This window comes from Trachurus japonicus, chromosome 12 (genome assembly GCF_045865225.1).
Source record: "Trachurus japonicus isolate A0001 chromosome 12, Traja_1.0".
NCBI lineage: Eukaryota > Metazoa > Chordata > Actinopteri > Carangiformes > Carangidae > Trachurus > Trachurus japonicus.
This window is the reverse complement of record NC_140918.1, coordinates 14,595,078-14,735,197: the sequence shown is the minus strand read 5'-3', so window position 1 is coordinate 14,735,197 and position 140,120 is coordinate 14,595,078. Positions and strand designations below refer to the sequence as shown.

Sequence of the window (140,120 nt, the reverse complement as noted above, 5' to 3'; positions counted from 1 at the left end):
TGACTCAGCCCAGCAGCATCCTGTTTTGCTTCCTCAGAATGTGATGCGAGTGTGAGCATATAGGCTTTACTTCTACTTTCTGTTTTATCAAATGTCTGGTGATGTTCTAAAAACTGTGATAGTTATTTATAAGATATATTTTACAGATGGGAACAGATTAAAAAGTACATGCAGCAAATAAATTGCATAACAGCGTTTAACTTTGCTGTCTGCCCTAACTTTGCACCCACTGAGTGGCGAGTGCAGCTCATACTGTTCCTCATGTACGAGCAGCCTGAGTAAAAATCAAAGCTTACATAATTGACATCTTACATAATAATGTACAGTAAACACATGCACATATGGAAACAGACACAAACAACATATGCCAACCTGTCTATTGGCGTGATGATGAAGGGGATGGTGGAGAGGCCGATCGCTGTGGTGGTCCACTTGCGGACGGGCAGGGGCAACTTTGTAGTTCTGCCCAGCAGGTAGAGCGACCCAGCACACACGCGGTTAATGGTGAAGCCCGGGATGATCACAGAGGCGAGGGCCTGCCACACGAATGTGTCCACCACTGCTACCGCTACCCGTGTTGTCTTCCCTGGGTTGTCCCCATGGGCCTTTAGGAACAGATGGAGGATTAGGAATGAGAGTAGTGACAGCCGTCGCAATCAGTCCAAACATCAACAGTGTTCTTTCATATATGACAAAGAAAAAAAAACATGCAATCCTGGCATTTGAGGCGGGTTTTTTTTTGTTTTGTTTTTATACTGAAATGATCAACCAAAAACCAAAATAGCACCCTATTAAATCTATAAATCGATTCATAATAATAACAATAATACATTTTATCAATAGGTGCCTTTCTGGACACTCAAGGACATCGTACATTGGTTAAAAACAGTGCAACACAAACAGTAAGAACAATGGGGACTAAACAAGATGATGATGATGATGATGATGATGAAAAAAAAAGCAGGTTAAAATTAGACAGTGCAAATGAAATCATAGGAAAAAGGCAGTTTTGACCAGGTGGGTTTTGAGTTTGGATTTCGATTTCGATTAATTTAAAATGTGCTGGAACTGAACTCCCCTCACAGGAACTGGTGCTCTATTTCCAACCCTCTTTGTGTACATAGGAATGATGGTTACTAATGAAGGTAGCACACTCAAGGTCATGTCTTACCACAGCTGCTTTCTTCCCTTTGTCTACAGCATCAGCAGTAACGTAGGCAGTCGCCACCGCATAGCTGCCCCACACAAAACTCACTGGCACCAGAGCACGAAAGGCTTCCCCAACCTCATTGGCGTAGCCTGCGGGCACACACAAGGAAGATCACATTAAGTTGTGGGCAAATCCCGAGCATTTAGCACATTTTTATTCAGTCTGAAGTCTGGTGTATGTTGTTTGACCTTGGCCTTGCCGGAGGTATGCTCTCTCCAAATGCTCTTTCAGTCTAAAGTGAAATATTGTATGCTACTGTCTGTATTTTTAGCATCATGTTCCTCAGTTTCCAGTTCATATATCCTGAAACATACAAGAGGCCAATAACCCTCAGCTTCATCTCTGACACTGTCCTGCTGAAAATGCAGAACAACAGTTTGAAAAATTATTCAATACCCGTTCCATGGGGATGGGGGATGGCTTGAATGTCCTTGAGCTCTTAATAAGAAGTTACCTGTGCTGTACACCACAGTGCATGTAAATCACTGGTAAAATTAACTCCAGGCACACAGGGAGCATTATCTTTGGTTCAATGACAATAGAACCATCCGAGCGTGGTGGAGTCAAATTCTGCTGCTGCTGCTGTCTGTCTCTATCACTGTCGGCACTGCTGGCAAAACTGAGGCGACAGTGAAAACACTGCACTTTGCTGTGCTACCTGAGCTGAAGGAAACACTTATCATACAAGCAATAATATTATAGGCAGTGAAACTTAAATTGGTAACAATTATGGTCTTTGGCTAAATAAATAAGACACTTTTACTAGAAGTCAGTGTAGTTCACCCTGGTAAAAAATATGTATTATATGTATCTGTTGTATTTACACTTATTGTTAAAGGGATAGTTCAACATTTTGGCAAATTGGCTAATTGCCATAATCCCTGTTTGGAGTAGGTTTGTTACCTTTAATTGTCGGTGCAAATCTATTTTTAGAACGGCGGAGCAGAGCCGCGAGCTGCTCAGAGCTACACTACGGAGGATAATGGGATTTCTTGGTTTCCCTCAACAAAATCATCAAATACACAATCCAACAACTCCAAAACGCTCTCATGGACAAGTTGTGACCTGCACATTCACCACGCTATGAGATAATAACGGAACGTTACGAGACGAGTTGTTTTCAAGGTAAAGCCATGCAAAACCACTGATGCACGTTGCCTTCAGGGACAGTTTTTCGGCAGGCAGTCTCGGCATTTGCCTGTTGTGCAGTTGTTGGATTGTGTATTTGATGAGTTTGATGAGGGAAACCAAGAAATCCCATTAGCCTCTGTAGCTTAGCTCTGAGCAGCTCACGGCTCGGCTCGGCCGTTCTAAAAATAGCTTGCACCGACGATTTTAGGTAACGAACCTATTCCTAAAACTATAGGGATTATGGCAATGGGCCAATTTGCCAAAATGTTGAACTATCCCTTTAAGTTTGCTTACCAGCTTTTTCCTGCCTGCCTTAAAAGGTGTATTGAAATGAAAGAGTGAATGATGCCTCCCCAACTACAGTAAATGAGCAGTTCACACACTACCATTTCACACTACTGTTTCTAAGCAGTTGCTCAGCAATACATCAAGCTCGTTAGACTTGCTGTCAGCCAACACACCCAAAATTTATTATGAAAGCAATTTCAATTTAAGAAAAAGGAGGAAGACAAAAAAAACATTGCACTATCGAGAGGTGGTCATATCTTTAAAGGCGAGTTTGTTTGCATCAAACCCAAATCCTGATCAAGAAAATATGTGTAGCTCGATTACTAACATGTTCTTTATTCATAAGAGAATACACAGCATAACAGACACCACACTTCCAAATGATACAAAACAGTGAAAGTGGTTGGTTAGTTAGTTAGTTAGTTAGTTAGTTAGTTAGTTAAAATATCCATTCACCATATATGTTCTTCCGTCTGAGCCCAATGCCCATGTTATACATCAGTAATAGTATCATGTTAAAACCTGAAAGGGTAAAAAACTGTTTTGAAAATAATATATCGTAATAACTATTGTTCAAATCCCTGAATGAAACCTACTGGCAAAGGATTCAATACTTTAACTGTGAAATTTTAAGTCAAGTTAAAAATTGGATCAGGAGGTGCAGAAGCACTTGTGAGTACAAGGTGATAAGAGCTCCATTTGTATAACAAAGTATGATAGCAAGAAGAGGAGTCTAGATAAGATTATGTTCCAGTAGGGCATTTAGTTCATAACAAAATGTGCTTTGCCCTGGCTGCATAATACGCCGTTGCTAGTGAGCAAAGGGTTCAAGATTACTTTTTCTGATTCACAATTTACTCTGTGCCCAGCAGGCCGTGAAGGTGTGTAAAGAGTGAGTGTGTTCACAAGATGTCGAGGGAAGAGAATCAGAAAGAGCAGAGGTGAGAAGGACAAAAAAAGAGCAGAGTGATGTGATGCAAGACAGAGAAACACAGAAGAAGAAACACAGAGATGAACTGTGCTCAACACTTAAATCCAGTCTCTGATCCACAGATCACCACTGCTGCTGTAGTATTTACCAACAGGGGGATTTCAGGTGTTGTTGTTACCTGACACATAGCCCATCACCTTGAAAGAAAGAATCGTCTGTAAGGACATAATAGGCCTCAAACGTTATCCATCTGTGATCACCCTGACATAGGCTACTATATCAGTGGAGCCACCAGCGTAAGGGCTCAAACCCTTTTAGATCTGGTCCAGGTGCTGAAAATGTCCATATGACCTGTTCCTTAACCTCAGAGGAAGTAAACACTTCAGGATGGATGGCTACATTTTACAGAGAGCACAGCAGACATGTGTCATGTTATATAACCAGTCTATGTTACCGCGCCGATGCTTAAAATGAATAGTGCACTGCAAAACAACACGTGCAATAGTATTTGTGCACAATATCTCCACATTTTTTTCATTTCCGTATTACCGTATTTTTTAATTTGTATTTACTTGAATGTTTGGCACTTCTGTGTTGCAGTTATGTATATTCTGTATCCAAAATATAGGCCTACATAATATAACTTAAAATTATTATAGAATAATTATATCTAAATAAACAAATAGGATAATAACAAGTAGCCCGTTTTCAACTCTTTATGTTGTTGACAAATACATACATACCATGTTTTTCATTACAAGCTCCAGATACTTAACTTGTACAAGCGGGATTAAAGAAGGGAGCAAACAGATTATGATTTTAAAGAGGGGATAAAGTGATGGATATAACACTAAATGTCCATCGCAGGGTGAAAGAGCAGTGGATTAGGGCATGTAGTAGCCTAGTCCGGAGGGGTTGAACAGCCTGCACAGTGAGAAGACCCGCTGCAGCCAGTCAGTGGCAGTGCCCTTCAGATCAGGCTGCGGGGAAACCAGCTGCTCACTGGGTGAATCCAGTGACCAAGATAAGAGGAAGGCAATGCTAGTTTTTTAGGCACCGATACTGAGCTGTATCTGGGTGGTGTATCACCAGTAGTTTTGAATCTGGTCCTGCCTACGGGCGTTTTCTCTGGTTTTGTGAGTCACTGCCTCGACTTGCTTAACAACTACCTTTACTGAGATAGGACTAACAGAGCTACACGGGCAACTTTAACTTACTAACAACGTCAAGGAAACACGCCGGGAATAATAATGTACAGTCCAGTCTAGGACAGCATGTACGTCCTGTGGTAACAAAGTGACCTTCAGCTGCCAAGTTTGCTATTAATAGATTAAAAAAGAGTGGTTAGCTAGCGTTAGCTGCAGATAGCTAACGTAACGTAGCGCTCCAAGGTAATGTTGGCTTCAATGTGTCATTAAAGTCGCGTTACTCTGTGTCCACTATGAGTTACAGTAAATGCTGAATGTAACGGTACGTACCAAGGAAGCGGACCCACGTATCGCGATAAATGTCGACCGTCTTGCTCTGCTTTTCTTCGGAGGAGTCCATGCTATCCTGCCTTTACTCCATCCCCCGATGCTGTACTATTGCATAGGCTCGTTGGTGGAGTGTGAAAAAGCCGACACACCGGAGGGACAGTGAAGGGGGCGTGATTTCAGCCACAGCATCCAACTAGCTGCAGAAACGTAACCCCCTCCCTCCCTCCCATACCTTAATGTGTCACGATTGAAGATTTATGTTATAAACTAGTATTATATTATTTCATTTCAAGAAAAAAAATTAAATTAGGAAATTATTGTCATTCATTTTCTCAACGGCAAATAAAGCATGCTTAAATTAAAATATATTTCTGTTGTGGTTCACTTTCCTATAGGCTATCATATAATATCATAATTTTTGTCCTTTAGTTTTAAGTGGTTTACTCAATTTACCAAAAAAAAAAAAAAGACACATATAATGTGCCTATTTAGTTTACTGTGTGTTCTGTATGACTGCACAACTTTTCTGGAGTCATGCTGTAGGCTATTAATAAAAGTAGGCTTAACAATACCAGATAAAACCATCAGGCAAACGGCAGGTTGGATCCTAAATGAAAGACATAAGAATCAGAATCAGAATCAGAACTGTTTTATTGCCAAGAGCAGTAAAGGTCAGTTTACAGCACGAGGAACTTGTCTTGGTGTCAGGTGCAAACATACCAAAAATAGAATAGAATAAGAATTGAGAGAATTAAGAATTTAAATAAAATGGCTTTGGTTACTATTTTACCTTTCAACCAGCAAGAAATGGTAAGTCATGGGCATGACTACCTACTTTTTAGAGTGCATGTTATGCATAAAGACATTTTCCTCAGTGTATTCATGCTAAACCAGAGACGTTCTAATATGAGGACTTTGGCTAAACTGACTCACATTTAAACTTTTACTTTTCTTGGTAGTATTTCAACTGCTTCTTTGTACAAATTCATGACTACCGGTATAACATAGTTCAACTTCAGCAGTTACACAGCTGCCCTCAGTGCTCTTTAATGCAATTATCTATTGGAAATGTATGGTATTCAAAAAACTGTGATATCTCTCTTTTACAGGAACCCTACCTGACTCAAATTGCACCATATCAAAATATTTAGTCTGATTTGACAGCTTTTGCTTTAAGATAAAATATTTGAAACCCATGACCACATGAATAAAATGTCAGTGAGACTCCTACAAATAAGGCCTGGTCTGGTCTAATGCTCCAGATTATTATAACAATTCAATAATACAGACCATTAGGTTACAGCTCTGCTACAAAAATTAATTGCATCTAGTCATTACCCAAAACAACCAATAGGAAGCGTGCGTTTTCATTGACAGTCACAAGGACCAATGAGGACGAGCCATGCAACACAGGGGCCCAATGAGGAGGAAGATGACGCTTCAGGGAGGGGAGTATTGCTCTACGATGGCCGCCGCCAGCAGCAGCAGCAGCAGCAGACACTACAGAGGCTCCGGGTCACCATCTAGTCCTGTTTCCAGAGGGAACATAATGCTCCTTAAATCACGCTGGACTTTGGCTCTTCTCGTCCTCGCTGTCAGCTCCTGTTTTGGCGACGATGACCATGAAATGGAGGAGTTTCTGAAGCGGGAGTATTCCCTGTCCAAGCCCTACCAAGGTATCCCACCCGTTATAGCTGTTACTGTAATAGGCTGCTGGCTCACAGGGACCGGCTGGGAGGGGGGTGGGGTGGGGTGGGGTGGGGGGCGAGGGACAGATGTTACAGATTGACGATTAAATAATGTGTATGTGTGAGCTCCGTCTATCCTAATAAGGGTTAATATAGTCATGTGCATGTCTGCATTGCATGCCTCAGATAAAGCCCACCGCAGCTGAACTATAGGGGGTTACACTGTCGTAAAGCAGCCTATATCCCATATTCAATTCAATACAATGTGCTGCGTTAAAGACATTTTATCGTGTCTGCGTTTTCTTTTAGCCTACTCCCATAGATGTTTTGTGTTTAAGACAAAGCGGAGCCGCTGTGTGGGGCACTCCCCCCCCCCCCCCAGCATTGTGCTGTGTAAGCTTTTGTCGTGATGGCGGTATTGTTTTGTTTTCTCAGGTGTGGGTTCCTCAGGCTCCTCCCACTGGGAGCTGATGGGGGATGCCATGGTAACCACTGAACAGGTGCGCCTCACACCTGACATGCAGAGCAGGCAGGGGGCGGTGTGGAGCCGCATCGTGAGTATAGACCTGTACTGTACTGTAGTACTACCTCTATTGTATCCTACACTGCATCATCAGCATTAGTGTCCTGTGTGTTTAGAGCTGCAGCTAATGTTCAGTCATTATCCTTTAACATGTTGATCCATCATTCATCGGTTCATGTATTGAATGTCAGAAAATTGTAAAAAATTGTAAAAAATAAAGTTTTATATTGGCTATCATTTCTCAGAGCCCAAGGTGGTCTTCATATCCTAACATCCGTCCAGAAATCAAAACCCACAGATATTCCGCTACAAAGACCAGCAGCAAATCCTCAAATTCGAGAAGATGAATATTTGACATTTCAGGGTTTTAAAATGTCCAAAATACTTTGCATTTAAGCAGTCTCAAAGTGCTACAGTGCAAACTTAATTGAAAAGAGACACACAACAGAAAGCTTTCTTAAACAAATATCTCTTTAGGTTTCATTTAAAAATGTCAGTGGTCTGTGATTAGATGATACCCTGGTGATTCTCTAATGATTGCACTTCTCAGAAGCAGATGATAACAGTGCTCTTTGGAAATGTGCTTCTTATATCCAGTCATTACTAGAGGTATTGTTTTATTGAAGTATGGTTTTGGCGTGGTAGAGTTCAATGGGAGGAGGTTTTAGCAACTATTTATTGCCTCAGAGTTTTTCGAAAGGTTTAGCTCTGTGTGCACGATTTTCTCCTCACTCTAGGATTATCCCCAAGCCAACCCCCACTCTGTCATCTCTGTGTAATAAACCCTAATGCCAAATGTAGCAGGAAACCTGAAACTTCGACTAAACACTTTCTATTTCAATGGCTTTTTTCTTTTTCTCTCTGTGCAGCCTTGTCATCTGAAGGACTGGGAGATGCAGGTGCACTTTAAGGTTCACGGTCAGGGAAAGAAGAACTTGAATGGTGACGGTCTTGCCATATGGTACACTAAGGAGCGCATGCAGAAAGGTGAAAGCCATATTTACCCAACCCTATGTCTTATTTCTAAAAGAAAACAAATGTTTATACATGATATCCCTCTCTCTTATGTTCTTTTACAGGTCCTGTATTTGGAAACGCGGACAACTTCACTGGCCTGGGTGTGTTTGTGGACACGTATCCCAACGAGGAGAAACAGTTAGAGGTATGCTGCGGTAGCACTGCTCAGATCTCACCTGCTCTGTTACAGTACAGTAAAGGGTTAATGGACTAAAGTGCAGATTTATGTAAACGGTCTGTGTTTGTGTTCTTTTGTGCAACCATTTGGAGACAGGCCCAGAAGAAGAGATACACTCCTCGCACACAGGTAAATAAAAAATGCTGGCTTACCTACTCTATATATTTTTACATACAAACGTCACATAACGGTTTTAATAGAAACCTCCTCAGTTTGCATAGCAGCATGAATGTGAAAATGTAATCCCTGTTAAAAACGTCTCTGCGTGACTCCAGGCTTGGCAGCAGAACATAAACAGTTCACTTGCCAGTGAAAATCACCACCACCTCTCGGTGTTATAACAACACATCATAATAGACTCATTTAATTTCCCTTTCTCACCCCCATTTCCCACTGTCACCACAAGAGAATCTTCCCCTTCGTTCTGGCCATGGTAGGAAACGGCAGCATCAGCTACGACCACGAGCGCGACGGTCGCCCCACGGAGCTGGGCGGCTGTAACGCCATGGTGCGCAACCTCAAACACGACACCTTCCTCTTCATCCGGTACATACGCCGCAGGCTCACGGTGAGAGAAGATACTTTTTCATGTCTTCGACTTATAAAGTGGCTGTTTATTGATAATAGTGTTGTTACTCAGAGGGATAGAAATGTTTTTGTTTTATGGTCCATATTATTTAACAAGATAGATGCACAATGAAAACTGTCCTTCTTATGTCTTTGCAAATGAGTGATTCCAACAAGAGTTTTGCACATAAATATATAACACGAGTTATCACTTTGCTATATAAAAGACAGTATTGTATTATGTTGTAGCTTCTTTTAGTGAACCTATGATCAGAATAATAAAAACCTAAGGCCTCGAGAGTTGTCAGCAGCATGTTTATACTGTAAACGGCATTCATAAGGTTCAGGTCAAGAAGAGGCAAGTCCGTGAGACACATTAAAATAGCTTTTAGTCATATCCAGTCCAAAGTTTTTCTTACAAAACAAACTCATGTAAACTTAGTGAACAGACACTGACCTTCTAAAAGTCACCACAGCTTCCTGATTGCATCTGCTCCTCAGGTGATGATAGATATCGACGGGCAGCACGAGTGGAGGGACTGCCTGGACATACCTGGGGTGCGACTGCCCCAGGGATATTATTTTGGAGCCACAGCCATCACTGGAGATCTCTCAGGTAAAAAAAAAAAAAACATCCACCAAACAGCTCCTGGGGTCATGTCATGGTGACTTTCGCACCTCAAGCAACACTCTGATTCTCTGACTATTTTTAGCCCTGTGAACGCGTCACATACTGATGCATTTACGTGCAACGCTGGTGCTTGTTGTACTGTGAATGGGGATTTATTGTTTATTGTTCATCTGTTTCTCAGGGATACTTGAGTGTGATGTGTGGATTTGTTGAATTTGCTGTTGCATAGATGTGATGAGATGGAAAAAAATATATTTTCTACATAAACAGACATCTAATGGTACCATGTACGGTGGGGGAAGTAAGTATTTGATCCCCTGCTGATTTTGTAAGTTTGCTCCTCCACAAAAAATGGATGGTCTTTAGTATTTATGGTAAGTTTATTTTAACAGAAAGAGACAAAATATCAACAAAAACATAATATCATCACATAAAGGTTATAAATTATTTTACATTTGATTAAGTGAAATAAGGGCAAAAATCAGCAGGGGATCAAATACTTATTTTTCCCATGCACCATAACACTGTTTCAAAGTCTGTTTTATCTAAATTTCAAACCGCCTGTTTGACTTTGCATCACTGATGTAAGAGAGACAAACAGCTCTCCACAAAATAGAGAACTCAATGAGCTTTAAAAAATGTTAAGATTTTACTTATTTACACAAGGATTCGAAGTAATGTATGAATATTGTGAATTTCCTGTTCATAACAATGTGAAGTTCTCTGAAAAGAAATGTCATTTGACTTTTATTTTAGTTTATCTTTTCTTTTTGACTTATTGGATTTGACTGTGGAAAGTGTTGTTGATATTAAATGAAGAAATGAATGACATTATAGAGCTACTACTATGTACAAGTTTTGTGTTGGTTGTTGTGTGTCGTAGGAGTTGTGTTATGTATCTTATTGTGAGTAAGAATGATAAGGATGAGTGTTGTTGTATCTGTTTTAACTTTATTTGAAGTATAACTTGTGAATTTAAGGAGAATATAGAATATAACTCTGATGATGAAACTCTCTGCCTGAACCAGTGAGATGCTTTTATTTTTCCTCTACTGTATGTGTGACCATTTAATCACAAAGGAAATCACACGTGACATTTTTCTTGTTCTCTAAATGCAAATCTATTTCCTAATTCTAAATTTACAGATAACCATGACATCATTTCCCTGAAACTCTACCAGCTGACTGTGTTGCGGAGTCCAAAGGAAGAGGAAGAGGAGGAGGGAGATGAAATAACCGTACCCAGTGTAGACAACATAGAGCTGCTCAGACGTAAGACACCACACTGAATCCCTGGTTTTCTCTTGTTCTGATCCCTCCATCCATTTTATTTATGACCTTATCACCTCCTTCGATCTTCCTCCAGTGGGCGAGGTCGAAGAGGGGATGAGCGGAATCGCCATCTTCTTCACCGTGCTCTTCTCCATGCTGGGCTGCATCTTCCTCATCGTCATCGGCCTGGTGGTGTACAGCCACTGGAACGAGAGCCGACGCAAGCGCTTCTACTGAGGAAGAAAAAGATGATGATGATGACTAGAAGCGTGGTGGGGGTAACTACTGAGGTCCGAGGAACCCCAGATGCACAAAAAGTGAGACACTGCTGTCGGCCAGTAGAGCGCAGCAGCAGCAGCTTCTGTGTTTTTATATCCTCGACAGGAGGTGGAGTAGATGTTTCACCTGCTACACGAAGCCATTCTCCAAACTTTGCCATTGGTTTGTCACGAAGCAGCAGGAGGAGGACTTCAATTCACACTCCTCAGCCCTCCCTCCCTGCCTCCCTGACACAAACACCAACTGGGCCTTACCATCTCCGCCTCTGTGCTCCGTACCCAGCTGCCATGCAGTACATTATATTGCATTAACCTCTTGTGAGCAGCTGCATTTTATGTTTCTGTTACCTCTCTCTCCACATTTGATGAATATGACAAACAAAAAAAGAAAAAAGTTTAGTTCACTGATGCTGATTTTATGGCTTTGAGAAATATAAGTATATAAGTATCTGATTGTTCCTATTTAAGACTCATGAACCAAAAAAAAAAAAAACACTAGAAAGCAGTGATGCCATCTTTATAGAACAAAGATGCATCTTTATTCTTTGCATTAGAAACGCCTCTCAGTGCTCGGTACTCAATCATTTTGACTGTGTATACTATGTAATGTACTGTATAGCCTTCTCCTGTAGTTGCTGTAGTATGCATGGCATCCATTGAGGTCATTTTTTAATGAATTATCTAAGCTACCCGTTGTTTTGTTTTTTAAATGATAGCTTCACTGTTTGATGTATTTGTGTGCAGCGTATGAATAACTGACCTCTGCCTCTTTGGTGCATGTGCTGGTGGCAATGATTTGGGTGTTTCAGGGATTACTTTAATTTTAAAGTAAATAGATTTCTTTCTTTTTTTATAGATATATATCAGTATTGTTTTTCACCAAAATGTTTATTTATACTTTTACAGTGTGCATTTCTCCTGCTTTTAAGGATGATAATGATAATAATGTATTCGAGGAAGTGGATCAAATTGATGATCAGTTTACAGCAAATTCCTCTAAAGATATTTTAAATATGATGCATTTAAATTTTAGAAATGAACCTTTGCACTGAAGGGAGGATTGAGGGTGGTTAAATAGAATTTAAATGACTACACATTTATCACTTTAGTTTGTGTTTTTCTTGCTTCATGTAACATTTCCTGTGTTTGTCTGTTAATTGTGTCACAGTGTATGTTTTCTTTTTGACTCCTCCTCATCTTCTTCTATATGTTCTTCTGCCTCATGTCAACATCATGTTTCTTGTATGTGGTGCTTTCGTTTTTGGACTGTGCAATTTATGAGGACTTCCTGGTTTCCTCATTTCCTGTAGCCACTTTTACAGCCACCCTACCTTGTTTATTCTATTGCTTGTTGTTTTGTATGAAAACTGTGCCTCATTTATCACTCAATGACACAAAAATGACATTTTATAACCATTTTACTGTGTTTCTTCCTCCAGACCTATTTGAATTGCCTCATTAAAGACCTACACCAGACATTGTTTATGACCTCTGGGTGCTCAGGTGGGTCGTACTGTTATGGCCGATAGGGGTTCGGCCTTGTGTGTGTCTGTCTCTCTCCCTTCTCCTCCACAGCTCCGCCCAGGCCTCAATTAGTGAAACGAGGCTCACCTGGTCCACTGAGCTAAATACCCTGCAGCTGACACCAGAGGGCGGGGGCAGTGCTGGGGACTGCTGGGCTTGCCTGCCTCCCATCATGGCTTTTTGTTTTAGTTTGTCTACTTGTTTGTATCTGTATATTTTGTATTAAATCTCTTTTAGTTAAGTTAGTGCCTTTGTCTTTGTATTTTGGGTCATTGTTGGGTCCCTTGTTATGCCCCTCTGGGCCAACAGAGGACTGGGGCGTAACAATTGGGGGCTCGTCCGGGATCTGAACAACCATGAGGTGAAGTGAAGGTTTGTAGCTGTTGTGTGAGGTAGTAGTCTAGTCTTCTTTTCAAGATGGTTTGTGATTTAATTGCCTGTCTGTGTTAGTTTGAGAGTTCCCTGTAAGGTAGTCGTCGGGCAGAGAGAGACTCTTGCCACTTTGTTGTTTTGCCTTTCTTATTTTTGGTGGTGAAACCTGGGTGTGGGTACGTTTTTCTGTGTGGCAGTGGGCCTTGCCTTGGTCCATTGTTCACTTGCAGAGTTCAACGTTTAAAGAAGCCTCCCGGGAAGCCACTGAAGACTAGATAGTTAACCACATTACAGGGTGCCTCTCCACAACGTCACTCTTTAGCAGAGTTGCACAGCAGTGTAATCACAATCTCTTGTGGGTTGACTCTACTTCTACTTCTAGTTTCGTCTGGATTCTGTGTAAAAGAGTAACAGTAACTTTTGGGATGTGACTTTTTGTGTGGTACCTGCACAGTGCGTTCGTTGGGTCGTTCGGTTGCAGCTTAGGTGTAAGTTGGCAACATTTTGTGTAGCAGTGGCTACTGTGTGACCTCTTGTGTTGTGCTGTTGCAGTCCACTTTTCGGTTGAGTCACTTGTGTATGTTACTGTTTACTTAGTTGTGGCTTCGTTGGACCTCGTGTGCGTCTCTCCATAGATCAGTGGATCTTTGTGTGATGGAGTTGAATTGGTGAATTATAAGGTCTGTGTCCGTTGGTTAATGGCAGACTGCTTGGTGGCCATTTTGTGTCGTGGCAGTTCAATTTGTTCGGGTCTTTGTGTGTTGATAGACAGCAACTTGAGTGACCCTTTAGGTTGTGGCTGGGCTCGATTTTGTGTTTGGTCACCTGCAGTGTTTAGTAAGTGTACCTTCGTTTCGTAGTTTCCCTCATGGTGGTAGCCATTTAGTTATCTGGTGGGAGTGGCACCCACTTGCATGGCTACTGTTTGGCTGCTCACCCTTTACATCGAGTGGCAGTGTGTTGGTTGGCCTTTTTGTATTTTGATCTTGTTGGATCCACTTTGACCTTTTTGTTGTCCTGACCGCAGTCCCAGGGTTTATTTTTTGATAAATGTATTGTTGGTGCTCTGAGTTGAGGCCAGGTTTGGTAGTCCCTGTAAAAATGTCACAATGAATAAATGATATGTGATTAGTATTCATTGTCTTAAGGGAGGGGGTGTTATGGCCGATAGGGGTTCGGCCTTGTGTGTGTCTGTCTCTCTCCCTTCTCCTCCACAGCTCCGCCCAGGCCTCAATTAGTGAAACAAGGCTCACCTGGTCCACTGAGCTAAATACCCTGCAGCTGACACCAGAGGGCGGGGGCAGTGCTGGGGACTGCTGGGCTTGCCTGCCTCCCATCATGGCTTTTTGTTTTAGTTTGTCTACTTGTTTGTATCTGTATATTTTGTATTAAATCTCTTTTAGTTAAGTTAGTGCCTTTGTCTTTGTATTTTGGGTCATTGTTGGGTCCCTTGTTATGCCCCTCTGGGCCAACAGAGGACTGGGGCGTAACAGTACACGTGACTCTAACACACAGATAGTACTTCCCCTCCCTCTACATTTATGAATGAGAGACTCTTCTATCTAGAGCACACAGGAAGGTTTAATAAATCACCTTTTTCAAACTGCACTACACAAACCTCATGATCAGACTTAGTGAACTTTCACTTGTGTTAGGACAAGAGGTTGTGTGTTATCCTAATTACTGGATGACATAACATACCGTTAATAATTAAGATCAACTGCCCGAGGTCCTTCTCTCTCAGCCGTGTGACTGTCCTCCAGATCAATTTTCCAGCTTTGCCACATGGTGAGGTGGGGCACCAGTTTCACTCTGAGGTGTTCAAGGTCCATCATCACTCTTGAAGCACACACAGGGAAGTTTTTTCACCCCACCTCCCCTGCAAGTTCTAAAAATAATTCAAGACAAAATACCACGATCCTGCAAGATGGGCTACTTGTAGTGAAGTGAAGAAATAAAAAAAGAGTTAGTCAGGTGAGTGCCAATGTTTGTTTTATTAAAAAAATAAAATACAAATGATGACCCAAAGAGTACACAGCAGACTTCTTACCAAAACCAAAGCGTTTTATATGTAATTCAGTGCTTTTATTTTTTTTCCTCTTTTTCCACTTTACTCATTTTGGCTTGTTTTAAATTATTAGGAAAACAATGTAGAAAGAGACTGGTGTGTTAGTAGATAACCTGCTTCCTTCTCGAACTATGGCCTTCCTCATTTTGGCATTAAAAAGAAATCCACATAGCTCAACCATGGCACCTCCATCTGTTTGGTTATTATCTATGGTTGAGGAGAAAGTACTTTCCAGGTTGTTTGACAGAGACAATCACACTTCTTATGAGGACTTTTTCTTTTTCTCTTACAAGTTCAGAGTTGAGGGGCCCACAGGTCATTTCTGTATCAGCCTAATGCGTGCTGGTCTAATGTGAGCTGACTGTTGAGGTCTTTCATATGCATGATATATAAAAATTCGGAAACTGAAGGTGTCATAGTAACTGTGGATTAAAAAGGCAACAGTTAAATATTCAGTCAGTGAATATTCATGGAGATGGAAAAAAAGAAGAAAAGCTGTTGTTGAAACCCGAGAGACCCCCCAACACTGAATTATTGCGACAAATATGAGGGATGGAAAAGGTTACATAGCAAATAAGAATTCATCCAACACAAAAACAATGTATTTAAACTTTTTCCTTCGGCTTAAACAACTCAATAATGTGGTTTATTCATACGTGAGGAGTAGAAAGTGTTAGTGGTTGAGGAGGCAAACAAAAAAGAACAGGAAGAGGGAAAATCAAGAATATGATATAAACTAGAATGGCTTATAAACTCAAAGCCCCTCAGCTGACACTGAAGCACATACTCATCACATCACTGTAGTAGCATTACAAGTATACTTGTTTGTTTTTTTTATACATATGATTTTTCTTTCTTTTTTTTTTTACATACATGTACACAGACCAACCGATGGAGATTACAGTACAGTGCAGTGCCACAAGTACTGAGAGTTATATTGCTTGTACTGGTGCCCACAGATAAATGAACATGAGATGGGTCGCAGCATATAACAGTAGGTTAACGTTGTTGCATAGCCTAGTCGAGTAAAGTTTACAACACACTACAGAGATGCGTGATGCAGGAACGAGGACAGACGATAACTATGAAATGACTGCTTTGGCTTTATGAGACTGGCGGGTCAAAATAAAAAAAAAGTGGTAGTTTAAACCTCTAGCACTGCTTAGTAAAGACGACCCTGAGAGTGGGAAACCAAACAGACCATCGTAATGCCAAAAAAACACATAGACATACAAACGCGCGCGCACACAGAGCGGTGGAAACGGCGATGATCCGTGTTAGCGTGGAGAGATTAACAACTTTGGTAGGTTATTCTGACAACAGTTCTGCATGGGGTGGATGTGCCCGCCTGTTTCCAGGGGGTCCGCATGCAGAGCGGTGTGACTGAGAAAAAACACACACAAACAAGGAAACAGACAATTAACAACTAACAGCTACAGCGATGGCTACCACTTCTGTTACTAAGGACAGAGCCTGGGTGGAGGGTGGAGTCACGGTCCACAAAGACCCAACAGAGCAAACGCAAAAAACATGCAACTGGTTACATAAGAAGGAATTGTTCTCACTGGGCAGTGAAGGGAGGGATGGGAAGGGAGGGAAGGGAGGGCTGTCGCATCACGCACCTCAGCTGAGGTTAACAAAATAACCACAAAAAAAAAAAAGGCAAAGTTACAGCCTATAGAACAAACATTTACAATCAGCTCTTGTTTAATAGGAGTTCTGCCTCAACATTTTTTTTTAAAAAGGACATCCACAATCACAATCCAAACACTGACCATGTTCACATTGCAAAGTTCTGACCATGTTCAGATGGTGGCAACTGTGGCTTTAAATGAACGGCACGGAGCAGACAAATCACTCAATGAAGTAAGTGGATGGATGGATGTTTGTCCACAGTTGATGACTGATATAGCCCTTAATCTAAGTAAACATGTGAAACCCAGGGAGGCATAGTAGTTGTTTGGCAATGGGGAAACTATGGACCTCCAGTTCATTCATGCAAAAAAAAAAAAAAAAACAGATCATCCCCTCATTCCTCAAACCCCCCTTTACTAATATTTTGTCTACATATGTATACAAATACACTGCACCTTAGCAAAAAGGTTACAAAGCAATCTCTTGAAGGGAGTTCATCTTTGTTCTCCTACCGCAAAAACACAAAATGAATGAATCACAACCAGACCTTAGAAAACTAAAACAAGACTTCTTTTTCTTTTCTTTTTTATATATATTTATATATAAACATATTTTCCTCATGCTTTCGAGTCAGTTTATTTCACAAACTAATTGCAACCAGATCCACGGAACAAAAACAAAGAGTGAGCACAATCTCAACAATCTGATCTTCACAAACTCCATCAGTGCCACAACTAACTAGATACACAGTATTTCTATTTTTTTTTAAGAAAACGCCGACACAACCAACCTCTCCACAGATACAAAAAAATCGATCTAAGCGAAACTACGGAACATCTGACAGGTTCAATTTTTGTGGCTTTAAAATGTTTTTAAACCACATCCTTTTCTCACAATGCGAGCACACTTTCTTTCTCGGAACAAGCTCATATGTTTTTTTTTTTCCTCTTCTTCTTTTGTTGATACAAGAGCAACGGCCGTGCTCTGAAGCAATCATGCTTGGAACAACAACACAAGTATTACCATTCAAAAGGAAATCCAGAGCAAACCCACTTAACTACATCTACTCTAATAAGGCAGTAGCGCGTCTGTTCCCGCATACAGAGGCTTTTTTTAAATTTTTTATTGTGCAATTACATGATCAAGACATTTTGCTCTCTAGAGATGCAGCAAGGCAGCTTGAGGTGTGTTGGTCGAGACAAAAAAGAAAAAAGTCTTCTATTACTTCTGCTAATGGGTGTGCAGTCATGCTCACAGTGTAACAGCTCCTCTGAAAAGGTCGTTGTCATGTTAGTATGGCTTCGTATTTACACACCTGCTCAACAATGCAACACAACGGCCGTGAACCTAACACCGGTGCTGCAAATCTTGGCCGACAGCGTGTTTGACCGGCCGGGCCTACTTAATGGTACATGGGACGACATCTCTCATCTTTTCAATTTAAATCCCATTTCTTCTCGCTGTATATGTACACATTTGGTGCCTCCGAGCTCAAATGGTAGAAGACAATCACAGAGTCCTGGGCTGGTTCTGTAGCTCGGAGGAGGAGCTGTACACATTGATGCACAGAACCTGGTGTCGAGTCTTGTTTAGAGGCCGAACAGCTTCCTAAATGTGTCATTAAACACCTCAATCAGTGCTGAAACTAAAAGAGACCATCTTCACATCTCAATAAATATTATCTAACAAGCGAATAACTCCACTGCTTTACCAGCTGGAAATTGATGCTTAATACTGTAGCTATATTTTTTCAAAAGCCACAGAGTTCATGTTTGGAGTCTGTAACATGACAACTGGGAGTTTAAATTGTTAACTGAGAGATGTGAGTGATTGAGGCCAATCAGGAGCAGAGCTTTGTGAGCGTGTGTGCTTGATTGAAGCAGAATGACTGACTTGAGTTTTACACTGTGCCCCACTTCGTCACACAGTATGAGACCACACAAATAAATAAAAAAAAACTTGTTGTTCCAAACTAAATTCACAATGAATTATTTACTGACGTTATCAGTTACTGCTCGTCTTGCACAGACCTTTTATCTCGTGACGAATAACATTTTATGATTTACGGCTGTTTTCCTCTGCGACAACACCCGGCTCTGACCGCTATGCTTTGATTTCAAACTACTACTACAGTCTACTGGGCGAGCAAACGCATGAGGCAGGGCAGCATGGAGTTAACCACAATAGACTCTCGGCTGCAGCTGTGCCCTCACTGACTAGACTGCAGAGCGGAGCAAAGCCTGCATTCACCTCAACTTTCTAACGCACCCACCCTTTGCTGCCAATGGAAAATACCGCTGCAAATCCCCCGCGCTGCCAAGAGCTACAGGGGCCGCGGAGAGCCGAGACAGGAGCAGCTAACTAGCTACCAGCACACAGCGTTAACAGCACAGCGTGGCTCACACGGTCGCATCGGCACAAGATTCAGGGCATCTCGACTTAAACATCAGTCCATTTCTTCATCCTAATATCTGGTTATGGAGTTGTGTGACCACTGTAGCCCCACTGTGGATGGGGCGAAACAAGTAGCACACCGCCCCCTTTGAAGATGCTACCTAACTCAAATATAAAACACAGAAATTCATGCCTCATGCAAAAAAACAGTGCTTTAAATGTTAATCCACGTCTGTGCTGAGTAAGTATTTCAACCGGCTACTACAGCACTAAAAGATATACACACACAAACCTTCCCTACTGCTCTAAAAAAACACCCACTCACTAGTTACACACTTTAGCGGCTCCTGTCGGGAGCTTTGTTGCAATTAATGGTGACACCTGTGGCGTTTGCTGAAGCACGGCTGGTTATGAAATGACATGAAACAAAAAGCAAAAAAAGGTACATCCTTCGTTATTAGCATTCAAGCTATATACTGAGCAATACTCACTCTGACATAATCCTTACATAGAGCCACCACAGGGCTTTTCACTGATTACAAAAAATTGGTGGTAAAACCCTCTTGGCGATTTCTATCAATTAAATGAAGAAAGAAACCGAAGTGGGGAGATCATGCACACAATCAATAAATCATGGAGGAAAAAAAAAGCTGATCACTCTTTACTTACAGTCATGCTATTTTGGTGACCACAGAGCTGTGGCGACCACGGTATGGATATCATAAAGGAAAAAGTGCTGCAAGAAGGATGTATGTCGTTTGAAAACCAAAAACCAAAATGAAAACAGCTCAACTCTTTCCTGCCCCCGCCTCTGCTGTCTGTGGGTGTTTCATCCCCCCACCACCACCCCCAAGTCTAGATGCAAAACATCCCACACTCCAGAGGACTACAGACGCTGGTTACCATGACCTCAGAGCTGACATCACCATGCAGCTGTGCCCTAGATTTCACAGCACACACACGCACACAAACTCTCACACACATACGGCCTTCTGGGGAGGGGGTTGAGGGGGGACGTAACGTGTGCTCGTGTCCAGTATCATCTTTTTAAGTCTTCAAGAGGTTTGATTTGGACTCCTCTGCTTCGTCGTAGTGGGGACAGGGAAGAAATGTTGTTGACCGTGTTGGTATGCTCCGAGCTGACCGTCCCCACCAGAGGTAAAATGTCAGACGGGAAGGATGGCCCGGAAATGTTCTGACCAAGGAGGCGAGACAGAAACGGAAACATGACGGCAGTGCTGGAAGGATAGGGAAGGAGCGAGGGAAACAGTCATTTCTGATTATAGTCACAATCAACTGCTGCCTTCTCACTATCCAATGAAATTCTCTCACTTACCACTAGGAAAAAAAACAACATACCAAATGGAGCATCAACATGTGTTTGCTGGTTTCCCCACTAAGGACAAGCAAAGCGAAAAAAAGAAAAAGAAAAATGAGGCCAGGAGTTTTTCCATGTTCAGCTTTCTAATTGGGAGCCATTAGAGATTATTTTTCATCACCATTTTTAATGTCATGCCTATCTTACGCTGTGAATCACACCATGTGGTCTCCAGTGCTGGTGCTGGGGGTCTGGCTGGGCAGCTCAGAGGTGTGCTCCTTCTGCCTGAAGGCCTGCTGCTGGTGGCCGGAGCAGCAGTCCCCGCCGGTGACCTTGCACATCCTGTGTTCCTCGTCGCTTTCCTCCTCCAGCCCGGAGCCCTCGTCCACGTCCAGCTGGCAAACGCACACCTCGATCCCTGAGTCGCCGGTCACGTGCCGGCGCCGAGTGACGAGCTCCTCGTCCTCCTCCTCCTCCTCCTCCGCTGCTGCTGCCATCGACGAAGCCTCCGCCGCGTTATCCGCTTCCTGGCGCTGTGCTTGGATCGGCATCGACGCTGCTGCTGCCGCTGCCACTTCCTGTTCTGATGACGAGCCTGAGGCCTGAACCTCCGGCCCCTGGTCTGCCTCGGCCGGGGGCGGTGGCGGTGGCGCGGAGGTGGCGTCTGGTTGGCGCAGTTGTGGAGGGAGTGCTGGAACGGTCTCAGGAGGGTTTTCAGAGTAAGGGGGTGGTGGCGTTGGGGGGTGACCTACCACCTCCTCATAGTCGGGAAGCTTGCAGTCGTTCCAGAACCCTGAAAGTTGGTAAATAGACAAGTTTTAGGTTTCCAACCATTATTCCTATAAAGACAGTTGAACCTCCATGTAAAGCCACAACAATTATCATTTAATCAACTGAATAATCAACAGAGAAATGAACAAAAAGCTATTCTGATAAACAATTAAACCATTTCCCTTTTTAGTACAAATAAAGTAATTCATATTTTTAGTCTAACAAACTAATCAATAATGATAATAATGGCTCGTTACAAGCTTCATACTAATTACAACATGATACACCACTCACACAAAGATAGGGATATTTGACTTTCGGGTGAAATATATGGAAAATGTAAAAAGTCCATGCTACAGTTTTGGTATGGTATGTATGGTAATTTCTTCATCTTAAACAACATATTGAAACAAGTTAGTTAAAGCAGAAGTAAGTGATATATTTGTGTTAATATAAGTCTTAAATAGTTCTATCTTCCGACAGCAATCACTTACATAGAGTGTTTGGACCGAAACACGGGTCTGTCAGTCACTCTGCTCTGCTCTGAGCCGAAGAGAAAACATTTATCGTATCCTACAGTTTTTATCCAATGAGGAGAGAGAACGGCATGCAGGGCTGTGTGTGCAGCCAAGGAACACCGTGAATGTGGCGACGTAGGGACGAGGACTGTTATGGTGCGTTCAAGGAAACTCGTATTTTTCCGACCGTGAAGTGGTACCAGTTCGATCTGGTACGACTTCACCGGTCGGAAGTTATGAGTGGCCGTTATAGTGACTTTCACCGGTAAAACAGGTCGGAAAAACACGAGTGGGTTGCCTGGAACGCTACAAAGTCGTAAGTTGTGACTTGAAGCTGTAATTTACGATTTCAAAAGCCTGCCTGGAACGCAGCATTAGCGAAAACGACCGGACCACTTACTTCTGCTTTAACAACAATAGTGGGTATACCACAACAAGACATCATGTCAATGTGTCATTAAGTTGTCATGTGGCCAGAGGACGTCCACTTCTCTGCCTTTTCTGTGACTCTTCCAGTCTCTGTGTCTCTGTTGCAACTCGCTGATGAAACTCTGTGACACTGAGCTCAGTGGACACTTCCCTCTGAGAACATCCCATTTGAAGCCTCAACATGCCCAGGTATTGTTGATCGACTGTTAGGTGTCGTCTTGGTCTCATGATGTCAAAAATGTGAACGGCATGACGAAGAGGACTGTTTCAATACGAACTGTCAGTGAACCAGAACATTCAGTGGTTGATTCATGGATCAAACACTTGTTATTGTTGCAGTTAACCACCTTGTTAGAGAATTTGTTATGTTATAATACTGAAACACTGAACAGTTGGACATGTGCATTCAAAAGTTTAGAGGTCAAATTAGGTTCACCTGTAGTGTAAACCAAGGTTATAGTGCATTTTAGGTGCATTCTGACATTTCATCAGAAAGCCAAATATCCCTAACTTTGTGTGAGTAGTCTATGCCAACCAACTTCACCAATGATCCCCAGAACACACAAAATTTTGGTCAGTGAATCATCGGTAGTCCCCAGACACAGTGTTTTATTTTTTCCTCAACGTCATAGAACAGACCGTAACAACAACAGTAACTAGTCACAGACATATTTTACGACTGCATTAATTTGTTGTTGTTCCATGAAAAAAGTGAACACTTTATCTTCAGACAGGATCTTTAGTTTTGAACAAACTCCTGGAAAAATGCTTCAGGTAAATAACTCAAATGTATTTTTGGAAAAATGACATGGCTGCCTTTGCTGGGGACTAACACTACACAAGTAGATGGAGAAATGGATGTTGTGCAATGGCTTCATTAATGGTCAATCAGATATATCATGGCCTAGAATTTTTTCCATTAGTACCACGGATCACATTTCTCACAATCTCACAATCCACCCCAGGGAGCTCTCATCGGGATTCAAAGTAAAACCTTTAAGTAAATGCCTTCCCACAGAAAATTACACCGTGTTGATGACAAATTTGTGAACATACTGTATTTCTCTCTGTTAATCATTTCACAAAATAACATTTCTTACTAATATATTAACAGAAATTGGTATAAATCTACAAAATATAATCTCTTAGTATGGATGTTATCTTTCAGAAATTTAAAAAGATAACATGAGGCATAAAGTATAAAATGTTGTAGGCCATAACCTTATAAAAAGCAAAAACAATAACCATTGAGTATCATTAAATATCACATTACTATGTCCCCTTGTCCCCCATGATATCCAGTAGGAAGAGCTGCTATGTTGGTTGGGTTTCTGAGTCACTGTCTGTGTACGTTTCCAGTCAGAGTTGTGTTAACATTCTTGACAGGAAGTCAAGCATGTTCAGTGTGGGCGTCAGACTCCATGTGCCCCTTGACCCACTCCTGTTTGTGATATTAGTGGACACGATATCACTTTTCAGCGAGGGTCTGGAGAGGAGTGACCACTGAGATTTGGGGGTGGGGGGTGGGGGGGTGGGGGGGTTGCTCTTCTGGCAGCATCACCATGATCTTCAATATACATTCAGGCAATTTACAGCTGAGTATGACAAGAATGGGAGCGGGATCAGCACCCCCCACTCTACAGTAACAACTCTCTCAGTAAAAGAGCTGCTTCATGGAGAGGGCGGTATATTGTGGGTCTCTGAAGATTACGTTTTTAGGATATTTGCAGAAACGCAGATGTTGGTGGTGGTGGAGAGACGAAAGTTCAAGTCCTGACTTTTACCTGTGGACATGAGGCTTTGAAGAGAGTCCAAAAGAATAATGCTGTGCACATGAGCGGCCAAAATTAAGCCTCAATTTGTCTGAAAGATAGAGGATTAAAATTATCCAAGATGACCTTGGAATTAAGCTACAGCTCTGAACTGAGTCAGGAAAAAGCTCAGGGCAAATTCAGCAGAACCTGAATCCATCACCGGGTCCAGGAGCACATAAGGAGCCCATAGGAAGAGGTACAGGAAGATTATCTGGTTATCTATACGTACACGACCACAAGTACATAGATCCTAAACTGTATTCAGAATATCGATATCTAACCGAGAGTGCCCTGTCCGTCCAATGGAGTGGATATAAAACAACTGCCAAATGATTTAAAGGGGACCTATTATGCTTTTCCAGCTTTTCAGGCCTCTATATATGTTTAAAATGTTGGATAATGGTTCTAGAGGCCGTGGAAGTGTCATATCATGAGGTTAATGCATTTGGAGGTAAACCCTGCTAGATGATTGGGATTTCTCTGCACACCATGTTACACTCAGTTGCACTGACTTTTTTTTGACATGAGGTCGCGTCGACGTCATGGTGTGCCGGACTCCCCTACATGGTCATGCCGAGGTATATGCTCCAGCCGGCCCCGCCTCCTCCCCTGCTGCTCTGTTGTGCCTGGTGTCACAGCGGAGAGCGGAGCGGACTACTTCCTGCTTTTTTTTTTCTGGACCGCCGCAGCACCGGAGCTCCGGAGCTGCAGCGGCTCCTCACACAGGCAGAGCCCGTCTGCAGGCCTCCTTGGCCGGGCAGACGTCCGTGCTCATCGCGGTGGAGAAAACCATCGCTAATAAACATACCCGCAAGTTTTTTTAGACGTTTACCGCCGTGTGGTTATTCTTTTTAGGAGATAAATGTTGGTCTCATTGATGAAATCTTACAATTGTGGCAGTTGGATTAGTTTGAATGAAAAGTGAAGCTGTGAGAAGGAGGAGGAGAGGAGGTGCAGTGCTGCAGAGCTCTGTAGTCTATGTGCACAAATCACCACATTTACATCAATAAATAACTGTTTACAATGAACTGACCAGTCAGTGTTACATGGTTACAGTAGCCTACATGGCAAAGACTACTCTATACCGACTTTGGTTAGGGTGAGAATAGGTCATGGGTGCATTTCATTACACAATGTAGACTGGTCAGATGCAGACTGGAGATGTGGCAATTTGCCTACTGCAGATTTAGCTTTTGTTTGCATACTGCATTTTGGCCAAATCAGTATAGGTACTAGTAGTAGACATCGTCATGGTAACACAATGCTGAAGGAGTGGTTCATTTGCATTTAAAGAGAGGGGCCACTGAAACAGACCGTTTTGCACAGCCCTGTTTTTGAGAGGATGAACAGAGTGCTGTGATGTTTGATCTTTGGGGTATTTTGACCGAAGCACGTCACAGACATGTCTTTAAGACACCCAGGAACTATTTTGTGCAAAAAGGAGCATAATAGGTCCCCTTTAAAAAAACACACACACAAGCCACACAAAGCTGCAAGATGACACTGAATATTGAGCTGAAAAACAGCAGAAGAATGAAACCAACAGTAGATTCACTGTTGAATTCAGGAGGGCGTCTTTGATGAGCCAATAGCAAACATAAAGACTACTCACTTAGGTTGAGTGGTGGAGGGGATATGAAAGAGCTAGATGCTCCTTGGTAGGCCATGAGGCTGATCTCACGCTGGCGTTGCTCCTGCTGCAGGCGCATCTTAACCCTCCGATGTCTGTACGCACAACAGCAACTGAGCATGATGATCAGGGTCCAGACCAACCAGAACCCTAGGAGGGGGAGAGAGGATCTCATCATCATAATCAATTTAACTAAGCAGTGCTTTGCCTAACTGTATCCAAGGAAGAAGTGATGATGAGTTAGGAGTTACTTTTTTCTGTAAAATTAAATTGTCATATGATACAATTATTAGCATAACTAAAATAGTAACATATAATATAAAACAATCATTTTTCTGTGCTGAAACATTACTGGACTTCAAAACAAGTCAATCTTAAGTTGACAACTACACAATAACAAACTAAACTTAACTGTAAAAACGAAACCGATGGCAGCAAGCACCAAATAAAAGTGAATCTTGATATCATTTGGTTAAATGAGAAATAAATGGACATTGAAGAGGGTATAAAAACAAACAGTCTGTGATTTCTCTTAATGGAAAGCTGGAAAAACAATCAATTGTACTTACACCAGAGCTCATAGTAGTAGGTGCAGCACTCTGTCTCTCCACAGCAGTACCCCATCTCACAGCGATACTGCTCATTGTTTACCCCAAAACAGAACTCCTTCGCCTTAAACACACACAAGAGGTCCACAAAGTGACTGTCTGTCTGTGTCAACACTCAATCACACAAGCAAATAAGGAAATGCACAGCAAACTCTTAATAGAATGACCTATTTAGCTTTTTGCTTCTTTCACCTCAGTGTCACTAGGGTTGCACATTGTGGTGACAATTTTCTGTACATTAACACTTTCATGATAGATAGATAGATAGATAGATAGATAGATAGATAGATAGATAGATAGATAGATGCCTTTATTGTCCAACAAGGTTTTTTTTTCAGTCCTTCCCACATATGACACATATCAAAACATTAACGTTACCCCACATTCGCCCACCAGACATTGAGAGAAAATTTAAAAAAACAAAAACACACACAAAACAAACGAAAAACTGAAATTCAGATTTTAACCATGTTTATCAACAGGGTACGGCTGCAACAGAAAAGTTACCAACTGTACTGTACAGGCATCTAAACTATACATATAGCAGTACACAGTACAGTAGAGTGGGAGCAGCCAGGAAACAATACAAGGGAGAGTTCAGTGGCTTTTAAAATGATCAGACAACCAACAACATGTCTTAGTTAGGGGATCAATTTGAAGACATTTAGTTAGGTTAAAGTGCATTTAAATGTCATCATGTATGAAAAAAAATACACTACAGTTACACTGTCGTGCAGTGTTTATGTACGTAGATAAACAGTTGTAATAGCATCGCTCTCTCTTATTTGACGCACATGCTAAAATGTGTGATTTTATCTGGACAAACAAACAGGACGAACCGAGGCTAACGGCTGTCTGTCGGGCTAGCCAATATTGACAACTAACGTTATGAATAAAAACACGTCAATTCGCCGGGTACCAGTTAGCAACGGCTAACGATAATCTGGAAAGACTTGATTCAAATTGTGAAAAATAAAATATAAATGCCGGTGGTAAAACAAACTGGTGTCTCTCTTCGAGATATGACCTAAATATTTTATCGAGTTAGCTGTCGAAATATGGATAAAAACTTCGACGAACTGACGTCATCCTCTGTATACAGTAGCAAACCGTGCCGAGTTTCCTTTGTGGAGGAGACAAAAGGGATCGGCACAAGGCCTTCACCCAGCCCAGGAGCCGCGGCCTCGGCTGGAGCGGCCGGCCGACCCCGGGAGCGCTAAGCACGGAGGGGGCTTACCTGCACCAGACAAGTCCCGGTACAAAGAAGACCTACAATGGATCCCAGTGTTTTATGCGGCATCTTTCTGGGTTGACGGCCGTGAACACGACGGGAATCATATAGCAGTCGGTCGACTGGACGACTTATCGAGGTGACTGCAGGTGGCTCGGCTGGCTGCTGTTGGTGGTGGTTGGTTAACGGTTCAGCTCAGACGTGTTTTTGCCGTTCCATGACTCAGAATCAGAAACAGCCCTGTGTAGTAATACGACCCGCTATGACCGCTACTGAGCCACAGGCGGCGCTGTTGTTCACCCCGTCTGAGAGGGGAGGAAAAAAGAAAGGCACATGATTTCACATAATGCATGTTCAAGTTCAAAGCGAAAAAGTAGTACTCATTTCCATAGTAGGCTGATAATGCCCCTGTTTTTTTTTATTATTATTATTTAATTAGTGTGACTGCTGAAGCAGTCACACTATTGTTCTTCTGTTTGGCCATTTTCTTCCGCCTTTTTACGGTCTTCTTCTAGTCCTTCATACTTTGTGCTATTTCAACAATTCATATATCAAAACGTGCAGCTTTTTTTGAACTTTATCGGCATTACTTTTCTCTTTTTAACTATTTATACTTTTTCAAATATTTAACTTTTTCACAAAAAATCTCACATTCATCAAAGTCTCAACCTCTCTTCTTCACAACTCCACTGTAGTGTAGGGGGTAGGGTAACTGCCTGCCAACCCTAAGGTCACTGGTTCGAATCCAAGGGAAGAACTCTTGTTATGTTATGTTGAATTCTGCTCTCCTCCACTGCCTTCAATTGGTTACAGGTGTTTGTTATCTCCTTGATTACTCGTACCAGTTTGCAGCACATCATCACATTACAATGAATGACAACAGTTTTGAAAGCAGTGTGCTCTCTGTAGCCGAGTGGCAGAGTAAAGGCTTAGTGATCATATGGTCATGGGTTCGATTCCTGCCTCAGTCTTTTCACTTCATTGCTTGACTTTTGATTCCAATTATTCAGCTGTCATTGGACAGTCTTTGATTCCTCATAGTATAAAGCTCATTGTAACTCAGGTTCTCTGTGGCCATATGGTTAGTGCTCAGCCTGAAATTCACAGTCATTCAAGCTTGACTCTCAAGCGTTCTTGATGTTGACAGTGTGCAGATCATTAACAGACAACAGTCTCTGCAACTGTGTGTGCACTGTGGCCTAGAGGCAGAGTGGAAGTCTAATGACCATGAGGATGTGGGTTCGATTCCGACCTTGGTCAAACATTTGTATGGTGATCACTGCTTGCACTATTTGCTAATTCTGCAACAGCGTTCAGTTGCTGTCAGCAGTCACACCATTTCCATTCTTGGAAATGCTTTTTCTAGTTATAGGATAACGTCATCTCTTATTTGGAGAAGCAGTTTTCCCACGTTTATGCATATTTAACACGCAAAATATTCTATAATACATGTAAATATGGGTCAGTGATGATATAACAACATTGTAATAGGCTACAGTGTCGTCAAATGTAGCCCATTTTAACACAAACTACAATTAAAGATCAGTTTAATTGCACTTCTAAGAAATATGTTGCTTGTAGCCTGTAATGATATAATATGCTATCAATTTGACCTAGGAGTCAATATCACACTGAATGATAAAGTTACACAAAATAACCCAGTTAAACTGTAAAAACTCTTTGTGGGTCAATTGACCTGTCAATCAACAGAAAATCTATTGGCTATTATTTGAATTTTCTTTTTGTATCATCGTTTTAGATTTTTTTGAAGGAAAAATGTCTTGTTTCCAGCTGATCATAATTGAGGATTTTATGCATTTTGGATTTTGTTTGTCCGTTGAAAAGAACATTAGCCTATAGTTTGGTCAGTGGAAAATTATTACACGCATTTTTTTTTTTTTAGCCTATTTTGTGGCGTTTTATAATCTAGGTTGAACAGACAGAACCAAGAAAGTCTTTATGGGAACATAGTGTGGGAATCATTAAAATAATTTTAGATTTTGCATGATGCATTTGCGGACATCCGTTTCTTCCGGTGTCGTGTCCGGGTTGTTTATTCTGACGTCACGGTTTCCATGGCAACCGAACTAGACAGCTGTTCACCCAAGAGAAACATGGTCAGGAGATGTTAATCCACTCAGCCTGACCAAGGGCCACACACCACCAACAACACCTGAGAGAAACATGGTGAGTCATAACAGTTAGCAATAGCAACTTTGTGATTACATTGTGAAACTATAGAAAGCTGCTGTTTCTGTGTTCAATGTGATAACCCCTAGAAACTGTTGAGACTAGTGAATGGAGAACATAGGTTTCAGGAAGTTGTGTTGTGGATAAACATGTCAACAAACAGGTTGCGTGGATAATAATAGTAGCATGAGTTGTCACTTAAAATGTCAGATTGTCTGGTTTGGCAAGTTATGATAGTTTTAATATAATAATTCACTTCATTCTGGGCCCATTCATATAGCATTTTTCAAAATAAAAGCTTCAAAGTGGATCACAGGAGAAAGAAAGGGAGTCATGTGTGTGTTTTGGGGCTGTTTTTAAATATGCACACTGAAATAAATTGAAAATACCACTTTCTTTATTAATTTGCCTATTGACAATCAATCTGTTTATTTCATTTTTGGCACACTCTATAGCCTATATATATAACAGGTCACAGACTGTAGTGACACCATTGCGATCTTATGAGAACACACTGCAAGCTAAATAGCTTGATCCAAAGCCTTCATTACCACCTCCTGGACACAAGCCACTCACTGCAGTGCACATGCTTAATCTTGAATGTACAATGACAGCTCTTGGCCCGCTACCTGTGTAGGTCACTGCAAGCAGCTAACAGCTAAATCCTAACACTCAAGATGATTCTTGCTGTACAGTGAGTGTTTAACAACCTGTGCACACTCAGATATGTTCCTCTGCCAAGACTTACCACCAGGCTGGCCTCGATGACTGGCGCAGACTGAGACAGACAGGGTATCGGCCAGCTGCCTAAATTCTAGCCTTCACCCGGTGCAGCTAAGATGATGATGACTCTGTGAAAAGGCTCCTCTGTATGTTATGTCACCCCTGAAACCCGCTGTTGAAGCTCATCACCTCTAAACTGGGACTCTGATCCACTTGCAGGGCCTGTTGTCCATTCTCCGGAGGCTGAAGCAGTCTCCAGAACAGGAGGTGCGCTTACTGTTGTTAGGTCTGGACAATGCTGGGAAGACCACACTGCTGAAACAGATGGCAGCTGAGGATATCAGCCACATCACACCTACTCAAGTACAAAAATACACACACTCTTACACATCGGGTAGCTTTGACTCACATAGATATTTGTCTTTATTTCATGATTTTAGAGTTCAGACCATGTGGCTACATGTATTACTGTACATTTAGCACTAAGCATCCCTGTTATCTTTGCACAGGGTTTCAACATAAAGAGTGTTCAGTCTTCTGGCTTCAAGTTGAATGTTTGGGACATTGGAGGTCAACGCAAGATCCGCCCCTACTGGAGGAACTATTTTGAGAACACAGATGTGCTTGTAGGTTCTGTTCAATGTATTTGAATTGCAAGTGGCCAAGTAAAATCAATATCTATTTGTTAATATCACTGACTGTATTGCTTGCAGATCTATGTGATTGACAGCTCAGACAGGAAAAGGTTTGAAGAAACAAGTCTGGTGAGATACATACAAAATGCAAACATTTTTTAGTGTGATTGTATTGCCCCAACATTTTAAAGGTTAGAAGGTTATTGTCATTGTTATGATTTCTGATGATGTAAGATGGAATTACGTCCAAAAGTCATTAGGTGCATTTCATCTTCTGGCTCAGACAAACGATTATGTTGCTGACGTGTGTGTCTGTGCTTCCAGGAGCTGTCTGAGTTGCTGGAGGAGGAGAAGCTCGCTGCCGTGCCCCTGCTAATCTTTGCCAACAAGCAGGACCTGATGACAGCCTCCCCGGCCTCTGAGCTGGCAGAAAGTCTCAATCTGCACACTATCCGGGATCGCATGTGGCAGGTCCAGGCCTGCTCAGCAGTCACTGCTGAGGGAGTTCAGGTATGGTACACACAGTCTGTAAACACACAACACACATTTGCAATCATGTTTGAGAAATCATAGAATATTTGTATGGTCTACTTTATCTACACAGTGACACTTCTCTACTTCCCACAAAAGGCAGAATATAACAAACAGTGACAAAAGCCCTTTTATTGTACATTAGTCAGGCTTAGTTTTTGCTGTTTGTCATATAACTTGTATAAGTTTGTAATCTCAATACATTTAACACTAAAAACACATGATTATATATTTGGTAACTAGTGGCAGCAGTATCAAACAACAGATTTTATAAATATAAAAACAGCAGCAAATGATAACCTCACCAAAATATTGTATATAACACCATATTAAAGTTAGTTTATTTTGTAATCATCTAACTGTCTGTGGATGTACACTAAATTAAAGTTTGTCATAACATAACATCATAACATGTTTGAACAGAGAACTTCTGTCACAGGTCAAGAGTTCAGCATGTTATCATCTTTCTAAAGACTTAAGAGGCTTTACTGCTGTTTCTCAGGCATATAGTATTTAACCTTGTATCACGAGCCATGACCTCTACTGCCAGTCAGCATATCATGTATCATCATTTTGTCTTGATTTGATGCCTATTTTTATTGCTATTTTTATGTATTAATCATCGTTTGAAGGATTTGAGTGCTTGCAAATTATCTTCCTCTTCTGAATACATACACAGATTATCAGTGAAAGTCTGAACAGCCTGCAGTAGAAGAGGCTATTCAAACAGCAACAAAATATCACTCATATTCATGAACTTACTTTTAGATTCACATTAATTACACCTCACAGATTTTTACTACTTTTTGTCATGTTGTCTGTTGTCTGTTTTGTTTTCTTCCCAGGATGGAATGACCTGGGTTTGCAGAAATATAAACTTTCGGAAGAAATGATTCAGGAAGCAAAAGATCTGTGAAAAATTGCAGTTGCACTTTATATTTGACTGATCCAGTCATTTTATGTCCATGGATAAGGTGGTGCTTATGATAATCAGCTCAACCATTCTGTCTTCACTATTTTAAGACATCAAATAGAATTGTCAATGGAGCGACGTTAATGTTAATATCTTGAATTGTAAATACTGTATAAAGGCTGTTTTATTCAATTTACTGTTTTTGTTTGTTGTGTTCTTTTTTACATAATGTGGCTTTGGTATAACTGAGCAAACATGCAGTGTTTTGTGTGGAGGGTTTATGGCTGGTTGGTGATGCCTGTGAGTCTCTTTAGTGAACACTAGAGGGCGACATTGCACCAGCAGTGTCTCCTACAGCCTAATGGACAATTATTGAATTCTCTGTTTTCCACCAGTGTTGTGGCATTCAGTGCCATATTTGATTTTTTTCTTTTCATTTACTATCAACCACTATTGATTTTCTCAATTCTGACTTGCTGTCGGATTGATTCTAAACCATCTAAACCGCAGTGCCAACATTTATCAACAGTAATTTGTTCAATGATGCTTCAACATTTGTTCATTCATTTATCTAGAAAACTAATGTTTTCTTGATTTTGATTCCTTTCCTGTAAGAAACAAACAATAAGGGGAAAAACTCAAAGAATTAAAGTCAGCTGCTTATAGCCACTCCCTGTTCTGCACAGGTGCAGAGGAAAACCTGTATCATACACAAAATGACCATAACACACGAACACTTGCACGTGCACACGGGAAACACACCTCACGTGCATACACAACAAAGCGTACAGGAACACCTTGGCCATTCAATTACTCAACTTCTCACCTTGTTCACCATGATTTACCACAAGGCAATTGCATTTTCTGCCTGTTTTTCTATTTTGTCTTTTGCAGCACATTTGCCACAAACCCCACTAATCTGAACTGGCCGAATGCTCCGCAGTGCTCCTATAGGGCATTTACATACAAACCTTTTCCAGGACTAATAGCTCTCCAATACAATTTGCATTTATATAGCCCCCTTCATACTAACATGATTTGGAGCCTTTGCCCATGATAAAAATAAACCTCCTGCTTTGGCCTTGAGTTACTGCCCTGCTGCCACTGCTGGTGTGTGTATCCCTCTGTATGTAGGGTTGGCTGATTTTAATATGTCAGAGTTGCTTGATCCTCATGAAACAAGTGCAGAAAGCCTCAAAATGGACCTCATAATGATTCAGCTGTCAGACTGGGCTTTGGTCTCATCGCAGGGGTGTGTTTCCCGCTATACAGTACATTTGAATATTGTTGATACAGCAGTATGGGCCACTTGACCAGGGCAAAGAGTCACAAGGCAAATAATAAGCCACAACAGATCTTCTTAAACGAACGGAAAAAAAGGAGACCTACATTTTTTTTCCATTAAAGCTGCTTTCAATTTGCTCATGCAAATGCTTTTACAAGGCTCCGTGGAGCATATATCAAAAGAGAAAAAAAGTAATGAATGAAGAAATGAAAGTCTACCATGTGAGACAGACAATAAAAGGCCTCCTCTCTCCCTCTGGATTGCTTAATCATTAACATCTAATCCACGTGATAATCACCCAACCCGTAAAAAATATAACCAATTACACATTGAAGCAGTCTGATAAATCTTTCCAATTGTATCTACCAACAGCAAGTGAATCAGATGGAGAAGGCTGTGAAGTGCCTTTCAATCCCAAATGAATAAAATCGGATTTGCCAAATAGAAGAGAGGGTTGGAGCAACCACTCCTCGTTACCTCTGGCTCTATCATCACTGAGGTGAAAGGCAGTCAGGCCTGCAAAAGGCCATAAATCATGGGACTTTCCCAGCTACTCAGGCCAGCACCGGCCTCCCACACAGGGGAAACGAAGGGCAGAGAGGCTGATTGACTCACAGAGGCTGAGAGAGGAGGAAAAAAAAGGGCAGAGAGAGATCCTGTGACTTAATTAAAGTGTTGTGTATCTCACACACTGTAACTACGCTTCACTCACTTCAGTGCTACAGCAACAGTGAGGGATGCATCGGTGTTTTGGATGCAGGTGCGGTGACTGATACGCAGAAATTATGCCCACCAACCATTTCTTAAGAAAAAGACATTTATGGGTTGTGATGTATTGCGAGATAGACCTCTATAAATCTGTATGGCTCAGGAGGAAATGTCTCAAACATGAAATGGTCCAGAAATAGGAACCACTGCATTCAAACTGCTTTAAGTTGGGAAACTGATGAAGTGCATCAGGTCTTCAAAATGACCAACACATCACAAAGATTCAAATGTAAAACAGTAAAACAAAAAAAGGCTGTACTGTCATAAAACTGGGGTTTTAGAGAAGATCTGTAATACAAGGAAAACTATCTGCTTCAATGCAGCTCTCTCATTATCAGAATCTGCTGTTTTTCTCTGATTTGTTTCTTTAAAAATTGATTGATTCCTCTCAGACTTTACAAGCACTCTGTAGACATTGCCTCAGGCTGTAAGAAAATAACAGGATTAATTGATAAAATAATTGGCAGATTACTCAAAAGTGGGGGAAAAGTATTTGCCGCCCCAATTTCAAATGTATGTTAAATGGAAACAATTGTACTTTGTATTGATTTTGTATCATAATGTTGTTAACCATCTATCAACAATGTCTTTGAGGATAATATGATAACTGATCATCTGTGAGACCCCCATGCGCCCCAGTATAAAAGGGAAAGTGCAGTCTGAACTAAGAAGCATAAATAGTGCTCACTCAGGTGTGTCTTCACAGTAACGGGAACAGTCTATCCCTCGCCAGGACTTAATGTTAAAGTCAACATCGGCCTCTCTCTGTTCTGTTCTTCAGCTCTCTCTTCACATAAAACTCCCATGTACCTTGTAAGCTGCTGTAAGCACATTGAGGCTGGCACTTCCCTCTATTACAGTGTTGGGGATAGTTTGTTTGGCCAGCACAGCGTCCCTCCTGCCTCATTCCCAGGCCAATCCTTTATGATTAAGCAGATAAGTGCTGGTACTGGATGATAAAACAAACAACAAATGTCCACATTCCTCTCATAGCTCCTTTGATGCGTGTGTGTGTGTGTGTGTGTGTGTGTGTGTGTGTGTGTGTGTGTGTGTGTGCTCCTCTCCAGGGCTCTTACCTCTCCAAGCCCCCTTTGCTATAATCAAACTGCAGAGTCATAAAGAGGGAGGGATGGGGACTATAAAAATGATCAGGAGGCTCTATCAGCTGGAGGACAGGAGTTCGCACCTCAGAGCGGGTCGGTCTCAAAGCGGGGAGAGGAGGAGGAGGTGGGGGGGCGGGTCAGTGTGGGGGTCGGCCCGGTAGGGGGTCCGAGGCTCTGTTTGATGTTGACAGAAAGCAGAGAGTGAGAGGTGGTGTCGGGATGAGCTAAGAGGTGCTGTGGTAATACAGTGTAACGCTACCAGAGAATTTGACTGACTTTTTCAGGAGGTGTATTAGTATTTGTGCATCCTGTTTCAAACTATATGATACTGATCAGAGTTCAGCATTTTACACCGGTAAAATGTGCCCACCATGGTTGTTACAGCTTTGGAACAAATGTACATTTACATTTGCCATTACAGCATAGATCTCTAACTGGAACACTTTGCATGGACATCTCTACATAAAGCAACCTTTATTTTGAAGGATTAGTTATTTTACAGACCTGAATTAGGAACATATTAGGCAGAATTGAATATTTTGTAAGTGCTATTACAGTAATTGTATTGAGTTTATGTGCTGCACTGTGGTGATTGAATGATTGTTTTCCATGCTCCTGCTGCCACTCCATTGCTTGCTATGCTGATCAAGTCCTTGTCACTCTTTTGTGTTTAAGTACTTTCACTGAAAATCATTACAATTGGAAACCAATCATGTCCAGCAGATAATAACATGGGTAAACTGTGAAGACCATGAATCAATAACTGACCGAGTGTTGTCTCACCCTTCACTGGCAGGAGGTCAGAGGTTATACTCTTGACCCCCTGCCGACCCTTGACTCCAAACTGCACTGGGAGGAAATAACACTTTCCACCGTGCAAAACGTTCCCAGATTGACTGATTGCCCTTATCATTTGACGGATCTGGTCCAATTCTCTTTTCTCTGTCTCTGCTCCCCCACACTCTCTTGTCCCTCCCCAGCACTCATAATTTGACTTTTTATCACCTCTCGCTGAAAGAGAGATCCAGCACCATCCGTCATTACAGCGCACGCTGACAGCTCCTCACACATGCATGGATTTTTACATTTGACTCAATTCAGGAGCTTACTTTACTGTAACCGATTCAATATTCCTCAAATGAGCCGCCCGATCTATACACACGCCACAGTGGATGGGATGATCTATAGCATCGCCTTAATAGATTTCCCAGGCCTCAGAGCCTGGCTAGTTTAGGGGAAAGGGTATAATTTGTGCAATAAAAACATAATTATTCATTTGACTTGCTTGATAATTTATGTTGCTCACGTGTTCCCTTGCAAATATGTGTGTGTGTGTGTGTGTGTGTGTGTGTGTGTGTGTGTGTGTGTGTGTGTGTGTGCACTGAAGACTATCTGTGGGTGTTTTAATAAACCACAATTCATTAATCCATGTCTGTGTTTGTGCCTCTAGTCCTCCCTACATTGTTAGTAACTATCTAGTTTCAGACTGGTATTTTACTAAAACTACTATTCAAACTTAAACTGTGTCTTAGCAGGTTAAGTTTTAATTATTATCATCCTACTATTATTAATGTTTTTTTATTAGTTGCAGAAATCCATTATGTAGCCTAAGCAGACAGTGTCTTATTAGGCCTACAAACTGTAGGCTATCATAACTAAAGAAAACAAACAGATCAGAAACATAGGCCTCGTGTTAATAGTAGACAGTCCTTGAAAATCATTAATTTTTTTTCTCTCCTCCATTTCTGATTAGCCTACATAGCCTTATCGTCTAATTCGGAGAGATAATTTACTACAGAAATACAAAGACATTAATTTCATAGGCTATCTATTGTAAAACACTCACATATGACGCATTACTACTGTCAAGGTTGCTCCTCATACCTTGTCCATTTTAATTCATGGTTTCCAATACCGTCGCTTTTTAAATTAGAGACAATCCCCTTGACCAAACCCGGAAGTTGATACCAAATTATTTCCACGTTGTAACAAGTGAGGAGGCGGAAGTTGCTTGGCGGGCTACAATGAATCACAATATTCACAAATTAGCTAGTATTAGTTTTAGGAAAATACCATGTCATTTGTTTAATCTGTGGACCCCTTTGGACAAAAACAATGGGCTATAAAAAGAGAGGATGGACACAGACGGACCTAACGACCCCCTGGAGGTAACGTTATGGTGTCCACTCAACGACCGTGTTGCTCTCTGCCGCTAATGAAACATATAGGCTACTTTTCTTCTAAAAGCTAACTAGTTTTATTATGAATAACGTAGCCTATGCTAACTAACGATACAATGTAGCATGCCAGTTTTAACAAGACTTTAACATATATTTTTATTATTATTTTTCAAATTATTGAAATATTGAACTGTGAATGTAGGCCCTATTAGCTTTCCAATTGGCTCCATTAGCTATGCTACAGTTAGCCAAACATGCTAGCTACTGGATGTAAATTAATAACAACAAGTAATGTTTTGGTAGAAGTAGTCCTAGTTTGTGTGATAAAGCCTTTTGTAATTATTGATGTGTTTGTAAATATCAACATTATAAGTAGGCTAACTTATGAGCAGAGTGTATCCGGCTCCAGGACTAGATGAAATTAAACAAACTGAAAACAGATTAAGTGATATCACAGTAAACACAACCAGCTGTAGTAATGTCTCCAAGTAGCTGCTAGAGATATCTTATCTTTAAATATAATAATGTACATTTCCTGCAGCGGTATAAATGAAATGTTGATGGTTATGATGTTGGTTTCATATTATAAATGCATTTCAGGAGTCTGCATCAAAGAGAGGTGTGTGTATTTGTGCACAAATCTCTGCACTGCTCTGTCAGACAAAACTGAGTGGGGTGTGTGTGTGTGTGTGTGCGCCACCAAGGGAAAGGGAAATATTGTTTGTGTTTTTATTTTGTTGATATCTCCCTGCCTTTTATGGCCCCGCGCGCTCGAGCTTTGTGAGTGCCAGAGAGTGTAAAAGAGAGGGAGAGAAAGAGAGTATTCTCAATTTCCTTCTAAAAAGAAAATTCATTTGCAGTTGCTAATGTAATGTCATCGTTGTGTTTACTGAGCGTGGATGATGTATAGGGGATGTTGCATTGAGTGAGACTGCTTAATGATGCATAGAATTAAGTCTGTGGCTTTCAGCTGAGCTCCCCTCTCTCTCTCATACACTCCTCTCCCTCCCTCCCTCCCCTTCTCTCTTTCACACACACCCTCACTCCCCCAACTCCCTGTTCCCTTCCTCTTTCCTTCCCTTCTTTTTACCTCTCTCTTCGTTTAATCCCCACCCTCCTCCCTCTCCCTCTCCACCTCCTCCTCTCCACACCAACCTCTCTTTTTTCTCTGATGCAGGCTGTCTTGGACTGTTGGCCACACGTTGCTCTGTGCTCTGTTGCCTAACTCCATCAATCACTACGAAGGGAGAGAAGAGAGTGCGGGGAGGTGGAGGGCCGGGTGGCGATAAAAAGAATAAAAGTAAGATATGGTTGGGGAAAAAACGAGCGGGTTGAAAACACACACATTGGGGTATAGACACCGCACAGGATCAGTTTTAGAAAACCTGGAGGGAAGAGAGCAAACGAGTGGGAAGAACACCTCTTACATTTAATGATCCGCTATGCTCAGTGCCAGTCCAAATAACTGCCTGAATACTGTGTGAATATATGGATGCAATTGTGTTATTTCTGGCTCCAGCTCTGATTGCGACTGTGTTGGGGCCAGAGACAATGATGATAACGACGATGATTATGATGATGTGATTTCAGCGCTTATCTTAACGGTTATTACCAGAGTGAGAAGACTACTTGAGTGGGGAAAGAGCTGAGTGGGAGGATTGCAGCTGTGGATGTGTTGAAAGACAAAGAGATAAAGATGATTTTTTTTTTTAGGTTACTAGGGAAACGCATCTCTTAATTCAGCGAGTGAGAGATTTTGTATTTCACCAGTTGTTGTTTTTCTTCTGCTAATTAATAGGCCACAGCATCTATGTCTGTTTACTGTTTGAGAAATGCTTGATTCAGAATCAGGACCGTTTCTTTTCAGCAAACATTACCAACCAAACATGTCATGAAATCGGATTTGAAATCCTCAATGAATCCTGTGATATGTGACATGACCTGTCAGGGTTGTGTTTACAAGTTGCACCATTTATTTTTTAATGTCCAACACATTTCTCCAGTGTATATTAGCCTTGTAAGGATTGTATTACGAAGGATGCCCTCATTTGAATAATTTGTTGTGAGAAAAGTAGGCAAGTGTCTATAAGCAATTTTGGAGCATCATTGGATTAAATTATATGCAATACTCCTCATACTTTCTCTCGCAGTGATAACAGCGTTTAGTTTGTAACTGAACCACTCACAAGCCTATACTCATTTTGCAAACTTTCTACAAATTAAATGCAATATAATTTAGTGGCCCTTCAGTGTATAGAGTACTCCAAATCATATAGAGGGGTCCTTAAAAATCAATTTAATCTGTAATGCATGCGATAATGATGTTGCAGCAAGTTAAACTAGATCATTTTCACACATACTCCTTGGTGAGAAGCAATATTTTGGTCATTTTAGCTCAAGTTTCAAAGTAAAAAACAAACAAACACAGCATTAAATTCTGATGAAGCTGCAAAGAACTTCTGTATATTCTGAACTTTACCTCAACATTTCCTTCACTTGTCTGGCAAAATATTGCTTCAATCACCCGTTTTTTATATCCTTGATAACTATAGCCAACTCACTAAAGTGTATTGATAAGGATACGTGAAGCAGTTCATTTGTTTTGTTGCATAAAGTATCTTCAGCTCCAGAGACACCTGCTGGACACACACTGTCCACCGGAGGCTGTGCTTTGATTCCCTGAAGGTAGAAGTAGTTTTATGGTCTGTTTGTTTTAAATTCACAAAACAATTATGGATTATAATTAGGAGAAAGTGTTTTTTTCTTGGAGCGAGAAATTATAGGATAGTTCAGTGTAGGGATGCAGGATAACCAATAACTTCCTGTTTCTCATAACCGATCATTTTTAATAGTTTATATACACACCTGAGGTTAAGAAAGGCTAAGATGTAGTGGGTAAAAGATGAATTTAACATTATAGCTCTGCCACTGACAAGGTAATTTAACCGACCAAATATATCACTACTGTAATGACAACCAAAACAAGAACAGTTATGACTTCAAAAATCAACATTTATTATAGTTTCAAATCAACATAGGGGGCAAACTGCCTGAAAATGAGCAAAATCAAGGCAATGTTGGCTAATTATAATTGGCTCTAGTAATGTCACTATCAGACTTATCAGTGTATTTTGGCCGGTATTCATTGGCCAATAATTATCAGCCAATATTGAGCTGATAATTATCTGCTCCAACAGTTATGGTGCATCCCTAGTTTAGTAGAAGAGCAGAGCAGCAGAACTTAATTTGTGTTGCCCATCGCTGGCATTCAAATAACAGTAAGTAAATGTGTAACTGGGCTGTGGTGCATTACCACGTGTAACAACCTAGTGTCATCACAGTGCTATCAAAACACAAAGACCTCAGTGTGCCAAATATTTACTCAGTTACCCTCAACAAACTTGGACGACTGTAATTAAAAGTGAAATGGCAAAATTTCAAGTGAGAATTTAGCATCAAAGAATGGACTGTGTCTTATCCACTGTTTAACACGCGACTCTTACTGATACTTTGTTATCCTCGGGTCTGCATGATATGCAAAACAAGTCATTGCCATTATTTTTGATAGAAAATGTGATGTGATGCAATTTTAGTTTGGTTGTTTTCACATTTTGTCTTTAGAGATAATACATAAAAAAATTATTATGTGTTTTTCTTTGTTGGGTAAAAAGCATATTCATCTGTAGGTTGGAGCTTCTGGTGCAGTGTTGTGACATATTTTACCTTCATCAAAATAACTGCAGCTTCTGTGATTTGCATATTGCACCATTTTATGATTTTGATTACATTTCAATTAGCTTAAGTTATTCTCTTAATATAAGATGAATTACAACTGAAAAGATATATTGTATATCTTTTCAACTTAAAACAGTTGCGCTTAAATAACAAAAAGAGATCCAGTGGTTTTACGTATGTCATTTGAGATTAGAAATGTATTTGTTTGTGGAAAGCTTTGCCTTATGAAGGGACATTGTTCCATCATAGTGACGTGTTTGTTGGCATGGTCAACATGACAACATGTCTTTGTGCACAAAGCCTCGTCCATAAAGAGACAGATGTCTCCGTTTGGTGTGGAGGAACTTGACTGACCTGCACAGAGCAGAGAAACTGAGCTCAGCTGCATCCAACAGCTCTTAATGTTCTTGTACTTTACTCCTGTTAAAGCAGCTCAGTGTTGTCCAAGCTTTGAGAATAAGATGTCCAACAATCGCATATGGGTGATTTGGCAAGTCGAGATGAGAGACATGTCCACTGCAAGTTGGACCGTTCAGAAACATACTGTACAAAAGCATTTCAGCTGACAGTGTTTTGTTTGTTTCGTGTTGATTTTGCAGTTGTTCTCTCAACATCCGACTCTCTCTCTCTCTCTCTCTCTCTCTCTCTCTCCCTCTCTCTCTCACTCACTCACTCCATTGTGATCCAGCTGTCCACCCCATTCATCATCCCGCCACTCTTCCCCACACAGAATTATTATTTCTTTGATGTGTTACTAGTTGAAAACAAATCCATTTTTCTGGCCATCAATTTATCATTTGGAACGGGGGAGTCACACTTGAGTTGTAGGGGCGACCACATTTTCCCAATTCCTACTCGCACTAGGTGCTGTGAGCGTGCACGAGCGCGTGTGTATGTGTGTGTGTGCGAGTGTGAGAGTCTTATGTGTGTGAAACGCACGCATCCTGTTGTGATCAGAGCTGGAATCTAAGATGCAGGATGAGAGGAATCAGAGGTAAGTAGAAATGATAGAGGGAGAGGGGTTTTTTTTAGGAAAGGATGAGGATGAGAGGAAGAGGAGTGTGTGTTTGTGTGTGTGAGGGAGGGAGAGAGTGTGCGTGTGTGTGTGTGTGTGTGTGTGTGTGTGAGAGAGAGAGAGAGAGAGAGGGCTTTCCTCTTCTTCCAGTCACCCTCCTTCACCTAACGTCTGTGATAATTTATCACTCCTCCTAGCTTGGCTGACAAACTATTTGCAGGAAAATGAGTTTTTCCGCCACGGATTTGTCCTCTGGGAATAGAAAGGGGAGCTGCTGTGTTTTTATTCCATCACACACACATACATACACACACACACGCACTCTCTCTCTCTCTCTCTCGCACACACACACACACACGGATGTACGGTTGCACACACGTACACATGGACTGAGGTCTCCAGTATTTATTGGGGGGAGGAGGGGGGGGGTTGGTTAAGATAAATGAGGTAAATTAATAGAGTCACTGAGGGAAAAGATCTGCTTCCGCACCAGCAGATCTGCAACTGACACACAAGAGATGAGCACATCCCCCCCACCACCACCACCACCACCACCACACCCCCCACAACACCCCTCTCTCTTTCTCATTCACTCTCTATCCCTCCCTTCTTCACCTGCCAGGCCATCCCTCCCTCCCTCCCTCTCTCCCTCCCTCTCTCACTTTGCTCTCCAGTCCCCCTGATCCCTCGTTTGCCCTCCCACAGATGACAAATGTAACACTCAGACAAACAGCGATCAGGGCCATACAGCATAATGTCAGCTTAGATCAACACTGGGACAAAAGCAAATATCACAGCAGCAACACTGCATTACAAGCACTCCGGTGCCTGCGCATGTGTGTGTGTGTGTGTGTGCGTGTGTGTGTGTGTGTCGTTATTACGGCGGCTGGCCCGGGTCACTGGATTCCAATCTCACTTTCAACCTCATCAACCAAGATATTGACAATGTGCTTGACGGAGAATTACACGACAGTAAAGGCCTAATTACGTTGCTATTACCCAGGGCTATCTGTAATCGTCAAACACGACGCATCAGTGGGACATCACAGCAGTAAATCTGCAGGCACTCTCTCCGTCTCTCTTAACGCCTGTTAGCATTACCATGTGAACATTTCTTTCCACTTTATCGTCCGCTGACAACACAGACAACTGAACACACTGACGTCAGTCACACTCATGTTACACCTGTCTGATAAATATCAAGTGAATGTAAAATTATCTGTATGAAAAAATCAAGGCCTATAACAGCTCTTTTACCCGCCTCATTGTGTGGAGTTTGTGTCTCAGTCAAAATAACAACGTTGCTACTTATTTTGTCTCTTCCCTGGATCAGCATTGTTTATTCTATAAGTTTAGCTTGTTTAATAACCATGTAACTTACTATCTGTGGTACAAAACACAATTACAGTCATTGTGTTACAAATGTAAACGTGGTCTCTGACATCACAGGTCAAAAGTAAACTTTTATTTTTGTTCTCCATGTTTAAGGGCCAGTTCGTCCAATTCACACCAAGACTGCTCCCTGAAACTGTGCTGAGGTGTCCGTCCTTTGGGGTAAGTGAGAAAATGTGTTTGTCTGTTTTTGTTATTTGGTTAAAAGGACCCTTTTATCCAATCAATTACACCTACACGACGATCTTTTATCCAAGACTTTAACATGACAAAATCTTGCTCTCGTGTAAACTGGCCGCCGTTCTGAGTCTCTTTAGCAAGTTAATTAGAAACAAGACACTGATGCAGAAGATGCCACTAAGTGTTTTGGTTTGCTCGCTGACATTCACTCCAGCTGATAACTGAGTTGTGTTTTTTTTTCCTTTTTTTTGTACATTTTCTGCGTTACAGCTACAAACGGCTCGGTGGATAATGAGGCTCTTTGACTGCTCATTTGATTAAATCTGTCGCCCATCTCTCTCTGCTCGCAAGGGGAAGCACCTGAGTTCCCATGAGGTCTCTCGAGGGCTCCGCATCCCCTCATAACATCGCAGCCAATTGCCAACTTTGTGATGTCCGTCTCCGTGGAAACCTCTTCTGACTGACAGGCATGAAGACAAGGTTCACCAGTCACTCTGATCCTCAAAGTCTCCTGCAATTACTAGTGTGTGTCGATGGGGGTGCGTGCAAATGTGTGTGCGTGTGTGTGTGTGTTTGTGGCCTGTATCACCCACGCTGAAGTCGTTCATGTAAATCATTAAGGTGATCGCTGCACATTTTGGTCAGTTCCTCCACTTCTTTTTACACTCGGACGAGAGAGAGGATGAAACCAAAGTGAAGTGAGTTAGTGAGTGAGTGAGCGTCAGACCGACAGGAAGTGAGACCGAGCAGATGAAGAACTTAGCAGAGTTCACATCGGACCACCAGTCCAAATTTCATGCGGGCTAAACACAACTAAACGCTGCTCACAGGCCGGGCCCTTCTGTTGCTAATGGCCATTACAGCCTGTATGCCATTGTAGGCCTCACAATAGCAATCACACTGGGATTTTGTGTGGAGCTTGCTGGCAACAGTTATTAGCCCCCCCCCCCCACCCCTCCAAAAAAAAAAAAAAAAACTTAAAGGGAGAGCAGTCAAGAGAAGAACAAGAAGATTTGGGGTCCCGGGCAGGGTGGGGTGGGGGCATCAGCAGGAGGGACAGGGGGGAGGACAGAGTGTGGGGTCAGAGGGCAACACCAAAGCGGAAATGGGAGGCACAGGGGGAACAATGGACGGGGCTGGACTAAGACAGACAAAGCTGAAGGGAGGGTGGACAGTGCACAAAACACAGGAAGATGAGGAGAAAAAGATGAGAGGACAGAATGGAGGGGAGCCAAAACAGATGGTAAAGGCTTGTTGGAGAGAAAAGGGATGAGGGAGGGAAAGCTGAAAAGCTATTGGCAACACATGCATCATGACAGCTAGCGTACAGCGGGGAAGAGGGGGCCCAGAACCCAAACATGACTGGATGCCATATGCCGACATACAGGTCATGATGTTAACCATACATGTGGATGCCTATACAGCTTTCTGTTCAACAAAACTCCTCATATGAGGTTATGAACTTGACTACGTTGAGTCCAAGACACCTCCAGTGACAACTAGGACACCTGAGAACTCTCTGTGGTCCTAAAAACGCCTTTAACAGGGTGGAGACTGGTTTATTGAACTCACAAATAAAGTCTAAAGACAAAAAAAAAGGAGAATATAATTGAGGGATGGACATAAATAATCTGACTTTCATCACTTATGCAAAAAATTGTAATTATATTCCCCAGTGCAATAAACCCTCTTAACCAAGACCAGGCTGTAGAAACTGCAGGTTTCAGCAACTTGTGCGCTGCAGAAAACCATCAGTCTAATGGGATCATCAATACCGAGGTGTTTCCACAGCTATTATGACCTAATTACCTGCATCACCTCGACTCGCTCGCTGACCACAAAGAGACGTGCCTGCGTGCGTGCGTGCAGCTCCCGCTTGGCCACATTTATAAAAAGTTGTCATTAAGTGCAGGCGCTTTTTCCCCGGGATGCATTCATCTTTTAGCCGGAGCGCGCGCAGAGTGAATGACTGATGCATATAGGTTGCGGGAGCGAGCGCGCGCACTGCGAGTCAGACAGACAGTCACACCTCCGCTCTGCTGGAAGTGAGGGATGAAAGATGGAGGGGGACGGACTCAGCTGTTGATGAACTTTCTTTCTTTTTTTTTTACGGCAAAAAAAAAATGTGTAAAGTTCCTTTTGAGTTTGGTTTGGAGTCACAATGTTTTGATTTTTTTATTCCTCCAGTATCCCCAATATATATAGGCTGTATTTCCATATATTCCATACATTTATTCCCTCTGGTGTTTTATTTTGAGAGTTAAATGAGGTTTTTAGATGTAATATCCCATGAGATGCAGAAATAGTCTGTGCCGATTGTAATGAACAAACCCCATTAGCCTTATACTGGACTTAAATAAACCCGAATCGATCCCATATTAGTTTGTGTTGTGTGTCCTAAAACTACAGGCGATAAGCAGCGAAGTAGTTGTGCGTGTTTCCCCCTTATCACTGCGGTCGGAAGTGTTTGCTCTGACCTCTTACCCTCATCTCTGTTGCCGCAGGTTAGGCTGCTCTTTTTTTTTTTTTTTTGCGGGGACACAAACTTTGCTGTGGGGAAGTAAATCCGGAGAAACAGCCACCAACAAGACACACCCGATAGGAAAAAAATCACTTAAGCATGCATACTGTATTTATAACATTGCTCAGAAGTAAATTCGAAATCTACACCTAAACTAAAATAAAAAACATTTCCCCACTTTTTTTGCTCGATTTAAATGAAGCTGCAGTTCATAGACAATTAAAATCTGCTGCACAAAGAAGAAGGAAAATAATGAGTCTGCAGATTTTGGCATTAAAACTGAAAGTGGGCCAAGGCTTGAAGAAGTGTGTTCAAGACGCCAAAGGGTGAGTATAGCCTGACATTTTGCTGTATTTGTCTACAATCATAACTTCATTACTGAATTCACCGTGTGTTTATGCAGCAGCCTCCATTTCGTGGAATAAACGCTGCAGTGTGTGGCGTTAGGAAGTGTGTTTGATCAATCTCTTTAGTTTGGGGGTTTTAGTTTTTGCATCTCTTGTCAAAATTCAGTTTATTTAGTATTATACCCGCATGCAAATGATATATGGAACTGGCAGTTTTTCTACTTTTTGTGTTATTTTCCACATTTAAAAAAAAAAAAAGAGTTGCAACTTCTTGGTTATTCAGCTCCTTTGTAACTAGATTTCTGCACATTTCTCAGCAGTAGGCTTTTATAGCCATAAACATAAAATAATAATAATACACAGGACAAATAACCTCATAATTTGCGTCATTAAACTGTCAGTTGTTTCATTTAACTGTCAACCTATTCTCCGTTTTGGTTTATGTACAGCCTAATAATGGCAAACAGGTCACCTACAGTAAGATCCTCTCTCCTTCTCTCTGTAGGTGTCAGCAGCGGATTGATGCAGGTAAGATTCAAGATGTTGTCTCTCGCTTATAGAAAAAACTTCCCACTTGACAGTTCCTATGAAAACCCAAAGAAAATCTTGTTTCGAGGTTAATGTGAAGCTGTTCCAGCTCTTGTTGCCTCTTCACACCATTACTTTTGGATATTTCCTTATAATTATCCTGCTTTATGCGCTATGAGAGTCCGGATTTAGGGCGTGTGTTATGAACTCTGCCCCTTGGCGAGTGGACCTGTATAATTACGAGCCATTTTAATTCACAGTATCATCGTTATAGATACCAATCTATGAGTTTTAATCCCTTGTTAAACTCTCTGTAACCTCTCTGTCTCTCCTCTGCCACCTCTCCCTCCAGGCACTTTGTCATTTTCTCTGCGCTCTGGTCACTTTACAGAGGACTGTCTCTGTTTCCAGCTGATGTTATGATTCCCTTTAGTCTCAGGACGGTCTTATTTATTTAAAAACACTCGTCCCATTGTCCTGCAGCGGCACTGATGTCGAGTCAGAGCTTTTTAAAAGACCAGGAGTAAAAGACTTCAATCACAAACTGACCAGATAAGGACTGAAGTTGCCCACACCAGCATTTTTCTTCAATTTAACGCGCTGAAACTGAATGCATTTGTAGGTTATAAACCATTTATTAATTATAACTGATCTGCTGTTACACAGAGAAGGTGAATAATCAAAATCTGTCTGGTTTTCTCCCGTGTGAAATACTTCATGTTCCCTTTAAAAAACAAAAAAAAGCCCCATATGGCTGGAGAAGGCAGACAGAGGCCGGGGTGCCATGGATGAGCGTCATTAGAGGTGTTGAGTTTGTTTTACAGGTTTGTGAGAACAACATTAACAGCGTTTTAACTCAGGAGGAACCCGGCGCCCCGCTGTGACATCACGCGCGTGCAGGGCCTGTTTGTTTCTCAAGTCAAAACTCAGAGTCAATTCACTGCGCTTCACACAGGCTGCACGTGGTTTTCACCCATGCAATAATAATAATTATATCGCACAAATAAACGCGCAGAAAAGAAATATGCACTCACACCTCAGCACAGACTCGTGTACGCGTGGTTTTTAAGTGGGGAGATAAAGTGCAGAATCCAGAGGCAGCACAAACAAACAGGAAAAAAAACTAGTTGGTATGAAAAACGCGTTTTCTCTTCCTTCAGACTTTCTTATACCTACCATTTGACTTATTCCACTGCAGCACATGTAAGCTGTGTTCAGTTGATTTTCTTCATCTTTATCGTCCTGAAGATGAATTAAAGACAAAGAGCGAGAGGAGCTGCAGCCTTCAGCAAAAGTGATCTTATTGTTGTTATTATTATTATATTAAGGGCATACAATTAGTTATGATCTTATTGTTAGAAAAAAAAAACTTTACGTAAAGATGCCTATCTGGCCAACCCAGTCACATAACGTGAAGTTTATGGTTATTTTAGGGTTCCAGATGTTTTATCTGAGCAAAAGACATTAGTGTGCATATAGATAATATTAACAAATGTAGTTTAGACATTGATATAGCAACAACAAAAAAGCTCCATCAATGAAATCTTGGCTTTAACAATTAATTAACATTTAAAGGACTGTGTGAGACTCAAGGGTTAAAATTTGTGTCAGTTTGACAATCTTGGAAAAGTTCACTGAGCGAGTTTGTCTGATATTTATGATTTTTATTCTTTCTTTCTATTTCTAGGCTATTTGCGTAACGATGGCTGAGTAGAGCAGCAAAGTGAAACGTCTTTAAAATGAAGAGAGCAGATTGCAGGCGCGTCCCTCTTCAGTCAGGTGTTGGTCTGTACCTGTCAGGGAGGAAACCTGTGACTGATCGCAGCGAATCAAGCACTAAATTGCGTGTGAAAGCGGCGCTCGGACCGTCGGAAGCGGTGCCACATGCCGCGTTGCACGGTCTAATCAAAGCGCGGGGCGGCCGTCGCTGGAGGTGAATGGAAACAAGCCGTCTCCGTGACAAGTGTTTCCGTACAGTCGCTCAGTGCCATCAAAACACAGGGTCAGTCATCCTGTGGGGCGGATGGGGGGGTAGGTGGTGGTGGTGGGTGTAGCTCCTCTCTTCTCTCCGTAGAACCACTCCTCCTCTCCTTTCTCTCTGCCTCCTCCTCCTCCAATGGCTGCAGGGCTTCATCCTCTGCGCAACCCCGGTTGGATAAAACCTGGCAGAGTGTTGGCTGCGCACACACACAACACAACACAACAAGCCCGGACGCACGCCGTGATACACTACAGCGAGAGTCTCACCATTTGGATAATAACACGACATCAACTGGTCGGAGATCTTTTTTTTTATTCCGAGCTCTCCTCGTTGAAAGGTAAGAAGATCTCATCATCTCGACATGCTGACTGAGAGCTGCAGCTGTGCTACATGTCTGATAGTGATGGTGGTGATGATGATGATGGTGATGATGGTAGCTCTGTAGCTCCGTGGTCCGCGGATCAGAGGGTCGAGCTGAAACGGAGACTTACATGATCCAAACAACAACAGTGTGCAACACGCAGCAGACAGCGCTGTCTGCTCTGTCCGGTGACAATCAGGCACAAATTAATCAGACTAGTTTTATGTGATTATGGAGTAAAGATACGAACCAGGTCTGAATAAGGTTAAACTTAAAGTTTGCTGCACAAAATGAAAAATGCATGTTCAGTTTACAGTTCAGTGACACTGCTGAATGTAAAAAAAAAAAAAAGGACCTGGTAGTTGGTGAATTTTTCAGGAGTTAATATTTGTGATGAATAATACACGTGCATTAATATTGATGTGATGCCTGTTGGACCTATTAACGCAGTGATACTCTGTATTACCACATTCCTTCAATGTGAAAACCACAACAACATGCGTGAACGGTTGGTCGGTTTTCTGTCTTAAAAAACACACGAGGGGCCTGATTGTGACCTAAAGATATGATCTTAAGAAAATACAGCGAAAAGTTGAAGAGTCTAATTCCCATTCAGAATAAAACCAATGTCTAAAACATAGTAAACTGGAGAGTTATCCAAAAAATAGTTTGGATTTTATTTTAAAATGCAAAAAGGTAACAATAAGAGGTTTAATGACGGATGTTATTCCTGATGAAAAATATGCAACTTTTAAAATGTCTTGGAGCACCGAGGCCAAGTGGAAAAAACCCTGCAGGGGATCATTGTTTAAATCTCCATGTTAATGATCCAATCAGTTATTATTGACAAGGACAAGTAGCATAAGTTAAACCAGTAGTTATTTATTAGGCCTGTAACTAACATTAAAAGATCAATTTTACTCTGAATCACACTGTCCCGTCTTTAAAAAATAGAAATGTGACAAGTTTCTTTGTCTTCAATCCGATTTTCTGTTTAATAATTGATGACTCCATCGATCAGTTATTTATCAATTACTGAGAGTAACATTCAATTATTGAAATAATTATATCATTTTGTTGCAGCAAAATTAGAAGCAAAATAAATTACGTCACATTTTTTTTTAAAAATGTGTATTTTATGGTATAAAATTTCACAACTGGGCTATATTTAGAAGTAAACTACCTGAAGTTTGAAATTCAAATATTTAGATTTTTGTACTTTTTCTTTCTTTTTTACAAATCACAAAAAAGTTCTCATAGGCCAAAAAAACAAAAAAAAAACAACAGTTTTACTCAATCAAAAGTTTAAATAAAATTTTAAGTCTCTTTACAGTTTCAAATAAATTAGTGGCCAATAAGTTAATACTCACATAAGCATCAAAAGACAAAAACTTAATTGAACTTGGCAACAGCACAGTAGGCTTTATACCTAATCGTGTCATAGCAACAAACCAAAATAAGTTGGAATCGAACCAAACGCTGCACCTGAACTTATGTTGTCAATCCTCACCTCTAACAGTGTGTGACAGTCCGCTGATTATGTGGTTTATTTTTAAGTGCCACCCAGCAGGACGTGACAACACCTGACACACACACACACTTCACCATGACACTTTGAATTTTAGCGTTAAGCAGTTACACACATTCAAATCAATGTTCAGAAAGTCAACAGTGTGATCCTGATACCTCTAGCTTCAGTTAACCTTGATGTACATTTCCATCATCTGTGAGTCTGTGTATTCAACACGACGGTGTCACTGTCTCCTTTTAGACCACTTGATGATATTTTGCTCTTATTACCGTGAGCTTCATGGAGCTGGGAGTCCTGTAGCTGTAACACACCCCTCATTCTTCAGGTGGAGAAGTGTGTAAGCAGCAGAAGCTGAGCAGATGGAGCCTGTAATCAAGGCTTATATGGGGCAATAACAACTAGACACCACATTTACAACAGACTAAGCATCTTTTAGTTAAGAGTGAAGACGCAAAGAATTTGTCACATCTCTTAAAAATCCATCCGTTTGCTTTTTAATATCTATTTTGTTCCACAAATCCAACATGGAGCCACTGGATCTTAAAAGTCATTTAATTTATATTCAGATGATTGCCCTCATGATTATAGCCTAGTATTAATTCACTTCTTCCTCTTTTTTTAATTAGGGTTAACATGAGGATTTGTTAAATGAAAATGTTGTTTGAAATTTCAGTAACAAGTAGAGAAAAAGCTCTTCTCTCAACTTTGATCACTTAACTTTCTCTATTTTGATCAACATTAGGTTACATCATAATGCGTTTTTCACTCCTTGTTTTTACTATCCAGGAGCTGAAATGATATACACTACTGGTTCTAACAGTTATAAGGTGATTAATGAGGCCAGTCCATCCTAATTACAAAGCGCTTAATGAAGGGAAATTTGAAGGAGCAGCCATCTGTGTTGGCCAAAGGAGGAAAATGTCTCTTAATGTTTTTTTTGTTTTTTTTAAATGCAGATTATTAAATTGAACACAAATATAGATTTAGGGACTTTCACACAGTCTTAAAGTTATGGGGAGTTTAGAAAGTATTTTAATGCAGTGCCAGCCGGGCCTTCTGCTGTCCACAGCCCAGCATCTCTGCAGACATTAATGAAGACACCCGGTGTGCCGTGGAGAACACCAGCTGAGTGTTTGCTCGGTATGAGCTCAGGAGGAGACACATAAGACAAACAGCCAGTTTCATATACCCCTGTGTCCTCCCCGCAGCGTGTGATCGGCGGTGCACTCAGGAGCACACTCATGCCAGACGGGGCAGGGCGAGCAGTAGAAACACTTTAACTGGGACAGCGTGGCGGCGAGCATCACGTTCGGCTGGTGGAGCAAGGACCAAAAACTCAGGGATATGTCCAACCACAGTGGGAGAGGTAAATACACAACACAAGCCGGAGCTCTGTTCTCAGACTCCGTATATCACGTCTGACATTTCCTCAAATCAACAGAACATCAGAATAAGTCTTGTTCTTTACACCCCTGCACATCTTCTGTTATGAGAATGTGCTCAGCCTTTACATTTACAAATAACATCCACACTTACCATTTTGGCTTGAAGCTGGCATCAATAAGCTGTAGATAGATAGATAGGCCCATGTAAAGTGTTGACACACTTATGTGGTTGTAACAAACAGCATAAGTTAAAATTCTTGACAAATAGTTTACATTTATAAACTTTAAAGAAGACATTATGTTTTAAACGTTTGTGCTGTGCTAAATGGGAACCTAAAGTGTGACCATACTGGGCCTGGGCTTGTTTCAGCTCTTTGTGCTGTAGCCTACATGTTTACATGTAGACAATCAAACTCATATCTGTGCCAATTGTAGGTGACACTGTAAAATCATCAATCTGACCTCCACTAGAAATTAGAAAATGAAGTTTTTCTTAGTGGTGTGGGCAGATCACTCACATTCAGCCACATATTAGCTGTGAAACATGAGAGATGTCTATTTATAAGAACACACAATGGCACACAGAGGGAGGGAGAGCTCATCTTCACACTGTGAGTGTTGGCGGAGGAGACGTCCCTCTGGTTGTTGTAGGTTATTGAGGAAGTTAATTGGATGACACTTAAAGAACAATCCACTCTATCTATCTATCTATCTATCTATCTATCTATCTATCTATCTATCTATCTATCTATCTATCTATCTATCTATCTATCTATCTATCTATCTATCTATCTATCTATCTATCTATCTATCTATCTATCTGCTTTGTTTTTCCGTTGGTGCACGCGGTTTCTGTGCGCGTGCCCGTGACCCCCCACCTCCCCCCCGGCTTCTCCGCTTTAATATCCTGCAGGTTGATGAAGCTTGGCGGGGAGATTTTTTTCCACACTTCGGTGGCAGCGTTAATAGAGGCTCCCCTTCTTTCCTCCCCTCCTCTCCTCTCCTCCCTCCCTCCTGTCTCCCCCCCTCCCCTCCCTCCCTCCTGTCTCCCCCCCCCCCCCCCCCCCCTCCCCTCCCCCCCCCTCCCTCCCTCCCTCCTCGGCTCCGGCCGCTGTTTGATGTGGAAATGAAAGCTGGGAAAAGGCTGAGAGGAAGAAGTGGCTCAATGGGTTAAATTAAAAGCAGTGGTGTTCGTGCAGAGTCACCACCGTGCAGTCCATAGAGAAGATAGTTGGAGGCCGCGGCGCGCGCTTTGTCTGCTGCTGTTTACCGGCTTGTTATTCTCCGCGAGAGTCAAAGCGAACACATTCTGCATTAACGACGTTCATACATGTGCACAACATTTTTTTTTTTACACCGTTCTCATAATATTTTTCATACGTTTCATTTTTATCCTTTAAAATTAGTTACATTCCCTAATATCAATGTAATTCACCATTGTAAACAATAACTTATAAGATTCATGTAATTAAATGTAATTCATGATAGTGAGAGGACATAACTAAAATGTTCTGGTGCCATATAGACAATTTTTTTTTTTTGTGCATAAGATTATTTTCGTAAAAATATTTTTTTTCACAAGGCCTGTGTAGCTACATAAAAAAAACATTAACAGTATAGGCCTATAATAATTATAATCAATCAATAATAACATTAATGAAATTAACAATCATAATAATAGTAACACCAAAAAACAATGACCTTTATGTATTACATACGTATATGCCATTCAATTCATCTTTACCAATTTAAAAGTGTTTCCATGTGTTCAAATGAGGAAGATTTAAAATCACTATTTTTCTTACAGCGGACGTGTTTTTCTGTCATTTCTGAGCACAAAATAACTGTCTGTCATCTTCAGTGAAGATAACTGAGCTTCATCTCACAACAAATGAGTTGTCAATACGAACTGAGAGGATAAACCTGTTGATGTTTATGGTTTTAACAAGCTCATTAACATCAGCAATCAAGCCGTGTGATTGTTTTGTACTTTCTCATTAGATTTTTCAAGTTATAAAAAGGTAATCTCACCACTCTATTTGTTTTGTTCTGGTGGCTTGATTCTTTTCACTGCCGTCTTCCTGCTTTTATTTATTTAAACTAAAAACTAAACCCTCTGAAGGTGATTCTGAAAGATCCAGTGGTTCTCAGAAAAACAAATCATGTCTTTTGATCTTATTTTAACAGCTCCCTTTTTCACCTGCAACAATTAATTATTTGGTTTTAAGGGTTTTAAGGGTTATAAGTCTGAGTTCTGTGTGAATGTCCTCATCTCTCAGTTGAGTGTGTCGTGTGTTTGAGCAGTTCAGGTGTATCTACCTGTGCCCAGGTGTGTGTGACCTCCCTAGTTGCAATATGCGCTGATGTTGGCCAGTCTCAGGTTCCTTGACATTTATGAGTGTTCATCCCCCCTCCTCCCCCAGGTCATGGGGGTCTTAACCAACTAGGTGGAATGTTTGTTAATGGACGTCCACTCCCGGAGGTGATCCGGCAACGCATCGTGGACATGGCCCACCAAGGGGTTCGGCCCTGTGACATTTCGCGGCAGCTCCGAGTCAGCCACGGCTGCGTCAGCAAGATCCTGGGACGGTAAGAACGCCAACAAGGCTCTTACTCAACTTCTGTTACTGTTGATCCACCTGTTTGCGTCCTTTGACCTCTGGAAGTCTGTTTAGTCATCAGGGACACGTTGTGACTGAAATCCTTTACTTCCCTTAACCTCAATGTAAAAGTCCTTTACTCCCTTGTTTCTTTCAGCTACTATGAGACGGGCAGCATCAAGCCCGGTGTGATCGGTGGCTCCAAGCCCAAGGTGGCCACCCCGAAAGTTGTGGACAAGATCGCAGAGTACAAGAGGCAGAACCCCACCATGTTCGCGTGGGAAATCAGAGACCGGCTGCTGGCAGAGGGAGTGTGTGACAGCGACACGGTGCCCAGCGTGAGCTCCATTAACAGGTGACAAACTGAATTATGAATGTAATCAGGTTAGAGCCGCTGTGGCTGAGCAAAAAGGAAAAGGAAAGGTGGATGAGCCAGAGGAAGTGCAGGATTTGGGTTTCAGAAATCAGCATCTTCCCATCAAAGATTTATTATCATTAAATCAAGGCCACATGATTCCTTAAAAGCTCAGATAGTCTTGAACTTCCCCTTGTGCACGTTCCCTCAGGATTCACATGCTATCATTATGCAATGTTTACACCAAACATAACATTTACAGGAAATGTCAAATTATAATTCTTTTATTTCAGAATAATCCGGACAAAAGTCCAACAGCCATTTAATCTGCCTCTGGATGGAAAAGGCCTGAGTCCAGGACAAACCATAAGTAAGTCGCCACCATTCACACACCATGCACAGTGAAGGTTGTGTATCATCATCCATATCTACAAGCATTACAGTGTGATGCTGAAGGATTAAGGTTAAAGATAGAGTGGGCTCATTGTTCAGTAGGATTAAGCTTCTGACCTTGTGGTAACAGGATCTCTGAGATGCAGAGCATCGTTTCCGCTCTCTGTCTCAAATCTGTCTGTTTTTGTTTTTCCCTCTCGCTCTCAGTCCCCAGTTCAGCTGTCACCCCTCCTGAATCTCCTCAGTCCGACTCCCTGGGCTCCACCTACTCCATCAGCGGCTTGTTGGGTATCCCCCATCCCAGCACCGAGGGCAAGAGGAGCCACGATGACAGTAAGAATCAGATCAAATGAATGAGACAGCGCACGTCAGCGCCAATTTGTTTTGTTGTGGCGGCGGATGGAGCCGAGTCTATCAGATATATATCAGCCTGAAAGACGGAAGTGGCTGTTACTGTTCCCACCACGACAGAGGAAACTGAGTCAAGTGTAGCTGAAAGGCAAATGTCCTAGAAGTAACTTCTTCATAGAAACACTTTCTTTTCCAGGTTAATGTTTAGTTAAGTTTAGTTTAGGACTTTGACATCCTGCATGTCGTCATTTGCAGTAAGATATCATGTCGACGAAAGCTGAAAAACCCCTGTCAGTCACTATTTAATCACTTATTTGACCTTTAGAGTTTCCAGTCAGGTCACACGTGAGCGACAAGAGGCAACAGCTATTAAGTATTAGTTCAGTTCAGTTAAATTAAATTCAGAATTAATAGCTCAGTCCTTAAAGGCAATATACACACATTACAAAAAGATCTTCCTCTATAGTGAACAGTGAGCTATATTATGTTTTGTGTGAGTGTCAAGTTGGAACAGTCACTAATGAAACTCCTGTGATATTTGATAATATTTGAGTCCTGTCTGAGAATGTCCTCCTCCGTCCTCCTCGGTGTCTCTCAGGTGATCAGGACAGTTGTCGACACAGCGTGGACTCTCAGGGCAGTGGGGGGGTCCCGAGGAAACAGATGAGGGTGGATAATTTCTCATCAGCCTCGCAACATCTGGACTGCGGGTTCGATCGTCACCACTACCCACCGGACTCATTCAGCTCAGCTTCCAGCAGCAAGACAGAGCAGGTATGCATCACTACAATAAGTCAAACACAAAGGATTCATTTGGACATTATGATGAGTTTTCTTGTTTTATTAACATGAAAGACTTATTTGAAAAATTGCTAAATCAGATCTTCTTTGGTTTTTCATTTGTACAAATGCACATGTGCTCCCTCCACTTTCCTTCAATAGCTAATCCCTGTCCATCATCCCCAGACTTTGTACCCGCTGTCCCTCATCAATGGCAGCCTGGACGAGGCCAAGTCCAGCCTCTCGACGTCCAGCTCCACCATTGGACGGAATCTAGCGCACCAAGGCTACGCCATGGTGACCGGTGAGACTCTTTAGTGTTAGATGATGACGTTCTCAGCACCTTGTGGACTCTTACACAGTCCTAAAACCACTCACTTTTTGTTTTTGACATGTCACTCAGTTTATTTCTCCTCTTAAGTTTACACTCCCACTCACGTTCACCGTTTGTTTTCATTTTCTCACCCCCCCACCCCCCGACCCCCCCACCCACCCGCCCGCCCTCCTCACTGCTCACCACCTCAGAGCCCCTACAGCTGCCGCTCTGTCTAAAACAGGAAATGTCCCCAGAAGTGACCAGCACGAGCTCCTCCCCAAACATGGCAGCGTCCAACCTGGCGTTCATGGAGCTGCAGGCGCTGCAGAAACCTGTGTCTGTCAGCAGCAGCAGCTGCAGCTCCAACCATTTCCCTAATGCATTCAACTCATTCTCCCATCATGCACCGGTGTACGGGCAGTTCAGCAGTCAGTCTGTCATCTCAGGTAATGCAGGCATCCATCTTACTCATGTTCATGATCACAACAAAGGCATTTGCACTTGTGTCTGGAAGACTAATGATTATTTTCCCTGTTGATTACTCTGCTGTTTAATGGGTGAACATTTCAGTCAGTCACACGATCTATGAATAATACTGTGAAATTCTATGTATCTACTTTATTTTCTTTACAAGCAGTTAAAAACTCTAAAATATAAATTTATCTATAATTGAACACAGGAAATTTAAAAAACTACACATTAAAAACTACTGAATTCTGGGATCTTTCCTTATAGAAATAACTTAAATTATAAAGCATTTATTGATTGCTGCAATCAGTAGTAGTAATATTTAATGAATGTGCATAATCGCTGATTGTTTTGGCTCCAAAAATACTCTGTATTTTGCTCAGCAGCAAAATCAAACACTAACCTAAACCTACAGTGTCTTATAACTGCATCAAATGTGAAATAGTGACTCCCACATTGGCTTTAAAGGTGTGTTTTGTTATGTGTGTTCACAGGGCGTGACATGGTGAGCTCCACCCTGCCAGGTTACCCCCCTCACATCCCCTCCCCTGCCCAGTCAGGATACACCTCCTCGGCCATCACTGGCATGGTAGCAGGTAAGAAACCAACCGCTATATATGCCAGAAAAATATACGAGGAGTCGCAACGAAAATGAAGCGTAAAACAAAAATATAAAGTCAAACAGACGGAGAGAGAGAGTAAAAAAGGAGGAATAAAGGGAATAAAGCGAGAGAAACGGCGGTGATGGAGGGAGGTTTGTAGATTAACAGGGAGACAGCCTGAGTTAATGAGTAGCTGTGCCATGATGGTGAACTCTGTGTGTGCGCGGGTGCACATGGGCCCAGGGGGTACAGCGAACAGGCTAGGGGTTCCGCCCTGCTGCCCACCCACCACCCCCCACCCACCCACCCACCCACCCAGACACCTCTGACCACACATTGCCATGGGAACCAGGGGGCCCAGGAGGGAGATGCAGGGGTGGGCGGAGGAGGGAGGAAGAGTGGGGGGGCTTAAAGTCTGGGTATGAACGAAGAGGAGGCGGTCTTTGTGGTGTGTTTTTGTGTGTGTGTACGTGCATGTGCATGTTTGTGTGGGTTTCGATGTGTGTGTGTGTGTGTGTGTGTCAAGACGCCTGCATACGACCAGATAGAGAGAGAGAGAGAGAGTGTGTGTGTGTGTGTGTGTGTGTGTGATGTACCTTTTTTTATTTGAAGTCTGCCCTCCGAAGCGCGAAATGAGAGGGTCTGATTTATTATTTTTCTGGTGGGCTCGCTGTGAGGAAGCGTTGATACACAATTACTGAGTGAAAGGGGAGGGGGGGGGGGGTGTAGGACAGGAGGAGGAGGAGGAGGAGGTGGTGGAGTTGGGGAGCTCAGGGATTCATTCCAGCCAACATAATTACCAATTAGATATTGGAATGTTAAAAAAAGAGAAAAGAAAGAAAGAGGAGTGCTCGAAAGCAGGAAGTGGGACGGAGAGGAGCAGGAGCAGGAGGAAGAGGAAGAGGAGGAGGAAGAGGAGGAGGAGGAGCGATGCAAGGGGCCGAGCGCTGCTGAGGAGAGCAGAGGGTGCAGAGGGCTAGCTGCATGCACGCACCACTGGGCCGAGGGATTTTACCCTCAGCCATCCACCTGCACCACAGATTAATGGTTTACAGGCTGCACTAACTGTTGGTGAATTATGAGCTAAGGCTGAGCAGATGCTGGCGCGCACACACACACACAGACACACACAGACACACAAACACAAACAACCCAACTCCACTCCTCTCCACAGAGCTGTCGGCCATGACTTAGCTTTTCCTTTTTAATAACGGGTGTTTTCCTTTGTTGTTGTGCAGCCTTGTGAGTGTTTGATGAAGTTTTGTGTTTGTGTGTCTGTCTTGCAGCAGGTGCAGACTACAGCGGTCAGTCCTACACCCATTCGCCCTACACCTCCTACAGCGAAGCCTGGAGGTTCACCAACTCCAGTATACTGGGTGAGTAAGGAGGACACACAACAGCACCCACTTGACTTGTTTTGTTTACTGCTGACAACCTCATGCATCTTGTGCTTCATCTATGAATATATTTTGTTGTTTTTTTTTTACTATATGGTGATGAATGTGACCTTCACAATAAAAAGACAAATAATCTAAGATGTTGACACAGCGCGTGTGTGCGTGAACTCGGAGGAAGACGAACTCGCACTCGCTGATGATTCACAAATATTTGGTTGTCGCTGTGTCTGGCTGCCAGGAAGTTGCACATAAATTCCTACAGTCACATGTCGTATAATACACACACACACACACACACACCCTCCATCCTATTAATGACATTACTAACTAAGGTTTACCTGCAGTTTAATATTTGATAGTTTAATATTGGTTTTATTATATCTATTTTACTAAACAGGTTCAAAAGCCCTGTTTTAGTTCGGAAAACTCTTTTACATCACAAAATATTTCAGACAGGAATCAGGCAAAAGGCAAAACAGCAAAGTAAAAGTCTCATTTCCCATGTTAGGAGGTGAAATTAACAAATGGGATCTTAAATTATACAAACAAGAATAGAATAGATAATCAAAAACTGTATTTGTTCACACTCCTAATTACACTGGTGTATCTCAGACTCAGGTTTTAGGGGCTATCTCCTCCACTGCCCCTCTAGATGCCCCAGTTAAAGAAGGAAAGTCCTGCTTCTTTGCTCTGATCTTTCCTCAAGAGAGATTCAGACTCAATCCACTTGCAGGACAAACAGTCCAAGCTGCCCAGACTTGCAGCTCAACCATCTGCTGTAAAACCTCAGATAAGATGGATAAAGAAAGTCTGATCCACCACCAACAACCAACAACACCAACCATCAACACCTTCCTCCATCTGTGTCTCCCCCCGCAGGCTCCCCCTACTACTACAGCTCGGCCTCGCGCACAGCTCCACCGCCTGCAGCCGCCTACGACCACCTCTAGTCCCTGCTGCTGTGGGTGGGCGGGCGGATGTGCTCGCTCGCCGGCCAATGGACCGGACTCAACTGACAGCGAAAGGGGACTTTAACATCAGCTGACACATCCTGACAACACGGACCAAGGCATGAAAGTCAGAACTGGATGTGAACTTGAGACGCTGCTGACAAACCAGCAACACATTTTTTTTTTTTTTTTTTTGAAACATCCGCTCACAGTCTACCACTCCTCCTTGTTATTTATTTGTCAGTACTGAAACCATCTCCCAGGGTTAACTCTGACTCATACGTTTACACATTGCAAAACACTGAACTCCTTGCAGGGTCTGTTTTCCAGAGACTCAGCCTGACGTCTCACATCAAGGTGCATATTTTCAGTACATAGAGCTCTTTAACGCTGTTTTTTGGCCAAAGACTTTCTCTCGCACATCTGCAACTTGACTCCACTGATTCAGTGAGTAGGGATATGCAACTTCTTGATACTGAACTATGCCTGCTTTTGTTTACAATGTTTGTTTTTTTTTGTTTTTTTTACTTGTGGATCCTGTCCCATCATCACAAATTAATTCATTTTCCTTATCTGTGTCTGCTTGCCAGTTCATTTTGTGATTTGTTTTCACTGTAAATTCAGAGCTTTCCTGTAGTGAACATAGACTAAAAGGTGACACGTTGAATCACGATTACGACAAAATGCCCCACGTATGCCCCTCAAAGACAACTGATGTATCTGTTTAGCAATATGTACATATTGTAAATGATGAATTACTTACGGGGAAGCGATGCAATTAAACTCAGAGAATGACTGATGAGGGGACGGGGTGATTTGGCTACTAAAACCAACAAGGCTTGAAATACATTTGTTTTGCTTCAAATACATTTAGTTTGTTGTCATGCTGATGTTCTGATGTTTGGTAAGAACTGTGACTATTTTTTCTTATACTGGTATTAATATTATTGCAGATGTAAATAATGAATTTCTAAAGAATTATTTTAATTAAAGCATGGCAAATTTATTACTGTTTTTGTTCTTGTCTTTTTTTGAAGTATTTTTCTAATTTTAAAAACTAGGAATAAATATGCAGTAATTTTCTTTTCTTTCTGTCTTTATTTATTTATTTATTTTCCTAAATAATTATTACATAGGTTTATAATAGGCTATATTTATGATCCATTACTAGGCCACTTTAACTTCTGTCAAATGTTTCTTTTCCACGATATTAGTTTGTTCTTAATATATCTTTATTATCATTAGTAATATTATTATTAGGCCTATTATTATTATTATTATTATTATTATTATTACACATTAGTAACCTTAACTTCTTAGCCTGAAATGTGGGATATTTTTTTTGGTAACGCTCAGCATTTTAAAAGGACGAAATCAATGATCCTGAAAACTCGCGCATCTGTTTAATTTCTTCTTTTTTTATTTTCTGCATCATGTAGTTTTATTTGCAATTATTTGGCCCCTCTTTGCGGTCTCATTATCGCAGCGCGTTAACGAGGCCACGGTTCGCCGGTGCCGCGGCCCACCTGGTGCCACCGCGCGGGACGGCAGCCCGCGAGGAGGATGATGGAGGAGAGGGAGAGGCCGCGCGCTCCCCGAACGAGACCCACACAGCACGTGAAAGCAGAGTGTTTCAGCTCCGGCGGCTACACAATATGTTGGCTGGGCTGAATTATAATTAATATGCTGCGACAGCACAGGGAGATTTAAGTTTTGGTTTTGTTTATTTTGAAGTTAAAAATCAGTCGCATAAAATTATTAGAGACATGAATGAAATTTTATTCCAAAAAAAAGAAAAGAAAAGAAAGAAAACCATAATGTAGTCCTATAAAATACAGGCTTTTATGATTTTTAAATACTTCATAAACAATCTCTCCATGCATGAGTCCATTAAGCAGGTGTTCTGGAGCTTTTGGGTATAGTGCATGATCTTCCTTAGCAGAAGAAGTTTCCATGGACTTACAATGAATCTATGAGTGAGTATGAACAGGCCAATAAATCTGATGCATAGACCACATATGTAATGTGTAAAAAATATTTCTAATAATCCATTTAGGGATTGATACATTGAAGTTTTTTAATTTACTGTTTGTTTTTGGTCCTGATTTAAAAAAAAAAAAAAAAAAGAACACATTTTTGTTTTAAATGTTTTCTTTATGTATTTTTTTTTACAATCTAAATAAACCTTTGTATTTATAGGGTGAGGATTAAATAAGCACTTGAACTTGATTCAGCTCTGGGTTTTATTCTCTTTTATGGCGGCTACTGTTTGGTCTCATTAGACCACTGTAACTTCTGCAGTAATTTTCAGTTCACAAATTCTGCGCGGTTCATGGCCTAATTCATCGTTAAAGAAACCCTCAAACCTAATTACATAACCCCTGAATCAGACTGTGTGAGGCCTTTTGTCTGACTTCTAAGATAATCACTTAAAGTCCTCAATATCAGTTCGGTCAGAGTCGTATTGGTCCGCTGATGAAGACCAGCTCTGACGTCTCTCTGTTTACAGTATGCACTTCTCTTTCACTCTGTCCCTCCAAGCCTTCACTCTCCTCACATTTCAACATTTCCCTGACTCACCTCTTTACACCCATCTCTTTGTATCCCTCTCCTGCAGCCGCACTACTGTACACACTGCGTACCGCCCCGTAAACTTTAAACAATAGCTGCACTTCATCCCATTGTTGTCCAAGTGGCCTGGCCCACTCCAGACAGCCCATCAACTGACTGGACACTCATTCTTTCCAGTTCCCTGCTCAGGCATGCAGAAACACACACACATCCATATACATTCATACATACAGAGGAGCTTTTAAGTGGATGTGCCTCACAGGGGGAACCAGGCTGAACCTTTCAGCTTGAACCCAGTCTCAGATTCCTCAGCCAGCTGACGGCCAGCCAGAGAAATAACGGCAGCGAACGTTAAACATTAACAGTCTCGCTGCCAACGGAGTAAAAAACAAAACATTATACTGCAACGCACAAGGCACAGCAGAAATAACTCCCCTCTGTCTCTCTGTGGGCCTATTAGCGAGGAGGTTTCGGGCCACAGTGCTTCTGGTAATGAGCCCGGCAGCACAATACAGGCACCGGGCCGGAACAGCTGAGGGCAGACAAAGCTGGCAGGACGGGGCGACTGAGACTTACTACATTTAACACAGAGCCATAGTAACGCTGTGTATGTATGATGGAGAGACAGAGCAAGAATGTCTATCTGTATGTGTGTGTGTGTGTGTGTGTGTGTGTGTGTGTGTGTCTGTCTGTGTGTGGAAGAGGAGGCATGTGTCCCATTACCATTATGGGGACAAACTCAAAGACAGAATGGGGGGCCCCTGGAGAAATTGCTGCCAAAAAGGCAGCAGAGGAGTGTGTGGCAATCAGTGGGATGACGGGTTGGGGTTGTCCTGCACCAGTCATCTGGAAAGTTCTCCACTTATCTCTGGGCCCGAGACACTGGCCAACCAATTCAGCCTGGCAAATAAGTATTATGTAGTCTGACAGAGTTTGTCCGTCCAAATGAGCTGCAGAACACGCCGTTGTTTTTTAAACTGTGAATGGCAGCGCTGCTGTGTCGGGCCCCGCCCCGGCTCGGGCTCTTTTTTTTTGTGGCCCTCGAGAAAACCCAGATTGTGCTGTGAGTGAACCCATCACCTTGTTTATTAATTGTTTCGAACAAAGCACGGCTGATTATTCTGACCCTTCTTCTGAACCGTCCTTCTCTTTGAATCCCTGCAAATATATTTGGAGCTCTTTCACACTGTGAGATCCTCGCTCTGCTATGTCGAATGACAACACACGCAATGTGCTCGACAAGCATCTAACACTGCCTCCAACAAAACCTTTTGGAAATGAGGAATCTGTGCTCAACACTTTTGGTAACTTCAAAACCAGTAATCCAACACATTCACCCACTCGCCCATCAGATTGTGGGGCAGAGGCTTCAGCTGTCAGACTCATCTGCTGTGGAAACATCTTCTAGTTTGGGTCCATGAGGCAGATAAACTTCTCCATGTTCACTATCCATTTTGATAAAGCTGAAATGTGGGCTCAGGCTCACTGCTCTGGGCCTATAGACTGCTGGGGCACTTCCTACGATGCACTCAGCTCCTCTCTCCATCTGTACGGATTCATATCCCATCATTACAAGTTACTAACTCGCCTTCTTCTCTTTCCTCTTGTTCTGTCTCTCTCCCCCTGTTGCTTCCTGCAGGTGTTGAGTCTGGATCTGCAAACCACTAAGTGCCCCCGAATCTTCCTCAACAGCCACAGTTAAGTTTAGTCCTATTATTATTATCATTACTACTAGTATCATATGTCTATGTGCAACTTGCATTGTGCTATGTTCTTGTTCCCTCCTGCCAAACTCAGCATGGTTGAGCTGAACTGGTATGAACTCATTTGACATTTGTAAAAGTCCCACACTCATCAGTTTTTGAGGTGAGTCTGCCCCCCCAAAAAAAGTGAACCATTAACCCAATGTAACAATTACATGTCACCACGCACTATGACGGTTTAGATGTGGCCTTTTAGAATAAGGTCAAACAACAGGTACAAACTTGTTTTATATAAACCCTGTGTTAGCATCAGCATGCAAGCAGGTATCAGGCTGTGCTAATAGACACAAAAGTGTTTTGAGCTTAATTTTTATGTTGACATTTATTATTTGTTACTATGTTTCAATGGTCACAATAAGAAAAGTAGTTTGATGATAATAAAAGCTATGCTAGTGGCTTTGTGAGCGTAAGCTAAATGATATAGAGCTAAATGCTAAAGGCCGGTTGAAATCAAAGTGATAGAGAAGTTGTGCTTTTAATTCAGTTTTAGTTTTAAGGTCAGCTAACTAAAAAAAAAAGCTACATCACATAATGGATGTGGGCTGCATGGTCGAACTACGCCTCCATCCCTGGAGTTATCTACTGGCATGGCTACTGGTATCAGAGACACTTTGTTATCATGGGTCAGGAAAAAAAAGGTCTCAGCATACCTGAGCGGACTTCAAAAGACAACACTGTCCTCAAATTTCAAGAAGCCATCTCATCTCCTAGCCCACCGTTAACCGTAATGGAACAAATGTGCCAGTCAAACGGAGCAAAGTGGTGCAACAGAGGGTGTTACTGTGTAGGAACAGAGGGAAGGAAACACAGGTGCCCTGTGTCAGAGCGGCCTATTAAACAACACACAGGCCCTGAAGGCAGGAAGCTGCTATTGACTGGGAGACATCAAGAAAAACACACCTTTCAAAGCACACACACACATTCAACACTACACACACACACTGAGGTGGATAAAATCAGCCAGGTATCAGGTACTGCCCTGAGGGTGGGGGTTGACCTGCGGAGGCCAGAGGAGTCAAACGCAGCTGACAAATAGCTCATTCAACATCACGATAACACTGATCCATCGCTGAGCTGAACACAGACGATTAAATATTACAAAGTTAGCAGAGAATCGATGTAAACAATCTGAGATTTAGGTTCGATACTGGAGTTAAATGAGTTGAGAGATGAATCCAGATAAGAGAGAAAGGGGGGTTTACTTCACAAACAATCTTGCCCTGCATACGTCCGCATTAACCCACGCAGCGCTGACTTTGAGATCCCATCCGGTATGTTTGTCCTGCATCTTGAAAGCCGCCGAGTCTGTGCCCGAGGAGTGTTGTCAGAGGCGGGAGAGTATGTGGAAGTGGAGAGGGCGAAGAGAGGTCATGCGTTGAAATACCCTTAAGCAAGGCACTTGCCTTAACTCTGTCAATGAGAGGCTTGCTTGGCTACAAAAGCCAGCATTTGTAAAAAAGGGAGGAAATCTAAAGAGCGCGCCGTGTTTGGACTGGGTCTGATTGGCAAATAAAATGAAAATGTCTGGGTTTGAGTCTGGCCACGAGAAAAGCTACACTAATGAGTCCAGTCTGGGAGGGAGGGGGAAAAAAAGAGGAAGGGATGATGTTTTTCTTTCCAGTGCCTGCCATCTTGTCGAAAAACAAGCTACAGCAATAAAAGAAAATCATTTATGCTGAAAAAGAAAATGACGCTGATACAGAAACTGAATATACGGAGTGTGTTTGGATCTTTGCAGTCAGAGAGTACAGGAGTGGAACAAGTGGATAAGAGCAGGGAGAAGGTATAAGAGGCGAGTGGAGTCTGAGTGGGGGAAGAAAAAAAAACACTCTGGAAGGACCACAGAGAGATTTCAAGGGCCCTGGATGGAGAGACAGCAGGAGTCAAGAGGAAAAGATGGAGACAGAGAAACAGAGAGAGGGAGGGGGGTAGCAGAGGAAAGGAGGTTTTCAATAGCCAGAGTGGGAGAAATCAAGTGTTAGTGCGGGTAAGAGATAAAAAGTAACAAGTAGAGCGTGCAAGGCGTCAGCAGCAGATGGAGAATGAGCGTCAGGAGGAGCATTGAGGGCAGATTAAAAAAAAAAAAAAAACGAATCTCAGCGATGAACGTGCGCATCCACAGTCCAGTTTATGTTTGCTTGCAGGTGTTTGTGGATTATATTTACTGAGAGCTATTGTGTGCATGTTGAGCAGTGTTCAAAGCAACACTGCATGTGAGGGGGAGGAGAAAAGAGGAAAATAAAAAAGAGAGAAGGGGGGGCAGAAGTGACCTTACGTGTCGGGGTCTTTGCTGGACAAGTCCCTAATGATCACAACTTGAGCTCTTGCCTTTTTAATTACCCACCCAGGCCTGACTGAGTCGCACAAAGCTGGAGAATGGGGTGGCACAAATGGAACAAAAACAGGCCAATTCCTGGGGAAGGATGCCCTCTGAACCCGGCAGCTAATGCAGCCCCTGCTGCTCCAGCCCCGTCATTATCGTGGCTGGAGAGGAGCGGAGAGATGGCACTCCAAAAACAAGGCCACCACCGCCGCCGCCGCCACCGCCACTGAAAGTCATGGTCCACAGGCCATGTGAGAAGAGAGTTTCAGCCCACAGCTCCACCGTGACGCCATGCAGCAGCACCAGACGAGCACCTTTAACAGATTGTGTGGGGGGAGGGGGGGGCGGCTGAACGCAGCACATTATTAAGAAAAAAAAAAACGCTTCAATTTGATCTGGAAATAAACAAGCGCTGCTAAATGGCTGATTCTTCTCGCTGTAGCGTTTCGTCACAGGCCCGAGAGCATGTAGGTTAGCCAAGATGGCGTCACCTTTCAGCGCGCCAAGCCTCCCCGTCCCCCCCGTCCCCGTCCCCTCTATCCCCGGCCCTGCTGAAGGTGCAGCGAAGGCCCCCGGGGGGCCCTGTCACTCATGTGGCCCATCAGTCACCCTCATCTGCAGAATCTGACTTTATCTTAATGAGCCTTTGTTATTCCTGTGAATGAATGGAGGCTGCTTCCATTCAGGGGACAAGTTGAGCATTATCACATTAACTGAGCACCACACCTGATCAGATCTGATCGATCAGGTCCTCACTTCCTCCTCGTGTCCGTCCGTCCAGGTGAGTGAAATCGTACACAGAAATCTACAAGACCAACGTGGAGCTGACACGTTTGTCCAGCGCCACCGTGATCCAGACAGGACGTGTGTGAGTGTCACTGTCTGTGTTGTCTGTGCTCTTCTGCACTTCATATTGTCACATCGCATTCCTGTATGAGGAGTGTGTGTGTTGTGAGTGTGTGTGTGTGTGTGTGTGTGTGTGTGTTGTGAGTGTGTGTGTGTGTTTGTGGGAGGGGAAGGGGGGGCGGGGTTTAATTCCAGACATCCTGCTCTTATTGTCAACCGCCCCAGGTCGACTGCTGCTCAACATGTCAGGCTGAAAGAGAACAAAATGGGGCCCATGCCACTGTGAGTGATCACACACATAGACACACACACACACACACACACACACACACACACACACACACACACACACACACACACACACACACACACACACACTTTCCTCTACATATCAGTTTAGGATCACCACAGTGTTGTGATAAGATATTAAGGTTAAATTTGGTGGGAATTTTTTTTCCAAAAACAGACATTCAGTGTTTCATCACTGTTTTTTTGGAACAATAACTTTTAAGGTCTTTTACAAACTCCTGCATCTTCAGTCTGATCGGCCTCCAACACCGTGATGCAAAAATTAATCAATATATTGTGATTGCCAGATTGAGATTTAGGTTTATGTGGTCATTTCTGCATTTAATTTTACTGACATAATATAATTTTTTATGTAATGTTGTCTGTAAGTTTTGTGAGATCTGAACTTGACAAGATTGTTCCCTAATGTTTAGAAAGATATTTGTTAAGTGCGGGATTTCTGTTGCACCACATTGCTTCATTGTAAAATGTGTAAACTGTATATTTATATGATGTGGACATCGCATTTGGCCACCTCGTGGTTTCAATATTCAATTTAAAAGTCATTAAGTTATTTCTTGATTAAATTTTGGGACTTAATTCTTGTTTGAGGTTCCTTCAAGTTAATATAATTTCTCTTGATTATCTTGTCCCATCATGACTTATTTTATATATCAATGTCAATATGACATAACAATAATGATTTTATATACTGTAGCCCATGTATGTCGCTTTTTACAACAAAAGTGTTCTCATATAATGAAAAGATCAAAGGTTGTAAGTTATTACTGCATATCAATAGAGGTAGTTATGTAATTTGAGCCGGGGTGGAAACAAAGACACATTCTCAGTAACCAAATAAAGCAGATATTGAACATTTAAGTTGATTTACATTTTTTGTGAAATCTTTCATTTCCTATCTTAGAAATAATAATAAAAAGTGACACAATTAAACAACACAATACACGCTCATAAAACTTATGCAGCAAGAATTTGAATAACACTGATAAAAACAACAACTCTGAAAGATTTACACAAGTAACAGTTTATTTTTCCCCAAAAGAGAAAAACAACAACATTTTGGTAATAAATCCTTCATATGAACAAGATATGTAACAGTGAAAGAAGCACTGTCAACAAATCAACAGTTTATGCACAATATCAAAAACAACAAAAGTGCAAATAGGATTCCTTAAAACAAGTTTCTAACTTACTGACAGCTCATTTTCTCCCTGTACCATCACTCACACTTGTCCTGTGCTACAGCGCCCTCTTGTGGTTTTAAAGGCACATGTTTTGCCCGGAGCACACTGTCGCAGTTGTGTACCATTTTGAGAATTAAAACAAACCAAAACTATTCAAAAAGAAGGAAAAAAAACACTAAATAAATTAGGGCCAGACACTTTGAGTCACTCAACGAAAGAATCAGGTTCTCCCCTCCGTCCTGAGAGTCTGGGTGCTTGGGATTCCCTGAGGTTTTTGAAAAAGTGCACAAGAGAAAAATGCAGAAAAACTCAAAAACACAACAAGTTGCAGAGACATATTTCACACTGTTTATAACTTTGGTGTTTCCCTGCTTCAGTTCTTAACCAAACTTAGAAATCTGAAGTCCTGTCAGCTCACAGGAACAAACACGAATCTGCATTTTCAAAGGGCCGTTATTATCTCTGAGGGGAACGCCACCTGTCAGACCTCTTTGTTCCGTCGCGGGATCACAATCCTGCGATAAGTCCGTCTTTCAGAGATGTTGCGTCTGACTTTGACCACCGGCGGAGGAGCCAGCTCCAGCTCCAGTGAGGGGCTGGAGTGGGACTTCTTCAGCCCGCCTTCCTCGTCCTCTTCCTCCCCCGGAGCGTCTGCACACATGGCCTTATCAAACTGGCTCAGGTCTGCGGTGCTCAACACGCCGTTGCCTGTCGTCTGCATGCTCTGCCAGGCCTCCAGCACCTGGTTGTAGGTCTCATAGCGACACATCTGCAGGGTTGGAGCAAAAAGAAACTGGGTCACTTTTTGTTTTTTTTTCTCACACCTGTATTTGCACATTTTCCCAGAGCAGCTCCTCCACCTCGTGCTGCAGGTAATCTGCTCTGACTCGATGCTCCTCCAGCTCCTTGGCTTTGGCTTTTTTGCCCTCCGGTGGGTTTTCCTGCAGATAGGACAGGTCCGCCTTAAAGGACTCTAACATTCCTGCATGAGACTGCAGCTGACGCTCCTGCACAGGAAATAGCAGAGAGAAACAAATTAAGCTTTCATGCAAATAAGCTCAATGCAAATCCTGCTGAACAGCAAACAGAACAGAACAAAAGGCCATCAGGTACGATCAGGAACAGAGTCTGTGCACTTTATGGATATCTCATGGCAAGTGTCACATTATACCCAGGGGGCAAAGCAAAAAAACGGACACGGAGCGTTGTAAAAGCTTTGACACCAGAAATGATATCTAGGAACTTCAAGGATTAAAACCTGGGTGGACAACCCGGTCAACTAGCTGCTGGAAAGCTACAGGGGCCAAAACCCCTTTCTGGGGTCATTTTGCTGGCGAAATGATGTAAATGCAAATATTTAGGTACTACAATGGCATAAATAGTCATACAACTATAAAATTTGGCAGAGAGTATCTTGACACATAGGGGGAGGCATGAAAAAAAGATTCTGGGGTTTGTTGCAGCTCGATTTTAAGATATCACCCTCAACATCCCAAAAAAGACCAAAAAAAGTACTGTCCGCCTGACAAATTCTCATGAAAATTATTATTTTTCAGCACTTTATGGAGAATATCTATGCTTAACATGTATATAGAAAAAATCCTTAATTCATAAGCTTCCATTTGAGTCCAAGATAGCCTTTCTATCTCAAAAGCTCCACTTGCTGTGGCCAACGGTCTTCTCTATCTATCTGTTCACTTTGGGGAGACCAGAAATAGAATGGTTTCTGATCAGGCCAGTTAACATGTAGTTTTTCACAATAGGTGTTGCATTGTTTGGAGACAGCCTGTAGCTTTCCAGTAGCTAGTAGAAAGGCTATCTTGGACTCAAATGGAAGCTTATGAATTAAGGAATTTTTCTATATATGTGTTAAGCATAGATATTCTCCATAAAGTGCTGAAAAATAATAATTTTCATGAGAATTTGTCAGGCGAACAGTACTTTTTTTGGTCTTTTTTGGGATGTTGAGGGTGATATCTTAAAATCGAGTTGCAACAAACCCCAGAATGTTTTTTTCATGCCTCCCCCTATGTGTCAAGATACTCTCTGCCAAATTTTATAGTTGTATGACTATTTATGCCATTGTAGTACCTAAATATTTGCATTTACATCATTTCGCCAGCAAAATGACCCCAGAAAGGGGTTTTGGCCCCTGTAGCTTTCCAGCAGCTAGTTGACCGGGTTGTCCACCCAGGTTTTAATCCTTGAAGTTCCTAGATATCATTTCTGGTGTCAAACCTTTTACAACGCTCCGTGTCCGTTTTTCAAAAAACTGGGATTTTGCCCCCTGGGTACATGGCATGTCTGTTACATTAATCATATTTAAAAAGAAATTGATTGTTTGATTTTAAAGTAAAACTATGCAACTTTTGAAAGAACTACATTGACACTCTGTCAGAAATGAGAAGTTTAATTCACTAATAAATAAAATAGCTGTTGTTCACTTCAGATTAAATTTGTTCCTGTAATAGCTTAGGAGGCTAATGTTAGTAAAATGTTAAGTCAATATTGCTATAAACGCTGCTTCTCCTAGTCTCAGTTCAATGGGAGGTCAACGTGGCCAACGGTCTTCTCTATCTATCTGTTCACTTTGGGGAGACCAGAAATAGAATGGTTTCTGATCAGGCCAGTTAACATGTAGTTTTTCACAATAGGTGTTGCATTGTTTGGAGACAGCCTGTAGCTTTCCAGTAGCTAGTAGAAAGGCTATCTTGGACTCAAATGGAAGCTTATGAATTAAGGAATTTTTCTATATATGTGTTAAGCATAGATATTCTCCATAAAGTGCTGAAAAATAATAATTTTCATGAGAATTTGTCAGGCGAACAGTACTTTTTTTGGTCTTTTTTGGGATGTTGAGGGTGATATCTTAAAATCGAGTTGCAACAAACCCCAGAATGTTTTTTTCATGCCTCCCCCTATGTGTCAAGATACTCTCTGCCAAATTTTATAGTTGTATGACTATTTATGCCATTGTAGTACCTAAATATTTGCATTTACATCATTTCGCCAGCAAAATGACCCCAGAAAGGGGTTTTGGCCCCTGTAGCTTTCCAGCAGCTAGTTGACCGGGTTGTCCACCCAGGTTTTAATCCTTGAAGTTCCTAGATATCATTTCTGGTGTCAAACCTTTTACAACGCTCCGTGTCCGTTTTTCAAAAAACTGGGATTTTGCCCCCTGGGTACATGGCATGTCTGTTACATTAATCATATTTAAAAAGAAATTGATTGTTTGATTTTAAAGTAAAACTATGCAACTTTTGAAAGAACTACATTGACACTCTGTCAGAAATGAGAAGTTTAATTCACTAATAAATAAAATAGCTGTTGTTCACTTCAGATTAAATTTGTTCCTGTAATAGCTTAGGAGGCTAATGTTAGTAAAATGTTAAGTCAATATTGCTATAAACGCTGCTTCTCCTAGTCTCAGTTCAATGGGACAAAAATATTGTTCAAAATTACATATGTGATGGTTTTGTTAGCTGTCCCTGTCCCTGATATTATTGAGAAAAATATATACTGTATATAAAATAGCAGACTTTGGTCGTAATTTTAGTATCTCTTGATTTATTGGCCAAAACTTGAGCTTAAATTACGAACAGGTTCAGAAATAGTTTTTATACCATGAACAATAACATTTCTCAAGCCGCCTATAAAACGGAAACAACAAATATACAACACACACACACATTTGGTATAGAAATAGGAGTTCACAGTTCAGAAGAAAAACATGCAAAATAACTTGTAATTATAAGGAAATCAAAGCCACCAAGAAAGAGAAGTATGGTTGTGTACCAGAGTGTGAGCAGACTGCGTGGCGGGGAGGATCGGCCTGAAGAACTTCCTCTGGGAGCCGACGGCCGCGGGGAACGGAGGCGACGAGTGGAGAGCCGAGACCAGGTTGATGCGGCTGATCCACGAGTTCATCTCCACTTTGGATCTGAGCAACAAAACAAACAAGATCTCTGAGTGTGGCAAACACACACACACATACATACATGCACATACAGATTCCAGCTGTGCCGTGACTTACGAGGCCTGGAAGAGGAAAACCCTCCAATCAGCCGTCTGCAAACGGAAGACGTGCGGTTTCTTGGTGTAATCAGCCGCCTGCTCGGCCAGAGAGTGGTGCACGCTCACCACCTCCTCGTTAGTCTGCTGCTCCCTCCTGTAATCATCCTGACACGCAAACACACAAACACAATGAGGGGATATTACAGAAATGTATTTATAATGACAGACGACACTGAATTATTTTCACAACACAGTAAAAGCTGGAGCTGAGTTTCTGACCTTCTGTAAGTAAAGGACCATTCCCCTCAGGACGCCGTAGAAAGTCTTCCAGCCTCTTTTCCCCCACGGAGCTGCAACAAGGTAGAAACAGGTGTGTGTATGTGAGGAATAGACACTAACAGCATTCACATTATAATTACAGGATAATACACAGTGTTTCCTCTACATTCATTTAGGAGTGGCGGGCCGCCATTCCTAAATCCTAGCCCCCACTCCACACCGAGGCCAAGTTGTTTTTGAGGCAAATGCAGAGACTGTTTGCCGAAAAACTGAACCCAACGGGAACACGCATCAGTTGTTTTGCATGAATTTACCTCTAAAACAACTCTGTCTCGTAACGTTCTGTTATTGTCTCATAGCGTGGTGAATGTGCAGGTCACAACTTGTCCACAAGAGCGTTTTGGAGTTGTTGGATTGTGTATTTGATGAGTTTGATGAGGGAAACCAAGAAATTCCATGAGCCTCCGTAGCGTAGCTCTGAGCAGCTCACAGCTCTGCTCCGCCGTTCTAAAAATAGCTTGCACCGACAATTAAAGGTAACAAACCTACTGCTATGACTATAGGGATTATGGCAATGGGCCAATTTGCCAAAATGTTCAACTATCCCTTTAAAATGCAGTTACAACAAACTTCAGGACTTAATGTTGACAATGTTTTGTAAAGTTATTGAATAATAAAACTAAAAACTATCCTAATAGTCAAATTAAGGCCGACTTACTGCGTTTGCCGTCAGTGTCGGCATGGAGTTTTCTCTGGAGGAATCCCTCTTTGACCACTGACGCCTTTTTGTCCAGAGGAACATCCTGGAAGGGGTTGGATTTTGTATGCAGCGTGGCACAGTTCCCTGTGTCTTCATCCGGCAACACAGAGTTTTTCAACTCCTCCTCATCACTGCAACACACAGCGGGAGATTATTTAGTGAGGGATATGACAAAGGTGTAGTCATTGAAAGAGAGCAGATAAAAAAAACATCTGTCCACTTACATTGCCCACTCCAGCTGCTCGTTCTTAATGGAATTGTAAAGACTCTATAATGTAGATGGAGAGAGGAAAGATGTAAAATAACAATTTCATCAACATCTTGATTTAATAAAATGTGTTCTCTGAAAGCTTCGGTGACGGCCTCACTTTCAGGAGATCCTTGTTGAAGTTTTCATCTTCATTCATCCCGTCCAGGTTGGTCACAAACTTCGAGGAGGACATGGATTTTCCCACATGCTGTCATCACACACAAAAAACTAATTACACGTCTCACACAGATCTTTAGATAACAGTGTCAAGTCACAACAGAATCTACAATATCCTCAATCACTTCTTTCACACATAAATGTCTCACCTGTCCGTGCAAGTCAGTGTTGAGAAGCATCAAAGCGCAAGTCAGAGCCAACACGGCCCCTGGGGGTATTTAAAAAAAAAAAGAAGTGATAATGACACATGTATATGTCACATAAGAGCTCTCACAGCTGTGTCTATGAGCATGAATCACAAAAACATCACACAACCAGTGACAGAGACTCACCTGAGGAGGAGAAGGAGTCGGGGTTGCACTCCTGGTAGCGGCAGGCGAAATGCTGCAGCACGCGTTCTCTCTCCTGGCTCTCCCCGATCAGCACCACCACCTTCAGGAACGACCTGACACAGAGAGAAAGAAACTGAAACCGTAAGCGACAACGAGTCTGTCATTGCAGGCCGTTCACACTCTGCCTCTGTGATTCTCACCTCAGGGCATGATCCAGGGTCTGCCCGGTGAAGTCGAAAAATTTGAGATATTCCTCTCCGACAGCTTGACTGAAGGCGTTACTGAACAGAGAAAACAAAAAAATTCAGTATGATTGTTATCGTGACTTAGAGGGTTTAGAAAACAATCAATCAATCAATCTTTTTTTTTTATCAGCTTGAAACTGTAAACAAAGGAAGATGATGCTGCACTGGCAAAAGAAACCATGTGACCTCCAGACTATGATTCCCGCGCACATAGAGGAAGTTGGTTCTTTTTCACAGATTAAACAAGAACTGAAAACCCACTGGTTCAGCTTCTCAGTCTCACCCTCCTGCAGCGATGACATCACTGAGCTCAGAGGTGAAACAGGTGTCAAATGTTCAACCAGTTCATCATCATCGACGAGTACTCCAGTGTTACAGTTCCAGTTTCAGGAACTAGATACCGTAGATGCTACGATTCCCACCATGCAGTTCAATAGCGTCTTAAAATAAACTCTCCATGTCTGGGTAATGCGTGGGTTGTTTTAACCTTAACGCCGCCACATAGTTTCTGTTATTAGTTCAGCATTAGGTCAGTTCAGCCTGGTGGCATCACCAAGGGGATTTTTATCAGATTGTAGTAAGAGGATGGAATAAATGAAAGAGTGTTTCTTGTGGAATAAAGTTAGTTCTCCAAGGGCAAAAGGGTGTGGGGGGGCGTAGATATATTGACTTATAAATATTATTAAATCGTGTTACTGACCTGTAAAGAAAAAGAAAAATCTCTGGACATATAACAACATGTGTATATTTAACAGAATTGTGGCCATGAATCATATACACATAAGGTGTGTCCAAGCAAATTTCCATTAGTATGATAAATAGTAATGTTGTGACAGTTTGTATGAATTAAATTCAACCTTTATCCCCACACTGTACAGCCTGCCCATGACATGATACATACATTTAGTTGTCATAATTTCACCGGTTTCCAATGAAATATTGTGTATTCTTCCATGTTAAATATATCATGAAATTCTACCGATGGAAATTTGCTTGGACATACTTTACATAAACACATCTTGTTTATGCGCTAGGGACTAAGACTAAGAGAAAGGTTTAGATTATAACCTGTCATGGAACTATTATCTGTTGTGGTTGTTGAACATTATTGCCTGTAATCTTGTTGGCTCTATGCAAATATCAATAAAGAAAGTTTGGATTAAAAAAAAAGTCTAGATTATAGACTGAGGTTGGCAGATTCAAAACACATCAAGTACTCTAATTCTCATTTTCTTCTTTTAATAATTTACATATAGCCGAAATATTCTGATCAAAAAGGTTGTTGCTAACTTCTGAAAAGCCTGAGAAAGATTTCCACCAGGTTTCTCCAGCACCATACATTGTTGTTCATGTTTTGTCAGTGATGTAAAGTGAATGTTGTTGTAATGGATGTTCAAAAGGTTTGATTGTTAAGAGCTGGCTATTTTTGGACTTTTTCATTGTTTGATACTGTTTACGCAGCGCTGTGGTTATGTCCGTCGTTGCCTGGGCGTAGTTGTTATTCATTCACTGATGTTATATCAATGTATTATATTCTAGCTCTAAAGTTATTCATCGATGCTGTGGTTGACATTTACTCCAGCTGGGAATTCCCCACCGCAGCAGTAAAACCCTCTGCAACCCTCTACTTGTGGGTTTTAGCAGCGGTGCCCTCAACACAGTCATTCCACGAACAGACAGATTGAAATGATCTAAAAACATGTTCTTACTCTTTATCCAAATGTTTCACCACATCCACCCGTTGGATGCCGTCCAACTTATAGAGCCGCTCGGCGAGGCGGCGGGCCATCTCTCTCTCCACCTCGCCTCCGTTCATGTGATTCTCCTGAGGCACAGCTGACTCAGGAGGGTCGGGTTGCTCCCCGTTGGCCACCACAGTCTGTACATCCCCATCCTCGGGAGCTCCTTCCTCTCCGCCCTGACGTGACGTCTCCTCCTCTGCCTGCGTGCCCACCTGATTTACCTCAGCCTCTGCTGTGGGCTGTGCGGCGGCTTCAGTCTCGGGAGACAGCTGCTCCGTTGTCTCTGACTCATCTGAATTCTCTGGTTGCGCGAGCTGCTCGGCTGTCTGCTCTGACTGAACTGACTCCTCCGTCTGCTCTGACTGAACCGACTCCTCCGTCTGCTCTGACTGAACCGACTCCTCCGTCTGCTCTGACTGAACTGTCTGCTCTGGCTGAACTGACTCCTCCGACTCCTCTGACTGAACCGACTCCTCCGTCTGCTCTGACTGAACCGACTCCTCCGTCTGCTCCTCCTCCGTCTGCTCTGACTGAACCGACTCCTCCGTCTGCTCTGACTGAACCGACTCCTCCGTCTGCTCCTCCTCCGTCTGCTCTGACTGAACCGACTCCTCCGTCTGCTCCGTCTGCTCTGACTGAACCGACTCCTCCGTCTGCTCCATCTGCTCTGTGGTTTCGGGCTGGGCTGGCTCCTCCTCCGTCAGCTCCATCTGTGCCGACTGTTCCAGATGTTGTGACTGCTGTGATTCCTGGATTTGCTCTGGCTCTTCCGGCCGCTCGGCCTCGGGTTGTTCAGGTTGCGGTGACGCCTCTCTCTCCTGTGAACTCGTGTGGTCACACTCTGAACAACTTATCTCCTCCAGTTTTTCACTCAGGTCCAATACGTCTTGTGAGTTTTCTATCTTCTCTGCATTTTCTAACCCCTGCACTGATGCTTCTTCTCTCTCTTCGTTGTCCGCTGCCTCTGACTGTTCAGGGTCCATGTCACGATCTACATCTTCACGCATTTCTGGCTCTTCGGTCTGATCTGTGGGATCTTCATGTAACCGTTCCGGTATCTCTGTGTCCTCTTCAGTTCCCGAACAGCAGCTCTCCTCCGAAGGCTCTTCCTGTTGCGGATCAATAAGCTTATCGGGGTTTTGTGTCAGCCCAGTGTCGTCAGGCTGTGGCGGCTCTGCAGAGACCTCCCTACAAAGTGTGGATGGAACATGCAATGCAGTCAGTGTTATATTTGCACATACTGTGACACGATTAACATAATGAAAGCATTTACTTTTAGTGCACACTTCCTGTTCCCCTTTTTTTGATACTCACACATAACTGAGACAACTGACAGTTTTTGCCTCTTCACTTTCCTCAGGGCAAGATACGTTTATCACACTCTGCTCTGCATCTTCTTCTTCTTCGTCCTCGTCTTCTTCCTCGCCTCCCTCCTCGTTCTCCTCTTCACTCTCTACCACACTATTTGCTGAAGTTTGCTCTTCCTCTGAGTCTCCCTGTCCAGTCAGCAAAACGCCGGGCTCCTCCTGTTCCTCTTCTGGTTTTAAATCCTCAACGCTGTCCGCCTCATCCTCCGAGTCTTCAATCACATTAACAATATCGATTAAGTCCACAGTTTCAACTGTATCCGATGGTGATGAGCGTCCTTCCTCCTCCTCCTCCTCCTCCTCTTCTTCTTCTTCTTCTTCTTCGTCTGTGTCTGCCCTCAGTGCGATTTCTGGGATTTTTTTCAGACACATGAGAACATCAGAGTTTTGCAGTAAAAATCTACACTTTTTTTTTAATTTGTTGCATGCATGGACATTTTTAATTTGTAACATTACTGACAAAATGAGATTACACTTTACACATCCCATGCCTGGATAAGAGCACGATGAAGATAACTTATTTTCCCTGCCTCTTACTCATTTCCTTTTAAACTAGATGGTCTGCCAAATTACTTGTAATTAATACCGACAGAAAAGAAAACGAAAACACGAGCAAATCTATCATGGCCAATGACTAATAGAAATCATTACAAGAGCAACTACCTACACATTCCATATGAACTCATAATTTTCTCTTTGTACCGTCTCTTAAACTCCAGTGTCCTTAACAGCCTTTGAATTTCAGTCAAAACACTCAAGAAATACAACAATAAACAAGAAAACTAACGGAAACATGTTTCTTTAAAGGTGTTAATACGTACCATTGTCACTGTCTACTGGCTCGTGTGCTGAACCTTCCTTTTCCTGTGTCGCCGGCTCTTCTGCATCTGCAGCATCACATGGCTGGAAATTGCAACACAGGCCGATCGATCATGAGCATGACATGTGTGAGAGAAAACTTGTGACGGCCGGTAGGGTTGGTGAGTAGGTAGCTACGGTCCTGAGACTCATCTGACTAACATGATGTCCACTCTCACTTCTCAACCCACTACAACAACATAAACACACATCTCTAAGGACATAAAGACTGGTGTAGTCAGCGAGGGAAGAGGTAATGACACAGGAAGTGCCGTATAAAAGGTGTAGCTACACAGACACAGAAATAGACAAGAATCTAAATAACGGCGGTATAACAGCATTACATCTCCAATCACACATTACTCACCTCTGAGCCGTTTCCTGTCCACTCTACGCCTGAATTCAGAGGCTGTGAGTCAAACTCATCTTGTTCCTCCCTCTCCTCCGGTGCGAGAGGTTCAGCGTTATCATCGTCAGACTGGTGAAGTGACAGGGAAGTGGTGCCTGGGCTCGTCGTCACGCCACCGTAGTTCAGCTCATTCGCCAGGCTCCTGTCAGTCATAGGTGAAGGCGTCTCTGTGAAGGGGCCGGGCATGTCCCACTGCACTGTGGCGATAGAAAGCCGAGGACTGGTGCAGCTCATGGGGTGCGCTGGCCATATTATTTGCTCCCACTGCTCTGCCGCCTCAGGACTCTCTTGTCCTGCCTTCAGGGTGAGACTGAGTTGATCGGCCCCATGTGCCTGGTTTATCAGCACGCCCGTCGCGCCCAAAACAATGGCCTCCTGTTCTCCATTGATGCGCTGGTGCTCTATAGACATCCATGAGTCTTGTTGAGGCTCCTGCAGGAATGAATCTGTGTGATCTGGCAGAGAGGAGCACAAGGTTTCCTCCTCCATTAGAGTCTGCCTCAGTTTAGTTTGTTATGTTGAGGTTTTCGTGGATTTCGGTGAGAGACGCTGTAGCTGTAAATGCCACACAATACCCCTCCCTTTGCTAAATGCAGTCCTGGCGGATGTTCATTTTTGTTAAGTTGCGTAAATCAGAGATCCCAAGTCATGTTATAACTTCCAGCGGCGCCATTCACAGATCTGTAACAAAAGACAGAACTCATTACTGTTTAAAAATATCTAACCACATCCTCATCTTCAGCAGCACAAGAAAAACTGGCATATATTTTAGGTCAGACACATTCGGCCTGATGTCGCCCAACAAAAACAAAACCGCTCTGTTAAAATGAGTCTTCATGAACTATTTGAATGCCACACTAAAAAAAAAAAAACTTTTTGGGGAACCTCCAGCAGGGACATCTGATAGCTGATGAACAAAAGAAGCCATTCATGACCCTCTACTATATTTGGTTGTAGAGTAATAGCAACGAGATCTCTATTTTTCTATTCATCTGTGAGAAGGAGTCGATTTAAAAAGCCCCCCTACAAAAGGCAGTATTTCAAATTACAAAATATCACGCTGCCAAAACACAACCAAACAAAACACTCCACACACACACTCACTCACTGCATAATCCAGTTTAGAGAAGATTTCTTCCTTCTTTTTAGCCCATCTTGATTATTTCTCAAATGTCTTAATCTCTTGGCATTGCAGCTGTGTAGTGCAACAGACTTCAGTGAAATGACACAAAAGCTCGTTTGCACTTCCTGACCACAGACGTGTATCAAATCAGCACAGCAACTGAGCAAGAGAGGCAGAAAGAGAGAGAGAGAGGGAGGGAGAGAGAGAGAGAGGCAGAGAGACAGAGGTGCATGTGTGGAGGTTTAGAAGGGGGGCAGAGGGTGGGGTTGAGGGGTTGTCTCTGCTGAGCAGTTTAACTATCTATCTACACCCTGTGTTTATCATTTTATCATGGTGCTGCACTCGGACCCAGGCTGATGGACCAGGCCGCGTTGAACTCTAAACCTGTCGTCACTGTGTGTTGCCAACACAAAAACCAAGGACATCTTGTCCGAGAAAGTCAAAAAAGTCAGAAGTTAAAACATCGCCACATCTCATCCTTTTTCTGCCTGATTCAATCTTAAGTTTGATCTCAGATTCATCCCTCTATCTATGACACTATTTTTTTTTTTCAATACCTGTCTGTCTTCATTATTCTATTCACGTCATGTAACCAACATCCGGGACAGACTTTGACCACATTTCCTGTGTGGGTGCTCACTTCGCAGTTCCTGTCAGGGTGTTACAGTACATGTTTGAGAGTTAACGACGACTAGCAACACAGGATCATCTGTAAACACTGTGTTGGAAACAGAAAGAATGTATTTGCTTAAACTTTACAAACTGCAAAGTTGCCTCTTGTGGTATTTCCAGTTTAAAAGACTGAATTTCAAATGAATTCTGATACTCTGAAATTATACAGGACCGATTATAATCTCCTAAAGCCCTTGTAGAAAATATTGAGCATTTCACATGATAACACGGTTAATCTTCTGTGTGTGATAGTATCTTTGGCAGCACTGTTGATACTAAACACTGTAGCTGAATGCTTGGCTGACTCTGGAGATCCCCAGAAATAAACATTTTTTTCAACCTCACACAAAGAGAAAATAAGTCAAAATTAAAGATACTTTCACGCAAATATAAAATAAATCAACCAAAATTCACTTTGCCCTATGTGACGTTTACCATGAGAAGTTGCTAACAATGAATGGGAAGCTTTCACAGCGTGTCACCCTGGAGAGGATGCTTGACACATTAAAGGGGAAGTAGAAATATATTTATATTCAACAAAACATCCAACAGAGAACAAAATAAAAAGAGGAACACAGCCACTCTGGGGGAAAAGTGAAAGTGTGAAATGAGTTATAAATGTATACATGTGCAATAATAGAACTTGTCTATGGTGGATCAACCCTACCTAGTACTTCATTCATTACATTCAGTGAACACTGCACAGACGTAGACTTGAACATTTTCAAACCTCAAAGAGCTAAAATAAAATCTCATTAAGAGAAATCGTTTCAACTGTGGAGCATGACTTACCCCTTCCAGGCTCTTTAAAGCGACATCATATGATCAGCCAGCTTGTGAGGTTTTAAGTCAAGTCTTGTGGGAGGGAAAGACACACCACTGTGTTGCACTGGCTTGATACTGCTGTCAAAGAGCAGTGCCTTCGCAGACACATTCACCCACACACGAGTATACAAACACCCCTCAGTTGATTGTGCCTGAACCTGCTGCGCGCAACAAACCAGCTACACATCCGTTCTCTTAAAGGCAGGCAGCCTCTCAAGTCTGTGGTGTCGCATAAAGATGCATGCAGGTCACACGTCCCAGTCTGGACCAAGTCCCCCTCCTCCTCCTCCTCCTCCTCTGTGCTTCCTGTCCATTTTGAAGAGATCACGATCACAGTTTTCCGTCAGCCTTCGTCCCGTTCGTCTCGCTACAGCTGGGTGGGGAAAAACAGGGATAATTTAGAGAAGGGTAAGAGTGAGAGAAAGCAGCTGAATGGCAACAAGGAGGAAGGGAAAAAAGGTACACGGTGATTGGCAGATAGCTCAAGGGCTCAGAGACACCTGAGAGGCCTCAGCCCACGCCCACTGTCCTGAAGGCATGTAAGCAGCACACATACATGTGATTCAGGTGAGAGGAGTGGCTCAGTTTCATTCCAGCAAATGACAGCAGGAGCAATGTGGTAAAACCAGAAGTTGTCCAAATGCAGTATGCACATTTTAACTATACTACTGTACAGTAGTACTGCTGCTTTATTTCCTACTGCCTGTCTGTGGGTAGGAACTCTGGTGCACAGTGCACACAGACTGTCTGACTGTGCTATTTTCACTGCTATTTTTAGTATCATCATCACTTAATTGAATTATTTTTATTATGTGGCCTTTGTTTAATTTTGGTAACAAACCACTTTAAAGACAATAAAAACAGTTCTATCTTTACTGACAGATTAGCACAAATAAAACTATTCACTTGTTTAGCATCAGCTACAGTTTTATTAGCTTCATTAGCAGCAGCATTTAGCATCACTCCTTGCTAGCCTGGTTTAGCATTTTTCACACACAAAATATTACTATTAGCACTAGTTACAAGCATTGATGCAGTTAGCTATAATTACTAACTACCACATTAACTAGTTGTAAAACCATTTAGCTCACATGAGTGAAGTTATGTAAGGTCGTTATTCTTCACAATGTTGATTATACTATTGGCGTAACCAAGTGTAAACAGTGTCATTAGCACGATTAGCATCCAAATAACCGTTGGTATTTAGAACGTTAGCGTTACCTAGCAGCAGTTAAGTGAGCGTCCTTGCTAGTGGCTGGAGGAGTTGATGATATTGTTGTTGTTGTAGTACTAGTGGTGGTACTAGTAGGATAGTATTATTTGTAGTAACCTAGTAATGCTGCTGTGGTTTGGCTGGTTTTCTTTTGTTGTTTACACACCATCATCATCATCACCGTGTTTGTTTGAGTGAGGCACAAGAGCATCTATCGTGGGGGGGCTCAGGGCTGTTGGTCCGACGGTAAGTTACCGCGCCACACCGCTGGGGGCGCTGCAGGCCTGTGCCCCGGCAGCCTCTCCTCTCCTCACCGTCATCCTCCTGCGCCCGTCCTCCGCTTTGTTTGTTCCGCACACGGCAGCAACAGAGCGTCTTTGCACACACCCACTCACCTTATTTGTGTGTTTTGTCCCTGATACTTTGAACTGTAGCAGTGTACCGCCGCGCCGAGTTGCCTGCAACACCCGCAGCCGCTCGGTCAAACATGGCCAAGAAGACGAACGACCTGAAAACCTTCCTGGAGTCGTCTCTGAACGAGATCTTCAAAGCCACGGTGAGCGACATCCTGGACTCGGTGGACCGGACCCTGCGTGAGTACCAGGGCACGATACACAGGATCGAGTCCGAGAACGAGGGCCTGAAGAGGCGGCTGCTTGCACACGAGAGCAGGGAGTCTGCGGCCAGAGTCGGTAAATATCAACATCAGACTGTGTGTGTAGCCTCGTCATGCAGGCACCGACCCTTTGTTCAAGCATGTCCCGCAGAGTCAGCAAACTGTGCCCCGGTGGATATAAATAAAGGTTTCAGCGCCACAGTAACGTAACAACAACACTGCAAACAGACGTAAACAATGCTGCACTTACTTCGTTCAGAGTGGATTAATCAGTCAACCAAACATTAACACTGCGTCAACACTGGTTAATCATCGAGGCCTGTAGGCTAAACCATCAACTCTGACATTTTACTGACTAATAATTCACTATATAATGAAAACAGCTGGTTTATCTGGTATGGTTTAGGCATGCCAGACTTATAGTATAACATTATAATAACAGTCTGATGATTCTAGTACAGCGTATGTGCATGGTCCACACAGTGCACACATCACAGTATTTGTGCCCTTGGCCTTAAAATGGCAGTATCCGTTTTTAAACATCAATCAATCACACTTTTTAAAGTTTATTTTATTATGTAGGGAAAAAAACAGCCCTTGTGGAGATCACATCTGTGCATGTAAGGAAACACAGCAGCATATAATATTAAGCTCCTCGCTATTTCCACACATTTTGCATGATACCTGCTAGTAAGAAGTGCATTCAATATGTTTTGGTGTTAACTGTGTCACCTATAGTGATGAAGCTGCAGAGAAGTATAACACAACTCTGCTAAACAACACTGTTTGTCTAGCACCAAGCTGATAAACTGGTAAAGTTAAGGACTAGCTGATGAACAAAGGGGAGTGTTTTGTAGTGAAAGAGCCAAGCAGCTAGTGAGTATTGTGGTTATATTTGCTAGATTTTTAGAAACACAACCCCTAATAAAAGCTCAGATTTAAAACAATATGCGAACACACACAACTACAGTTAGGCCTATACCAGTGGTTTCAGCTTGCTCTACTCCCCCCAGTGTCAACACAAAAGGCAGCTTTAATATATTACTGCTGTCATAACTCTTGTTTTGTTTACAGTATAGATATGCATAGCACATAGTTGCAAGCTCATTTATTTTGGCCTTGAATTTTCACAGATGCTCGTGAACAAGATGACCCAGAAAAGTATTCGACCTCAGAGTGGAGCGGCGGCCCCATCAGCTCCACCAAGATGTCCATATGCAGCAGTGACAAGAAGAGCCGCAGGAGGAAGCACAAAGACAAGCTGAGGGACAGCACATCCTCTGCCTCTTTCTTCAAACAGACTAATCACGGTGTGGAACCACCGTGTGTGAAGCCCTCAGAGGTAACTCTGTCCACACAGACCTTGGTATCAGTGAAGACGGAGCCCGGCTTGGATGAAAACGGCGCCATGGACCTCTCCCTCTCCCAGCCCTCGTCTCTTTTCAATCTGTTAGTGAAGTCGGTGAAAAGTGAGAACACAGAGGTGGGTTGTGACAGCCACGATGCATACGCGCCTCTGCTGCCACCTTCAGGCTCGGACCAAGAGTCCAGAGGCAGCGAAGTCAAAGTCACCATTGTTTCTGACAGCTACGTGCAGGAAGATGGACCGGTTATTAAGACGGAGCTGGAGGAGGAGGAGGAGGAGGAGGAGGAGCAGAACGGGGTGTTGGGGTACGGTGCTGATGACAGCTTCTGTAAGCAGGAGTTGAACCATGAGTTGAGGTATTACCCTGCGTCACAGCAAGATCCTGAGGGGCCGAGCAGAGAGGCAGAGCCAATTTCAGAGTCAGAAATAGAGACGCATAAGGAAAACGATTCACCCGCTGCTCCTGGAGACGAGGGTTCGGAGAACAACGACAACATACTGCACTGTCCCTCCTGTCCTAAAACATTCAGCCGAGCAACCTCGCTCAACACCCACATGAGAACTCACAAAGAAAAGGTCCACAACTGCAGCTACTGCGGTAAACACTTCAGCCGAGCCGATCTCCTCAAATCCCACAAACGCACCCACACGGGGGAAAGACCCTACTGCTGCAACATCTGCAGCAAAACGTACGCCCACCCCAGTCAGCTCAGGATACACAAACGCATACACACCGGAGAGAAACCGTATTCCTGCTCGCACTGCGGGAAGCGCTTCAACGAGCACAACCAGCTCAAAGTCCACCTGCGGACTCACACCGGGGAGAGGCCTTACAGCTGCCAGGAGTGCGGCAAAACCTTCAGCAACGCGGGCAACCTGCGCATACACGAGAGGATCCACACCGGCGAGAAGCCGTACGGCTGCACCCAGTGCGGGAAAAGGTTCAACGGCCTGGGCGACCTCAAGACGCATAACAGGATCCACACCGGAGAGAGGCCCTACAGCTGCAAGCTGTGCAAGAAGACCTTCAGCCAGGCGGGCCACCTCACCATACACATGCGGATGCACACGGGAGAGAGGCCGTACAGCTGCGACGAGTGCGGCAAGAAGTTCACGGTGGCCAGCAGCCTCAAACTGCACCAGAGGACTCACACGGGGGAGAAGGAGTACAACTGCTCGTACTGCAGCAAGAGCTTCAGCCGGGCGGGCCACCTGAAGAGACACGAGCTGGTCCACACCAAAGAGAAGGTCTACCTGTGCAGCGACTGCGGAAAGACCTACACGGACCACTCCTCTCTGAAGAAACACTTGAAGAAGCACGCCGCCGCCAAGGAGCTGCTGATGGCTGAGTGCGAGGGCGGCGCCAGCGAGGCCGACTCGAACCCGGGCCCGGCCTCGGCCTCGGAGACACTTTAAAGACACCGATAGAAATTCCGACCAAATTTGTTTGAATGATGCAAAAGCTGAGATTCAAAATCCACTGACTACTTTGAAGCACATCTCCCGGCCTATAATCAGCATCATTTGTCATGATGATGGGGAGAAATGTATTGTTGAAACAGCAAGGACACTGGACAAGAGGATGCACGTGCGCCAGAAATCAGGTGTGTGACTTGTAACAGTTTCATAAATGAAAGAGATCATCAGATACTAAACCACTTCCCTGCAGTTTTTGATACAAAGATATTTATTCTGCTGGAGGGGCATGGGCTCATTGAGATGAATGAAAGCCTTGTCTTCAGTCCGAGCACAGCCTGAAGCTTGAATGTAGTACTTTCACTCTTTATTATGAGATGCTCGTGACAGAATATAAAATAGTTACCACTGTGGTGGAGTGGTTGAATTATTAAAAGCTCCTGTGAAGTGGTTTGGTTTCTGATAAAACTTTAAACTGATTCACCTGCTGGACTTCATCTGCATCGTATTTCACTGTCTCCCCAGTACCTGTGAAAACACACAGCCAATAATGTAGCCCCCTGTGCTGCTTTAACACAGGGCCAAATATTTAGTAGTGATTCATTATTTAATTTTGATCAATTAACTAAGTGATATTCTACCTGTAGTCAACTCTCTGACGAAAAATGACTAAAATGACTTTAACATACATGATGTATGTTACCAAAATGTTGGTTTTATGTTTATGAAATGATTCATAAGAAAAAAAAAAAAAAAGAAAGACTGCCAGGGTGTGATTATTATTTACACTGCTGTCGTGACTCGTGTCTTTAAGTAAGACATCACATCCCAGGTCCAGCGCTGCAGTCGAAAAGTCGCAAAGGACAAAGGAAAAGTTTTTAGGAAAGGAGAATAATTAATTTTTTTATTTGCAACCCAGGTAAAGTCTAGGTTCTGTTGTCTTGCCCTTTGACCTTCCTATGAGGGGGAAAAAAAGATAAGTTTGAGGGTTGTTGAGTAAAAATATCCAAATCTAACTGTTTTAGAAATAAAGTGCTTCTACACATATTTATACACCTTGTAGCCAGAGAGTTAGAAACGTGTACCGCTCAGTAACGTAAGGTGAAGATCATTGATATAATGCTGTATATAGCTTTAATTACACAGTCAGCTGTCCAATCTATTGAACTGACGAGAATGTATTTGTGTAATGATGTTACTGAAAATGATGTTAACGCAAATTCAGTATGGACGGATCAGCTCTCAGTAGTGAATGAATAATCGTTGGTAAGCCCGGCTGATCTCAGATAATGTGGAGCTTCTCGTGGATTCGTTCTAGGTTTACCCCTGTGACACCACGTCGGTCTCACCATGAATAATGTGCAAGTGACACACGCAGGAGTAAAGTCTCATGTTCGTGATAATCGGCCTACTGTTAGTTGTGGTGGCAACTGGTTGATATACCTGCATAGCAATGTATATTAAACTGAGTGTTTGCTGCTAGGAATTTATCGTGATTTACTTCTGTGTGATTTGTGTCTAAATTAAAGAGAAACATTAACCAGAAACATTTTTCTGTCTTTTTTTTTCTTTACTTAAGATACACTTTTATTTCAAATGATAGAAAATGTGCAGGAAAATTATGTTCACTAAAAGTACAAATACATTCATTCATTTGGTGAGACTGTGAAAGCAGATACACATATAGTACGTACCTGTAAGTGCTTGTGTGTAATGCAGTGGTTCCTGCCTTTATTCCCTCAAGCTATACAACAAAAAATACTAAAAAAAAACCTTCACACACATACATGTGAGTAGGGATGTCACAATTACTTGTTAATCGCAGTATTAAACGCCACAATTAATTGATCGCAAAGATTCCTAAATACCGTCACTTTCCAAAAAAAGATTATGTATGAACCGTGTCGGCAGATGTGCGCCAAAGTAAAGGTAAATGCACAGATACTGGTCCATTTACCTAACATAGCATTAAATTGATATGAATTTAAATGCTAGAGTGTCATTTGTAATTTAAAAAAAAAAGATTAAAATTAACTTTTGATATAGATGACACTTCCCCTGGCGGATTAATAATTGGTCATATTTTAATAGATATTTAAAATATTTTATAATAAGTAATGTATATTTTAACTATATTTTATTTTACACATTAATAGTGTTTTGAAATTAATAATAATCGTGATAATCGTAATACCGTGATTATTTCTCTGACAGTAATCGTACCAAAAAAATCTATTATCGTGACATCCCTACATGTGAGAATTGTTGTTTAATTAGGAATCCAAAATGTGTCTTGTCTACATAAATCCACAGTGATGGAAAATAGTTTTCGCAGGTGAAGAAATGATGCTGTGACAGACAAGGACGCTTCATGCTGAAGGTTCAGTTGTCTCAGTCTCAGTATGAAACATGATTGGATCACAGGTCCTTCAGTTTTGAGTATGTAACATATTATTACTGTAAGACATTTTACAGGATTAGTTCACCCAAATGACAAAAGACCTATTTTTCCTCCTACCTCGAGCTGGAATGTAGATATTTTTGACTGACATTTCCCTGCAACAGAGATGAATGGGATTCATTATGTGTTCAAAAACACACAGTCAGCTGATTTCACAGGAAACTATTTCTTCATTATAAAGACGCTCAACCCAAGGTCTGTGGATTGTCCAGAGTAACCAGGACATGACTCTGGAAAAACAAGACAATTTCTATCTCTCAGGTCATATTTTCATGATCAGTTACTGATAAATACATTTCTTGTCTTCAAATTGAAAATAATTTTGGAGGAAATGCCCATTAAGATTCTCAGAGCCCACTGCTTGATCTTCATTTCCCTCTTTCGTTTCCCCCCAAAAAACAATATTAAGTTTATTGTCATGAAAGAAGGATATTCTCTCATCTGAGAAGTTGGAACCAGCTAATATTTGGACCTTTATGCTTGAAAAATCAGCAGCAGAAGATGAGTTTTATATTGATCAAGCACGTGGTTTCATATCACCAGAGTTAACTGAGGAAATATGTGACTGTTGATGAAGTTTGTGCATTTACATAACAGAGAAGAACTTCAATGTCTCCCTCTGGGTGACCCAAACCTGTAGGACCACTGCACAGCGCATATTATATTTGTCAATATCTACTCCAGCCAGAACATAACCTATTCTCTTGTATTTCACTACATCAGTGCATTTATAAAACAACTTTTGGTAACCCTTTAATTTACAGGCATGATAATAATCTCAAGAAATAGCCAAGAAATATCAATTAATCGCATAGTAATGTCAAGAAATAGCCTAGAAATAACAGTCAATTTCATAGTAATATGTGTTTCATAAAGGCAAAAGTTTACACATGCTTTTCATGCTTTGAATTTTCTGGGAAAGGCCAGAATTTTTCTACACCAAGTCCTTGCAATCGACTGTTATTTCTTGGCTACATTTCTCGACACTATTATGAAATTGACCTTTATTTCTAGACTATTTCTAGACATTATGATGCAAATTCTTGGCTATTTCTTGACATTATCACGTAATTAGCGGCCTGTAAATTAAAGGGTTACCCAACTTTTGTGTTAAATTAAATAAAAAAAAGAACAGCCAATAGGAAACGTCACTGTTGGGTTTGAGTCTCGCTGGTTTGACAGCAGCCGATGCTCCATGGCAGCTTCTCCTTGGACAGGTAGAGCATGGGCTGGATGGTGCTGCTGAAGTCCATCAAGCCGAAGGCCACGTAGTGAATGTAGCAGCGAAACACGTCGGGAGAGAAGTACTCCTGGAAGGGGAACAAGGCCACAGGGGGGAAGTAGTTGAAGACGATAATGGCCAGGATGATGAGGACCATCTTGAAGGCTCTCTTCTTCACAGGGTGCATCTCGTCTCTGCCGGGCCCGGACTGCCTCAGCGCCCAGAGGATTACAATGTTGCAGAAGACCATGAAGGCGAACGCCGCGAGGATCATCGCCGTGAAGACCTTCTCAAAGTTGACGATGTTGCCCACGCATTTGGCAGCGGCGTAGGCCAGAGTGATCAGCCACACCACCATGGCCAGGACGGCTCGGTGCTGACGGTCCTTGAGCTCGGTGAAGGTGATGGGGTGGACCACGGCCATGTACCGGTCCAGGCAGATGCAGGAGAGGAAGAGCGGCGAAGAGTCTTTCATGCCGTAGAAGAAGCGAAGGACGTACCAGGTGCTGCTGGTGGTGAGGAAGACGATGTTGGCCAGCTCCAGAGGAGGGATGAGGCAGAAGAGCACGTCTAAAATGGCCAGATGGAGGATGAAGATGTCTGAGGTAGAGGAGTCGCCCTTGTTCTTGTGGATGAGCCACAGCACCATCATGTTGGCCGGGATGCCCAGGAACATGTTGATGAACTGCAGGGTCAGGTACCAAATGAGGACGGCGGGCATGTCTTTGCAACGCTCGTACACCGTCTTCTCGCCAAAGGAGTTGTTGGTGGGTCTGTGAGAGACGAAGACCACAGAGGAGTTGATGTATAAGATCTCCATGAAGGCCACAAAGTGGTCAGAAGACACCAGCCGGAGATCTGTCAGGGAAACACATGAGGTTCTGCTGTTAGAGACGAGAACTTCCTCTTTACATGATAGAATAGAATAGAATGACTTTATTGTTCACCATAGTGGAAATTTGTCTTTGGCCTCTCCAAGACAACAAGTATAAGACAAATCAAAGCACTCCACAGCATACACATAAAAAACATAGAAACAAGAAATGTAAACAGGGATAACGGAGCTGGAACTTTTAAAAATTAAAAAAATTGACATTTGACACACTATACAACTAATCAATTGTTGGGAAAAATAATGGTTAACTACATCAATAATGAAAGAATCATGTTGGACAGATGCGGGGCAGTGGTTTTAAATTTAGAGTCCTATACAATTTTATAATTGATTCAAAGAAACAACACTGTTGTTGTATTTTCATATGATTTGTGATTTATGGCCCCTTAAACTTTAGTCTGTCACATATTCTTTATCCACCAGTATAATGATAAAACATATTGTTATATTTGCTGGAATATCATTTGATTACTGTGATATCACAAAAAAGCTACAATATTGTTTTTTTTTTCTGTTTGTCTGAAAGGCAACTCAATAACTAATAACTTCACATTTGAAATTAAATGAATATGTTCCAGTGTATTTATCGTCAGCGGGTTTATCACCCATCCACAGTCCAGATGAAATACTGTGTAAACGCATAAGAGCAGCCATCACACCTTTAATTTGTAAAATGCATCTCCCTTAAATGGCCACTGCAGTACAGTAGAAGTAAGAAACAAGTATAAAGTATAAGAAATCAAGAAAAACATTAAACTATTTATGATAGTGTTATTTCACCATTGGAACAAAAGCTGTTGCATTTAAAAACTATTTTCACAGTTTAAGTGCAGTACAAAATTGATATTTTTTCAATGTAGTTCTGTATGGTCGATAAAGCCTCTTACCTTAATGTGATATTTAGCCTTCGACTTAACTCATTACCCCTGACGCTGACGCCTTAGCCCATCTCCCTCACACACAGTGTCGCAGAGCCATGTAGGCCACACACTGACATGGCTGTATATTAAATGCGTTTTTTTCAAGAGGTCTGTGAATGTTTGCATATGGCCTTGTGTTTATGTTTCCCCAGAGGTCAATATACAAGACATAGCATTATCTCTGTGCATGGTATGTAAATGTGCAGCCAGACTATAAATAGAGCTGTGTCCCTCACAGCATATGTGAACTAATAAAGTCAGATTATTGACACAGTAAAACAGACCTGGCTGGATCTTACAGATCTTATACCATACAGGAGAGATTTATAGAAAACTGTTGTTAATGTATTTAAATTAAGACATTATGAGTAAATATATAAAATGACACTCACCTGTTCAACAGGATACCGTAGCGCCTTCCTAAAGTGACTGGCGTCCCCACTCTCCACCTAATCCCTGTGACTCCTGTGTGTTTCTGGTCCAGTGTGAACAAATGCCAACCCCCCTCCTTAAAATTAATGGAAAACATCTTTTGGAAAAATGACCCAACACTTCAGGGATCCTGCTCCATCCGATCGTCCAATCACAGCGTCGAGACGAGGGTGTGGAAGCTGAACATCTCCCCCTGGATGCCACAGTTCCTTGTCTGGCCCCTTTACATCCCCATGTACACCTTTAAAATAAAGAAATTAAATAATCGTAAAACAAAGAAAATGATAATCAGTTCAATTGCACATGAATGTAAAATGTGATTTGGGGAAAGAAAATGCCGTTGAAATTTAAAGCAGTTTTCATGTAGAGGACGTGTTGTGGCAAGCCATCAACCATTCTCCACCGATTGGCCGTGATGCAACAAACCGATGGTGCCTGACGGAAAATCGGCAGTAAACAACTGATGCAACAGTCCAGAAAATCACTTCTGATTCAGTTCAGTGTAACGATGTGTAATATGTTACGTGAGGCGGACATGTTTTTGAGGGTGTGATGTCTGCACTTCACCCAATGTGAAGAGGAGGCAGAGAAAACGACACATCGCTTCATCATACTTCACCATCACAGCCTCTGTCTGCATCACGAGTGTTTATGTGGTTTACACATCTGCAGTTCAGAATGACCTCTGAGGTGACCTTTTGACCTCTTGGTCTTATTCTATATGGACAGTGTAAAGTCTGCTGTGTAATCAGTCATCCTACAGCAAACCGTGACTAAAACATCAATACATGGTGCAGTTAAGGCCTGTTGATTATTTTATTATCACTTCATTACATGTTATGTTGTGTTCGTGGTGCTGCAGTGCTGTCGTGCGTTTGAACAGCTTGACTTTCCGTCTGTTGAAACCCGACTCAGTGTTGGACCTGTTTGTATTGGTGTCAGGTTCACAGCGCTTGTGTTTCCCCCTTATAAGGTAGAAGAGTCTCGCAGGTTTGTTAAATTCTGCATCAGAGTGGAAACACACACTGCAGCAGCAGCAGAGACACAGCTGCTTCTGTCCTAACCAACAGGCCCGTTTCAGAGATCAGTGGAGCTTCTTTTAATATTTTGCATTTATTTTTCTATCACAAACACTACATTTTTTCATCATGGAGAATCTTGTTAGTTTATAATCTGACAGAAAACACCACCATCTGCACAAAATCTTTTTAAGCAGCTATTTTGTGAGATTTGATTTAAATCTGTTATACTAAATAGTATCGGTCACTGACACAGCTACGTGTTCCAGTCCATGAGACAGAGCCCATACAGGTTAACCATCACATGGCACATAAAATTTGTTTACTGAGCATAAATGAGCTCAAACATTCAAAACACAAAACAAACACCTGATTATGATGTGACAGAGCAGCCGTCACAAGTTAAAGACCACAGAGAGCACATATTTGAATTCCTGTTCTCATCTGTGCGCTTGTTTGTATTTGAATATGTCTCATCATTTAAAACTGAATTTATCAATTCCTTACTGTATGAATGTATGAAAAGAAAAATCTATGACTATGCAAATATTAACTAACAACTAAGGTTTACACTGTCACTAATCATGTGTTTATACAACAGCCTCCTTTTATTAGTGTATTATGCAAGTTACAGTTGTTAACAAATATGTTACAAAAATCTAAGCAACTATGTTATAAACCATATAACTTATTTGACTGAAAAGTTTTTACTGATACTTGAAAACACCACTGTCAGTCTTAATGCATACATGACTCTGCACTTTAAAGGTTAAATATGTAAAACCAAAACACACACAGTCAACTGAATCAAAATGTGGGAGCAGAAAAGAGGAAACAAAAACAAACAGTTGTGTGTTGCTGATCTCACGCATTGATGTTCTAGTGCCCAGAGATCTTTAAGTTAAAACTTATCATATAACATTTGTTATTATCTTTAAAAGCACACATGGATGAAATAAATCATCTTAGTTTTTAAATCTGGAAAGAAGAGAAACATGAACATATATATGCACCAAGTAAAAAATATAGGAAGTAATTTATGCAATATCCATTTGATTGGTTCTGATGGGCTGATTTAGTTTAGTGTGAGAGCAGCAGCGACGTACCGATGGTAAAGGGAAAAAAGGACACAGTCAGCACCGTTTGGTCGTATTTATTTTTGACATTTCGTCAGTACTCCCAGTAGAAAGCAGAAGGAAGAGTTTCACTCACACATAATGTAGTTTGAGCAGCAAGAAACGTACAATCAAACAAGTGGGAAACAGACATCAACAGAATAACTATGTTATGTGCAGACATCCCAGCAGTACCATACAAGTCCATTATAAAACTACCACCACCCACTCACTAAATATGTCTTTTGTAAACTTGTGGATGGCTTAGTGTTTTTTTTTTCTTAGTTTAATCTAAAATCACTGTTTTCCAGGCCAATCCTGATAAAAGTGGATGAAGACAGGGACAAAATGGGTTTTTACATCTGTGCTAACGCTTAATCTCCAAGTTTCAAACGGAAATCTCTTCAGAAGATAAATATTTAATAGCTGTAAATATGACCCATGCAAAGAATCCACTACAGACACACAGGGGATGTGGCACTAGATAACCAAAGAGATTTTTTTTTAGTTAGTTTTTTTTTTTTTTCTGACTTGACATCAGAACATCTCCCAACTCCGACACATTCACCGTCTACCATGTTTGTCCTCCTCAGCTCTCTTCTACGTGCAAACTCCTCTCATCTGTCTCTGCCGCGACATCGCGTCGGCTTGTAAACTGCCCCTCTTCTCTCTTGTTTCAGTCTTAAAAAGAAAGTAAAAACATCCCAAAACTCATGAAAGATCTTAACGTTTAACATGCTACTATAAAATACAGTAAAAACTGTTCCTCTCAGCCATTTCTCTTTCTCAGTGGTTGAAATTAAGAACCAAAAGCCAATCGGCGAATATCAGGTAAACATTATTATCAATTATTATCAATATCATCATATCAATATCTTTTACATTAAAAGGAAGGAAATACTGAAGACGAGGGTGAAGTGTGTCTCGTGATGACTGAGATTAAAGTATCAAACTTAAAAAGGTTTAAACAAAAGTGTAACTGATAGGTCACAGCAAGCAGGTGCAGCTGGTTTGTTTTCATATTAAACTGTAAGAATATGGCATTTCATTCCAACAGATACCGTTCCCACTGTTGTCCAATTCCTTTTCGGACCCCTACGTTAAAGTTTATGTTTTTAAAGCTGCTTGTTCAGTCAAGCAGCGGAGGAAAAGAAACAGTCTTTTCAGGGGTGGGAGTGGAGATCTTGCAGATGCTGCAAGAAAAAAAAGGGGTGGATGGGATCTCGTGGGACCCGACTTGTTTCTTGATAGTGATCCAGTCTTTTCAGCTCGGTGGGAGTGCTTGTGCGGGGAGCGTAAAAGGCAACAAGTACAAGAGCGGTTTCAGCTCTTGGGTCTAGGTAGTGTGTGGTTTGGTTCGGGGTTGGAGTGGAGTGGTGACATGCTGCAGTCAGTCGAGGGTTTTTCGGCGTGTCATGGCTAAAAGGTGCGACACTGACACGAGTGGTCAGTTGGGTAAACAAAGAGTCAACTTCAGTCTTCCAAAAAAAGTTGGATCCAGACCAGCGCAGATATGTCAACAACATTACGTCATGTTGTTTCCTAGAAAAACACGGTGGTGGTGATGTCACCGTGTTGGGTGTAATTGTTTTCAGATGAAGGTGGAGTCCATGGTGCTGGTGTCTTGTGCGCTGCGGGCCCGAGCCTCGAAAAGCTGCTTTATCAAGGCCGATTTCTCCTGTTCCAGCTGTGCGATGCGCTCGCTCTTGTCAGTCACCTCCTTGATGTGAAAAGGGGGGAAATGAAGTGAGTGTCAGACATTTTATTCCTAAAGGCTACGGTGACTTCTATCTATCTACTGGCAGTTTGCGGACTGTGTTGGACCTGTGTGAGGAGTCGGTTCTGGTCCTTCAGTCTCTGGATGGCTTGTGGAGGAGCTGGAGGTGGAGGCTGGGGGTTTGTGGACAGAGCTGCAGTCTGAGCACCACTTGAAGGAAATGACTGCTGGGAAATAAAGAGAACCAGTTTTAAATGGATAAGAAATAACAGATATATTCTTACATGTTACACTGGTTTTTTATGACATATAATGTACATATTTCATCTTATTATGTTATTTCCCTTTCGAAATAGCTGGCAGAATTTTTCAAATGAAGAGGACATCTTATCGATGCTGACTTTAATGATGTAATTTAGCATTTTATGGCTTACAGCTTCTACCTGAACACCTCAAATCTTAAAATGAGTGAGTTTTACTTATGGAAAAAGACTTTAACAATTCATATTTTGTTTTCACCTCCATATCCTGATACAGGGAGGGATGTTTGACTTGAATCACAGTGTTACCAGGACAGACCATCACCAAACAGTAACACTCACCATCCCAGTGCAGGAAATGAGCTCATTAAGGCAGTGGTTGACCTCTTGCAGTTTGGGAATGAGAACATTCATGCGACTCTGATTAGCTTCAGTGAAGAAATCCTGAAAGAGGAGACATCACAGAGACAAAATGAACTCCAGAGGACAGTTTAATGTATGAAGAAGGACAAGTACAGCTGTGGGGAGATCAGTTTGAAAAAGCATTTAAGGAGGTGTTAGAGAAAGAACAACATGACACTCAAAAACACAAATTAACACAGCTGGTGTTTAACTTCATCAGGTATATCCACAGTTCACAATCCCCTGTCTGTTTTTTCCAAGAAATTCTCTTTGTGAGAATAACACCCTGAACTTTAAAAAGCTCAGTCTGTCAGGGTGGAGAGGTGGAGCCTCTGTTCATGTCCTGTTTCCATAACAGGACATGAACAGTAAAGTTAACATCACATGAACTTTTCCCACTTGATTTTTAAACAATCAGAGAAAAACGTATAAACAACTCTCAAATTATTCCTCATCTATGGAGCATATTCTTGTAGGACATACAGGAGTAAAAACATGATTCCATAGTAGATTTCATGTTAGATGTTTATTATTTATTCTGTGTCACACTGAGTTAAGAATATTAAAGGGATAGTTCAACAATTTGGTAAATTGGCCCATTGCCATAATCCCTATAGTCATAGCACTCGGTTCATTACATTAATCATCGGTGGAAGCTATTTTTAGAATGAAACGCTTTAGTGGGCAAGTTGTGACCTGCACATTCACCACACTATGAGATAACTGAACTTTACTAAACAGAGTGAGGGAAACCAAGAAATCCCATGAGCCTCCGTAGCGTAGCTCTGAGCAGCTCGCGGCTCTGCTCCACCGTTCTAAAAATAGCTTGCACCGACAATTAAAGGTAACGAACCTACTGCTATGACCATAGGGATTATGGCAATGGGCCAATTTGCAAAAATGTTGAACAATCCCTTTAAGTATAAGTTCAAAAACCACAAATCATTATTGTTTGTGGGGAATACCCTCTGATGATGTAATATTGTCTGTATGTGACCAGTAAAAACAAACAACAGGCTGCATCTCCACTACCTTTTTCGCTTCAGCGTGTGAACTGACCGTGCAGTGGGAGCTCTGGCCGACCTGCCTCTGTCTCTCTGTGACATTGTGGATTTGGCCCTGGTACCAGTCTCGGGCCCGCTCCACCACTTCCAGGCCCGCCAGCAGAGAGTCCTTCTCCTGCTCCAGCTCTTTCATTTGCTTCAACTGTGTGAATGGAAAGTAAGATAAAAAAAAAGGAGACGGGGGAGAAGAGGGGGCAGGAAAAGAGTGAAATGGTGGAGGAGGAAGGAGAAAAATTCAATTAAAACAGACAACAACAAACCAGACTTCACAGAGACCCAATGGAGAGAAAACATTTAATTCCCGTATTTCCCATGGCATCGCTAAGAGAGCTCTCAGACGGCTGCCAAGATTAAATCTAATCATTGGCGTTGGGGCGGCCAGCAGCAGTCTGCAGTCTGCACGGTGGACAAACTCCCATGTTTTCACTGGGGGGCATCTGCAGCAAACTCTTTTGTGCCGGTGGAAACAATGGCGCCATACCAATTGTGCCGGACTCTCTCTCCCATCCTGAACAATGTTTTAGAGGAGCAATCAGCCCGGCGCCATGGCAACCGCGCAGCAACCTAAGAATGGGGCAAACAGCGCGGACTCACTTCAGCTACGGCCACCCCAGTGAGTATGAGTGTGTGTGTATGTGTGTGTGTGTGTGTGAAAGAGAAAAGAGGGAGTGATGTATGTATGTGTGTGTTTGTGTGTGTGTGTGTGTGTGTGCACCCCAGCAAGGCTGCATTGAAGTTGTGCTGACCAGGCTGTCCATGCGGCACATTGCCACAGTGCAGGCCTCATTGCTGGCATTCAGCCACCTGGTGTGTCATCTTTCTATCCACCCCGTCGCTCCATCCCTCCGTCCCTCCGTCCCCCGTGTGGCTCAGTGCATTCCACTCATCGTCGCTCATACGCCAGAATACATGTTGCGACAGTGAACTAACAGTGGACGACAGATTTAAGAGACCAGAGTAAAAACCCTGTTTAACATATGTCTGCTCTTCACTACATAAAGTCTGATCACAGAGAGGGGAAGACAGGGAGAGGAGGAGGAGGAGGGGGAGGAGGGGGTCCGGGGTCCGTGTCTAGAATGAAGCATGACCCAGTGTCAGGCTGCATGAATGTGGTGGGCCACAGGCAGGAAAACCCACTGTTTAAAAGACAGAAAGAAAGAAAGAAAGAAAGAAAGAAAGAAAGAAAGAAAGAAAGAAAGAAAGAAAGAAAGAAAGAAAGAAAGAAAGAAAGAAAGGGAGCAGATGAGAGAAAACACACAGAGAGAGGGAGCAGAGCAACAAATGGCTGAAAGCTTGTGGAAAAGTCCATGCACATGTATGTTTGTGTTCTCTGAATGAAAACGCACGTACAATAACATGACGCCCAATGCGCAAGCTGTTTCGGTAAAAACACAAAGAACAACATAACAGCCTTTCAAAGGTCATCTACAAAGCGCCAGGAGACAGAGTGGTGGGAAACCTTCAAGCAACAAGTCTCTAATTCTGTAAAACAAGGACAGTTTAACTGCAAATAACAATTATTTACATCTGTCTGTTGTTTTTCTGATCAGTAATTACATGGTTTTGTCCATGAAATGTTAGGGAAATTGTGAGAAATACCAAAGTCATGCCTTGAACATGGTTGTTTTGTCCAACTAACAGTAAAAAAAAAAGAGAGACAAACTGAGTTTCATATACAAAAAGCAAAGCAGCAAAATGAAACATCTGAAAAAAATAAAAGCAGGGAATGTTTGGCATTTTAACTTAATGTGGATCAATTGACAAATTGACTGCTGCTGCCCACACCCACTTTGCAACACTTCAGCAAGTTAGTTAGCAGTTATCAAATGTTAGAAAACACACCCATCAAATTCTTCATCTCTCTTGCTTCGTCTAGCAAATAGTTCATAATCCAAACAAATAAAACGTAGCAAAACCCTCACATTTGAAAGACTGCAGCATAAAATATTAAAATAACTGTCAGGCTTGTTAGATAAGGAGACATAGAGAGATTAACACTGTTGTCAATGCAGTTCTATCAGCTTCTCATCATAACACCAGTCCAAACTCTGAGGCTCCACAATAAACCAAGAAAACATCCCAAAGTCCCTTAAACAAGCACAGATCAATACTTTTTAGTATCCTGAACACACACACACACACACTGAACTCCCAGCCTCTGAACCTTATCATAACTTTTTTTTATCTCCTCTATTTGCCTAAAGCGTCACCGTCACAGTCACAGTCAAATGTCAAAACAACCTCATACACACCTTCAGATCCTGACATCAGTGCAGAACCATCCCATAGACCGACCGTACTTCCCTCTGTCCTCGACAAACATCTCTCCCTCCCTCCCTCCATCCCTCCCTCCCTCCCCGTGCCTCTCTCTCCCTCTCGTCCTACTCACCCAGAGGAAAAAGTGCAGGGCTTTGCTGCTGTAGAGGCTACTGCTGAGGGGGATGAAGACGGTGGTGTAGGCGGCCCACACAGCCGTCCAGGCCGGGCCGGGCCGCCCCAGCGAGTCCTCTACTTCTACCAGGCCCCGGGGCCCAACCCGGCTCACTACCATCAGGGCAGCAGCGGCCCGAGTCGGCCTGGGTGGGAGGGACAGAGGGAAGGGGGAGGAGGAGGAGGAGGAGGAGGAGGAGGAGGAGGAGAGGGGCAGGGAGGGAGGGTGAAGGAAGGAGGGGAGCCGGTCAGTCCACAGCCTCTCCAGACACAGAGGCCGAGAGGGGGGGAGGAAAAAAAAAAGAGACGGAGACGGCGACACAAACAGGGAGAGAAGGAGGGAGAGGAGGCGAGAGCTGGAGAGAGTGAGAAATGGTGAGGCAGGGGGAGAGACAGAGAGTGAGAGGAGGCATGAGCTCCCCACTGGAGGTGGGAGGGGCAGAGTGAGGGGAGGGGGGGAGGGGGGCAGGGGGCACAGGGAGGGGAATGTGGGGGCCAATAGAAAGTGAAACGGAGACGAGCCTTGACTGGAGACCTCGTCTTTCAACCGTTCACTGCACCGAAGAAATGAACCGTTTTATCTTTAAAAGCCTCTTTGAGAACATCAGTATTACATCCCATGATCCTCTGCTTTCATCCAACTCAACGAAAACACACAGATCTAACAGCAGCTGATGTATCTCATCATGTCACAGCTTCGCACAGTTTCAGTTTCAGAACAACAGCGACAAAAGACTGTTTACATTCACGACTGACCTGCCAGTCGAAGAAACATTAGAGTTCATCAAAAGTAATTTAAACTTTAGGAGCACAAAGGGACAGGAACTATCCCTTTAAATTACACTTGTATCAGATAAGGAAAAGCAACAGTCCTGACTTTTGAGAGGCTAGAAAATCAACTAATCAATTAGTACATCGACTTAAAATGAATCATCAACAATATGAATACTTGCTGAGGTTTATTAGAATTACATATGTCATCTGTCAAGGGAAAAATCTATATTTGTTTGTTGCAGCTAATCAAAGGTGTCACTTTATATATATTTTTTATAACAAATGTGAATGTGAACTTATTATCTTAAAAAAATAAAAGTTAAAGAGACCCAGAGTAGTTTGCTTTTGGTTATAAAAGAGTCTCATATTACTGAGAAACACCGGCGCATCGCACTGCACCGAGACACAGGCAGTACACTGTTGTTAAAGGAGACAGGGACAATTAATCAGTTTATTTTCACAACCTACAAGAAGTCCCGGGGCGGTGTTTAGCTTAGAGCACCCACCCCATGTGTTGAGGCTACAGTCCTTACTGCAGGCGCCCCCGGTTCGAATCCTGCATCGAGCGGCCCTTTCCTGCATGTCGTTCCCCCCCTCTCTGCCCCCCCATTTCCTGTCACTCTCTCGACTGTGCTTTCAATTAAAGGCGAAAAGGCCCAAAAAATATACTTAAAAAAAAAAGTCCTGTCTCAAAATAATACACCGGTTCAAGAGTACGATATAAACTAAAAGTTTACAATGCATCAGCTGGTCGGAAAAAAGTTAGTTTATTTGGAACTAACCAACTTACTCGGTCCAAACAGCTGATAGGCGGAGCGATACAGCACATCTAATAATTCTATTACAGTGGGAGGAAAAGTTTATCTTTGCAGGCACAGTAATAAGATCAGTACTTAATGATTGCTACTGCAGTTTTGTTCAACGTATACCGAACGTGCTGTGTTGTGAGTTTGTGCAAATGAAGACCAATTGTGAAACATATTTCCCAGCAACAGCTGTGTCGTAAATATCACTCAGCAACACATCTGTCAGTGATTTTGTTGATTTATCTGGTAAATGTTTTGTCTAGATTAGAATATGTCTAAAAGTTGTCAAAAATGCATATTTAATTTCCCACCACAACCCAGTGTCACATTTAAAATAGCTTGTTTCATCCAACCAATAGTCCAAAGCCACAAATAGTCACATCTGAGAATCCAGACTCCTACAGGACATGTTTGGCATTTTTGGTGGTTTCTGCTCTAATTAGGTTTGTAGGGACTGTGGTTTGACCTGTGAAGGAGTGAAATGGTAGATGCAGCTGTCTGGTAACAAACAGCAACATGCATTGGAGGTTGATTAATTAAGAAAAAAAAAAAAAGGTGTACCAACCATTCCATAGTCCACTCCGTTGGATATGGTATGTCGTCTCTGCTCGTCCCGACTCCGCCCGTGTCGCCTGGAGCCGCCAGTAAATCCTGTTGCTGATTCGCTCTGGGATCTTGGTAAACCGGATTTCGCAACACCTAGACAAGTGAAACAGACATTACATCAACTTCAACACACAACACTGTTTGTCTCCTTGGCAATCTGTAATTACTGCAGTTTTGTTGACTGCACTGTGACTGTGTTTCTGCAGCTGGCACACAATGACACATGTCCAACACAGTAACTGGAATCACATACTCGATGTTGAATTATGGCCAACAACTCAAAACAGTCAGGTAGTTACAGGTCGACTTTGAAATTCAGGTGAGTCTGGAAAATCTCACCAAGCAACATCATAACTGACTCTATGTTCTCACAGTTAGTCAGCATAAATAATTAATAACTACGTCTCATATCAAAAGAAAAAACATGAAGACATAATCATTTGCATTAGATTCTGGTTCTTTTTATACACCCAGTTACAGTCACATGTGTATAGATTTCTCCCTGGTGTAATTAATATGAGACATGACATTTTATTGGGCAAAAAACCTACATTTCTTTCGACAATGATGAAGGTGTTGTGTTTGGGTTGCCAGTGTGTGGTGTATGTGCACCACAGGAGGGAGCTGTGCTCTGCAAATCTTTCTGGTACCAACCAGGCAGGATGACTTTTATTGAATCATACTGAATGGAGTGAGGTGAAAAAATGGTAATGGTGAATGAACTTGCACTTATATAGCATTTTTCTAGTCACTCAGACGACTCAAAGTGCTTTACACCGTATGTCACATTCACCCTTTCACACACACATTCACACAGCTCTGTTCGCAGACAGAGAGGGGGTCTAATCATTCACACACATTCACACGTCCGATGATACATTGGAGGGCAACTATGGGTTCAGTGTCTTGCCCAAGGACACTTTGACATGCGGACTGGAGGAGCCGACCCTCCGGTTAGTGAACGTCCGACAACGACCCGCTCTACAGTGGGTACTAGTTTCATTTGGACGTTTCCCTCACGTAACGCGTGATTCACGCGTTGCGTGAAATTGTAGGTCACACTGTAGCCACTAGGTGGAAGCATCGTACTGAGATGCAGCTCAAAAGATTTTGGGATAATTCCACGTTTGACCACAACGTAGCTGCAATGGAGAGTGGCGCTGTTCATAGGCCATAGGTACTTCATTTGCAGCTGTGGTCGAGAGAGCTAGAGAGTGAATGGAGAGAGGGACCGCTACGCCGGTCAATCAGATCAATGTTGTTGTTTTATTGTTTCACAGTGGTTACAGACAGTAACCTACGTTCAACAGGATCAGTGGTTCTCAGCCTTTTGGGGGTCCCCTGCATATTTTTGATCTCTCCTGTAGCCTGGCTGGGTGGCTCCAAGTTTGAGTAGTTTGAGTTCTGCAAGTTCTGGTGAATGTAACAATCCACTCATAGACGATCGCTCCGTCCGTGCCAGCAGCCTGGACCCGATGCTGCTGGACTCACGAGCGGAGCAATAATGCACATCTGTCAGCAGCTGCTCTTGAAGGGACAGATTAGATGCTGATTTTGTTAACAGTGACTTTGTTGCATCCAAACATTTAGCATATCTGTCGGGTGCTGTCTCTTATCCGGTACAAAGTGGGAGATGACAGAACTACTTTAATCGAGGGAAAGCTACATTGTTGCGAGTGACTCCGGCCGGCGTGTGCACATGCACTAAGCCTGGGAATATTCTCGTTTGTCCCGGACTCCCGGTCATAGTTATCTCAAGGAAATTTAAATCGAATGCAACTGGACTTGGTTATTTGTCTAGGAAGACGTTTCACCTCTCATCCTCTTGGATTACAAGTTACAGTTGCATTCGATTTAAATTTCCTTGAGATAAGTGCACACTGTTCCTGCTGTCAATTCGGTCATAGTTCATTTGTAACGTGTTTTCTTCATTCTTCATTAGGCTAATGTTAACACTAGAACCACCCAGATGGTCTCACACAGACGTTTGTGTTTTTCTTACATAAATGACTTTGTTTACATTAAAACTACAGGTCTCTCAGTCCGTGACTTTTCCATGTGTGATGGTTTCTGAAGCTACAACTTACACAAATGAAACATTTGATTTCTGGGCATTTATACCTCGGGCCGACAATAGCTTATTTTTTCTTCAATTATTGTTTTCATCTACAGTTATATTTATCATAATATGCCCAATTCGGGAGGGAGAGAGGGGGGAGAGAGTGCCGCGGTCACGTTACATAATGTAACAGTTTCCAGAAAAATACAAAACAGGATATTTATTCATGTTACCCTCTGTTTAGGTAGATAAAGGTCTCAGTCACATTTGAATAAAAATAATGCAATTAGGCTAAATATCATAGGATCTTTTTTTTTTTTTAAGATAGGCCTATTTTATTCTTAGTTCCATAATTCAGAGATGATTTTCACTTAACGAAATGAAACGAAACAATGAAGCCTACAGTTTTGTCCTCCGGCTTATGAAAAGTGTGAGGAGAGGTAGCTACTGTAAGAACCGGTTTTTCTAAGCTGACTGAATAGCTGTGTGAAGTTCTGTGGGGGGCAGGGCTGAAGTATCCACAAGCACACCTATTGATCAGAGATAAATGAAGGTGCTAATGTGTCGCTGATGTGTCTATTAAGCTGGTCCTACAGACCGCTGCATATAAACCCCACTGTGGCGATTTTCACCCAGCCTCGCTTTCAATAAAACACACACTAGCATTCTATAGCCTAATTGCAATCAGTGAAATATATGAAATCAATATAAAACACAATTTAAATATGAGAGTTGCTGTTGCTCTAGTTTAATAGCGCTGCAGCTGCATTTGCCGTGCGCCCCTGTCTGTATGTGAACCTGTGTCTGTCTATGTGCAGGCAGAGATCAGAGATGGTGTTTTAAATAACCATGTTAGCATCTCACCAGCTCTCATCTCCGCCAGTCAGCCTCTCAACCTGCCGCCTCTCTCGCGTGCGGGCGCACCGCACGTAAACACACGTGAGACGTGGACACATTTATTTATTTATGTATTTTTTCTGTGGGAAACACTGATCAAGCTGTGCATACGCACAACTCTCCGCAATATTCCATTGATAAATCCGGACCCAAGAATGGTGCAGACATGAACACACCTCGTACTCCACCCCCAGAATGCATCAGCACAACCATATATGGTCAGCACGTGCATAATTAAGTAGCCATGTGCTCTGTGGAGCGGCAACAAACCGGAATGATGCTTCGGCGGACCTGCCCTCGCTTTTGAGGTCGGTTGTGAGAAAAATGCCTGCTGTCCAGACAACTGTGTTTTTTTTTAAAGCACCCCTGCATTACACAAACACACACATACGGTATATATAGCCGCACAGTGATCATAATAATGATGATAAGAGAAAATGCATTGTTCACTAAAACTGCACGTTGGCATCCCAGACTGAAATAAAATCTTTGCTTACAGTGATAGCTGCTCTACTAAGTGAACTATACCTTTCTTGCGTTACTAATGTTATTGTGTCTCAAGTGTTTCAGAGTCGGCCGGCTGTAAACCAGCTGACCCCGACTGACTTTTTTTTTGCGGTCACATCAGCACGGCTGCATCTTCGGTCGCGGCTGCTGTGGCATTAGCCCACATTGCCCTATAGCCAGTCCGTCCCTGTCACTGGTTGTTTGTGTTGTCTGTCAAAACATGGATGAATGAAACCTATATCCACACATCTTGTAGCCTATTTCTATCGAGGGAAAGTTATTTCAGGATATCCTGTTTTATCGCCCAGCCCGAAAGTGACATAGGCTATTGCCCGTTCATTCATGAGAAATCATCCAGCTACACTCTCAGTCAAACAAGGTGGGGAATGAACACTACTGTACAGTAGTTGGCTCATTTTAAAAACACACCGGCAGCATCGCCCACTGAGTTAATTAACTGCTGTGTGCTGTGTGCTGTGTGGAAAACCATGCTGTGGTCCATAATCGCGGTGCAGATGGGTGTGTTTGGAGCTGACAAGAGGATCGATAAAAGAGAGTGAGACGTATAGCTGCCGTCGTTACATTTTTCTCATTGAAAAACTATACTGTATTATTATTATATTGCATTCCCCATTCGTGTTCACTGCTCCGTGCTGCTGTCTTATAGGGGCGATCTGCTGCTCACAGATGCCACCTGGTGGTTGTTTGGGCACATTGCAGCTTCTGGTGAAAACACAATTACTCCTCCACAAAAAATCCGCGTGAGCCTCCCGTGACTCACGCGTGAATCTCGCGTGAAACCGTCCAAATGAAACTAGTACCCACTGTACCTCCTGAGCCACAGCTGCCAAGACAGCAGCCATGAAGCAACACTGAAAAGGCTTCATTAAACTTTCTTCTTTTAAGTGTGAAATAGTTTGTTTGTTTTTCAACTGGGGATAACGTCAGTGGTGGAGAAGGAAATATGTGAAGAATCTGAGCTTGGGGCCATAAATCATAACACAGGAGAACGAGCAACCTGGACAGGTGAGCTGGAAGAACAGTGGTTAACGGTGTCATAAGCAAAAATGTGGCGCCAAGAAAAGGAGGTGGATAGTAAAACAAGATTTTTCTGTCAAATGGTTTTGATATATTTATTTGTGTTGTAAATTGGAGAAAGACAAAGAAATTTGGAGTGTTTTTTTTCACCTTTATTCATTGATCATTGACTTTTGTTTTTTGTATATTTATTTAGTCAAAACAGGTGAACTTCTCACTAACTTTCATATTTTAATCTCCAATTCCATGACAATCGGGCATAGCCCATCTGCTGATGAGGACCATGTGATATGTTCAAAAGCTCAACTACTAAATGGTTCTTGTGATGAGATTGTTTCGACTACTTTTGTCTACGAATAAATGGTGAAACTAAAGGACGCATAAAAGCTTTGTCTTCTTGCTTCTCCCTCCTCTCTCCTTAAACCTCTGCCCTGATCCTGAGTCTGTGGGGTGTGTGCACTGTTTCCTGTCAGAGTTAAAACACGCAGGTCTGAGTTTGTTTCCATTTAGTTCACATGAGTGAAAACTTGGGAAAGCATACCAAGGGTTGTTTTTCTTTTTTTTTGTCTATCATATCCCCTCCCCTGATACCTACTGTGGTATGTTATCGTTGTCAGATTCCTAGGTGTAAGTGCGTACCATGCCCGCTGACCTTTCCCAAAAACACACGAGTGGAGCGAGCGAGTGGTGAGAGTGTCAGAAATTTGTGCTGATGTCCAGGGTGTTGTGGAGGTTTTCACAGATGCAGCGATTTGGTGAGCTCTGGCCTTTCTGCTGTAATCTGGCCTAATCCAGCTGTGTTTGGCCGCACATGAGAGATTACATCATGGAAACTGGTCTGTCTGTCTCGCTCCGTTAATTGGACCAAAGCATCTGGATGGCTAAACATCACACCAATACTTAATCAATTGACGGTTTCATAGCAAAACTATGGGTATTGTTACGCAACAGTAACGTCCATGCAATATTCTGTTAAAGCTCTGCGCAAGATTTTTTTGAATCTCACCGCAGGGATTTGCTTCCATTTAGCCGTGAGAGCATTAGTGAGGTCGGTCACTGATGTTGCGTGATAAGGCCTGGGCTCGCAGCCGCTGCAATTCATCCCAAAAGGTGTTAGATGGGGGTCGAGGTCAGAGCCATACAAGCCACTCAAGTTTATCCCCATAAGACTCAAAAATACATCTGACCTCAGTTTGTGCACAAATAAAAAAAGGTGCCTTTAACCAAAAGTTGAAAAATAAAATGCCTAAAATACATCACAGTGGGCTGCAGCATTAAGATTTCCCTTAATTGAATTTCGGAGACCAAACCACAAACAGCTGCAGACAGAAAGCACACAAAAGAATGTGAACTTTTCATTCTGCGTGTCTATCTATCTATCTATCTATCTATCTATCTATCTATCTATCTATCTATCTATCTATCTGGAAACACAACTCTGTTCTTTGTGGGATAAGCAGTGAAAGCCCAGAGGGCTCGACACAGAGAGTGTGAGAGTGTCACTCTTATAGCTCTAGACAGGCCTGGCTGTATAGAAGATCATGCAAATTTGGACAGACTCCAGTTGAGTGTGCGTGTGTGTTAGAGACAGAGAGAAAAAGAGAGAGAGAGAGATGGAGAGAAAGCAAGCGAGCATGTAAAAGGACTCTGGTATGATTGCGAAAGGAAGAGGAACAACAGGGAGTCTGTATGAGAGCCTGTATGTATGAACAAGATAATGAGCAAGTTTCTCTGTAGCAGCTCCTCTAACCTACATCCTGCAACACACCACAGGGAAAAAACTGAACACATGAACACACAAACACAGAACTGACCATCACCCGTTCCCCCCATTCACAGCACCACGGCCGGAGCCAGACCCTCATGGTGGATAAATCTCTGCAGGAATTTCTTACATGACCTCTGGCCTGACCTGGGGTTAACAACGACAATTATTCAAGGGGGACACCCATCTTTGGAGCAGAAAACCCTTAAAACCATCCTGTTTAAGTGGTGACATAATAGTGAAACCTGAGAGGTTTACTGTCAAAATCCCAACTAAGACTGTTGTTGACCTCCTTCTCTTTGAGGAGTAAGGGAAAGTCGCTCCACTCTCAACTTTTAAAGGACTTCTACTGAAGGATAAATGCTGACATGCGAGCGCTATACGCAGACATTGTGCACTTGTGTGTGTACGACATGGATCAGCGCATCCAATTAAATCATAATATGAGATCGAAGCTGCCAAGACTGCAGTGAGTGGACATATCAGCTCAGTTATGCATGCAAGTCAAATGGCTTGCTCATGGGAATTTAGTCTCTAGTGCATTCTGGTAGGTATTCAGTTTCTTCTGACTCACATCCCCAAACACATTTCTGTTGGTGTCCAAATCAGATTTTTGTTGTTGTTTCAAGCCTGCAGCAACAAGAGGAGCGAATTGCAGACTGAGGCACAAACAAAAGGAGCAGCTGGATTTAAAATCTTTAAATAGGGATGGGAGTGCTGTAGATCCCATGCAAATAATGGAGGCATCAACACGAACCTTTAACAGAGAGTTGACAACTGTGATAATCAATAAAAAACGACTTACCAACCTTTTTTTTAACCATTTACATCCCAAATGTTGTAACATTTGCTGAAAGCTTTGTAGATGTGCTGTTCTGTCAGACAAAACAAACTATTGAGCGACTTTTCTTGGATTTTGGGAAACTGTGATGGGTGTTTTTTCCACTATTCCCTGATATTTGACATTCCCAGACCAGAAGGCTTTACTTTTTTACTGTAACTCTGTTATTTGCCATTTTTCACATTCTATTTGTTCTATTATTATTATCATCCTCATTTTCAGGACTAATTGTTCCTTGTTGTTTATGGTTTTATGCTTTTATCCTGACTGTTTTATCTCACTCTGTAAAGCAGATCAGGTCTTTTTTCATGTTTTTTATTGACTGTGTTTTCTAACTTGTTATGTAAAGCACTTTGTACCTGTGTTACTACACAAATAAAGTTTATCATTATTATTATTTCATGGGTAAACATGAAATAATCCCTCATACACTCATGTCGAGAGGCCTGTGGTGAACTCACCTGGTCCTTGGAGCTGCGGTGACTCCAGGGCGAGTGACTCAATGGACCTGACCCGGCTCTGCTGCGGCTGTGCGGGTTTGGTGGCGTGGCTCGGCTCGCTCCTGTAGCCCCCTCCTCCTCCTCCCTCCGGAGCCACGGGGATCCGCTCCAGACTGCGGCCGGACCTCTCGAAGCCCCCGCCGCCGTACCTCGCCGTGGCCGGTCCACACGCAGGGTATCCAGCCCCCTCCTCCTGCTGCTGCTGCTGCTGCTGCTGCTGCCTGGTCCGGCTCTGCAGGGAGGACGCGCGGTGCGGCGGCTGCGGCTGCTGCTGGATGTTGGTCACGTTGCTCGACCCCAGCGGACGGACCTTGTTTTCCACCCGTGGGGGTCCGGCGACGCTGCATGCGGACAGCGGCGCAGGTTTCTGGGGCTGCTGCTGCGGGTGCACGGCGGCCTGGGCCTTGAAGTGGGAGCTGTTCTCCGGGTTGAGCATCGAGTACCGGAGCCCCGCGACGAACCGCTCGAAGGTGAGGCAGCCATGCGGCGGGGTGACCCTCCGCAGGCAGCTCAGCACCCCGCCGGGCAGAGCCTGGGTGTCTGCGCCCTGCCAGCGGCTCTCGATCTCCGAGATGTGCACGTAGCCCCGGCCACCGTCATCCAAAATGTCAAAGAGGGTCCTGAGGCTGTGCAGGAAGGCTTTGGGCAGACCATCTGTTGAATACTCAGTCTCTTTCGGCTGCTGCAGCATTTTGGCGGCTTTAAAGCTCTCCGTCCTGCCCTGAAACACGTCTTTCCTCGGCCCAACTCGGCCGTAAATCACCGACGTCCCGTTCAGTTTGCAGCCTCGGTCGGTCGCTATTAAAGCCATTGAGGTGTTGATAATCTCTTAGTGACTTAATTACTCAAAAACACGCCAACACCAAGTTGGATAACTTTGCGTAAACACGCTCGAGCTCCACATGCGGAGTAATACACGGAATAACACAATATCTGTCACTTAAAATAAAAACAAACTACGCGTCTTTAAACAGATTTTTAACCTGAATTCCCAGTTTCACCGTGTCAGGACTCGGGACTGGACCTGCCTGGCATCGATACTCCACCGCCGCTGCTGCTGCTACTCTCTGATCAATACTTTCCTTTTTCTGCCGAGGACCGCCCTTCAAACGGCTGTGCGCGAGCGGCCGGGCTGCAGCCATTGGCCGCGGTGTGCACGAGCTCGCCGCTCATTGGTCCAGACCTGAGGTAAGCTCCAGTTTGAGTTGTGCTTTTGTTATTACTAACGCTGCTGAGACGTTATTCATAAAAGCCTGGATATTATTATACTACACCCCCCCCCTCCCCTCCTCTTAATCAGAAAGAGCTGGGTAAACTATCATTTTACAGCCCCCCACCACACACACACACACACACACACTAACAAAACCCCTTTGTTTCACCTGAAACTTTTTAACTCTTTGATTAAAGGAAACCTTAACATTTCCAAGGTGCACTTGAGACTGTGTTAACTTTGTGTTTGTGTTAATTCACACGTACACACACACTCCCCTCCTCCCAATCCAACCCTGGATTTCCATGGATGCAGTTGCTTCACACCCGAGTTCACAATCTGACTAATCTCAAATACAACTTGAACTAATCTCAAGTTTACTCTCTCTTTTGCCACTTAAACTAGATTTTGATAGCAGTTCAATTAATCAAAGTTTTGTTGTGGAGTATTTGTATTGTGTGATAGGCTATTTGCCAGTTTTCCTTCAGTTACTGATTTGAACATTTCTTGCACCACTATCATGTTCAGGAGCTGGACATAATAAAAGACACTGCCGTCCATAACACATAGGCCTAATAGCTAATCTCTGTTGTAAAAAGAAAAAAACTGTAGGCTATTACTGTAATTAGCCTGTTGTGATGCCTTTATCTACACGTCCCTTGTCTCGGCTATTTGAAAAAATAGTAGGATAAATATGTGTTGCGCAACTCTGAGATCTCTGATTTTGAAGGTTATGGGTGCTTTGATGATACAGATCTGCACAGCTCTATCTCTAGGCTAGTGTACATTTATTTTACCATAGGCCAGGGGTGTCAAACTCATTTTAGTTCAGGGGCCACATACTTGTACAAGTGGGCCGGACCATAATACCTATAAATAAAAAGAAAGAAAGAAAGAAAATACATAGTACACAAACGTATTCAGATGTTTACAGATAATGAGCTATCCTTTTACAAAACATATTATAAACAACCTAAAATGTCTTGATAACAATATGTGCAGTTTAACAATATTATCGCTCTTCTGTCTTCTAGTTTTCCTGAGGGCCGGATTGGACCCTCTCCCGGGTTGGTTTTGGCCCACGGACCACAAGTTTGCCACCCCTGCCATAGGCTCTTCCTTATTTTGTCTTCATTTATGTTTAGTTGTTAATGTATTTTTGCGCTCTTGGTGAAACAACAACTCTTAGACTACAATAAACTATATATAGATATGTAATTTATTTTATTGCATTGTATTTCAATAAATAACCATTAATTATTGAATGAATTATACCTTTCCCTGAGTTCCTACCTTTCTATTAAAGATAACAACAACTAGTCCTATCAAAATAAAGCACTGTGTTTCTTTACAGCCCAAAAGGTCCTTTCACCATGCATCAGTTTTGGTATTACGTAATATGGTTTATATCAAGATCTTCTCTCAGTCGGGCTTAAACTCTGCACTCTCTCCCCGCACACACACACACACACACATGTAAATCCAGCTCTCACACAGTCAAAACACATCGCAACCATTTCTGGTACATCAGTGACACTTTTTCTGTTTCTCTGTCTTCAGCGATGAGTCACACAGAGAAACTCTCTGTCTCTGCACAGACCAGTGTTTATCCCTGATCTGCCCAGACTTGCACTCTCATTCCGTCACCATCTACAAAAAAAACTTTTAACAGTTTAATCTGTTGTTTGTTTTACCCAGTTTCTCTTAGATCTCTCTATTCTTTTGCACTGATTTTAATTTCGTGCTCACGCTACTTATTCCTTTGTTTATACACGGCATACTTGTGCAATTGATTGAAAAGCAGTCTGCCGTACAAATAAAAGTGGCTTGACTTGACTTGATGAACGCTGAAGACACTGTCACCCAGTTACAAAGGCCTCCCTGTAATTTTCCTGCCTAATGTGTACTGTTCCTGTCAAACCAGATAATGAATCACACATTTTCCCTATTATATTACTACAAACCTACTGTACAGACCCTGCAAGACAGGATACACAACCAATAAATCCCCTCTGGGCAAACACATGTACTCCCACTCCCTCTGACAATCAGTTACACACCAGTTGTTCTCGTTAACACATTAATTTGTGGAAATTGATTATGACTGTAGGCTAAAGAGCAGAACCAATAGATCAGATGTTCTCATACTCAATAGATTTGACCCAGGAGAAGCCCTGGGTTTTCCATTTGGGGGCTGCAGAAATGGTGGAAATTATGTTTATTATAGGGCTTTTTTGGGGGGGGGGGAGACTTATTCAGCCTGATTGTTATGTAACCAAAGAAAATAGACAGAGGAAGAAAGAGGAGGAGAAACACACACACATACACACACACACACACACACTGTCCAGTTGCAGCTAAGATCAGTGTGATCACTCGATTCACAGAGTAGGACAACCGAGCTCCCTCCTGCTCTCCTCGTCTCTCTTTCTCATGCTGTCACGCACATGCATGTATTACTGCTGCTGCACGGAACAGCCAAATGCACACATACACACATACACACACATGGCAGGATTTATTAAGTGGGTGCCAATAGTTCATACCGCTTTTAGTTTTAGTTAATAGGCAGATCTTCAGCTCCACTGGTCAGTCAGTCCTGTCATGTAACACGTAGCCCTGCGCTGTCTTTTCCCTCATTATCTCCTGTTTGCCCTCTGTTTCTCCAAGTCTTTCCCTTCAGCCGTATCAGTGTGCATGTGACAAAGGATTTGAGAGCTTATTCAATTCATGAAGCCCTTTTTTTTCTCTCTCTTTTTTTTGGGACAGGGTATAGACACAGACTTCAAAACCTTCAAATCTTGGAGGTGTTAAATCAGATTTGAATTACAGTCAGTGGGAGGATGGGAGCGAGAGGAAGCAAGAGTGGGGGTGGAATCAGTCTGCACAGAGATGGAGAGAAAAAAAGGAATATTAAACCAAAGCCAAAAATCCTCCCTTATTCAGACTGCCTTAACTATGAGTATCTCCCATCCATGCCCTTTTCTCTTTCTCTGTCTCAAGCACACTCCGCCGGTGTGAGCTCCACGTTTCCAGCTCTCAGGATTTCTTTGGTTCGTTCTCCATGAATCGAACACCCTGGACTTTGGTCGCTTCATTCACTCGAGGTGTTCAAGTACGCTTGAAAGACTCTATTGTCTCGGAGACCTGCACTGCATGGTGCAGAATTTATGTCACTAACACCTTCATGTGCAAACTAGTTCAACTATGCAAATCACAGAAAGTAACCATAATCTGTTTCTTTTTCTTCTTACCACCACAAACTAAATCTAGGTCTTTTCTTTTTTTTTAGAGAGAGAGACATTTTCACACGCGCGAGTCGAAACTTTGAGAGCTTCTGTTTTCAGCACTTGAGTAGAATCTGTCTTTATGGAGGGGACATGCTGCTCCTGCATGGCCTCTTAAATTTTGTGCATCTATGTGTTTTTTTACAAGGATAGCAGATGGTAAAAAACGGTAATACCTCTGAGTCTGGGTGCTTGCCAAGGCAGGATCAGCAATGTTCCCCTCTGTGTCACATACTGTATACACTACAGTATGTGTCTATAGAGCAGTGTGCAAAATTGCAGGCTTATATTCATTCAATCAAAACCAATTCAGGCAGCGCAGCCATCCAGCGTGCTGGTGCAAGCCCTCTGCACAAGCATGGAGTTGGATACAAATGAAATACTTCTATTTTTAAAGTAATGTCTAGTTCTGATACAGGAAGTATGAGTTACTGACTGTTTCTTGTCCTGGAAATATGATAATTGTCTGACAAATGTTTGACTTGAAGTTTGAAGCTGGTACTAAGTCTTTAAACTGCAGCTCCTGGTCCACCCTGACAGCTGCTCCGTACTCATTCTCTTTCATGACATCTTGTCTTATTTTGCCTTAGTTGAGTCATAAACATGAACATGTGGGCATCTTTGTCTGTGGATGAAGAGGATGGTGAATCATTGTGTCATGTCTTTGTACTGTCTCTATTGGCAACATTACTAAGACAAGATATTAAATAACATTCATCTGAGATCTGACACATGCCATTTGTCCACAGTGGTGGATTTATACTCAAGCTATATGTTTAAATATAAGCCTATATGACAATAGTTTTTTAAAGTATTGCACATTTTAAATTATTATACTTTCAAAGGAAATAATAACATTGTGTTTGTATGTTTTCACTAAGTAAAATGCAGTTGAAATGATAAAAGTGTCAGTTTTACTTCAGATATCTTTAATTTTCTGAAGCTGACAATTTCATGACTGACAATATCATCATAAAAAAATGCAAATATTGAGTTTGCAACAACTTCTACATTTCTCTTCTGGTCTCTTGCTCATGCAGCAGTTACTACTAAATCAACCACTTACTCTCACGTGCATTTTTCAATGTGCATTTTCCCCGGATGCAAACATTGTACGACATCCATGTCAGATTAATCTTTACTCACGTTAAGATAATACACGGTTCATTAAAGCCTGGCTGCACTGAGGACGGGTGAATAAACATGCAGCGGCTGAAATCAGCAACAGTGAATGGTTTCACGTGGATTACACTGCTGCCCTGAGACTTTTATTTAACAGCTGATAATATTTTGTCTATTTATTTATTTCAAAGGACAAATCTGTCCAACAGGATTTGCTTTCAGTAGCCAAAGGCAAACATGATGGACAATGTGTAATTTAGACCATCAGCCTGAAGACAGTAATTGGTCGTTACTGGACTGATTGACCAACGAAGGTCCGAGGCACAGAGCTGATGTCTGGTTTTGGCAGTGCAGCGTTATTTCTCCTGTCAAACCAACATGTCCACATGATAGTGCCAGATCATAAGCTTAACATCTGATTCCTCATAATAACCCAAACTAATTCCTGACCTCTGATTCAGGAAACTCATCTGTGTTAATGCCGTTATGAAACTCCAAAAGCTCTAGAGACTCTTAAACTGAAAAAAAATGACACTTTTATTCATGTGTAGTATTGAAGATATAAATAGAGATGGTTTTAAAAAAAACAGCCTATCTGGAAATCTTCAGCAGAGGATGGTTTCTGAAAATATGTACATACACAGGAAAAATGAGAGAGTAATTTTCTCAGAGTTACCATTATTTTACTCTAAAAGAGTATTTTTTATTCATTTTGGATAGTAATTATTTCCAATGGCCACTAGAGTAGGAGGAAAAAAATAGAGTAAATCCTATTGGAGTAATTTCAAGAACACGCCCACTAATTTTTCTTAGGTTTCGTTTCTGCCGCCATTTTCTATCCCAGCAGTGGAAGGTCGAGGTGAACGGCAGTGGTGGACGGCGGTAAGCCAGGTAAGTCAGCAAAGTACTGAAATCGATTTTATTTCAGATAAAATGTCAGCAGAATTTTTGTTGGCTTACTTTAAAGGTAATTTGTGAGTAACATTGCAGCTGGCGAGTGTGTGGGTCTCACACACTGCAAATGTCGATGCTAACGTTAGTTTCAACACAAACTATAATGTTAAATGTGAATTTAAACCGAGCCTCACTCTTGTTAGCTTAATTTACCACGTGTGTGTTTTATTGAGCTTAATTTTTACTGACCATTTTATCGAAGGTTTACTCTGAATTGAGTTGTGCCTAGGTTAGCAAGTGTGTTTGATTTTTTTTTTTATGGACCAGTCTAGTATGTGTGGACTGTTTTCTCTGCTGTTCGGTTAGCAAGCATGTGTGTTTCACGAGTCATGACGTTTTACCAGACTTGTTTTTCGGTTACTAAGTGGGTTTTTGTGTGTGGACCGCAAGCACGTGTATTTTACTCTGAATTGAGGCATTTACAACACCGACTGTTTTAATTGCTCTTCGGTTAGCTAACCGACATGTGGACTGTTAGCAAGCACGTGTATTTTACTCTGAATTGAGGCATTTACACCGACCGTTTTAATTGTTCTTCTGTTACGTTAGCTACCCGACATGTGGACCGTTAGCAAAGCACGTGTGTTTTACTCTGAATTGAGGCATTTAACTTACACCGACCGTTTTAATTGCTCTTTGGTTAGCTATAGTGTTTTTTTAATGTGGGCCGTTTTCACCTGCTGTTTGGTTAGCAAGCATGTGTATTTTACTCTGAATTGAGTCAGTTAAGGAGCGTATCCTCGAAGACATGTTCGGACAGCTTTTTCAAAAACATGAATTAATTTCTGAACCGTTTGTGAAAAAGACTAGATCATTTGAATCGCGGGATCTTCCGCTTTCCGAGCATATTTGAGTGGTGCCTGTGTGACAGTGTGTGTATGTAATCACGTCAGTGTTTCCTCGTTTGGGCCCGCCACAGTCTCAAACAGGAAGAAAAAAAAAAAAGAAATTCTCACGTGTGTCTACGTGCAGTTTGAGAGGCTGACTGGCAGAGATGAGAGCTGGTGAAACGCTAGCATGGTTATTTAAAACACCATCTCTGATCTCTGCCTGCACATAGATTTCCATTACAAGTCCCATATTTTGTTTTTGTTGCCTTCTGGTCTTCCATTTATCAATACATTGTCTATTTTCCAATTATAGCTATATAACACTTTTATGTGAGCCAAAGTCATCATCTATTATTGTTGAGATAAGATAAATGTTGACAAAATGTATTTATTTGCTGTTAGTAGTTTATCTGGCTTCACATGTAGCTTCAAAACACTTAAGAGTTTTAATTAGATGCAAATGCAGAGTGGTATCAAGCCTACCTGTAGATAGGGCTTTTGTAATACTTAAGCTAATTGTAGCATTCAATGCATGAATTGTGGTGCTCTATATTATCTTAGTAACTGTCTTATTTTTTTTATTTCCCATAAAGGATGCAGGCTGTAAGAGTGAAATACCGAGACCGCCAGAAATACATTTGTTATGAAGGGCAACTGACCTTCAAATCATTTTTGGAGTGTGGTGAGTGAAACAAATTGCACAACCTACTGAGTGTCATGTTTAAATTAGTGATGCTGTCTTACATTTATTATTATTATTATTATTATTATTATTATTGTTATTATTGTCAAGGACCCTTGGAAGTATATTTATTTGATTTTGGACCCCCATCTCTAAATGTTGTTTCGTGTACCCTGCGAAAAAGAATGATTTGAGTTAGAAATGTTTGCTGTAAAAGTATATTCAAAAATTTGCAAAAATCTTCATGATTAAAAAAAAAAATTAAAGGCAGATCTACAAGCTCATAGCGCGGCACTTGTGCTATGAGCTTGCAGGTCTGCAATCTTGAATATTTATTTTTTTATTGCTAAAGTATAAAATCGTTGTTTTTAAGTGGTTCAGATCTAAAGTGACACAGATGTATGACCTTTTATAATAAAAATAAGATTAATGGCACAACAGAATGTCAATCTTGTGCAATATTGTTTTGTCTTCACAGTTTCCAAGAAATTTGAAATTCCTACCTTGGACTTAAAAGTCTATGATGATTTGAACACTGAAGTTGACGAGGATGCGTTTGCGTTTCTTGTAACGAAACCAGACCTGGGTGTGCTTGAGGTCTGTTTGCCCACGGGCTCAGATTTTGAGGGTGAGTCACTTGTTAACTTGGGAGTCTTATACAGTAATCCATGCAGTCCTGGCTAACCTTGTAATGCAACATAGTAAAGAGAGACTTATCCACGTTGCATCACATTTTGAATAAACATGCCTTTTCAGACACTTAAGAAAGGATCTGAGGAATAACTAGCTTGGTGTGTGGATCCATCCTAATCTATTGCGATCTTTTACATTATTCTTATTACAGATGATCCCTTCTTGCTAATGACATGTTATTATTATCACACCTGTTATGTCAACATGCTAGATTCAGTGAGCCCCTCTACAAGCCACTCCATTGCCAGCAGCAACAGCTCCTTTCTCAGCTCTGGTGCAGATAATGAAGGGGACTCTGATGACACCATCATTTTGCAGCCTAGTCCTGCCCAAAGAAACAGAGCCGACGTGACTCGTCTCGCTCAGGTAGTAAGCTTTGCAGATGGAGAGATCAAGATCAAGATGGTGATTCTGATAAAAAGGGTAAGGGGGGGAAATGGCCAAGTAAATTTGCAGAGCAGTATGGGGCATGGTTTACATTTTTGTCACTGTAAATGTAATGGGGCACCAAATCCCTGTGTCCCTCACCTTTTTTTCCTCTCACACTTAGAACATTGAAAACATTCTGAGGGAGAAACCTGGAGGAGAGAGGATCCTTGCAGAGTATGCTCGGAAAAAAAGCCTAACAGATTCCAGAAGACGTGACATGGTGAAGATATTGGTTGCACACATGGCGAGTGAACATGGGTATGTTATGTAATTAATATCCGACCCTAACATTTATGGTTTTATTTGGTGCAGACCAAGTGCTGAAGGCATCGGCATAGCACTACTTTTGATTGGATCTCGTGTGTGTGTGTGTGCGTGTGCGTGCGCGTGTGTGCTGTAGGACAAGTCCTTCAAGGCGTGTTAAAGAGGACTACGCAAAGGGCATCACTGCCTTGTTTCCATACCTGGCCGATCCCCAGGGCACTTTGGGCTATGTAAGTACATAAAACAAGTGTAACCTCTTTACTCATTACTTCTGGTATTGATCAAAAAACGAGCGAGATTTCAACTAAATAATAACATTTCTGTATGCTAACCCTTTCTCCTAACCTCAACAAGTTGAACACAGCAGATGTTAGACTGGTTGATCTTGATTTTAGCAATTCTCCAGACAAGGACATGTGTTAAGTTTTTTAAGGAGGAAAAATGAAACACTTTCTTGGTTTTTAGGAGCAGTATTACAATCCAGTAGATGGGAGTGGATTTCTTGCATGGAGAGTGAAAACGCTTCAAAAAGAAGCCTCAGAAGGACAAAAGAAAAGAAACCCTCAGCCACTGACAGGTACATGATTTTGAGTGTAGTTAGATTTTTTTTTATGAGAATGGGCTTTATGCACCACTCCACTACTTCCTGAACTTCAGCCAATTCCTTTATTTCCTGTCTTACATTATTGGACCAACTGATGAATTCAGGTGTGCCTGATCATTGTTGTGAGGTCAGACATACCTGGATTAATCAGTTTGTCCAATAATGTAAGACAGGAAATAAAGGAGCTGGCTTAGATTCAGGAAATAGTGGAGCTGTGCATAAAGCCCATTCACATGTTAAATTCATTTTTAATGTGCATAGTCCTTGTTTTGTTACAGTGGTGGGCATCGCAGGGGGTTTAGCAAAAAGATGAGTGGTCATCTGTGTAAGGGGTGAAAGTGGCTCAACTTTTTTGAGAAGTAAAGAAAGTATTGCATCAGTGTGTGGTTTCACTGTTACATGTCACTGTTTATTGTTCACTGTTACAGGTGGTCCAGATTCTGGTGACAGAACCCCCTTCAGTAAGGAAAACCAGCTAACCACAGAAACCCAGTGTCGTGAGGCCATTGCACTGATGAAGCATACAACTGATGAAGCAATCATCAAGGAGAAGATGAGACAGACCTTCACCCATCGCCAAGCAATGGTTCATGACCCAGTGAAGTCCTCTGAAATATTCACCACCTTTCCAAGATTTCTTGACATCACGGGACTGGTATATCACTCTTAACTGCCTTGCATTAAAATGGAGCTGAAATGAAAAATGAGTTTAAACAGACCACATCCCTGGTCATCCCTGGTGTACCTATTAACAATGTATGCCATGTTGTTTTCTGTATTCCATCTTGTCTGCAGATAGAGCAGGATTTCAGTCTGATGTTTGGTGATGACATCTCTGCAAAGTTCCTGGAGAAGTGGCCTACTCACTACAGGCAGAAAGTCCTTGAACAAAGCCGTGGCCTCACCCAGACAAGCGACCTCGAAGATCTCCTTCATAACGCTGAATCCACAACAGAAGAACTGGAAGATGGTACACTCGAATTAAAGAAATAATAATAATAATGGAAGAGGGAAATGGATTTGGAACAAAAATATAAACATTGTAGTAAAAATGTCTTTCTGAATTTGCTTGTATTTTCAGGATGGGACAGTGAGATGTCCTCCATCTTGCTCCTTATCCACCTCATGCCACCATCACCTCATGGCCGCAACAAGAGACCAGGAAAGCTCTCCGCCAGACAAGCCATTGAACACCTTGTGAAATTTATCAAGGTAATGTTACAGTTTAATTAAAGTTTAAGAAGGCTCACTGTTCTGTCTGTAATATTAAACCATAAAACTATACTCTTGTGAAATCATGTGATGACCATGCTCATCTGTAATCAGAGAGTGCCCTGTGATATTTATCTGATTTGGCTCCCCACAGATCTATCACCATCGGCCTCAGATACGCTGATACGAATATGTTTATTTCTTTTACATTTAGCAGAATAAAAGCTTAATTAAAAAAAAAAAATGGCGCTCATGGCGGTGGAGCTGACAACAGCGGAGTTTCCTCTGCTGCAGCTGAACAGCTGACATGTGGTCAAGACGTAGCTAATGACCTGCCACTATCTCACGGTGCATTTCATTATTATAAACTTCAACCTCAGAGCTGTCTGTCCTCAGACTGTCCTGACCTGTCCCTGAACATCACACAGGGACAACATGGAGCTGCCTGTGTGATTGGCTACCAAGTTTTATTCATGCTTACATCAGGCTGAGTTCAACATATCAGTTTATGCTATTGATCGATTTAAGTAGTTAAATACAGTAATCATCATTGTGTAGTGGCAGGAAAGACCATTTAATCTGTATTCTCACTGTTCTCAGGTCAAATATTTATATGTGATTAAAATGTGATTAATTTTGATTATTAATTACAAAGCCTCTAATTAATTAGATTCATTTTTTTAATCGAGTCCCGGCCTTATAAAAAATATAAGACTGGAAATGTAATGGTTCATCTTGCATTTTGTGGCAATAAGTGATTCTGGTGGTGATGATGGGGCCTTAAACTGCAACAGATTAATTTTAATAGCAAGACTAATTAAGTTTTCTTGTCACAGACTGGGACCAGTGTTGAGGGGCATCTGGACAGCATCACAGAGAGCCGTCAACCCTATCTACTGGCTGTGGGGACCAAGAGGAGCGCCGTACACAAATATTTCATTGTGATTGACAAACATGCAATCCCGTGTCAGTCACCAGATTCTCTTGCCTCTTTTGACGAGCTTTTCAAAGCTCATTTCGTCTTCGCTACCTCGTACAACAGGGATCTGGCCAATGTCTACCACTTCTTGCAAACCGCTGTTTACCAGATTGATGCTGCTACCACCAAGGTGAATCCCAGGGTCAAAGAGATGAGAGCTCGGATGCGGCACTGATTTGATGCACTGATTTGATGTTTTGTTTTATTTGCAAAGGTCCTCAGGCAAATGCCAATTCACTAATCAAGCACTTTAAGTTGATCCATGGACTTTGTTCAGGAAAGACACTTCGTCTGAAATGTGGTCAGCCTGGTTGTTCTAATTTCTTTGGTACTTTTTCTGGGTTTCGAAAGCATCTTAAAGCACATGAACCTTGTGATGATCCTGGTGAAGGCCCCTCTTCAACTGAAGATTTAGCCGAAAGTTTTGCTGATGACTTTCCATCAAACAGTGCCCCTTCTGACCCAGTCCTTCTTAATAAGAGTCTTGTAGACAGCTGTGCTGCAACAGTGGCTGAACTTAAAGTGGCAGGTGTAGGCGAAACAATCATTAACTCTTTGGTTACTTCAATGGAAGAGATTGTTGATGATATCCATAATCAAGCAAAAGAATCTGTGAAGCAGTGTCTATCTTTACAGGAACCTATCAAAAGTGAGGTTGAGTGTAAAATTGATCAGTGCTTTGAAAAAATTTAAAATCCTTTTGGTGTCTTAAATTCTGAAACTAAGAGAAGGCAGTATTTCACAGAGAAGTGGGGAAGGGTGGAACCCGTTGAATGTGTTCTTGGGACAGTGTGTATGGATGAGCATTTTTATGCATTTAAAGTTGTGTGTACTGCAGAAGGACCTCATGTTGTTGATGTCAAAGAGCTTTTGTTTTACAAAGCATTTGATATGCAGATGTCATACAGCAATGATGATTCAAGTTCATTTATTGTTCCATACTGTTTCCTGTGATAAAAGAATCGCTAAGCTGTAACTATTGCACTGGGGATTTTAATTTATTTATATTTTCTCCTCTTTTATCTAATCCACCCGATTTCAAAGAGCACATTGTGTCCAAATTGTGATGGCCCACCAATTGGGCTTAAATGTTTTGGCTGGGCTGATGGCTATTGCAATATTTTACAGCCTTATCTGCAGCTGCTGATGGCGTGGTGATAGTGTGCATACCTGTTTGCAATATTCTATTTGTTTATGGAATTATAGGGAATTTGTCACCATGAACGACTTTTTTCCCCTCATATTGATTACTCTGTCCATGGAGTCTTATTCATGGAGATTTTTGTTGCAGGTTTTGAGGGCATTTGAATTTTTCATGTATTATACAATGCTGTCATATTACAAAGGCCAAACGGTATGGACATGTATATTATGGGTGCTCATGTGTTATGCATTTAAGAAAAATACAAGTCGTGCATTGTTGAATATTCATTTCTGGTCTTTTTTATTTCAAACATTTTAATCCAGAGTTATCATTTTTAAAATCAATATTGAGTAAAATACAACTCTTTATTGAGTGAAATAGAACTCTATTCATAGTAGAATTTGACCTCTATTTTGAGGCAGTTACTACTCTGTACAGAGTAAAATACAACTCTATTAATAGTAGAAAAAGAACTCTCTTATGAGGCAGTTACTACTCTGAACAGAGTAAAATACAACTCCATTAATAGTAGAATTATATCTCTATTATGAGGCAGTTACTACTCTGTACAGAGTAAAATACAACTCTATTAACAGTAGAATTATAACTCTATTATGAGGCAGTTACTACACTGTACAGAGTAAAATACAACTCTGTATTGAGTGAAATGGTGTTGGAGTTGTTCTCACTTTATGCTAAATAGAGTAAATTTTAATCTTGTGGAGTAAAATATGAACTCTAGATGGAGTAGAAATAACTCTGAAAATTTAACTCTATGACAAGAGTAAATTTTACTCTTTTTGGACTGGGACCAAATACTATCTTTTTGGGAGTAAAATTTTACTCAAATTGAGTAAATTTTACTCTTCAAAATTTCCTGTGTACAGTAGATTTGCATGTATAATGTATAATCGTGTTCATTCCATTACATCCCCATATTTTGTTTTCTCAGGTCCCTTTGATTCTTCTGGTTTAGGCACTGAAACAAAAAGAGAGAAAGATGGATATTAAGCAAAAACGCCTGCATCTGTCTTCATTAGGGTTCATAAGAAACAGTGGTTGTAAAACATCTGTTTCGAATAAAAGATCCAGGACAAAACTATTTAGTTTATTGTGATCCAAAAAGAGAAAAAAAAATCCAGATTTCATAATGTTTTCAGTGTGAGCCATGAAGGGAAGTGAGCAAGTCTGCTGTACTCACACTCTGGTGGTGATCTGTCAGGGACTTGTCTATTTTCCAGCAGCATCCAGAGGTCTGTGCACTTCTGAGTTTCCCAGCGAGTCACTGAATAACTGCCCACTGATGACGCCACTGAGAGAGCGGAGAGGAGAGAGAGGAGAGGAGAGGGGAGCTTACAGAGTCTGCACAGAAAGCTCCCATGTCTCATTTCTATCTTGTTAGCATCCATCCAAAGCCGGAGCTTCACCCCTCACCTATTGAAATGAGCAGGCTCCACTGAGGAGGATAAGGACGCCTCTTCTGCAAAGCCATCTGAAGGGCATACAGGCCGGCAGCACCTACAAACAACACATTTATCATTTCATTTTATCAAATTTTTTCACCCAACAACAGCCAGATTAATATATTACCCACTGCACTTTGGAGTCAGGCTGCAGGCTGAAAGTAAAACTTTGACATGACATTAAACGACATCAGTGTGCATTCCTTTAATATCTTACAAGAGCTCCAGATTTGTATATATTCATCATGTGGATCCAACATCTCCATTTCCTTTATCAACATCTGTTTGGCTACAGATAAAACAATAGCTAAAATCATAAATCAGATGAACAAAAAGTACTCATGGATTATTTATTATACACAGACTAAAATAATGCATATCAGGTTTTTAATGACTACAGCCCTGAAAATTGTGATCATCATCACTGTGTTGAGTTCAGTGTTCATCATAATGTATTATGAAAACACAGTGAATACCAGAAGAGCACAGCTCCCTCCTGTGGTTAACATTTGTCAGAATAATTTTTCTTTCTGTATTTTTTCTTCATTTTCTTTTTTCATGTCAGAAAAATGTACTCTGTCTGATCACATTCACACATCACACAGTCAGATCAGAGGCTGGTTTGATTAGAAACAATGAGAGAAAGATGGTATAATGCATAAATAATCCAATACAATGTGTTATTCTTACAAGTCTGATACTTCTGATATCATTGATAGAATAATAAATGACAACAGACTGCAGTTCATAGTGAGGTCGATAATAATCTTTAATTGGGACAATAACTGAGCATGATCACTCACCAAGTATAAAAGTCCCAGTTCCCTTCATGAAGGCGTGAGACTGACAGGCTGCATAACTCTGTAAACCCTGAAACACACATTTAAAAAGAGGTTTTACTACATCACAGTCTCTGATCCTCAGATAGGCTACTGCACATTGCCATACTGTCAGTGTCAGTGTCAGCGTGTGTGTGTGTGTGTGTGTGTGTGTGTGTGTGTGTGTGTGTGTGTGTGTGTGTGTGTGTGTGTGTGTGTGTGTGTGTGTGTGTGTGTATCAGCTGGTCTGACTGTCAGTGTCCTCCAGAGATCATCAGAAACCCACCGGGTGTTTCGCTGCCAGTGAATCGTCCACTCTGGTCAGACCGAGGTTCACCATGTTGTCGTCCCGCTGCTGGAGGTTCAGTCAATCAAGCATCAACCGTGAATCATGCTGCTGAGGAGAGAAGAGGGTGACCATTGAGTGTCAAGCGGTCTTATAATACATCCATGAGCGTAACCAGTGTTGTTATAAAACTTCCTCTCAAAAACCAAAAACTTAAAGAAAGAGAGCAGAACAGCTGCTTCAATAAAAAATACTACCGCCCTCTGACGGAGAGGAGGAGAAAGTGCAACTCACTAGAGATGGGATTCATGGCTCTTTGAGGGGAGCCGGATCTTGGTGAGCCGTTCCTTTCAAAGAGCCGTTCAAAAAACTGGCTCATTTGACTGATTTAAAAAAAATATTTATTAAGTTTTAAGAAGCCAGCCTGGTGGTAACTCATTTTATCTTGGAAATAATGGGGTGAGATTTGGAACAAAATAATACAAAATTAGATATCCCACTAATATCTGAGTTTGCATGCCACTTACGTAGACAATGGAGCAGCTTCAATTGACTGTTATGAACACACAGAGACGTAAAAAAAGAAAAAGAAAAAAAGAACGGTTCCCAGCTGTGACTCGGTTCCCATCGTTCATGTTAACGAGCCGTTCAATAGAATCGGTTCGTTCGTGAACGTCACAACACTACAACTCACCGCTGGGGGGGGGAACGACCACTTAGACAATGAACAAAACATATAGGACATATAATCAAAAAATAGCAAAGGCCCATTCACAAGGACAAATACAACATATAACCTATACCACCTCCTACAGACACACCACATTGTACAAAAGTGCACAGATAATGATCTCCATGACATATATTAAACACATTCTCTTTCATACAACCTCTATATGGTTTAAAAATACACAAGAAAAAAACACCTATAGCCTATAGGCCTATGCACAAACTTTAGTGAATAATTTGCTCAAATCTGCCTTAAGCCTCAATTTGTTTGTGAAAAATCATAAACACACAACAGCACAATAAAATAAAATACCACTGAAAAGGATACAGCAATCCAGTGGCTAAGACCAAAATTAAAGGTGGAGAAACTATGATTTTCTTGTGTAACCTGGCCATGACAGTAAATGATCTTCTTCTTGATGCTGAGGATACCGTTTCTGTAATTAATGAGTGCCTTGTGACTTCTAAAATGAAGCTATACCACGTATATACAGTATAGTCTGAAAAAAATTGCTGGCCTAAGATCCAAAAACACAAAAATGTGCATCATGAATATGTATTTCTGTTTCGTTATCTCAGTTTCATCCTGCTTATCAGTTTTACCTTCAACATCGTTGTCCTTTCTTGTCTTCTTTTTTATTTTCAGAGGTTCAGGTGGACATAAACTAAACCAGGAATTCAGTTCAGATGAAGATAAAGAATGACATGTTTGAAACTTGTATATTTGGGCGGGTATTATCTGTATCTGTTTATTACAAGGCAGCCAGGGTGGAGCAAGGACGTTTGCTTTTTATTACCATACTTGTAAATGAATGTTGAGACACAACTTTCACATTTAGCAGCTCAGAGTGCAAGGCCACAGATCAACACAGAGAGAAAAACTGGAGCTTAAATAAAGACATCATTTGTCCTGTCTGAGACCTCAGACCTGCTACAGCAGCACACCCCGCTGACCTCTGCCCCCCCTCTATTGACCTTTGACCCCACTGTGGCCTTTAAAGAGGCAGATGGCTCAGCTGAAGACGGGAGAAGACGTGCAAGAAGAACTGGAGAGACTCCGACTTCCCGCTGAGACACAAGTAACAACAGAGAGACTCGAGTTACCAAACAGCTGGAGCAGAGCAGCTGAACATCTGTTACTTGTCACAAACAAGATAAAAGAGAAGTGATGGACAGACTTTAGAGATAAAAAGTGAGTGAAATAGAGATCAAAAGGAATTTAAAAAAGAAAAGGAAAGTATAGAAAAACAAATTAGCTAGCTACAAGTGTTAATTAGTGGTTAACGTTGTCGTAGCACTGCGAGGTGAGCAGGGAGGTCCCATGTAAAACAGCAACATCTGGCACCAGGCAGCACGGTGATGAGGGGAGCTGGTCATCGATATCAACACCAGTCCAGTAGCCGACTGGGTGGCGGTGCTGCAGTTTTTAATGGCAGCTATGGCATCAACGTCTCTGTGGACAACAACATGCAAGTCACCGTGAATCAGAGGGAGGCAGCACTGGAGGAAATGAACAGACTGAGCGGCCTGTTAAGTGGGAGATCAAATATCAAGTTTCCTACAGCAGTGTCACCATGATGATGATGATGATGATGGCCACGCCAGCAGCCAAGTCACTTCAGCTCAACTTCACAAAAATGTCACCTCTGGCTCCGATACTACACAATATTTAATGTAATGACCTGGTTACTGGTTTTACAACAAACGGCTGATTTCTCGGCATGAAACCTGATGTTTTAAACAGGTAGAGGACATATTTTTTTCTCACGATCCAGTACTGGAAATAGTGCTGCTAGCTATATTTTAATCAATTTTGGGCTTATATTTTCAGGTAGTAAGTATTATGCATCATATGACTCAAGAAAATCTGCCATTGTATGTGCTACTGTGTAAAGTCTCATTTAAACCTTACTTTTGGCTGAGCATGCCATATTTCACAAACAAACAAAAATCGCCCATCAAAAAAAAATGTGTTATGTTGAATATCTCCCTAGTCAACCAGAATTTTCTTTTTTTTTTCATTTGAAAAGTTGTACAAAGGTTTTGTCAACATTTATCTTATATCAACAATAATGAAATGTCAGATCAAAGGCGGTTGGCATGTGAAATGGAACTCAACCTGCCTGATTTAACACAGATTAAAACGTGATGCAAAATAACAAGTTAACATCTCTCTCAGCCAACCACAAACAGCATCAGAGAGTGAATATATATTCGGCATTGCTCATCTCCGGAAAAAAAGAGAGAGAGAGAGAGACGCTCTGCGATGCGTCCTTTATGCACAGCTGCTTCTGGTTTCATCCCCATTACTATATTTTTATGTTGATGTGATCTGTGCACAGGGGTTACAGGGGTTTAAAGGAGCATTATCGCAAATACAGCAGTAATGGCATAAAATAAGCTGAAATATGCAAAAGATAGGTCGGGGGGAGCCATAAATAAATTTACAAAGAAAATAGCAAACAGTGTAGTGGGGTGTCCGTGGGGCAAATGCAGAATTTGTCTTTGTTATGATCCAAGCCGGCCCGGCGCTTGCTGCGTTTAATTGCACTCGGAACGCGGAAAACCAAACTCCGAATCGGAAAAATGCAATAGTAAATTGTAATGTAGCAGTAATACGCAAACGACGGGAGGTCCCCTCCGGTGTTAATCCTCGGTGTCTGATCCACTGTGTCTGACCTGTGACGTCTCAGTCATCAGGCTGTCAATCATATTCCGTGCTGGAAGGTGATTGGTCAGTTATACCAACCTTTAAGGACTAATATCTAAATAATTATAGATTTTTTTTCAGAAGGACCACCAGGTCATATTTAAAGCAGAAGTAAGTGGTCCGGTCGTTTTCGCTAATGCTGCATTCCAGGCAGGCTTTTGAAATCGTAAATTACAGCTTCAAGTCACAACTTACGACTTTGTAGCGTTCCAGGCAACCCACTCGTGTTTTTCCGACCTGTTTTACCGGTGAAAGTCACTATAACGGCCACTCGTAACTTCCGACCGGTGAACTTGTACCAGATCGAACTGGTACGACTGCACGGTCGGAAAAATACGAGTTTCCTTGAACGCACCATAACAGTCCTCGTCCCTACGTCGCCACATTCACGGCGTCCCTTGGCTGCACACACAGCCCTGCATGCCGTTCTCTCTCCTCATTGGATAAAAACTGTAGGATACGATAAATGTTTTCTCCTCGGCTCAGAGCAGAGCAGAGGGACTGACAGACCCGTGTTTCAGTCCAAACACTCTATGTAAGTGATTGCTGTCGGAAGATATAACTATTTAAGACTTATATTAACACAAATATATCACTTACTTCTGCTTTAAGGATGATGAACTTTAGCTGTTTAGACCGTTATCAGTTGAGAAAAAAAATTATTGAGCGAGTATTTCATGATTGAAAATGAATGGGATTGGATTGGAACCAGGGCTTTCTGCAGCCACCCCCTACAGGATGCGGCTGGGATTGCACGTAAAGTCACTTCCGCGTTGGCTTCACTTTTCAGACCGGAAGTCTACGTCCATTTTTTTTTTACAGTCTATGGTCCACACACAAAAACCTGATGGCATTGCTACATCACAGACAGTCTGTGATGTAACAAAAGTTTGCGAGATCTCAAGAAACTTTTGCGGGATCTCGAGAAACTTCATCCTTTTTTTTTTAACCCATCAATTTTTTTTCCCATGTCCCCTAGGGGGCTCCATAGTTAATCACCACATGCTTTACACACAGAGATGTCACTTTTAATTTGGATGGATTTTTTTCAGTCTCAAAACACACTTAGTTTCCTCCACTGAACTTTTCACCAATTTCCTCCGTGTGTGTGTGTGTGTGTGTGTGTTGGCATACCTTTGTCATTTTGGGCTTTCTTTTGGCTTTGGGCCCTTTGGTTCAAATGTGGTATGATTATGGTTAGGCTTAATAGACAAGATCTGTGCCAGCAATATATGGCTGAGTTATGGCATATATCTGGTTAACCAAGACATTGAGCAAAGAGCGGGATAAAATAGAAGGGTGGTATGGCACGTTTATGGCAAGTCAAAAGATGAGGCAAAAGGCGGTTGATGGTTTGTTTTGGCATGTGTTTGTGTGATGCCCACTGATGTGTGCCCACATTTGTGGAAAATTTATTTTGTTTTCACAAAACTTGCCTTTGAGAACTTCTCCAGTTTGACCAGTAGGTGGCAGTATAATGCCAGGTGATCATCCCAGGGGGCAGGCATTTCCGGATTTTCCACCTGAGTTTTCAGTCTTTATGAGGACTCAACAGAAGTGGCTGTGTCCTGCTAACTCTGTTTCTTTTTGCTCAGGTTAGTCTGGTTTTCTAACATATGATAACTATTTTTGTTAGACTCATGAACAAACTGTTGTTTTGACTACTGTTTTGACTAGGTGATGTTTAGAGAGAGAGAACTTCATAGATATACACTGACAGTCAGTATATGAGATAGCTTAATGTAGAATTGGTAGCTAGCCTACTAATCTTTGCACAGACAGTAGATAGCTTAGATCAAACAGTAACTAAACTACAAACAGTCCCATATCTGTGGCTTACAGCTGCTGAGAGCCATGATAGTCAGTCTTGTTAAAGTCAGGACTTTGAACACACACACACACACACACACACACACACACAACGCTGCTAATTCACAGAGGAATTTCAACAAGCCAGAGGGAGCGGCCCAAGTTTACATTCACAACACAGAGTAGGTGTTATTTTCCTTGATCCATTTTTATCCCTACTTTTTCGCTGTGTTGGGTTCAGTGAGGCGTCGACATCGAGGAAAGTAGAACAATGTGGAAAGCAGCAGTGTTTGTGTTTCTGCTGCTGAATGTGGACATGGCGGTGAATGGTGTTGAGCCACGGCAGTCTGCCACAGAAAAGTCCAGACCAGAGGAGAAGACACAGACAGAGGAGGCTGGAGTCACCAGTCCTGCAAATGACAACACTTCTTCTTCTTTCTTGGGTAACTTGCTGGTGGTACCCATGGATGGGAGTCATTGGATGAGTCTTAAGGCCATTGCTCAAGAAATGGGTCGCCGTGGACACCGGGTCACCGTGGTGATTCCAGAGGTCAACATGCGGATGGGTCCTGGGAAATACTACGACATTGTGACCTTTCCTGTACCTTATGACAAGGCTCATATCGACTCTATGATGTCCACACACAAAGACATCATTAATGACAAGTCATTCATGGTGAGGATTCAGAAACGATTCTCACAGATTCTGACATTTTCAGAGTTTATCCACACCACCATAGAGAGTTTGCTCTTCAACGACAGTCTCATCTCACATCTGGCAAAGCAGGTGAGTGGGAACACAGAAACTGAACACAACATGATAATGGGCTACAACAACCTTGTACTTTGTTCTTGAGTTGCTATGCTTACCATAATGCTCTTTGTGTGTTTCTCTTTGTAGCCTAACTTTGTCATGATTCAGAGAACAGTTTTTTTTTTTAAACATCAATCTGTTTTTACAACCATCATGAATGATTGTATCTTGTATCGAAATCTAGGGACATAATCTATTTTTGTTTCGTACACAATAAGTAAGAGATGGAAGGAAGCCTCAGAGTCTGTTTATAAAAAGTATGAGCAAATCATGTACTGGTGCAGCAGCGCAACCAGTGGAAAAGTCAGTTTAGGGCCCAGATGAAACCTGTAATGTTGAAGAGATGGAAAATAACAAAGGTTTTTTTTCATCGATTGATCAAATTAATCGATTAATTGCTTAGGCTATTTAAAAAGTTGTTAGTTGCAGCCCTAGTTTGCACCATATTGTGCCGCACTTGTCTGTCAGATACATAGTATAAAGTTCAGTAGTTATGCATTTTTTGTAGAGAGCCATAGGAAGCAGCAACAATTGAAAGATCTCAAATGCACATCAGTAGCCTGCATTTCAACGTAGGCTGCTGATGTAAATGTACTTGTTACTCTTAACTGATGACTTCTGATGAAAAAATGAGCATGACAGAGACAGATAGTGTGAGCTGATGTACCTCCCTTCTTCTGTATGAGATGAGTAGCCTATATGAAGGGGAAGAAACACTGAAGGTTATTTATTACCACTAAGAAAATGAGACCCCTTTATTTTCCCCTAACTCATTCTCTCTTTCACTCTGCAGGGCTTTGATGCCATATTGACAGACCCCATGATTCCCACAGGTTCAATAATAGCTCGGAAATTAGGTGAGTTCTCTAACACCACAATTATCTTCATGCTTGTGCATCTGTACGTTGCCTCTCACCTCTCTGCTAAATCACCTCCAGGTATCCCCACTGTCAATTTGCTGAGAGGTATTCCATTTTCCTTGGACTTCAGATCTGCAGGCTGCCCCTCCCCTCCCTCTTATGTGCCTCGCTATTTCATTGGATACACAGATAAAATGAGCTTCAAGCAGAGAGTTGTCAACACTTTGGTGAGCATTTATAGGTAGACAATACAGGCAGATGCATATGGAGGATGGATGTGTTATTGTATCAACCAATGTGCACATTATTCGCTTCACCACAATTCTGAGTTGGTCAAACTAATCCCTCCTATTTTTCCCACTCTGGAGAAGTTATCGGGTATTCCTGAGATATTGGGCACTAACTTAACATAACGCTATAAAACTGACCTCAGCCATTCAGTTTAGCCAACATATCAGAGGCCCTTGGTGGCAGTGTCCCTAATTGACTGCACATCCAGTTATGTAGTTCATAATGACACAGTTAAACCTGACCTGTAAACCTGTACTGAATGTTTTGAAGGCATCACTGTAAGCATGGTTAAAATTTCAAACATAAAACTAAAATCAGGTATTAATGTTTGCTGTTCGTTAAACATCCTGTGATACCTCTGACCCACAGGTAGCGTTACTAGAGCTGCCACTATCCACACTGTTGTACTGGCGCTTTGATCAGATGGCCTATCAGTTCCTGGGAGAGGATGTGGGCGTAGCTGAGTTGCTGTCAGACTCTGCTATCTGGCTGCTGAGGTAACATGTACAAAGGTTGATATTTGGGAGAAGAGCACACAACTGACACTTTTTCATGATATACCATTATTAAAAAGTCTCTTTTCTCATATTTAAATACATCTTGTGATACTGTGTTTCAATAGAACTGACTTGGTACTAGAATATCCACGCCCTCTGATGCCAAACATGGTTCTTGTTGGTGGCATGAACTGCAATGTGAGAAATCCTCTGCCTGAGGTAACAGCTCCGAGTGTTTCTGACCTGAAAACCCATCAACATTTTAGTTTTATTTCACCTCTCCATCACTTTAGCATCGCCCTCTACATCAGGTTTGTGTTTTTTTCAGGATTTGGAGTCCTGGGTGTCAGGAGAGCATGGGTTTGTGGTCTTCACTCTGGGCTCGATGGTGTCAGATATGCCAGAGGAGACAACGGCCATCTTCCTAGAGGCTTTCAGACAGATTCCGCAGAAGGTAAAGGAACATATACGGTATAAACATAAATATTAATACTGGTCATAAAACACAACAAAGTGTCCTCTAAATGACCTTCTTTTGAAAGGTGATATGGAGATACACTGGGCAGGCTCCTGACAATGTTCCAGATAATGTGAAGATGATGGCGTGGGTGCCTCAGAACGACCTGCTAGGTCTGTGTGTCTACGTCATGTATCATGTCACAGTCAGTCACATTTAGCAGGAACTGACAACCTAACTAACTTTGTGCATGCTTGTTTGTTAGCGCATTCTGGAGCTCGGGCTTTCATCACTCATGCTGGCTCACACGGTCTCTATGAGGGACTGTGTCACGCTGTTCCCATGGTGATGGTGCCACTGGGGGGGGATCAGTTCGACAATGCAGAGAGGTTGGTGAATAAAGGAGCAGGAGTGTCGTTGGACATTTTTTCCATCACAACAGAAAGTCTCCTTCAGGGACTGAATGAGGTCCTACATGACATCAGGTGAGGAGTCAAAGGGTCATTCCCAACGTGGTTGTCAGCTTGAGATCTTCTTTCATATGTCAGTGTTGTATTCATGAACTCACCTGGTCGTTTGTGTTTCCAGGTATAAAGAGAATGTGCAGAAGCTGTCGACTCTCCATAGAGACCGGCCAGTTGAGCCACTCGACCTGTCAGTGTACTGGACAGAATATGTGATGCGCCACAAAGGAGCAAAGCATCTTAAATCTGCTGGTGTTGACCTCAACTGGATCCAATATTCGTGTCTGGATGTAATAGCGCTGCTGGCTACGGTGCTTCTGGTTGTTTTCATTCTGACAGTGAAATGCATGAAGCTATGTTTGTGGAAACTGATCAAGAAGAGAAAACAGGACTAGCCTAGCATGGTGCTACATCTGCACCAGTGCACCCTCACAACAATGAGTTTTAAATGTTCCTTCATCATCTATGTTAAGAGTTTGTTAATAAAAATGTTCATTAGAATAGAAAAAAAAACTCAACACCTACAAATAGATAAAGTGATGATTTAGGGACGGTGTAAAAAGAATAAGCGATGCCATCTAGAGATCAAAATGTCATTAATGAACAGAAAATAGAACACAATATTATCATACTCCATGATGGTCTTAAGGGACAATGATGTTCTGTGTGAACTCCGGTGCCTTTCCCCCAGTCTTCCACTGAGTCAGAGTTCATTAACATTTTTTTTTTTTATCATCGTTCAGTCAAAGAGAAAATACAGCTTTTGGAGTTACCTGCATTCATCTTGATTGTATTGGTCTGTATTGAATGTATTCAAACACTCACAGTGTAAGTTGGACAAAATGTATAAACCTGGTGCTAATAACATCAATATAAAAGAAGTCAGGAGATCCCAACCCTGCCAATGAGTCTTTGAGTGTCTTGTTGTTCACAAGAAGTAAGTGCTGATGTAAAACATAAATCTTACAGTAAAATCCTAATGAGTTTAAATATTTATTAGTCGACCCCAGACCAACTATAAAGGAAGCTAGCTTTGAGCTAAACCTGGCACACTTACATGACGCCACGGCGCTAAATTGTTCATTAATGTGCATTGTCCTCGGCAAATAAACAATAAATTAAACTAGAAAATTTCCTCTCGGGAAATTTTGAATGGGCCACGGGGCTACTGCCGATTTTGCCATCTCTGTCAACATGGGAATCAAACCCACGATCTTAAGGTCAAGACAGAGCTGATCAGACAGACACATGATCATCTTTCTATAAGCACTGATATGGAGGAGCTGTAATCACATTAGGTTAACTGTGTGTGTGTGTGTGTGTGTGTGTGTGTTTATCTTGTGTAATAGGGCCAGGACTCAATTAAAACAATTAATCTAATTAATTAGAGGCTTTGTAATTAGTTAATCGCAATTAATTGCATTTTAATCGCATATAAATATTTGACCTGAGAACAGTGAGAAGCATTTTTTTCACATGGATTTTAGTATACCATTGAATGACTGAATAACAAAACATTGTTTTTTTTTTCAAGGTGGTACTTAACCAAGACCAACATGCAAATTATGGATTAATTAATTAATCGATATTTGATACAGATTTAAATGGTCTTTCCTGCCAATACACTATGATGATTACTGTAGTATTTAACTAGGCTACATAAATCACAGTAGCATAAACTGATTTGTTGAACGGACCAGGTGATGGGCTGACTGGTCCTGTCTAACTTCTGTGTACTGGGTGCCATTGTGCAGGGTGTTAAGGCAGCCTTCCTCCACTGCAGTCCCTATGGTCCTGGACCCTCTGGCTGGTGGGGTGGGCTGCTTTCAGCTGGGGGGGAATCTATCAGCTGCTCCCACGAGAGGCATTTGACGCATTTGACACCAACAAGGTTTAACTTTAAAACCAGATTAAATCATGGTTTAAGTTTAAATTCTGTTGCACGTTAACTGTGTTTTAATCACATGAAGGTGTGTGTGTGTGTGTGTGTGTGTGTGTGTGTGTGTGTGACTGTAATCACATGAAGCTGGCTCTAGAGTCTGTGTGTGTGTGTGTGTGTGACTGACTTGACACATAGTTAGTTAGTAGCTGCATCCTGTGTCAGTCTGATTTAGCTGTGTCTCTGTTTATAAACATTTAAACGAGCGCCAGGTGGATTGTTTATGAAGTTAACGAGCTCTGGCCTGAGGATCAAAGAGGTTACCACGGCAATAGGGGCCCCCGCAGGCTGAGACAGACAGAAACGTGGAGAAAAAGAGCCATTTTCTGCCTCTGCACCGGTCTCACATTTAGGCTTAGGGTGAGAAAACGGTAACTCCTATCAGAACAAAACACAGATCAACGTTGCTCTAAGGACTTACTGAAAATTTCGGTACGATTTGGTGTTTCTACAGTAAATATTTTGGCGACGCTGGCAGTTTTAAAACATCAGGCCGTTCTGCTTCTCTCAGAAAATATTTGTATTGGACTCAATGAGGAGCAGGGACAGACGTGGCCGCACTTAGAGGCTCAGAGTTTAAATTCTGTAAGTCACTCTGATATTTTGAGCAGATTAAGAGATCGAGGATGAGCTCGTCTACAAACGTGCCGGAAATTATGTGTGTAGAGTGTAAATTGTGGCCGTTTGGAGTTTGGATAGAGAAAAAATCTGGAGTTTTTCTGGCATCTCTCCCACTCTAACCGATGATGTCACCCACTCTGACACGAACATTCCGTGCAATACACACCCATTATAATCTAATAATTTCTCCAAAAATGATCATGGTCATTGATCATGGATTGATCAAAAACTATATGACCTATCAAAACGTGGAGTAATACGACAATACACAAGACTTGTGTCTACTGTTTAAAGTTTAAATGGAGTCTCTAGGTGAAAGTATGCCTGAGCAGTAGACGTTTGTTAAACTCCAATGATTGGTCTTTTTCGCTCTTTTTTTCCCATCCGTCCCATAGACTTCAATGCAAAATTTTGCGCAGTTTTTCGCGACGTAAGTCGCGAAAAATTTGTAAACTGTTGAGAAAAGTAAAAGCACACCGATCCCGATCAAGACGCACGTTTTGATATATAATATGTCCTGCAACTCTTTGAGTAGCGGACCGAAAAAGCGTCCGGAAGATGAAGGAGAAGAACTAGATAAAGTAGCATTTCCTGATGGAAATGCGTGTGAATGCTGAAAGCAGCTGAACGCTGTTGCAGAATTAGCAAATAGCGCAAGCAGTGATCACCATTCAAATGGTTGACCAAGGTAGGTATCGAGCCCACAACCTCATGGTCAGCAGACTGAACCTGTGACCTTGTGGTTGGATGGCAGGAACCTTATCCACTAGGCCATTCCAACACTTCCGATGAAGTAGAGGTTGAGACTTTGATGAATGTGAGATTTTTCAATGATGCTTAAAGTCCCACTCCCGCGACCCTTTTCGGCCATTTTAAAACCAGCTCATTAGCCATGCACATTAGCAATTCACCTCTGGGGGGTGGGCGGAGACTGCGCTGTTTTGCACCCGCCCAGCCACCTCCTCGTACCCCACCCCCCGGTTGCTGACAGCTGGACATTGTACAATTACAGATTCAGCGCATTTAGTGTAAAACTCCACGCTGGGATTCGATCCCAGACTGGAGCATAGTCCTTGCTCACAGTGCAAGCTGCTCTACCAGGTGAGCTATACCTATTATACCTTGACAGCTACACCGAGCTGCCAAGCCTTTCACCTCTAAGCCAGATGAAGAACGGGGCGGCAGCTTGTAGCACTAGTGCCCTCCCCTGGAGCTGTGACACGTCAGCTCCAGTCTCCCTGAAACTGCCAGTTTGAGTCTGCCATTGGTTCACAGCAGTTTGAAGGCAGAAAAACTCAAAAATGCAATTTTGCACTTCCTTTTCTGCTGATATGTGCTCTAACACAAGAAAAATGCCACAGGAACATGTGAAAAGCTCAAAAAACACGATTTTCATGGGAGTGGGTCTTTAAAAAAGCATCATAAATGAGCCATTAGAAGTTTGTCTACAAATCAGAATTTGAATGAAGTCTCTAGCAGAAAGTACGACATGAATGAGGCAGGAATCGAACCCATGACCTCATGATCAGTAAACCTTTA

At 42.1% G+C, this 140,120-nt stretch overlaps 12 protein-coding genes and 1 long non-coding RNA gene across 29 annotated transcripts in view; 7 read left to right on the top strand and 6 right to left on the bottom strand.

Moving 5' to 3' along the window:
* Window positions 1–5,226, bottom strand: part of mtfp1 (mitochondrial fission process 1) — a 5,642-nt gene extending 416 nt beyond the window's left edge. Inside the window, exons 1-3 of the mRNA XM_085793382.1 lie at window positions 5,039–5,226; window positions 1,172–1,299; window positions 373–605 (exon numbers count right to left, since the gene is read on the bottom strand). Coding sequence (XP_085649508.1) covers window positions 373–605; window positions 1,172–1,299; window positions 5,039–5,108 — 431 coding nt within the window. The 5' untranslated portion in view covers window positions 5,109–5,226. The remainder of the gene's footprint in view (window positions 1–372; window positions 606–1,171; window positions 1,300–5,038) is intronic.
* A 1,189-nt stretch (window positions 5,227–6,415) lies between these two features.
* lman2la (lectin, mannose-binding 2-like a) lies at window positions 6,416–11,558 on the top strand. 2 transcript variants are annotated; one of them, XM_085793381.1, is made up of 9 exons: window positions 6,416–6,714; window positions 7,162–7,280; window positions 8,119–8,236; window positions 8,329–8,411; window positions 8,541–8,573; window positions 8,851–9,012; window positions 9,513–9,627; window positions 10,789–10,914; window positions 11,009–11,558. In XM_085793381.1, exons 1-9 carry the CDS (start codon window positions 6,441–6,443, stop codon window positions 11,149–11,151), a joined length of 1,173 nt encoding a protein of 390 aa, XP_085649507.1. In that variant the 5' UTR covers window positions 6,416–6,440; the 3' UTR covers window positions 11,152–11,558. The 2 variants fall into 2 exon arrangements, with proteins under 2 accessions (XP_085649507.1, XP_085649506.1); XM_085793380.1 differs by lacking the exon at window positions 8,541–8,573 and having other exon boundaries at window positions 6,432–6,714; window positions 11,009–11,242.
* Window positions 11,559–17,386: 5,828 nt separating this feature from the next.
* wbp1 (WW domain binding protein 1) lies at window positions 17,387–27,760 on the bottom strand. Its single transcript, XM_085793379.1, has 4 exons — window positions 27,511–27,760; window positions 26,235–26,337; window positions 25,648–25,815; window positions 17,387–21,296 (listed from the first exon to the last, which is right to left on the bottom strand). Exons 1-4 carry the CDS (start codon window positions 27,571–27,573, stop codon window positions 20,719–20,721), a joined length of 912 nt encoding a protein of 303 aa, XP_085649505.1. The 5' UTR covers window positions 27,574–27,760; the 3' UTR covers window positions 17,387–20,718.
* A 1,795-nt stretch (window positions 27,761–29,555) lies between these two features.
* Window positions 29,556–32,688, top strand: LOC146977274 (ADP-ribosylation factor-like protein 3). Its single transcript, XM_085792410.1, has 6 exons — window positions 29,556–29,691; window positions 30,637–30,780; window positions 30,927–31,043; window positions 31,131–31,181; window positions 31,377–31,562; window positions 32,429–32,688. The coding sequence occupies exons 1-6, from the start codon at window positions 29,689–29,691 to the stop codon at window positions 32,474–32,476; spliced, it is 549 nt and encodes a 182-aa protein (XP_085648536.1). The 5' UTR covers window positions 29,556–29,688; the 3' UTR covers window positions 32,477–32,688.
* A 4,956-nt stretch (window positions 32,689–37,644) lies between these two features.
* Window positions 37,645–46,328, top strand: LOC146977273 (uncharacterized). Its single transcript, XR_015037203.1, has 3 exons — window positions 37,645–37,820; window positions 44,071–44,136; window positions 44,425–46,328. It is a non-coding gene; the product is annotated as an uncharacterized LOC146977273 (long non-coding RNA).
* A 6,277-nt stretch (window positions 46,329–52,605) lies between these two features.
* pax8 (paired box 8) lies at window positions 52,606–62,026 on the top strand. Of its 4 annotated transcripts, none has more exons than XM_085793377.1 (11): window positions 52,606–52,789; window positions 55,256–55,397; window positions 55,566–55,763; window positions 56,057–56,133; window positions 56,364–56,489; window positions 57,106–57,281; window positions 57,450–57,591; window positions 57,813–58,049; window positions 58,566–58,667; window positions 59,960–60,049; window positions 60,950–62,026. In XM_085793377.1, the coding sequence occupies exons 1-11, from the start codon at window positions 52,768–52,770 to the stop codon at window positions 61,018–61,020; spliced, it is 1,383 nt and encodes a 460-aa protein (XP_085649503.1). In that variant the 5' UTR covers window positions 52,606–52,767; the 3' UTR covers window positions 61,021–62,026. The 4 variants fall into 4 exon arrangements, with proteins under 4 accessions (XP_085649503.1, XP_085649501.1, XP_085649504.1 ...); XM_085793375.1 differs by having other exon boundaries at window positions 52,607–52,789; window positions 55,232–55,397; XM_085793378.1 differs by having other exon boundaries at window positions 52,608–52,789; window positions 57,474–57,591.
* Window positions 62,027–69,838: 7,812 nt separating this feature from the next.
* Window positions 69,839–84,901, bottom strand: LOC146977271 (uncharacterized). 9 transcript variants are annotated; one of them, XM_085793369.1, is made up of 18 exons: window positions 84,161–84,284; window positions 83,037–83,442; window positions 82,130–82,222; window positions 80,408–81,130; window positions 80,004–80,085; window positions 79,130–79,532; window positions 77,783–79,003; window positions 76,029–76,109; window positions 75,829–75,941; window positions 75,646–75,704; window positions 75,438–75,527; window positions 75,294–75,337; window positions 75,028–75,200; window positions 74,310–74,380; window positions 74,050–74,195; window positions 73,812–73,956; window positions 70,877–71,023; window positions 69,839–70,785 (listed from the first exon to the last, which is right to left on the bottom strand). In XM_085793369.1, exons 4-18 carry the CDS (start codon window positions 80,936–80,938, stop codon window positions 70,498–70,500), a joined length of 3,594 nt encoding a protein of 1,197 aa, XP_085649495.1. In that variant the 5' UTR covers window positions 80,939–81,130; window positions 82,130–82,222; window positions 83,037–83,442; window positions 84,161–84,284; the 3' UTR covers window positions 69,839–70,497. The 9 variants fall into 9 exon arrangements, with proteins under 9 accessions (XP_085649495.1, XP_085649494.1, XP_085649498.1 ...); XM_085793368.1 differs by lacking the exon at window positions 82,130–82,222 and adding an exon at window positions 81,558–81,731; XM_085793372.1 differs by lacking the exon at window positions 82,130–82,222 and having other exon boundaries at window positions 77,783–78,129; window positions 78,283–79,003.
* LOC146977270 (uncharacterized) lies at window positions 84,696–89,227 on the top strand. The gene is made up of 2 exons (XM_085793374.1): window positions 84,696–84,974; window positions 86,032–89,227. The coding sequence occupies exons 1-2, from the start codon at window positions 84,770–84,772 to the stop codon at window positions 87,678–87,680; spliced, it is 1,854 nt and encodes a 617-aa protein (XP_085649500.1). The 5' UTR covers window positions 84,696–84,769; the 3' UTR covers window positions 87,681–89,227.
* A 2,038-nt stretch (window positions 89,228–91,265) lies between these two features.
* Window positions 91,266–93,835, bottom strand: hcar2 (hydroxycarboxylic acid receptor 2-). The gene is made up of 2 exons (XM_085792409.1): window positions 93,571–93,835; window positions 91,266–92,136 (listed from the first exon to the last, which is right to left on the bottom strand). The coding sequence occupies exons 1-2, from the start codon at window positions 93,705–93,707 to the stop codon at window positions 91,290–91,292; spliced, it is 984 nt and encodes a 327-aa protein (XP_085648535.1). The 5' UTR covers window positions 93,708–93,835; the 3' UTR covers window positions 91,266–91,289.
* Window positions 93,836–95,767: 1,932 nt separating this feature from the next.
* On the bottom strand, window positions 95,768–112,643 carry sapcd2 (suppressor APC domain containing 2). 4 transcript variants are annotated; one of them, XM_085793361.1, is made up of 6 exons: window positions 111,372–112,643; window positions 103,763–103,896; window positions 99,156–99,329; window positions 98,064–98,165; window positions 97,569–97,688; window positions 95,768–97,464 (listed from the first exon to the last, which is right to left on the bottom strand). In XM_085793361.1, the coding sequence occupies exons 1-6, from the start codon at window positions 112,219–112,221 to the stop codon at window positions 97,336–97,338; spliced, it is 1,509 nt and encodes a 502-aa protein (XP_085649487.1). In that variant the 5' UTR covers window positions 112,222–112,643; the 3' UTR covers window positions 95,768–97,335. The 4 variants fall into 4 exon arrangements, with proteins under 4 accessions (XP_085649487.1, XP_085649489.1, XP_085649490.1 ...); XM_085793363.1 differs by having other exon boundaries at window positions 99,183–99,329; window positions 111,372–112,500; XM_085793364.1 differs by having other exon boundaries at window positions 97,569–97,685; window positions 99,183–99,329; window positions 111,372–112,500.
* Window positions 112,644–117,554: 4,911 nt separating this feature from the next.
* tmem141 (transmembrane protein 141) lies at window positions 117,555–127,591 on the bottom strand. Its single transcript, XM_085792408.1, has 6 exons — window positions 127,391–127,591; window positions 127,090–127,156; window positions 126,258–126,341; window positions 126,025–126,135; window positions 125,710–125,802; window positions 117,555–117,673 (listed from the first exon to the last, which is right to left on the bottom strand). The coding sequence occupies exons 1-5, from the start codon at window positions 127,442–127,444 to the stop codon at window positions 125,741–125,743; spliced, it is 378 nt and encodes a 125-aa protein (XP_085648534.1). The 5' UTR covers window positions 127,445–127,591; the 3' UTR covers window positions 117,555–117,673; window positions 125,710–125,740.
* Window positions 117,761–124,477, top strand: LOC146977267 (uncharacterized). 2 transcript variants are annotated; one of them, XM_085792406.1, is made up of 11 exons: window positions 117,761–117,923; window positions 119,410–119,498; window positions 119,977–120,126; window positions 120,403–120,614; window positions 120,742–120,878; window positions 121,021–121,114; window positions 121,350–121,461; window positions 121,917–122,143; window positions 122,284–122,458; window positions 122,570–122,700; window positions 123,537–124,477. In XM_085792406.1, exons 2-11 carry the CDS (start codon window positions 119,411–119,413, stop codon window positions 123,852–123,854), a joined length of 1,644 nt encoding a protein of 547 aa, XP_085648532.1. In that variant the 5' UTR covers window positions 117,761–117,923; window position 119,410; the 3' UTR covers window positions 123,855–124,477. The 2 variants fall into 2 exon arrangements, with proteins under 2 accessions (XP_085648532.1, XP_085648533.1); XM_085792407.1 differs by lacking the exons at window positions 117,761–117,923; window positions 119,410–119,498; window positions 119,977–120,126; window positions 120,403–120,614 and having other exon boundaries at window positions 120,707–120,878.
* Window positions 127,592–132,692: 5,101 nt separating the features above from the next.
* Window positions 132,693–136,681, top strand: LOC146977265 (UDP-glucuronosyltransferase 1A1-like). The gene is made up of 9 exons (XM_085793360.1): window positions 132,693–133,425; window positions 134,246–134,309; window positions 134,391–134,539; window positions 134,973–135,100; window positions 135,226–135,319; window positions 135,429–135,554; window positions 135,643–135,730; window positions 135,823–136,042; window positions 136,146–136,681. The coding sequence occupies exons 1-9, from the start codon at window positions 132,910–132,912 to the stop codon at window positions 136,414–136,416; spliced, it is 1,656 nt and encodes a 551-aa protein (XP_085649486.1). The 5' UTR covers window positions 132,693–132,909; the 3' UTR covers window positions 136,417–136,681.
* Window positions 136,682–140,120: the final 3,439 nt, after the last annotated feature.

Coding starts and splice junctions, on each gene's coding strand:
- LOC146977271 (XM_085793366.1), bottom strand. CDS start 80,938: ATGGAGGAGGAAACCTTGTGCTCCTCTCTGCCAGATCACACAGATTCA. Junction 79,533..80,003: donor GCCAGTAGACAGTGACAATG/GTACGTATTAAC, acceptor AAAAAATCCCAG/AAATCGCACTGAGGGCAGAC. Junction 75,201..75,293: donor GAGCAGCTGGAGTGGGCAAT/GTAAGTGGACAG, acceptor TGTGTGTTGCAG/TGATGAGGAGGAGTTGAAAA.
- LOC146977274 (XM_085792410.1), top strand. Junction 31,182..31,376: donor GGTTTGAAGAAACAAGTCTG/GTGAGATACATA, acceptor CTGTGCTTCCAG/GAGCTGTCTGAGTTGCTGGA. Junction 31,563..32,428: donor TCACTGCTGAGGGAGTTCAG/GTATGGTACACA, acceptor TTTTCTTCCCAG/GATGGAATGACCTGGGTTTG.
- hcar2 (XM_085792409.1), bottom strand. CDS start 93,707: ATGTTTTCCATTAATTTTAAGGAGGGGGGTTGGCATTTGTTCACACTG. Junction 92,137..93,570: donor TACGGTATCCTGTTGAACAG/GTGAGTGTCATT, acceptor CGTCTCTCACAG/ACCCACCAACAACTCCTTTG.
- LOC146977267 (XM_085792406.1), top strand. CDS start 119,411: ATGCAGGCTGTAAGAGTGAAATACCGAGACCGCCAGAAATACATTTGT. Junction 120,879..121,020: donor CACATGGCGAGTGAACATGG/GTATGTTATGTA, acceptor TGTGTGCTGTAG/GACAAGTCCTTCAAGGCGTG. Junction 121,462..121,916: donor AAACCCTCAGCCACTGACAG/GTACATGATTTT, acceptor TCACTGTTACAG/GTGGTCCAGATTCTGGTGAC.
- lman2la (XM_085793381.1), top strand. CDS start 6,441: ATGCAACACAGGGGCCCAATGAGGAGGAAGATGACGCTTCAGGGAGGG. Junction 7,281..8,118: donor GGGCGGTGTGGAGCCGCATC/GTGAGTATAGAC, acceptor CTCTCTGTGCAG/CCTTGTCATCTGAAGGACTG. Junction 8,412..8,540: donor ACGAGGAGAAACAGTTAGAG/GTATGCTGCGGT, acceptor ATTTGGAGACAG/GCCCAGAAGAAGAGATACAC.
- wbp1 (XM_085793379.1), bottom strand. CDS start 27,573: ATGCCGCATAAAACACTGGGATCCATTGTAGGTCTTCTTTGTACCGGG. Junction 26,338..27,510: donor CCGGGACTTGTCTGGTGCAG/GTAAGCCCCCTC, acceptor TGTGTGTTTAAG/GCGAAGGAGTTCTGTTTTGG. Junction 21,297..25,647: donor CCCTCCACCACTCAACCTAA/GTGAGTAGTCTT, acceptor ACCAACTTTCAG/GGTTCTGGAACGACTGCAAG.
- pax8 (XM_085793375.1), top strand. CDS start 52,768: ATGTCCAACCACAGTGGGAGAG. Junction 56,490..57,105: donor CAAGAGGAGCCACGATGACA/GTAAGAATCAGA, acceptor GGTGTCTCTCAG/GTGATCAGGACAGTTGTCGA. Junction 58,668..59,959: donor CATCACTGGCATGGTAGCAG/GTAAGAAACCAA, acceptor TCTGTCTTGCAG/CAGGTGCAGACTACAGCGGT.
- sapcd2 (XM_085793361.1), bottom strand. CDS start 112,221: ATGGCTTTAATAGCGACCGACCGAGGCTGCAAACTGAACGGGACGTCG. Junction 98,166..99,155: donor CACACGCTGAAGCGAAAAAG/GTAGTGGAGATG, acceptor CTCCTCTTTCAG/GATTTCTTCACTGAAGCTAA. Junction 97,689..98,063: donor TCATTTCCTGCACTGGGATG/GTGAGTGTTACT, acceptor TTTATTTCCCAG/CAGTCATTTCCTTCAAGTGG.
- LOC146977270 (XM_085793374.1), top strand. CDS start 84,770: ATGGCCAAGAAGACGAACGACCTGAAAACCTTCCTGGAGTCGTCTCTG. Junction 84,975..86,031: donor GGAGTCTGCGGCCAGAGTCG/GTAAATATCAAC, acceptor GAATTTTCACAG/ATGCTCGTGAACAAGATGAC.
- LOC146977265 (XM_085793360.1), top strand. CDS start 132,910: ATGTGGAAAGCAGCAGTGTTTGTGTTTCTGCTGCTGAATGTGGACATG. Junction 133,426..134,245: donor TCTCACATCTGGCAAAGCAG/GTGAGTGGGAAC, acceptor TTCACTCTGCAG/GGCTTTGATGCCATATTGAC. Junction 134,540..134,972: donor AGAGAGTTGTCAACACTTTG/GTGAGCATTTAT, acceptor TCTGACCCACAG/GTAGCGTTACTAGAGCTGCC.
- tmem141 (XM_085792408.1), bottom strand. CDS start 127,444: ATGGTGAACCTCGGTCTGACCAGAGTGGACGATTCACTGGCAGCGAAA. Junction 126,342..127,089: donor AACTGGGACTTTTATACTTG/GTGAGTGATCAT, acceptor TGTTGTTTGTAG/GTGCTGCCGGCCTGTATGCC. Junction 125,803..126,024: donor TGACAGATCACCACCAGAGT/GTGAGTACAGCA, acceptor TTTTTGTTTCAG/TGCCTAAACCAGAAGAATCA.